Source organism: Actinia tenebrosa, unplaced genomic scaffold, assembly GCF_029948245.1.
Source record: "Actinia tenebrosa isolate PJP-AT-01 unplaced genomic scaffold, QUT_ActTen_1.0 PGA_scaffold7__59_contigs__length_16204524, whole genome shotgun sequence".
In the NCBI taxonomy this organism is placed as follows: domain Eukaryota; kingdom Metazoa; phylum Cnidaria; class Anthozoa; order Actiniaria; family Actiniidae; genus Actinia; species Actinia tenebrosa.
Window position 1 is genome coordinate 6821819 of NW_028292584.1, and position 140655 is coordinate 6962473.

The 140655-nt window shown below is 38.4% G+C and overlaps 14 protein-coding genes and 1 long non-coding RNA gene across 20 annotated transcripts in view; 6 read left to right on the forward strand and 9 right to left on the reverse strand.

The window, feature by feature from the left end:
* LOC148905426 (uncharacterized) overlaps window positions 1-2042 on the reverse strand; it is a 6060-nt gene extending 4018 nt beyond the window's left edge. Inside the window, exon 1 of the long non-coding RNA XR_016121756.1 lies at window positions 1906-2042. This is a non-coding gene — a long non-coding RNA (uncharacterized LOC148905426). The remainder of the gene's footprint in view (window positions 1-1905) is intronic.
* A 9470-nt stretch (window positions 2043-11512) lies between these two features.
* LOC116296069 (serine/threonine-protein kinase Nek1) lies at window positions 11513-22993 on the reverse strand. The gene is made up of 15 exons (XM_031704025.2): window positions 22705-22993; window positions 21947-22024; window positions 21337-21475; window positions 20658-20693; window positions 18990-19101; window positions 18744-18871; window positions 17591-17692; window positions 16963-17042; window positions 16107-16199; window positions 15374-15576; window positions 14724-14953; window positions 14047-14095; window positions 13508-13565; window positions 12984-13073; window positions 11513-12832 (listed from the first exon to the last, which is right to left on the reverse strand). Exons 1-15 carry the CDS (start codon window positions 22785-22787, stop codon window positions 12730-12732), a joined length of 1584 nt encoding a protein of 527 aa, XP_031559885.1. The 5' UTR covers window positions 22788-22993; the 3' UTR covers window positions 11513-12729.
* Window positions 22994-23438: 445 nt separating this feature from the next.
* Window positions 23439-30094, forward strand: LOC116296050 (E3 ubiquitin-protein ligase RING2). Of its 2 annotated transcripts, none has more exons than XM_031704008.2 (13): window positions 23439-23613; window positions 24300-24445; window positions 24809-24858; window positions 25286-25373; window positions 25779-25814; window positions 26151-26255; window positions 26870-27005; window positions 27444-27496; window positions 27632-27728; window positions 28502-28561; window positions 28664-28746; window positions 29158-29199; window positions 29368-30094. In XM_031704008.2, exons 1-13 carry the CDS (start codon window positions 23565-23567, stop codon window positions 29425-29427), a joined length of 1005 nt encoding a protein of 334 aa, XP_031559868.1. In that variant the 5' UTR covers window positions 23439-23564; the 3' UTR covers window positions 29428-30094. The 2 variants fall into 2 exon arrangements, with proteins under 2 accessions (XP_031559868.1, XP_031559876.1); XM_031704016.2 differs by having other exon boundaries at window positions 28667-28746.
* Window positions 30095-30259: 165 nt separating this feature from the next.
* On the forward strand, window positions 30260-33091 carry LOC116296037 (uncharacterized). Its single transcript, XM_031704000.2, has one exon. The coding sequence runs from the start codon at window positions 30552-30554 to the stop codon at window positions 32181-32183; it is 1632 nt and encodes a 543-aa protein (XP_031559860.1). The 5' UTR covers window positions 30260-30551; the 3' UTR covers window positions 32184-33091.
* Window positions 33092-35225: 2134 nt separating this feature from the next.
* LOC116296080 (uncharacterized) lies at window positions 35226-46422 on the forward strand. Its single transcript, XM_031704037.1, has 9 exons — window positions 35226-35785; window positions 40267-40369; window positions 41143-41176; window positions 41837-42037; window positions 42549-42696; window positions 43095-43191; window positions 43412-44008; window positions 44673-44759; window positions 45393-46422. The coding sequence occupies exons 1-9, from the start codon at window positions 35610-35612 to the stop codon at window positions 45825-45827; spliced, it is 1878 nt and encodes a 625-aa protein (XP_031559897.1). The 5' UTR covers window positions 35226-35609; the 3' UTR covers window positions 45828-46422.
* A 2-nt stretch (window positions 46423-46424) lies between these two features.
* LOC116307860 (uncharacterized) lies at window positions 46425-57950 on the reverse strand. The gene is made up of 5 exons (XM_089039782.1): window positions 57862-57950; window positions 56001-56113; window positions 55241-55365; window positions 47975-48118; window positions 46425-47459 (listed from the first exon to the last, which is right to left on the reverse strand). Exons 1-5 carry the CDS (start codon window positions 57916-57918, stop codon window positions 47179-47181), a joined length of 720 nt encoding a protein of 239 aa, XP_088895908.1. The 5' UTR covers window positions 57919-57950; the 3' UTR covers window positions 46425-47178.
* On the reverse strand, window positions 48954-53556 carry LOC148905427 (uncharacterized). Its single transcript, XM_089039780.1, has 4 exons — window positions 53118-53556; window positions 52871-53007; window positions 51498-52478; window positions 48954-51362 (listed from the first exon to the last, which is right to left on the reverse strand). The coding sequence occupies exons 1-4, from the start codon at window positions 53530-53532 to the stop codon at window positions 49338-49340; spliced, it is 3558 nt and encodes a 1185-aa protein (XP_088895906.1). The 5' UTR covers window positions 53533-53556; the 3' UTR covers window positions 48954-49337.
* A 775-nt stretch (window positions 57951-58725) lies between the features above and the next one.
* Window positions 58726-82787, reverse strand: LOC116307862 (uncharacterized). Its single transcript, XM_089039781.1, has 17 exons — window positions 82566-82787; window positions 69768-70007; window positions 69133-69218; window positions 68542-68763; window positions 68062-68355; window positions 66842-66970; window positions 66652-66735; window positions 66388-66498; window positions 65766-65819; window positions 65079-65176; window positions 64446-64558; window positions 63529-63822; window positions 63115-63266; window positions 62510-62622; window positions 61778-61902; window positions 60825-60968; window positions 58726-60317 (listed from the first exon to the last, which is right to left on the reverse strand). The coding sequence occupies exons 1-17, from the start codon at window positions 82636-82638 to the stop codon at window positions 60037-60039; spliced, it is 2613 nt and encodes an 870-aa protein (XP_088895907.1). The 5' UTR covers window positions 82639-82787; the 3' UTR covers window positions 58726-60036.
* A 12044-nt stretch (window positions 82788-94831) lies between these two features.
* Window positions 94832-99161, forward strand: LOC116307863 (uncharacterized). The gene is made up of 5 exons (XM_031718182.2): window positions 94832-95036; window positions 96124-96373; window positions 96777-97196; window positions 97576-97879; window positions 98890-99161. Exons 1-5 carry the CDS (start codon window positions 94887-94889, stop codon window positions 98969-98971), a joined length of 1206 nt encoding a protein of 401 aa, XP_031574042.2. The 5' UTR covers window positions 94832-94886; the 3' UTR covers window positions 98972-99161.
* A 352-nt stretch (window positions 99162-99513) lies between these two features.
* On the reverse strand, window positions 99514-102895 carry LOC116307864 (uncharacterized). 3 transcript variants are annotated; one of them, XM_089040478.1, is made up of 2 exons: window positions 102786-102895; window positions 99514-100398 (listed from the first exon to the last, which is right to left on the reverse strand). In XM_089040478.1, the coding sequence occupies exon 2, from the start codon at window positions 100380-100382 to the stop codon at window positions 99876-99878; it is 507 nt and encodes a 168-aa protein (XP_088896604.1). In that variant the 5' UTR covers window positions 100383-100398; window positions 102786-102895; the 3' UTR covers window positions 99514-99875. The 3 variants fall into 3 exon arrangements, with proteins under 3 accessions (XP_088896604.1, XP_088896605.1, XP_088896603.1); XM_089040479.1 differs by having other exon boundaries at window positions 102766-102892; XM_089040477.1 differs by lacking the exon at window positions 102786-102895 and adding an exon at window positions 100926-101005.
* A 1226-nt stretch (window positions 102896-104121) lies between these two features.
* Window positions 104122-110505, reverse strand: LOC148905428 (uncharacterized). 2 transcript variants are annotated; one of them, XM_089039596.1, is made up of 2 exons: window positions 110388-110505; window positions 104122-105246 (listed from the first exon to the last, which is right to left on the reverse strand). In XM_089039596.1, exon 2 carries the CDS (start codon window positions 105228-105230, stop codon window positions 104724-104726), a length of 507 nt encoding a protein of 168 aa, XP_088895722.1. In that variant the 5' UTR covers window positions 105231-105246; window positions 110388-110505; the 3' UTR covers window positions 104122-104723. The 2 variants fall into 2 exon arrangements, with proteins under 2 accessions (XP_088895722.1, XP_088895723.1); XM_089039597.1 differs by having other exon boundaries at window positions 110368-110432.
* Window positions 110506-111056: 551 nt separating this feature from the next.
* On the forward strand, window positions 111057-119215 carry LOC116307867 (vacuolar protein sorting-associated protein 26B). Its single transcript, XM_089040411.1, has 10 exons — window positions 111057-111116; window positions 111193-111336; window positions 113451-113526; window positions 114499-114655; window positions 114902-115003; window positions 115544-115606; window positions 115882-115988; window positions 116366-116434; window positions 117210-117352; window positions 118018-119215. The coding sequence occupies exons 1-10, from the start codon at window positions 111114-111116 to the stop codon at window positions 118147-118149; spliced, it is 996 nt and encodes a 331-aa protein (XP_088896537.1). The 5' UTR covers window positions 111057-111113; the 3' UTR covers window positions 118150-119215.
* A 913-nt stretch (window positions 119216-120128) lies between these two features.
* LOC116307866 (UDP-N-acetylhexosamine pyrophosphorylase) lies at window positions 120129-130797 on the reverse strand. Of its 2 annotated transcripts, none has more exons than XM_031718184.2 (10): window positions 130631-130797; window positions 127865-128359; window positions 126303-126651; window positions 125480-125545; window positions 125225-125352; window positions 124909-124980; window positions 124234-124302; window positions 123486-123665; window positions 123075-123132; window positions 120129-121990 (listed from the first exon to the last, which is right to left on the reverse strand). In XM_031718184.2, the coding sequence occupies exons 1-10, from the start codon at window positions 130681-130683 to the stop codon at window positions 121874-121876; spliced, it is 1587 nt and encodes a 528-aa protein (XP_031574044.2). In that variant the 5' UTR covers window positions 130684-130797; the 3' UTR covers window positions 120129-121873. The 2 variants fall into 2 exon arrangements, with proteins under 2 accessions (XP_031574044.2, XP_031574045.2); XM_031718185.2 differs by lacking the exon at window positions 130631-130797 and adding an exon at window positions 129491-129638.
* Window positions 130798-131182: 385 nt separating this feature from the next.
* LOC116307861 (uncharacterized) lies at window positions 131183-133276 on the forward strand. The gene has a single exon (XM_031718180.2). The coding sequence runs from the start codon at window positions 131183-131185 to the stop codon at window positions 133274-133276; it is 2094 nt and encodes a 697-aa protein (XP_031574040.2).
* Window positions 133277-137056: 3780 nt separating this feature from the next.
* The window catches only part of LOC116307868 (voltage-gated purine nucleotide uniporter SLC17A9), a 6832-nt gene continuing 3233 nt past the window's right edge, over window positions 137057-140655 (reverse strand). Inside the window, exons 4-10 of the mRNA XM_031718187.2 lie at window positions 140436-140655; window positions 139893-139989; window positions 139431-139518; window positions 138724-138758; window positions 138292-138463; window positions 137875-137904; window positions 137057-137196 (exon numbers count right to left, since the gene is read on the reverse strand). The exon at window positions 140436-140655 is cut by the window's right edge and continues 23 nt beyond it. Coding sequence (XP_031574047.1) covers window positions 137057-137196; window positions 137875-137904; window positions 138292-138463; window positions 138724-138758; window positions 139431-139518; window positions 139893-139989; window positions 140436-140655 — 782 coding nt within the window. The remainder of the gene's footprint in view (window positions 137197-137874; window positions 137905-138291; window positions 138464-138723; window positions 138759-139430; window positions 139519-139892; window positions 139990-140435) is intronic.

Genomic DNA, 140655 nt, shown 5'->3' on the forward strand with positions numbered 1-140655 from the left:
TATATATTTTTAAGTTCTTGAAAATATACTAGATTTTGTCTTAATCACTTCTAATAAAGTGACATTTATCCAAGTTATCTTGGTGTCTACAATAGGACTTTGTAAGTTTTAAAATCCTTTGCCTCTTTAGTGCTTTTGGGTACAGGATTTTCTTTCATTATTTCTAATTCCTTTCCGGTAACAGCAACAAAGCGGCTGGCCGCCATTTTGGATTTTCGCTCGAGGTGCCATCGTGTGATAGTGTGAGTTTCTTGACCAATCAGCGCGCGAGATTTTCAATAATCACCTGTGTATTTTTACTAATTGTTTTTAATTACTTTTGTCAGATAGTATGAAATACTGACTGTCCGATCGACTGTGGTAGGCTGAAGTTAAGAACGAACTATCTTTTATTGATTATATTGGTAATTATGTTTTAAAACGAAGACTACTCGGAGTTGAACGTCCTGGGTAACGAGTAATATTCTTAGTGGTATTCAGAAGCATAAGAGATTAAGATGTGATTATATGTTAGCAAAGTAGGAAGAGAGGGAGTATGTTTTGAGCTCATGGGGAGAATTGAACTTAAGTCATGCATTACGAGGACAGAGGGAGGGAATATGACTCAACTGATGACTACTTGATATCGGCAAGAGATCTCAAAGCACAGGTTAGAAATATGGTAAAGGGTTGTTCCTTAAAACGTGATTTGACCGTTTCTATTTTTCGACAAACGTGGAATGGTTGTTGTTCATCAACACGTGAAACGTGATTTTTCATTTCAAGTTTCGTGAAACGTGATTCGTACCACCCCTTTACAAACCTGAACCCACATATGTTAATGGTGGGTAACGAGGGTGATGGGTAAGTTAGATTTTATAATTAAAGCCGGTGGGGATGGAATATGACTGAACACTTTCTTCTTGGTCACGTTTGTTGCAGCTGCTATGCAAATTAAAAACGGATTTATAACCAGCGACTAAAAACTAATTGTGCATTGGAGACTAAAAATTAGTAAGAGCTGGATATCTATGATGCATGTTTTTATCTTGGCCTTCGTATCTGACACGTGCACTATGTTTGAGTGCATTTCTGTTATCTATCGTACACACTAACTAAAGTAGCATTTTATGACTTTGTAATGTGATAAGAAGTCCTATGGTTTAGTTGCCCGGGAACTCTCTTTTGAAGTCTTTAATTACTGTACTATTCAGTCTGCACGATCCTAAGGGTTCTCTATCATGTCATGAACGGAAATAAATGGAATCCCAAATGCAGAGATGCTCTTGATAGCATATGTGACAAGAATAAAAGATACACGACTCATATTTCAAGTCTATAAACTCTTACATCCGTCAAGAGGTTTCCAGTACAGGAAGCCTTCAATCATTTCAGCCAGTACTATAGTTAGACTATGCTCTCTTTCAGTCAAATTATTTAACTTGAAACGACTTGTGTCAACAAGGGGAACAGGCCCGTAGCTAGGGTTGTGCAGGGGGTACGTTCGCACCTTTCAATCGAGAAAAAGTGTGATTTCTTTTGTATTTCCCTTTTTAGCCTCGCATCTAACATTATTTTGACAAGTGGCAGAAATTAGAAAAGGGTTTGATACTTTGGCACAGATTAATATTGACTACGACAGAAACGCTTTGGCTTCAGAGTCTTCAGACGGTCAAATATATTTTAGATCAGATATTCAAATATATTTTAATTAATTTATTAAATATTGAGAGCAGAAAGGTAGTTGCGAATTAAGAATATGGTTGAATGTTTACAATTTCAACCCTTTCTTAAAGGGAATTAAACTAGCAATAAATATTATTCATTATTTTCAACTAAGAAAACAGTTTAAACGCATGGGATCGCAACAAGGTTTTTCAACAGTTCTTAAAGTGAAACTTTATCTATCTAAGTTTTGAATCGTACCTTTTTGTGGGTGTTTGAGCTTGAAGAAATAGAGTTGGTTCCTGCGAATCTCCTGGAAGTTAAATAAATAGTTTTTTACGATGTTTGTAGTCGATCGAGTGTGGCTCCCTTTGAGAAAGCGGACGCGTCTGTTCATGATTAATATGGCGCGAAATGTTTTGTCATTTGATTGGTTGGAGATATAAGCATTGACTTAAATAATTGGCTCATTATGAAAGGATAAATAAACAATAAAACTGCCTTCAGCATGCGATGAAATAGATGGATGGATGAATTTATGGATGGACGGATTGATGGATACAATATTAAGCAGAAGCTGTATTTTCCAGGGTATAATACATTACCAATTAATAATATTCAGGTTCATTTATTTTCGCGGTTCAATTAATTTCAATCAAAAAAAAAAAAAAAAAACTCAAGCCATTACCCTGAGCCATTAGACAGGGCAAAAAACGGGTTCTACTTTCGACGTTTATGCGTTAATAAGCTTTATATTTCATAAACAGGCTCTTTTGGGGCTGATTAACAAAATATCAAAATTTGGGGAAATCTAAGGAATGCGTATTTGAGATATAACGCCCTGAACGTTGAGAGATATGATATTTTGATCAGCACAAAAACTAAGGGTAATAATATCTCAAAGTAGAATTGCTCGAGGTTCTGAGCAGAATTTTGTGAAAAGTTTAAAGCACAAGAGACACGAATGAAACACTAACGGTTTTTTTAGCAGGAATGAGAGAGAAAGAAAAAAATTGCGAAAGTAGCAGCCTTGTCGTTTTTCTGCTCTGTCGAGCCATTACCGAAGTATTTCAAATTGATGAGTCTAAAAAGCAAATGTTTTTAACTACTATTTAGAAAACCAATGAATGAATCGATAATTAAACATTCATTTATCGAAGAAAATTAACACACACTCTCCCTCACCGGATATTGGCTCTTGTTTGAACTCTATACACAAATCATGATTCGTAAAACCTTTACGTAATTATGATATAATTATCGATCGAGACTTCAGATCAAAAACGCTTCTCAAAAGCCGATCTTTTCTCCTCGCCCCAGCAAACGAATGAAGTAAGTAATTACCAGTTATAGAGCTAGAAGATAATATAGGTAAGTTGTAGTGCTTGGGAACGAGGTTATTCCGGGCGAAAGCCCTTGGAATTAAATTCGGAAAAATTAATTTCCGACCTCGCTGGGATTCGAACCCACGACCTTCGGAATCGTACTACCGGTGCTCTACCAGCTGAGCTAGAGGTCAGACTGAGAGCAGGCCGGGGTGAAATAGATGTTAGGTCGCGGTAATTATGATGCAAAGATGAGAGTATGTGGACCGCGTGGCACTAATGAAATAGTAGAAGATAATATAGGTAAGTTGTAGTGCTTGGGAACGAGGTTATTCCAGGCGAAAGCCCTTGGAATTAAATTCGGAAAAATTAATTTCCGACCTCGCTGGGATTATATAGTTATAGAGCTGTTAAGTGTTACGTAAATCGGACTAAAAACGACTTACTGGTCGAAATTAATAATTACTTCTACATACATTTTTCTGTGTTTTTTCTTCATAGCAGGTTTTTGTAATTCAAATATCTAATTGTTGAAGGTAGAGAACAAATCCTGGGAATAACTTGTGGCAAGATTTTAACGATCGTTTCTTTGATTGGACCCGTCAGATACGTCAAAATTTAAAAGCCTATGGACAAAATATTTTATGGACGTCGTTAAATATCATTTCTTCACGTTGGGATGATGAAAAATAAAAAAATTAAAGTCTTATCGATGCACGTCAGTTCCTGTATCAATTCTCTCTCAAAAAAAGTATTTTTTTCCTGGTCACTAGAGACAACTAGAGCGGTTTTTGTGTGAGGTAGAAACATACCCGGGGCGTAGCCAGGATTTTCCGAAAGGGGTAAATCTCATATACCCAGAGCCTGCGTTTCTTCTGGGCTGCGGCGGAGAAAGAGGACTCACGTTAAAAGATTTGCCAAAAATAAAATAATATGTTCCCGATTTCTAATTCTTATTTTGATCGGAAGTAAACACAGAACTCTGTTTGAAAGCATGCTGATTTTCATTGATTAATTTTTTCCCCGGAACTACGCATGCGTCAAAAGATGGATTATGCCAGAGCCCTCGCTCTTCGTCGCAGGCCAGGAGAAACTCAGGCTCTGGGTAGTCTCCTCCTCAGTCCCCCTCATCCTAAAGACAAAGGAAGCCCAATACTCAAAAGGAGAGAAGAGAGATGCATGCGGAGGAGGCTAGGTTCTGGGTACGAGATTGGAAAGGAGTGACCCAAATTCAAAAACAAAACAAAAAACCGCCATTTTGTTTGAGCCAAAAAAACGCTGAATCGAAAAATATAAGAATAGAAAAGCCAAACGTTTTACGTTTACCAGCCCAAACTAAATGTGCCGTTATCAAGGAGTACACACCGGTATTTCATTAAGTGAATTGGAATCTAGTCTACTTTGAAGTTCCTCCCTGTTTCGCTAGTTATCGCTGAGAATTCAAATATCTTAACTAAATAGAGATACCTAGAGATAATTTTGTCGAGTTCACGCAATCCTTTGTATTTTTGTATACCAGCTCCTAAGCGTAACTTTATATTTATCTTTAACTTCCTCTGATTAATCTAAGATAACCAGTATCTAGACCACCCCGACGAGCGGCGAGCTTCTGGAGTTAATATTAAGTCGATTAAAAATACGATTAAAAAATAAAAGAATTTAAAACATAAACGGGTGTATCCTGCTATGAAACCACGAAGCTTTAATTTGGCCCAACAATGCATTGCGCGCTTCGCGATTAGCAAGGGTGGAGAGGGCATGGTACATAGTGTAATAGAATATCAACCCCCTCGTTCTCGTAGCCAGACCCTAAACATAAACCAAGTAACATACAATATATACAATACAACAGATTTTTGAATACATTACATCAATTGAGTGCTATATATGTATAGGTCAAACAGTACGATGCCTGTAAGGACAACGTTCACCATAAGGAAAACCCACGTAGCACTCAGTCGATGTCCTCCATACACCTTAACTAAAAGTTCATTACTGTACTTCATATTCTCTTGCTGTAAGTCAACCATTTGTGTCTAAAAGACGATCCACAAAGTTTGTCGAAAAAATATCCCATCCCTTTCTTTCTCTCATTTCTTTCTCTCTAACTCTGGCTTTCTTTTTCTCTCCTCCAATTCAATTCCGTATATTTCTCTCTTTCTTCTCTTTCTTTCACGTTTCGGTTATTTTATGTCCAAACTTCACAACTGAGAGAAAAAAAATACTAGCATCCTTAACACTAACAAGAATATAAAAAACACTTGCCAGAATTTTCAGAGGAAAACAATTTATATCATTAGACTTGTGATATCAATTCTGATACTCTTACTAAATGACATAAGCCTTTGTGAATTATGTACCCGACTTTATCTAGTTAAAATATAAACTGGTGTTCTTTAACAATTCTTAATACATAAATTCATGAAACCGCTTCGTTTTACTCCGAAATGTCATCGTTTTTTGGCAATGAGGTTAAAGAAAACACAGCCTATATAAAGGATGGGTGGTTCAGCAATTCAACCGTTTTTGACTTTATTCAATAACATGGAGCTCAACTTACCTAAATTTCTCGCCTTTACACGTGTAGTTACACCTAAAACTCACCCAAACGGCTACCAAATGACCATTTTGTGCACTTTTTTGTCATCCTTCATAAGATGGTTTTCTTATTAGACTTTAGGTTTTTACGACAACATGCTGATCATATTGACAATATCAATGAGAGGAAATCTTCCAAACTCTATTAAAAGCTCTTCACTTACTCTAACTAAAAAGCTTTATGGCGATTGCTGTCAATCAAAACCGTAGTATTTTGAAATTGTCCCCAAATCCTTCTCATTTCTCGAATATTTATTAAAACTAACTGTTCATTCTTTGGTGAGTTGTAACCCATTAAACCATTTAGGTGTTGCTTATAATATTTTAACTATCGAGACGACACAAATAATCGTTATTCTAGTACCGGGAGTATACTACTCAGTCGCTTCAAGATCCGGATATATATTATAAAGAACGATAAAATCTTGCCACGTTTAGTTAGTTTGAGTATAGATAAATAAAATTCTCATAACCACCTTAATCTTGTCACGAAGTTTGAACTTTTAAAAATGTGGTTGATGACATTTTGACATAAAATTTAAAATTATACAAATTGCTTTCCCATTAGATTTGGGTATCAAAACTCTCACTAAAAGTCAGTTTATAAGGGTGTTGTATTTATGCTTTTAACGTTATATTGCTTAGTAAGTAGTCGGCACGTTTTTATTTGAAAAAATACTAAAAGCTAATCTTTACCATATATAGATTCACTTGAAAAAAGAAAAAAAAAGAGAGAGAGAGAAGGTGAAGTATATGAAGTTTTGTTTTTTTGTTTTGTTTTGTTTTTTGTTTTGTTTGTTTTGTTTTTGTTCGTTTTGTTTTTGTTTGTTTTGCTTGTTTTTTGTTTGTTTTTTTGTTTTTGTTTTCTGTTTTGTTTTGTTCTGTTTGTTTTTTGTTTTGTTTTTGTTTTTGTGTGGTTTGTTTGTTCGTTTGGTGAAAAAAAGAAAAGAAAAAAATTAAAATAAACTCAATCATCACATGAGTTACACTAAGATGACAAAATATATGAGGGTAGGTGAGTGGAATAATTGCTTTAGTTTTGCCATTTCTTGAAATCATTGAAGAAAACAAAGAAACTAGCTGTACTACCAAATCAACATTTCTTTCTCGCCCTCCCTCTCTCTCTCTCCCTTATTTTCCATATTTATCTCTTTCTCTACCCCCCACCCCCTATTTCTGAACTTGTAAAATGCCTGAAACATCTTTGCGCTATCATACGAGTTATATATCTAAGCCACTCAATACAGAGAATCTAGCTAAATAGTGTGCTTCCAAATCAGCATTACTCGCTCGCCCTCTCTCTCCCTCTATCTATTTATCTCTTTTTCCTTCTTTTTTTCAATTTCTGAACTTGGAAAACGCATGAAACATCTTTGCGCTATCAAAAAGGTTATATATTAAGCCATTCAGGTAACAACAACTGCAATCGATCTGGGAAATTAGTTGGGACTCACCTAAAGTCAGATGAATTCATAATAAAACAAAACATGACTGTTGCATAATTTCGTGGCCTTTTTTTCCTTATCGAATTATTTCGTGCTTCGTAAAGCCACGCAACGATCAAAAAAAGCGCTCAAAAAGTCATTGCAATATTGTTATACTTACAGTTTTGAAGAACAAAATTCTTGCGTTTCCAAAGTCAGTGTAGTTGGACGATTCTTGAACACATCAAGAATAATCTCACTTGGCAAATAAACGATTTTAATTTTTTCCTTCGATATCTGAATATCTGAACAGGTGTTCTAGCCGTGGATAAGTTGTCAAGGTAGCTAATTCTGAAATCAAATTACACATTCAGTTAATTAAGTTTTTGGTAATACCATTTGTAGATATTCTATTGGGTGTATTAGTGTCGTCGTCTTCAGTTCAGCGTTTTGGTCTTGGTGTGAATACGCATTTTCATTTTTCAATTTCGAAAGACGTTGTCTGTCTGAAATCTCCAATCTGAGACCAACAAGCACGCTACATATTGTTATATATTCACAGCCGAACAACGCAGTTTTCTTTTAGATTGGAATATGAAGCATAGCATTTGAGTTAGCTAGGAACTGACTTTTCGTATTTGAGCCAAAAATAAAAGAACATAAAAGCACAACAATTTCGTTTAGTCATCCATTTCAGATCTCGGACAGACAAGATTTTTTGAAATAGGTGTCATACGTCCCCTGTGTTGCTTTAAGTGGGACTTAAGTGCTGGACTAGCTAAAATGAAAAACTTCAAAATTTTTCAATATCAAAACCTACAACCTAGATCTCAGGGGACTGATTAGCTAAAATTCAGAAATTCAGGGCACGGCTAACACACACCCCTGAAACAACCTCTGGGCTGATCTAAGTCAGGGCATGGCTAACTCACAGATCAAACCCTGAAACAACCTCTGGGCTGATCAAAGGCAAACTAACACGACAAATTATAACTGGCATATGATTGCAAGCAAGCTGTGTGGAGTTTGCAGTCATTATGAGCGAATTTTGCACTCATTTTCTTACTCATTGCGTTTTTTAGCATACCTCTTCTCGTCCTACTCGTCTTTCCGAAGTAGCCCGAGTATCGGGCTCTCTTGGAGAGAGGAGGAGTAAGAGAGGAGAAAAGGAGAGGCCCTCCTTCTCCTCTATCCCTTGTCTATCCCAAGCCCCCCCCCTCCCTCCCCGGGGGCCTGATACCGGCAGGTTACAACAACCTCGTGGAACGACTGAACTTGAGTGTACGCGAGAAGGCGCGCAGAGCTACCCTGATATTACCCGTTATACCTACCCAACGAACCTATCTGGTTAGTAATATATCCTCACTGAAGCCATTATCACGTCGCAGTATGATTAAGTTATGGGGCGAGATCCGCTCCTTGTCCCCGACAATACAACGAGACGGCATATAGCCAAACTCCAGTCGTAATAGTGCATAATAATTAATCCAGTAGTAATATGCCAACCTTTATTCTTACTATGCTCAACCCCATATACCCAATACTCAAAACCCACATCCAATACTCAAAACCCACATCCAATACTCAAAACCCACATCCAATACTCAAAAACCACATCCAATACTCAAAACCCACATCCAATACTCAAAAACTTACATCCAATACTCAAAAACTTACATCCAATATTCAAAAACCCACATCCAATACTCTAAAACCCACATCCAATACTCAAAACTTAAAGCATAATACCGGCTAATAATTCCACTATCCACTACTCAAATATCCTGTATAATCGGTGTGAAATCGGCGCTGGGACGTGTGACCAAAGGAACAAAGCCCAACGAAGAGGTCGGACCTTCCAAATCCATTACACGGTAAATGAAAACCTAGGAGACCCCAGGCAGGGACCAACCCCTTCGTTGACTCAGGCTCAGAACTTAGTCCAGAATTGAGGCACTGAGCAGACCCCCCCCCCCCCCCCCCCCCCCCAAGTCAACGAAGAAAGTGGAAGGGAACCGTGAACAAATAAGCAAAAGGGGCGCGAAAACACGTGGAAGTATTGGCGGTCACAGAGTGCACAGTCTGAATAACCATTATGAACTTCTTAATCCCCTAATCACGACACTTAACCTATTCGAATTCCCTCGTGGTTTACACAGTTTTGGAATGAAATGTTCACAAAAACGCATCAACTCATGGCCGGCAAATTAAACCCTGGGATGGACTCCAGAATTCAAGCCCATTTGAACCCGAAAATTTTGTATTTCGAGCATGAATATCGAAGTCTTGCCGAGTTCCTTGAACTCCAGGCACGCAAACATTCTCAACTTTTCTCGTGAGCTAGCCGAGTTCCCTCGTGAACTCCAGGCCTACACAAATATTCTTAAGTCTTTTGAGCTTGTTCGAGCTGGACGAGTTCCCTGGACTCCAAACCCATACAAATATAGATTCTCGAGTCTTCTCGTGCATGAGCTAGCCGAGTTCCCTAGCTCTCCGAGCCCTTTAACTTACTACAGCACAACACAAGTATTGGATACAAAACACTCTGCTCGCGGCTCTCCAGGAAGCATTGGCTCTCCAGGCCAACCTAACTCAAATTGCTATGCGACATACTCGCGGCTCTCTAGGCCGTTAGCTCTACTCATATTAGCTCCCAAGGCCAATCTAACTCAAATTATAACGCCAAGTGAGCTCTCAGTACAAATGATATCTTTAAAATTGTCTTTGCACCGGCAAAACGAAACAAATGGAATACAACAAACCTAAACTTTGTCCCACAATACCTGCCGTCAGCATAAGCGCCTCAAGTCCCGTCTGTTTCATCAGCATGCATAGAGCACTAGAATGTTGGCCTCTGGCTGGTGGCGGGGACAGCGAGAAAAATTCGTACTTCGAAGGTCCAAACGACGTTATGCAACGAGTCATGTGTGTCGACTTAATTTATACTGCTTAGTGATAGTTTATTCAGTGAGAATAGTTACCGTTGCTAGGCAATTAACTAAGCTAGATTATATTCTCGCAAGACCAAAGAAATGCGGCTTATTCACCTATTGGGCACTCTTAGTCCCAACGGGATTAATGAACGCTTTATTTTCAACTAACCTTTTCTTTTGTCTTTTGCTTGTTTGTTTTTGTTTCCTTGCCTACCTTGCTCTCATTGGTTTCTTTTGTCTTATTCTATCATATATACACTCCTTTCTACCACTTCTTTCTCTTTCACTCCGACGAAGGACTAGCGTCCGAAACGTCAGTAAGTTTTTTCATCTTTTCACGGTGTATAATTTACCTTTTCATCATTACTGTAAGCTAGATTATACCTCAAGTTACCTAATAATGATCATTTTCAAAAATTTCTTTGAATTTCGAGTATTCTAGTTTTGACATTTCTACTTAAGAAAAAACTGAAAAAACTGAAAAAATTAGAATTTTATCCCTTGATTAGGCTCAAAAACACGGTTGTACGAAGCCTGGACAGCGATATCCGGCGGATAAATCCTTTTCCAGTGGACAAGTCGATGCTGTTTTCCAATAAATTTATCTACATGATAAGATTTATGCGTCGGATAGCGCTATCTAGGCTTCGTACAACCGGGCCCTGGTTAGCGCACGCAGTCATTCTAAAATGTTTGATAAAATAACCTCATCAAAACAGGAAATGCGTCTTATTTTCTTATTTTCGCTCGAGGTTGAATTTCACTGAATTTCACTGTTCTTCACATTTCCGACTGCGGGATTCCCGCGGATAACCGCAAGCAGTCATTCTAAGATGTTTGATCAAATAACGTAAGAATCTCAACAAAGCGGGGATAGCGTCATCATTATCATTTAATTAAGACGCTTTCACCGCTGGAGGTTGATGAATTTTTCCTGCCAAGTTCTTCGCATTGAAACTGCAGGATTTCCGCGGGTTGAGTTAGAAGAATTTCCCTGCTTAAGATTGAGCAGAATGGAAATTTGTATATCAGCACGTGGCACAGTTGTACGAATTGGAATTGCGGTATGAGGTTGATGAATTTCCTTGGTCAAGTTTAGAGGAATGCCCAGCCATACTGCTGGTGAGAAAAAAGTCGGTCGAGTTTGCATTGCAGTGCATTGTGGGACTATCGCAGGGGACGAAAATAGACGCCATCTTGAAAAGAAATGTCCCCTAACAGTCATAAATGTATCTGCTAAATTTTTGTTTTTGTTGACGAAACTAGGAACTAATTTTATAATTACACCTTTTGCTGTTCATTAACCGCAAAGGAATATTCATTCAAATTGAATGTGTGGTTTTGTCTATTGATTGCACAAAGGCGCTAATGAAACTTCGAAAACGCTAATGAACCTGCACAAACATATTCATGATTGTCCAATGTTATGCTAAATTCCTTAATGAAAGTTCCATCGCGCTCTTGAAACTCCGTTCGCGTTATTGTGTGCCTCTTCGCGCTAATGAGACTGCTTTTTCGCTTGAATGAATATTCCTTTGCGGTTAATGAACAGCAAAAGGTGTAATAGATTCATAAATTAGGGATAAACTTATTTTAGAGTCATAAAATACTTTATTTTTAGCGTCGCGAGGTTTTGACGCTTCTTAAAAAACTAGCAGCTGCCGATCTTCAAACCATTTGCTGCACGACATGGAATACTGAACGGGTGTCATAACTACAACACAACAAACCTACACTCTCCTGCTTTTTTCCTCCCTCCTCTCAAAATCAACCCCAACTAATTCAAACCGATGTGCTATTGGGTCATATACATGAACTGTATAGCGACTGCCAAAGGCGCCTTCACATGCTTTCAGTTCGACCCCGTTGAGCTGCGCCAGTGATGATTAGCGAAGACAAGCAGTTTCAGTCTTGTCAAGTCTCATTTTACTTGCGCCTTCATTTGCGTGGGTAGCGATTTAAAATCTTTAAAAACAAAGAACTACAAAATCTTATCCATACCCTGAAACCTCCACCAACCATGGCTAATTCACAGAATGAACCCTGAAACCTCCCTTTTTTTTTTTTTTTTTTGCTAGGTCCCATTTTTCTCGCGGGCCCTTGGTCCAAACAGGAACCCCAAAACCCCGATTCTTCCTCTCAAACCCATCAAAAGAACGCCTGCTCTGCAGGCGATCTAAGTCAGGGCATGGCTAAATCACAGATCAAACCGGCCCTGAAACAACCTCTGGGCTGATCCAAGTCTGGGCATGGCTAACTCACAGATAGAACCCTGAAACAACCTCTGGGCTGGTCTAAGTCAGGGCACGGCTAACTCACAAATTGAACCCTGAAACAACCTCTGGGCTGATCAAAGTCTGGGCACGGCTAACTCACATATCGAACCCTGAAACAACCTCTGGTCTGATCTAAGACTGGGCATGGCTAACTCACAGATCGAACCCTGAAACAACCTCTGGTCTGATATAAGTCTGGGTACGGCTAACTCACAAGTCAAATTAGAATTTAGCGTGTTTGGTTTTGCGGAGGGGGAAAACCGGCGAGAAAAGAAGAACTCCACTCATAAGAGATACCGAGTCTAAGAATCGAAGCCAAGGCCCCAGAGGTGAGAAGTGAGCGTACTACCGCTATACGCCAACCTTGACTCCTCAATTTAGAAGGCAAAAGCAGGAGGCTAGGAAATGAGAAAATGCCGTCCCAATTCCCATCTTTTTTTCTTGCTTTACCTAAAGATCTTCACCTATATTATCACTAACCCCACAATACTATTTGATGTATGGATGTATGCATTCTATTGCCACGCAGCTAGCTCTCCTTGTTCGGTCGTGCACTATCAATGAATAATTCATTAACGAGGTAACATGTCTCCAACATGCTGGATCCTGATTGAACCTTTTCGAACTCAGGTCTAGCAAGACAAGAAAAAGACATATTAATCTACTATTTTGGTGGGTGCATTGGTGAATATTAGCTGTAATAGGGATAAGGTCAAAACTATTGTTTTCTCATTGGGCCTGATTAAGAGGCGGAGGGGTGGGGCTACCCGGTATGCGACTTACCCCTCTGCCAAGGTCTTTTCAATGCTTTGGTTTTCCAGTTGTCCACAGACTTGCTCGAAGACTTCCTCTCCTAACGCACCGATCACTTGTCTAAAGCAAAAGGATGAACTGTGTTATGAGTATTGGTCATGGCCCGCGCTTCGGTAAATATATAGCCCTTATTAACAGAGTGCGAGGTTCGTAACGTAACTTATGGACAGTGTTTTTTTCACTGCCTTATGACCCAAGCGTGTAGCGCGCAAAGTGGATAAAATCGCAAATTGGCCAATCATAGCGCGTAAAATTACTTTGCCATATTATAATAAAAGCAAGCATCTACGCGCACTCTTATTGTTCAAAATGCCATTAAGATGAAAGTATCTGAAGTGATCTCGTTATTTCTTTTTCCGCGCTCGTTGAATTAGCACTTTCATGCGGTAAAACGTTTTTTTTTCTTCTTTAATTTGTACGCTTTTTATTTCATAAGTATACCGTTGATAGGGAAATTCATTTTCTTAACTGTTCCAATTCAAATGAAAACTTACTCTTTTAGACGTTGCCGGCGGGACCCAGGCTCAAAACTGTCTTCAACAACATCTTCCTCTGAAGAAATACAACAAGAGACATTTTTATAAACTTAATTTAAGGAATACGAGAAGCGCGCATGTTTTTGTACCGTTAAACACGCTGGGGGCTGTAGAGCAAGAGATAACAGCTTCCCGCGCGTTTATATCACATTACAGAGACATAAGCAGCAGGTTTCTATTGCTTTTATGAAATATTTTTGAGCGAGCGTGTCTCTGTCCTCTATTATAAACACGGTAATAAGCCAATCAGCGCGCGCGTTATATCTCAATTATTTCATTAAAGTAAACAAAGAACAGAAGTCTGACTATAGACCTAATCGGCTAATGTGTTGCTATAAACGTTTCCACCCAATTCAAACCACATGGGAGTAAGTTTCATTGTTGGTTATATTTTGGTTTCACAGTTAAATTCGTAGAGACAAACGCTTCTATTCCCAGAAGGTTTGAATTGGGTGGTAACGTACATAGCAACAAGTTAGCCGATTAGGTCTATTTACCTTTGGCTTCCTGTGCAGCTCTCGCGTTGGCCAAAATGTCGTCCAAAACCTAGAAACGATTAAGAATAGATAAATAAACTGATACCAAGATATACGACATGCCGTTTTTCCACTCTCTTTATGATTAACGCACTGTTAACTCACACTTTATTCTAGTTATATAATGGTTTAGAGTGGAATACCATGGAGGCATGAGGCACACTTTTTTTTCTTTTATACACACCAGCCTTCAGGAGGGTGTGTTTACTAAGAAAATACAAGTGACGGGTAGGATATTCCATGGTATATCATAAAAAGCATGGCAGAAGTATTTAATCTCAGAACATTGAAAATTACCAAGTATTTAGTCAAAAAATTAAAAACACCGCAATTTCGAATGGGAAGGAACCGTGGAATACGCAGAACATATAACGGCTTTCCTGCATTTTGATTGTCTGTATTTTCAAAGTGGGTGAAATGGGGCAGGGCTACCAGGGGTAAGGCTTTTATTTAACTTCCAGTCGTCTAGATTATAATCTAATAAAGAAACGCAATAAACAATGGCTCTTATGAGCCGAACCTAATTAAAACAACGGATAACAAGGTGGGTCTTCTTTGATGTCATTAGGTTCGGCTCATGTGAAGTTTGACGTTTGATCTTAGCCTAACGCGCACGGTGAACCTTTGATCAACCTAACCTCTTCCTCATCCGAATCTTCCTCGAAGTCATCCGGGTATTCGATGTCATCATTACTGCCTTCGGCGTCTCCGAGTCCCGAGGGACTCGAGGAAGCTCCCATAGGCTTTTTCTGTGTCCCGTTTAAAGCCGTATCTTCCTCGAAGTCATCAGAGTAAGAGGCCTCTTCTTCGGCTAGTTCATCAAAATCGTCCGAGTAATCACTGTCAACCTGCTCATCTCTGTTTTGGCCTAAGGAAAAAGATAATGGTGAGTTATTATCGTTGTTTGTTTTTCTCTCTTACAACCTTAGTTTCACCAAGCATCAACTGCAAAAAAAAAAGTTTTTAAGTTAATAAGTTTGTGGGAATCAAGGGGTTCTTAATCAAGTGTTTGATTCCTGGACACACGGGATCACATGTGAGTTTTTATGCGTTCTCTCCCTAGATTAACACAAGGGTTTTTCTCCAGGTTTTTTTGTTCTCCTCCTTCTGCAAACAAACCCAAATTCGTGCCTTGATTTTGATCAGCCCAGAGGCTGTTTCAAGGTATCGATAAAATTCATTTTTTTAAAGAAAAATCTTGGATTACATGTACCAAAACCTTCACCAATTGTTTTTGAAATAGCTGTCGACTCATATCCTGGGCTCTCATATTTGAGAACTTACATACCGCCGCCTGCCAAGTCATTTTGTTCATCATGTTTGACGTCATCTGTTGCCATAGGAACGTTTTTTGTCGGAGTGGCAGAATTTGAACGTTGTTTGCTTATTTTGCTGAAATCTGGAGTGAGCCTGGATCCCACTGCTGATGATGACCGCTGCGGATCTTGGGTAATTGCTTTTGATAGAAGTCCTGTTGACTTGAGGTGATTTCTAAGAAAGTGAAGAAACACCAAAAATCTAATACAGCAATCATTAAAGTGCCTGTAGGCCTTCGTTTTTCCCTTTTTTTTTTTTTTTTTTTTTTTTTTTTTTTTTTTTTTTTTGGCAAAAAGTAGAGAATGTCAAAACTTCATTTTCGAAGGAATTTTTATGATTGGACATTTTCTTGATTTTTTATAAGTTTGAAAAATTGTGGTTTAGCCAAAAAATTCGCGCAGTTCAGGGGAATGATGGCACTAATACAATTAGTGACGTAACTTAAGGGTCATTTTCTTGAAGGGTGGCGTATCGCCTCTCTCCTTTGGGGTTGGGTTCGATTCCTGGGCCCAGTTGCATAAAGCTCTCTTAAGATAAAAAAGCTTTTTAAAAAACACTCGTAAGTATTGTCTTAGTACAATGGCCTATTGTTTTGGAACAATACTTACGGATGCTCTTATCTTAAGAGAGCTTTATGCAACCGGGCCCAGGACTCGGCAGCACATATAGAGTATACATATAGAGAATGTCAATATACGGTGTACCTTGCGAGTAACGCCTCTTGTAAATTCTCCTTTTCCTTGATAAACAATCTTAGATGGTCTTGAACATACGGGGTGTTTAAGATGGCTCCAGCACTATTAATATCAAAGCAAAAAAGAAATCTATAGACATGTACTTTATTATTTATAACGATAGTGCAGTTTTCGTATGACTGTGAAAAGTTCACGGCACGAACACGATCGTGACACAGCAAGGGATACGCCAGACAAATCACATTGCATGAGAATTTACTCTCCATCCAATCAAATACCCGGAACATGGCATGAACACGGCGCGGACACGGTCACGCCAAGATCATTGCACTTTTAGATCAATCATATCGCGCGGGAAAACAATCAGCCCGGCAATTAAAATTCTAGAAAGTATCACGGTCACGGCACGTAACGCTTACGGCACTGAGCTTTTCACAGTCATACGAAAACTGCACTATAAGAACATGCGTAATAGGTAAATTACGAGCATTGTATGAAACGACTGAAGAAGAGGGCTAAAGGGCCTTTCACATCTACAAATCGCGTAAAAAATGAGCCAGCTCAACTAGAAACCGTGGACAGCTGTTTCAGCTCGTAATTTACCTATTACGCATGTCCTTATATGATTTCCGAGCCCATCCAACACGGCTTACCGCCTCATCTCTATTTCTAACGATGAATATTACAAGAATGATTAAATATTTTTTTCTCTTTAATTCGGTTTTCTTTTCCTTATTTTTAGTGCTGTTTGATTGTACAGCCATTTCCATTTGTTCGTCAACTCTTTTTCCATCTATTATCCCCAGCCAATAATCCAAACCTCTTTCCCTCATGATTTCATAGGTTTTTTTACTTCATGGCATACCTTGGTCGTTCCTCGGGCTTTTTGGCCAGCATTTGACAAATCAATTCACGAAGAAATTGTGAATACTGCTTTGGGATTTCCTGACAATGAAAGAAGGCAGAAAGGTTGCTTACACTGTAATACTAGAGGGTTCTTTGTAAATTTCTTCTTGGGGTGCATTAGAAATATATTTCTGGAATCCTGGGATTTTTCGTAAGTGAAGTTTGCTTGAGAGCGGGGGAATGGGTGTAAAGCTGAATTCTTTCTGGAGTGGTAGAGGGAAAAGTGATGGTGGAGGGAGTGATAATTAAAAATCTCGCGTTCTGATTGGTTGTGAGCGTGCTTTATGAGAGCACGCTGCACACGCACGCGCTTTCAGTTGCGTCATTCCTATCTAAAATAACAGTTATTGTAATTTGCATTTTATAAAAGAAATAAAAAACTTGCTGTACGTTGTGAAGTTATAAAGCACTTGGGGATTGGCAGAACTCTCGAAAAGTGTAGAGAAGCACCCCGCTATGCGTTCTGCTCCTCCTAACACTTCTCTCGTGTTCTGCCAACCCCTGCGTGCTTTATAACTGCACACAGCACGTGCGCGCGTTTTCTATTTCTTCATTATGGCCTGATGATTACAAATGAGATGACTAACCTCTGGTTCGCCTTTAACGATCTTGTAAAACAAGTTAACAATATTGTTAGCATCAAATGCAAATTTCAAGGCACACAATTCATAAAGTAGGCAGCCCAGGCTCTGAAAAAGAAACCATGAGTTTTTATATCAATATATTCTTACTGTTAGGCACAGGCTGTATTGAGGTGAGAGAGCTTGACTCTCACCAATGGGACCCTGGTTTAAGTGCAGCAGGGCTTGGTGTAAAGTTGTTTGGTGGTTCCCTCCTGTGCTTCAAGGGTTTTTCTCTGGTTTTTTCAATTTTTCTCCCTCTGCAAAACTCAACTTTTAAATTTTAAAAGGAATTCAGTGGATGAAGAGTGACTCTGTGGAACCATTGCTATTAATCCCATTTAATATCATTTATTACTTTTATCAACATCATTATGTTCTCAACCAAATGATTATGTATGAGAGAAAAATTCTAGATTCTACAACCTTCACATATTCTAAAACAATCAGGTGCATTTCTATTTTTGTAGCTTCCTCTACTCTTCTTCTTTTAATTCTTTGTATATTATATTTCCTTCCCTCACCAAGCAAGTTCCTTCCCACACCAAGCAAGCTCTTTTCCACACCAAGCAAAGCTCCTTCCCACACCAAGCAAAGCTCCCTCCCACTCCAAGCAAGCTCCTTCCCACACCAAGCAAAGCTCATTCCCACTTCAAGCAAGCTCCCTCCCACACCAAGCAATGCTCCTTCCCACACCAAGCAAGCTCCTTCCCACATCAAGCAAAGCTCCCTCCCACACCAAGCAAGCTCCCTCCCACACCAAGCAATGCTCCCACACCAAGCTAGTCTCCCTTGCTCACCTATCAAGGCTGCATCCCACACCAAGCAAGGCTTCCTCCCTAACCTAGAAAGGCTCCCTCCCACATCAAGCAAAGTTCCCTCCCACAATAGGCAAAGCTTCATCTCACACCAAGCGATGCTCCCTCTGGTATCAAGCGAAGCTTCCTCCCACACCAAGCAATGCTCCCTCCCTCACCTAGCAATGTTTCCTCCCTTAACAAGTAAAGCTTCCTCCAACACCAAGCAATGCTCCCTCCCCTATCAAGCAAACTAAACTCCCTCCCTCACATGGTATTATGCAATTGCTGGTTAGGATACACCTGAAGTTACACTCACTCACCCACACATCATTCTTTGAACTGTAAGGCATGTCTTGGCAGAGTTCTGGACTGAGGTAACAGGGGGTCCCACAACAAGTTTGTGCCATATCTATTGTACTATCCATTGTACGAGCTATACCAAAATCTCCTAAGGAAATTGGAAAAAGAGGTTATTGTTATAATAAAGATGATGTCATGACGATGATGATGATGTCATGTTGATGATAACAATGATTAATAAAGTGAAGTGAGTTTATTCCTTGTACCTATCTTTGCCACTCCTTTCTTTGTCAGGAAAACATTCTGAGTCTTGAGATCTCTGTGCAGAATTTTGTTAGCATGGATGTGGTGAACTGCCATAGTTATTTGTACAAACCACTAAAACCAAACCAAACCAAAATACATATTCACATATAGATAAACCTTACAGTAAATACGAATACAGGAAGGTGTCAGGGCTCAAACCTGAATTTCTATTTCTTAATATCATAGTTAATGGAGCGGAATGGTTGGGAAACCTATTGTTCTATGTTTTTGTTCGACTTTATCCATTGTTATATGACGTTGACAGTGCACAGTGAAGGAAAAGTTTCTCCATTTGTTCATAGTATTCAGGAATATAGAAGTTTTTTACCCTTAAAAATCGTTCTAAAATACTTATTATTTGTTAATTAATCCTATATGATTAATACAAATTATTTATTGAAAAGGAAATTGCCTTTCTTCATGCTTTCTTATTTATCATCCAGTAACTTACTGTATCTGCGCAGAAATATTTATCCGCATAGTTTGTGGTCATCATATGAAAGTTTTTACTTTCAAAACGTTCATACATGAAAATAATAATGAAATGAGTATTTTCAGCCATACTTGCTTTGGTTCATTGTGCACCATCAATATCACGTGATGGTATGGTTCAACATCAAACGCAAAACAATAGCTTTGTTCTAAGGAGTTTCCAAACCATTCCGCTCCATTAACTATGTTAATATGAAAAAATTGTACAGATCCAGGAAACATTTACTTGCAAATATTTGCTAGTAGATCTTTTTTCAACCAGCAAAGTCAATAAAAGCCTTGGTGCTTGCTATTTACTGTCCTTGCTAGTGCTTATTTTGAGCCCTGGGTGTCCTTCAGTGGTACTTTAATAAATTACTGATTTACAGTGCAACTACAGCTGTACCAAGGCCACCCAAACAAATTTTCAATTAAATTCACAAATCAGATTTTTTGATGCCAAATAACAGATGAATTCTGGATTTAAACTGCTTTTTGTTCACTCCTGATCATACACACACTAATATACTAAAGTAAAATATATGCTTTTAAAAGAAAAAATGTAAGAATTATTTGTACCGATTCTATTGCTTAAATACTCAATCGTGATTGGCTAGTTTGTGTGAAAATTTGACTGGGTGGCCTTGGTTGGCGTAGCCGCACTGTAAGGACCAGGTGTTCCAAACAATTTCCTATTGTAAGTTTTCTTTAGGCTTACTCTAGCTCTAAGTTAGATGTGATGTGTTCAGTAGTTTCTGTACTTTCATTTGATTGTTGTCTCTGATTATTTTAATGAACACCAAAGCTTAAAAAAAACAGTAGAATAATAACTGACCTATATCATTATGACCTCACAGCTTGTTTACATTGGCAAGAGTGATAGGAATTTAGGCAAAATTTTCTTTCGTTCGAGATATTTAGTACAACATTTATCTGTTATCACCTTTCCCCGTCTAATTAACCATTTTTTATTGTGATTTAATTCGTTTTGCCCCTATTTTGCCCCCTCTGGCGACCATGATCCTTAGCGTTAAAACAACAGATTGTTTTGATGTGACGTCATAGCGTTATAGGGCAATTGTATTATGACAAATTGTACACTGCAAAGCAATGCTTTTTTTATTTTTACATTTGTACAAGATACAGTGTATAATTACCTGCATGACCTGACTTTCTGAAATAAGTGTATTTTTCTGAAAGAATAAATAAATCCAAAATTTAAATTTTTTAAGGATTTTTATAAGTTATTTACTATATTTGTGTTACAATTTTTTCTGGAAACTTTTGTTTCTATCCTTACAGTGTAGACAAACTATCCAATATCAACCACTTCCAAGACCTTCTTGGCTCGGGTGTAATGTTGTCCCATTTAAGACCATGTGTCATTCCCTAGAGTATCCTTTCTTTGTTTAATGGTTGCGCTCAGTTGCACATGAAAATGAAATATGAATACAACTCCAACAAAGAATCTCATTCTCAAGGGAATGACAAGTGGTCATGTGGGACAACAGTACGCTCAAGCCGCAGAGGTGTTTTTTTTACAAAGTTAATCAATAATAAAAACAAAGAATTCCAAATAAGCCAAACTCAAGCCAATCAATTAAGATACTGTATATAAACAAACCCTATATTTGATAATATATCTGACTAAGGAGTTTTAAGATGTTATCAACAGCTTTTGAAAATAAAAATTTTAAAAATCCATATTGTTGTGCTTGACCTAAATTTGCTGATTCCATTCACATCACCCATGGTGCATTTACAATATACAACAAAACCTTTGCAAGCCTCTTTTGAAATAGCTGTATTATATTATTAAGAATTTTTGGCACTCACAGATTTAGCAGATTTAATACAATCCTCCAGTGTGCCACCATCACAAAAGTCCTGTACAATGAAAAGCTGCTCTTCCTGGTCATCTAAGAATGACTCCAGCATACTCACAACATGAGGATGCTTTAACGATGCCAAAATTCTGTGAATTTTATTTTAAAGTTAGTTACTGCGGTTTTCATAAACATGTGAACTTGGTTGCTGTGAGCTTCATGCTGAAACTTGGCAGTTTTTCGATGCCGCCAGTCAAAAATTTGAAAGGTACTGACTGATTATTTTTTATTGACAGCAGCAAAAAACTACATTTTAGGGTGTAGCTGGCAGCTACCAAGGTTGCATGTTTATGAAAATGTCAGTATGATGTTTGCTGTACCCTTTGGGAAATATTGTGTCCACTCTGAGAAGCATTTACAGTACAAGATATTTCAATAGGAATAGAAATATTAAAAGAAATCCTCAAATTAAGGGAGAGACCTAACAAACTCTATTCACAAGACAAAGTGATGTTGAGTCCAGGAATCGAACCTGAGACCCTAAAGGTAATAGGTGAGTGTACTACTGTTACTATTGACAGGTGCATGTTTGTCGATTGTAGTTGATAATGCTAACTTACTTTGCTTCTTTTTGTACTGCTTCTTTAGTTTTTGTCTTCTTTCTGGGGTCTAAAGTTATCTCTTTTATGGCAACATGTCTTTAAAGCAAAATAAGTTTTCTCCAATTAATATTACTGTAAATCTCACTTCTATGTTATAGATCCATTGTATGTGACATCAAAGCAGCTCAAATTGAAGGAAAAAACAAAAGAATTTCAATCTCCTGAGAATCGGTAACCTATTGTTATGTCCTCCAGGTTAATCTGCATTCTGACATGCTGTAGGGGGTTTATTGATAATTTCTAATAATTCCTAAGACATATCTATTGAGTACTATAGTCTACAATGAATTTCCAGCAGTCTGCTAATAGAGGTGCCTGGGCATAAGGCTGTGTTCATAATGCATGCCAGAGGGGGAGGGGGGCAGGTGAAATTGAGGGGGTATTGGAAATCCCCTTCCTGCCATACATTATGAACACAGCCTAAGTACTTCTGGTGTGGGATGGAGGGGTACAGTATAGAGACTTTTTGGTTGGACAAGTATATATATTGATTAGTGTATTAAAGTAAAATAGAATTCACAGTCTCAAAGAATTTGTGAAGAAGTTCTAAGAGAGGATTTCGAACTAAGAGATAAATAAGATTAAGTGGATTGTACCGTCTTAAAAATATCAGACTGAGTGTGTACAATCAAACATTATAAGCTTAATAATAATAATAGGTACGCGTATTCTCAAAAAGTACAGAAGAAAAGCTATCCCTAAAACAAAACACTTACTTTCCGGACTCTTTTTCCTTTGCCAGAAGCACTTTACCTCCGCCACCAGCCCCAAGAACTTTAACTACTTCATACCGTTCCATGACAGAAATTTTGTTTATGACATGCAGAACTTAGAGATTATATAAATCTCATATACATTTATAATTACTTTAAAATTAAGCCATTAGCTTAAGGAATTATAGTTTATAGGTAAAATATGATGTATTTGGAACGCTTTTTGCCATGTTTGGGCACCAAATAGTAGACACTTTTGCTATAATTCTTTTAAAACAAAACAAAAATGATTCCCTACGACTTCAAAAATAAAAGCTATCTGGTAACCAGGCCTACGAGAAATCGATAACCAATCGATATTTGATTAATCTTTGATTATAAAATCATAAGTCAAAAGTGAAAATTTTTTTACACAAATTCTAGCAAATAATTGAAACAAATAAAAAGGAAAATGTAGAACTTGATAAAATCTTTCTTTATTATACTTGGATTTTGATATCTTTATACGGTGGAAAAGAAACAGGCATCCACAACGCTGAAAGTACTCAACTGCGCGCTCCTTTCGATACGACACGTTAACTTCATGCATGGGGTTCAGATCAAAACACTTTTTAATGTAAAAATAAACTATAACCTTTCGATTTCTTTTTTTTTTTTTTTTTTTTTTTTTAAATTCATTTTTTCTCGAGACTTTTTGTTGAAAAATAAATTGGGCTACCTGTGGATTAAAATCATCATCTCGCCATGCACGATGGGATAGGATATCAAGAATAAAGTCGGAAGGTCATAAGAAATTTTCTCTCTCCATTTAACCATAAATAACTACTAGAATACCCTTTATATTGCCATACAAAACAGCCAGTATGTCAGTACAAACATCAGGACCTCAAGTTCCACAGCCAAAGTCGTGGGGTAAGGCAAAAGAATTATGATTTTAAATCGTAGAATGTTGAACTTTATGACAGACTGTGAGATCAAAAATGGAAGGTCGCATGTCAACCTGGATGTTAAATCGTTTTGATGTAACGCTTTTTATTTAATATGAAGTTCATATATTACATTTTCGACCACATATCATAATCTTTCTCGCTGGTATGTTTTTATTCTTTAACATTTTTTGTTCAAAGGTTTTTAATACCTCTATTGTGAAAGGACAGGCGCTTTGTTGTCTTCATTTCATCTATAGACAAAACACGTTTCCTGACAAAAATATGTCTGTATATTTGCCTGAACATTGTTGTCTCGTATTTAATAGCATAATTTGAGATTGATAACGAAGGGAATTCATAAGGTTTCTAATTTGTTACTTTAATTTCAATTCCCTTTTTGGTAAAACAAAATTATATCTTTGTCTGTCAGTTATACATGTAGTATTTTCTGTTTCATTCTCTCACATTTTCAATAAAATCAGAAAGTTAGTCCCCATAAATTGACAATCATATTCCAATTACCTTTTTTTTTTAGATTCTTGGAAAGCTATAAAAAAAACTTGTAATTATTTCAGGGTATCAAAGGCATTTGAAGGCTAGTTCCACACACACTAAATTTACCACTACATTTAAAGCACTTACTGTAACACTTTGATTTCACATTCACAGAACTTAGTCTATATGAGCTTCATCGCACTCCTCAAGACTCAATAACAGATGACACAGAGATATCTATATCACCACGTAGCCTTCACAGTGAACTAATGTGTCCAATCTGTCTGGACATGCTGAAGAATACCATGACGACAAAGGAGGTTAGTATTTTTTTAAAATTATTTTCAAGTGTTCATAAGTTGATTAAATATTTCAAAAGTGAAGGCAGTAAATGCTTAAAGATAAGTTTTATATCTCTGTGTGCCCTTGGATGCAGGCATATACTTATAGAATAGAATACTGTACTTAATTTCACATGTACCACATAGGGGCTTATACAAACTTGTTAAGATGTGAAGGTTCTGTTGCAAGCTGCATTTTGCACAACAAGCTTGAAATATGTATTGTGGATCACATGTCAATACTGTAATGTCAGCACTGAAGTTGTGGTCACCATGCACCTGTCATAAGAGTTTTAGAGTCATTTGAATTCATTCAATTTTCAATTCAAAATTCCATTTCAGTGTCTTCACAGATTTTGCCAAGAATGTATCATTACTGCACTGAGAAGTGGGTAAGTTTATATGATGACTTGACTGTATATCATACGGACTAATACGTATGGCAAAATCGTACAGGGAAGCTAGTACATGGGCTATGCATGACACGTGATCTGGCTAAAATACAGTGCAGGATATGTGAAAATAGCAAAGTGCAGAGCATAATTCGTGAATTCAAGTTTTACTGTTAGGTTTGTTTCTTCTCTTGAAATGTGTGTTTCATGAATGATTGATTAGATTTCATGAAAAAAAGAAAAGAATTCAGATAAAAGTTGTGGCGCATGACTCCACTGTTAGTACATACATGATAAAGTTTAGGTTTTTTTAAAAAAAGGTTACTTTTTGTCCTTAAGTAGCAGTTTCCAGACTCAAAATATTTGCCTTTACTTAATATAAAGTTTAATAAGAAAATAATGCATTTGTACTATTTCTTATGAACAGAAACAAAGAATGTCCAACATGTAGAAAAAAATTGGTGTCAAAAAGGTCACTGCGACCAGATCCAAACTTTGATGCCCTGATCGCAAAGGTATGTTTTGTACAGTAACTTCATTCAGTTGTACACTATGTACATATCTTTAAATAAAAAGAACAACAAAATATCAGAGCCATAGTGAGCCTTGAAAAACGGGGAGGGTACAACGTCACGTCGTAACATGTGATCACAAAAAAATGAATATTCAATTGAATCCTTAGATATTACTTAATGGAATTAACAAAACAAGTCATCATAATCTGTTACATTTGTTTCCTTTTCTGGAAAAAGCTGGGGGGGGCACTTGTCCCCTGGCCTCTATAGGTGCTACGGCCCTGAATATTCACACGCATTTTACTCTAAAACCCTTCTGGCCTGTACTGTACTCTACTAAATGGGTTATAAAATTAAAAAATTAATGCAGTCCAATTGATTTTTTTTCTCTTCTTTTTCTCCTAGATTTACCCAGACAGAGAAGAATATGAAGCTCACCAAGTAAGTCTTTACTACCATACTACCAAAGTCAGTTATCTGCTAGCACCGCCAATCGGGGGATCAATCAATTTTTGAATTTTAACTTACTGTATCTGACCATTTGGAGAGCTCCGAATGATCATGTGGAGGACATGTGACATTCAAACACAATAGAAAGCTAATTTTACATGTACATGTTTCACATGAAATTCAAAATGTGATCAAATAATCGATTGACATTGCTGAGAGTTGAGTGATTTTGGTAGTTAGTTGTACATTTTTGTGGCAATCTCTATCAACTACAACATTTTCAAATGATTCTATGACATGCTTGAATGATATCTTGATTCGTCTTAGGAAAAAGTCCTACAGAGACTAAACAAGCATCATAACCAGCAAGCCTTGACCACAAGTATTGAAGAAGGACTAAAGTTACAAGCATTAAACAGAGCTCAAAGAGTGGTATGTCATTATATCCAGTCAAAAAGATTTCAACCACAAATTCTTAACTGGGCTCTCCAGTAATGGGTGCTATCATAGATAAAATAATGTATTGACGGTTTTCTCAAGGTTGCATGCGCATCCAAATTTAAGGGGCTTGACATGCCATGATACCGGAACAGATGTGTTATCATGCATTGCTATGATTTTTTAACGATAAGAATTTATGAAATCCATTATTCTCCTCTTTAAATATAAAACTGGCTTCTCAATTTTACTGAATTTGCATTTTTCAGTTTTGTGGTCCATCAAGTTGGATGCTCATGCAACCTTGACAATGTGGTCTATTCTTGAATAGACCAGTTTCGAGTTCCAAATTACCAGTGTGTTCCTTGATTACAGACTCATTCATGCAGGGTTCTAAGCTTCATATCAGTGTCTAAATATTCACAAATACCTTGTGTTCACTGTTGGCATTAAAGTAAAGAATGCACAACTTCAACAATACAAACACTTTGAAATTTCATGGATCTTAACTGGAACACATGAATATTCTACACAAGGTGAAGGCTAGCTCTGAGCAACAGAGAACTCAAAACTGGAGTATTGACCTATATTATTTATTTTTATTCCAGAGAAAGCGATCATCAGAAGACCAGTCTCAACCCCAACCACAGACCACTTCAGGTGAAGCAGGCAGCACAGACACTTCCACACCCACAAACCGTAAAAAAATGAAGACTACATCTGATGAATCTGATGCAAGTGAGAGTAAGTATAATTATCTAGATAAAACAGATTAAATACATGTATAAGTAGATAATCCTAATTGTTTGATCGGGGTAGCATTTAAGATCCTTTGGTGAAAAAATCTGTGGCCCTCATTCAATAGTACTATCGATAGAGTGGTTTTTTCTCATATGTGTGAGATATGTGGTCCCATTCTTACAAATACAGCATGTATTACATACCTGTAGAGTGGCATGCTGTAACATTGGAATGGCTTCCTTTTGCCGTCCAGTAATTTATACATCTACATTGCATACTAGTTACATTTAGTTACAACAGTGGTAAGTTACAGTATGGCATGGCTTCTGTATAGCTAAGATTCGCTGTCTTATTTCCCACTCTATGTCAAGACTTGTTGCACAAAGTTATCTCTGCAGAGCATGTACCTGTAAATGAAGGTTTGTTTTCTACCCTTAACAGACACAGTAGATTCCACTGGCGAAGCAAACATGGAAGCTGGTGATAACGTCAGTGTAAGTACAAGTACCTACGGTAAAAAAGCCTTGTCACAATTGAGTACTTATCATACTCATAGGACGGAAGAATTATTAGTACGGTAACCATAGCTGGAAAGATAAAAACCTAAATCTATTAAATTATTTTAACAGGAGATAGAGCTGGTGTTCAAACCACACCCAAAAGATCATGATCCTGAGACAGTGGCCCAACAGACACGTTACATCAAGACAACAGCAAATGCTTCAGGTATTAGAAATATTTTAAATCTACTATATTTTCCATCATTGGGGTTATCCCATTTTTGCTTCTCAATACTCATATTGATGGTTTTCAACCATTAAAGAATTAAATAACAAAAGACACGGCGGCCATGTTGGAGGATATACCAAAAGAATTCATTGGCAATTCTTTTGTTAAGTTCCTCCAACATGGCTGCCGTGAAAACCATCAATATGAAAAGGTAAATTTTATTGACCCCTGAAACAACCTCTGGGCTGATTGCGGTCAGGGCATGGCTGACTCACAGATCAAACCCTGAAACAACCTCTGAGCTGATCGCGGTCAGGGCACGGCTGACTCACAGATCAAACCCTGAAACAACCTCTGGGCTGATCGCGGTCAGGGCACAGCTAACTCACAGATCATATTGGAATCTATCACATTGGTTTTTGTAGAGATTTCCAGGAAAACTGGAGAACCAAGAAAAAAAATTAAATCAAAGGAGCTAGAGACCTAGCATTTTAATGTCTACTCAAATGTGATGCCAAGTTCAGGAATCAAACCTGGAATCCACAATTTCCCATACATCGGTTCATTGGTCAAACACAAAGCATTCAGTCTAGGCTGCAAGGTTCAAGTTTGGATTTAATCCTTTGAAAGTACATGTACCTTGGCGCCTTGCTTGAGTGCTTTGTGACATGAGAAGCAAATGCATTGCTGCTATGCCACTTGTGATTCTCTAATGAACTTGTCACAATTACATGTAAATAACCTTTGAAATTCAACATTCTTGATTTCAGTTGACCATTTAGCAAAGTATCTGGCAATGAGACTAGCACTAGAATCAAAAACAAATGAAGGTAATCAAGACATCTATACTTAAGAAATTATTTATTCTTGCTATTTATTTTATTTTATTTTATTTTATTTTATTTTATTTTATTTTATTTTTGTTAAATCAGTAGGCACCAGCAATGGCCAAGAACCGCTAACTGAAAATACAAACTTTACCATCTATATTGCTAGCACACCAGGGCAGTATACTGTAAGTATATCGTGAAGGAAACAAACTGATTACTGTAGTGTATCTACATATGTAGATCAACATAATATTGTGAACCATTTGCTATCTCCTTCCAATGGTTTTCTCTGCTTCTTAGGGGGTTTGGGGTATCCTGGAAGTGCTACTTCTGTGAGAAGAGTACTTATGTCAGGGGCTGATCCAGGATTTTGTTCAGGGAGGGGTGCTGCGCACAATGTTAACCCAGGGAGGGGTGCACCCCTTAGAATCAAAGGCAAGAAACAAAATTGGTTATCTTCAAAGTAGGAGCACAAAGTACATGTAACCAGGGAGGGGTGCTCACCCCCTGCACCCCTCCCCTGGATCTGCCCCTGTATGTTTGGGACACTGAGTCCGCACTGTATATCTTATTTTTACATTTTTCCTATTTTTTAGCAATTAGCTGGATCCATGAGCTTGGAGCATGTGAATGAAAAGGTTGGTAAAAACAAAAAGAATCATCAAACATCCAATGCATAAATATTATATTTCACTATTCCTTATTCCTTCCTTTCTCACCCTATCCCTCCTCTAACTTCTCCCTAAAACATTATTGTTATTCATTTTTGTTTCTTGTTTTCTTGTTTCTTGTTTCTCATTTACTAGTACTGGAAGGTAAACAAGCCTTTGGAGATGTACTACGCTGTTGCTGCTAAACAGAGCTAATCAAACCATGGCTACTTTGAAATATAAATGTATGACCAAGTGCAGCAAATATAAACAAGAACACTATCTTCAATAGAATGGCCAAGCTGGGCCAAATACTTCACGCCACAGGGACTGCAGAGTATAGTTTTGCCTGAGGGAGCTACGTGTAATTGTAATGATTGGGAGGGGGAGGGGCTAAAATGATGTAATGCTATGTCTTGACATGCATGCATACATGTATATGTATGATTCTGAAATATTGGCCAGGGAGGGGCACAAGCCTCCACATGCCTTCCTTCTTTCTCGTTAAGAATGCTTGAAATGGATTAGTATAGAATATCTTTAGACCCATTGCGGCACATTGGAATGCAGCTCAACTTGGAAGACATAACAATTCTTCATTTGCACATGATGTCATAGTCGCCATGTTGGATGAATTCGACAAAAGCATTGTCAGTAAATTCTTTTGTTTTATCATGCAGCATGGCTGCCGTGTGTTTTGTTATTTCACTCCCTTAGGAATTACTGAAAACAAGCAATGGGTTTCCAATTCTCAGGAGATTGAAATTCTTTTGTTTTGTCTTTCAAATTGAGCTGCTACGACATCACATGCAAGGGGTCTATGAGTAATAGAGTAAATGAAAAACAAAAAACAAATACAAAAGAATAAATGGATGTAATTGAATTTTAAGTTGAACCATTACTAGTAGTCTTCTAGTAGTGGGTTCATGGATTGTATGAAGGGCCATGTGGCCTACTCTGTGATTCCTACAACATAACAGATATGGGAGTCTAGGCAATCACCCTCTCACCCTCTGTCTTTTTCTGTGAATAATGTCAAAAAACGAATGCAAGGGAGACTAGTCTTTCTTTAGTTCTTCAGTCAGTTGGAGATGGAAAAATAAGTTGGGATCCCTGTGTTAGGATGACCTTGACATGTGTCCAAGATGGCGGACGAGGGTGACTTTGCAAACTCAAACATTCAACCTTTAAAAAAAGAAAATTTACTGCATAAATTAAGAAGATAGCTTATCTTTCGTAGAGAAGCTGATTTCTAGTTTATTGTCTATGGGTTACATCATTTAAGAATTTTAGTATGTAGTGGTTTTCGTTTGTTTTCGAAAGTCTTCAGCTTCTTCGTAATGCTCATGGAGGAAGGCTACGCATGGTCTGCCGCGGTTTGGATCAACGACCATATCTTAGAGCTTGGCCTAACAGCATTCTACTCGTTGTGTATATTGACCATTTTTGCTGTCATTAACAAACGGTTTTTACTAAAGAAACGACAAGAAGATAAAGAAAAACCCACGGAATTGCCTCAAGAATCTAATGGACGGAAGCTATGTAGAATAGAGAGTTCTGTTGACCATCTGCACAAGTATGGTGGATCGATAGGTGCTTATGTGCTATTGCTAAATTCAAAGGTTTACTTAAATCCCAATATGGTAAAGAACGCTTTGGTTTATCTCACAAATAGACATGAAATTTTACGAATTAAGATATCGCGAAAAAAGACAAAGATACAAGGAAATAAGAAAATAATTAAAGAATTCAAAGCGATGGAAAACTCAGACTTTGCAGAATTCCTTCTTAAACTCAAGGCCACTACTTCAGATCAGTGGCTGTCTGTGTTTGAGAGGGAGTTAATGAAACAGTTTCCCGAGGAGGGTCCCCTGTGGAGATTTGTCATGCTGAAGGAGCAATTTCATCCCAAGGAAGGGGTATACAGTAATGCTTTTGTCTTTTCGGCACATCACCTTGTTTGTGATTTTGAGTCAGGTTTCAACTTCTTCAGTGATTTTCTGGACTACCTCAACTCAAGCATTCAAGATAGTAGTTTATCCAAGCCAGACTTTGATGTAAAATTTCCCTTACAACTGTCTTTCTCACACTTATTAGGGAATTGTATGTCAATGTCACAGCCATTGATTGCAGTTACAGCAGCAAAAGTTTTCGTGATGAAGATGATTGAAAAGATAAGGCCCAAGCCAACATACAAGAACCCTTTCACTTCAACATTTCATCCTACCATCACTAAAAACCCTACAATTCAAAAGAAAACGTGTTTGATCCCAAGATCTTTAACCAAAGAAGAAACACTAAACCTCATCAAGTTGTGTAAAGCTAACAAGTGTACTGTTTATGGTGCTGTCTCGGCAGCAACAACAATTGCTATGGCAACAATTTTGAGAAAGGGAAAGTCCACAGCACCCTTAATAATTACTTCCAGCTTTCAAGTGGATTTAAGAAAGGACTGTAATCCCAAGGTGGAACCACAAGAACTTGGCCATTACTCAATGAACTGTTCTGTCAATGTTCCATTAGCTAAAGATATCACTTTGCCATTAGGTGTTAATGATGCAAGTTTTTGGTTGTTGGCGCAAGAGTGTGATAGGATTTTTCACACAGCAATAACCAATAACGATCATCTTAACAGCATGAAACTAATGACTAATCTCAACATCAATCCACTGAGAAATCTTGGGGAATTAGCAAAAGATCAAGAAGCTGCTGGCCGTCAAGCATCACTGTTCCATCTTTCTAACTTAGGCAAAAAGAGCATTGTTAATTCAGATGCTATAAATTTGGAGGGGTTTTACTTTGCTTTAGCAGAGCACAATATTGGTCCTGTCTTCTCTAACAATATTGCCAGTGTTAATGGTGTCCTATATTGGGGATTTACATACTTCACTAATGTGACGACAGAGTCACAGGCAGTAGAATATGCTGATTTGGTGATGAATTGCATTAAAGGAAACTCTGTGAAGCACTGATGTATTGAATGCAGGATTGTGACATCACTGCTAATGGTATGCTGTTTGGAGATATGTATACTTTGTTACCATGGTGACAGAGGCGCAGGCCGTGGAGTATGCCAATCTAGTGATATAATAGAACAGTGGTGTGAAGTTTATTTTAAGTTGCATACAACTAGGTAGCAGTTTACATGAAAAATACATACATGTGAATATTGCTTTATTATCCACATGAAAAAAACAATGGTATAGTTGAGTATCCTTTTTGATATATGAGATTTTTTTAAATATAACCGTTGTAAGATTGTTATCTTATCTTATCAACATGCAAAAGTATGACCACATTTAATGTATTCACATACTTCTATGCTTGGGCTTTTTGCTACCTAACAAGTTTTTACACACCTTACTTGGTAAAACCAGCCAGCTTTGCATCAAAATGAGTCGGTCATACTTTTGCGCATCGAGCCTATTTTATTATTGGACAAGACTGAACAAAGTATCAGTTGCAAGCAATGCAGGGGCAGATCCAGGGGAAGAGTGCAGGGGGATGCGCACCCCTCCCTGGTTCCACTTTGTGCCCCTACTTCGAAGAAAACCAATACTGTTTTTTCTCTTTGATTTTCCCTGGGTTAACATAGTGTGCAGCACCCCTTCCTGAACAAAATCCTGATCCGCCCCTGCATTGAATCAGTTATTTGCAGATGATGATTGCACAAACAAATAGCTTATTGCAGGACACTGATATATCATGACATTTTTAAGAAGCTTCCAGAATTTACTTGTGATTTGCTTGTGCGTGATTTTTGATAGCTATTCATTTCATATTCTCTCCTGGCTTCCTCCTCTGTATGACGCAGAGATCAGTGCCATGATTACAGGAATCAGTGGTTGTTAATGTCTTTCTTAAACCATTATTTGGTGTAGCTCTTTGTCATTTTGAAACCAGAGATTTAAGGATAACGATTGAAGACTTAAACTTAAAACTGTTTATGCCAGTTCATTGGTAATAAGTTACGTAACGTATAAAATAACATACATCAATGCAATCAACCATATAAAGCTAAACTTTCATTATATTTTTATTTAAATTTTAATTAAAAGCAAGCAATAATTTCAAAATGTTTTTATAGGGTTTATACCATTAGAAATTATATTTAAAACGTAATAAAATAATGTTAAATTAAATTTGGAATAACTAAGTTTATCGGCTACATTTTTGTGCGTTATCTTTCACAGTATTCTGAGCCGTTCTTAGATCGTTCAAAGCGACCTTAAATCCAACGACCATTACAAGTACTGACGAGTTTTAAAATCGGTCCTTTGTATGTGGCTAACACTGAATCCGTAGTCGAGTTTCGATTTTTCGATCATCTTAAGTTTCAAACTACGTACGCGACCATGGTTACGAAATGACAGTTCCAAATTTTAAAAGTTAAAAACTCGAACTCGTTCTCGTGCTCATCTTCGGATCTAAAGGGGCTCCTTCCAAGTGACAAAGGGTCTTCAAGTCGCAATATTTTATGATGTCATTCACACACAAAAAAACGTAAAGTTTGTCTCTAAAAGAGATTTCATTCTTGATAAAAACATAATTCATGTATCGTGGTCAATCCTGAGGATGATTACTGTCAGATGACGGAAGTAAAAGTTCTCATTATAGGATGATGATGGTGATGGTCGTGATCACGATAATAATACTGAGACCTCTTTACTTTTAGTCTCCCTCGCATCCGTTTTTAGTGTCGGTCGTCACGCAAGGGAGCGTTGCGTGACGACCGACACTAAAAACGAATGCGAGGGAGACTACTTTACTTTGGGAGTTTTGTATTTCAAACCACGTGTCGTTCCCAAGAGCCCTATAGTATCTTTTCATTTTTGTTATAAATAAATAAGATATAAATAAAGGTTAATGAATAAATAGGATTTAGCAGTGACATTTCCACTGAGTAGCTTTTCATCCACTGAATTTCCGATTGGAATTTAGAATTTGATTTTGCGCGTTCAAACTTTCACCTTGTCATCTTAGCTGCATTTCTCTCGCGCCATCTCAGATGGAATCAAAGATTTGATTCTATTTTTGTTTAATTTACTATTCTATCAGATGCCATTCAGGAGATTGAGATAAGCCTAAACCGCAAGTCCATTCCAAACTCAAGCACACTCTTTTGCTTTGACGGTCGATCATAAATACGAAATGGCTATTTCCAAAATACTTCTCAAGCCCTACTAAGCATTTCAAATATCTCTCTATCCGATTTTTTGTGTGTTCAATATTCTTTTTTTTTTAAGAATGTTTCATTTTTCCCCCAATACTGTGTGGAGTCTTAATTTGGCCTAAGATATCCTCCTAGTCTCATAGAAGGCCTCCTAGTGCTCCGCCAATAGGAGCGTTGCAAAATACATCTATCTGCCCTATCTAAACACACTCACGTAGGGCGTGCTGCGAGGCAAATGACGAATGGCTAGCTATAAATAAATCTTACACAATGCAGCAAAAAACGACAACAACCAAATTAACTATATTGAAATAAATTTGCTCCAGCTTAAAACGAAAAACAAAAGAATGTCATCTCAAAGCACGCGTAAACTGTCTTTCCTAAACGACTTCAAAGTTTGGAAATACTCCTCTTGTTTTTGGATGTCTTTAAATAATTGCGTATAACCTTTTTTGAGGATTAATTTTAATTTTGGTGAATACAAGAATAAATGCAATTCATAAATACAATCAAATTCACGCGCGACTATTTGCATTTGAAAAAAGTATCGTAAATCCTGATTCAAAAATACGATTTTTATTCTTGATACCAATTAAGCATTTTTGAGCCAAAATGAAAATTTCCTTAATCTTTTTTCGACACTCTTGTATTTTCATCAACATTCTTATTAAACCTTCAACAGAATTTTTAATGCTAGACTTCCAACTACGAACAATGTATGAAGCTTTAATTTATTTATTGATAGAGAGCATATAACAAAGACGAAAGTGTTTGGCGAATTTTCCCTTGTCAGCCTATTTCCCTCTTATTTCCAATTAATAATTCATAGTCTGCAATTTCCTAGTTTTTTGGTCAACGTTTATGCACAAAGGGTAAATAGAGGTTGTAGTATAGTTCAGTAGTTGACAAAGATGGTTTTCGCTCGCTTGCGATCTAAAAATTGGCTCGACCTTCTCGTGGACTTCGTTGGACAATCAAATTCAATAGCTTCTCAAGTTGTGGTGATTCAAGTTGTATGGAAAAATTTTAATCTGTAGAATTGATGATAAACGCGAGTACAGAAAGCTCTGAATTGGCGAAAACGTCGAGAAAGGCAAAACTATCGTCGGATAATTTAGGGCCCAAGCTTGGGAAAAATATTAATACTTCGTTTTAAACTATATTATAAATTATTGGCCCACGTCGTACAGAAATATACTTGTAACTGAAGCTTTGTGGATACTTGATGGGTGCAAAGGAAGTGAATTATTTAAAATGGCTCAAGGACCTTCACTCTAAACGGATTCTTCTTCCAAATCAACAAGATGAAACAGGGTTGTCTCAGATCCACCATTGCGCTTATAGAGGCTATCTATCCTGCTTGAAATGGCTGGCTAAACATGGAGGAAATCTCGCTTCAAGGTATGCTAGAAAATATTTAAAAAAAATGGAAATCTAAATAATCACACCAAGTTTACATAACATCACACGCTCACGCAACAAAGACTCAAACCACTTCAAATTTCTCTGTTGAATTCTCATAGAATCGAAAAAATTTCCAGGTTTTCTTGGTGGAATTCCTTATATAAGTGTAATTTTAAAATTCTTGCAAAACTATGTTGAAAATTCCCCCAGAAAATTGAACTAATTTAGAAAATATTTTTACTTTGTACAATAATGTAAAATATGAACTAGACAATAGCCAATTATTCCCATGTCGTAAACATATTTGTTGTCCACAGTTTTGTATTTGTTCGCTTTAAAACCGAAAATTTTTGGAAAACCAAATGATACGGTAGAAGCCGAGCTTTCAATTAATATTCGTTTTAGATTTTCGCAGGATTTTCCTTCATGTTTTACTAAATTTCTATGTATTCTTCAGTTAATATCCTAAACGTCATGTTTGTTTTCCTGCCGTAAGAAAATACATTAATGGCAATATATAAATGGTTAAATTCTATAATCATCGCTCAAGCAAGCAATATCAAACTGGAGCTAGCCAATATCGAGATTCGTTGTGGTGGCCCGCGGTTGATCTTTCTTGTTATATTTTAAAAGCTGTACCGTGTTTCTAGAAGCTTCCATTTTAAATTATCTCGAGGTATTTATTTTTCAGACCCGCAGTCTTAAGACCCGTTTAAGCTTATCATTAATTTCTTTAGGGGAAAAAAACCCTGCAAATAATTAAGAGCTGGAAATTGACTGGACATGGCCTTCTTCGCGTGCAATTCTTGAAATTCTTCTCACCGCGAGACTCTTTAATCTCATTCTTCAAATTACTGTCACCAAATTCAAGCTTTAAGGAAATAAATTGTTCTATTTCTTTGTATAGAAATGACGTGATTGGAAGGTGCATTTTGAATTTTGTTTGTGCAGATTGCATCCACGCATTCTGTTTTGCAAGTTAGTAAGTAGATTCACGAACAGATTGCAAACAGAATTTTAGTTGCGTTTTTTTATTTCTTTGTTTAAGACGTTTTTAAAAATATATATATATTCAAAGGTATTATTACGCAATTGGTGCAGTCATATCATTTCCGTGAGCTAGCAAAATAGCTCGCGGTTATAGTAGCGCTTCCAGATTGTTTTAGAGCGATAATATTATTTTGGTTATTGCATTAGTTCTATCTAGTTATCTTTGCTCATAAAGGTGCGCCAAGTTTGGCGCGCAATTTTTAATTACATTTCACTACGAAATTCTGCGAGCAGACTACTTGAGGCCAGAAAAAACACCAGGAACCTTAATTTTGGGCTGATGTAAGTCAGCTAGCTCGCAGAACAGACACTGTGCTATATTTAATTCAGAATGCGCAAAATATTGTGATACTTTTATGTGCATGTGGCATACACTTATTTCAATAAAATTAGTCACCAAAAACCTAGAAAGCTGAGATCACAAAGCTTTCTTAATACAAACTGCAGCTCGATGATGCTCAGAAGAGGTGAGACTGTAACCGGTAAAAGATTCGTCTATGAACAGTTATCAAGCGGTTGAACGTGTAAAATGAATCTACCCATAATCCTTGTAGGCCTCAGCTTTATAGCTTTTCAGGTGACTAACTTTATTGAAATAAGTGTTCCTACGATTCAAACTTGCGCCTTTTTTTAGGCATTCCTGCTCAAGTTTCCAAGAATTAAGCAAACAACATTCAACAATCGTCATTTGGCGTTAAGGGCAAGACCTGCTAGCTTAGATCCTAGATAAAGGCATTGAACTCGAGTCGACTTGGAAATAATCGTAATCTAGAAAATTCAAAGATTTTTCAGTAAAAAAAGTCAAGCTTTGACTAATTTTGCAAACAATTGCGCGCAAGTTTTAACTCCTCACGAACCTGCTATTTTCTTTGCATTGAATGTATCAGTTGCTGCCGCTTTTATTTTCAACACTGGATGTCAAAATTTCACATCTTCCCAAACGACAAACAATGCATCAAAATTATATGGCGACCGATTTGAATAACTAGAGTGCTTTTCATAAACCCATGAAACAAAGTTTACTAATTAGAGTGTAATAGTCAGACAAATACAATAGAAAACAGAAAAATGTGAGTGTAAAAGTACTAAATACGCTAAAGTGTATTTCTCGGGTTTATGAAAATCACCCTATTGCATGTTCTGCACACTGACTAGCGACTGCTAGCCTCTCACACATGTGAAAACGCTTTTGTGTTTCCACGTGAACTTTATGCTAGTCAGTCGCTAGTCAGTACAGAACAATGAGTTATTCAAATTGGTCGCCATATTTCGATTCGGCGTAGGACTAGAATTTTTTTTTGAAAAACCTCCATCAAAACAAAGATATAATTTTCTTTTTAATTTGAATCTTTTGTTCGCATGAGAACTTTATAAAAATTCACGACTATCTCTATAAATTCAGAATTGTACGAGAAGATTGTGCGATATTTTGTTTAAATACACTCAACAAAAGTGAGCAACTTAATTGGGATTCTACAGAGTACAATTTGGGATTTAATTGTACTCCTCTTGTTCAATCGGAATCGAATAATTTTGTTGAGTGTATTATAAATGACGATAATACAATCGATGTAGTTTGAAGCCCTCCCACAGAAGCACACACACTGGTTTGGAATAAGAATTAAACTAAATGAGATTAAAGATTTAAAACACCTGAAGTTTGTGGCGATGACTCATGCTTGAAAAACAGCCCAAACTTTCGCAAGCGATTCAGCAAGCTTACATGTCTAATGAGAAATGCGGTGGGTTTATTCTAGCGTTTTAGTCATCCTAATATGGCATTGTTACTGACAACGATAACGAATTTTCTAATCTGTGAATCAATTTTGATTACATTTCTATTAAGTGTAGAACATTAACTCACCAGCTTCATCCCACTTCACTCAGTCCACATGACTTGACAGATGTTATGGAATAATCTAGAACAAACTGTTTGCATAATGGCGTCATTTTACTACACTATAGTTCCGAACTTGTTCTCGAATTTTCTTATTCAAATTCGTATTTCCTCCTGAGAATAGCCAGGCAATTGGTGCCAATTGACGCAACAAAAGAAAATGTGTAAATGACATGCACTATAATGCAAATGGTAATGATGAAAAGGTAAATTATACACCGTGAAAAGATGAAAAAACTTACTGACGTCTCGGGCTTTCGAAGAAATGCCCGAGGTATAAATTGGTCTTCGTTATTTTTTTTTCTTCAGTCACAAATCGCCCTCTAAGCCCTAAGGCGCATGCTTCAAATTAAAGTCTATGGGCATGCGTAGAATCAGCCATGAGCACATGCTTGAATAATGGCGGATATGGGGAAGGACTCGTCGCTGTTTCAAGTAATGAATAATATGGAGTCTAACACCCTCAACATTTTTAGCACGCTTGATTTTGCACAGACTTTGCACCATCTAATAAGGCTGACAATGTTCACGAAGAATTCTTTCGATTTTCTGCTATGAAGCCCGAGTTCACGCAGATATGCGTCTAGTTCTATGTATAAGTGTTCAGTGTTGACAGTCTATCGTTGTCGTTTGTGCAAAGACCAAAAGGAATTGTAGGTCTCGTTAATCTGAAATAAAAAGCTAAAAATATATAGCAATTAACTCTCTACATGTAGTTAGTATATTCTTTCAGATGGAAAACACTAAAAATAGAATAAATAATTATTATCAATCCTACTTTAGATGATGTCACTATGACCCACAATGCACTTTGGTCTTGGAATGCACTATTCAGTATGCAGTATTCAGTATTCAACCTTTTTTGAAATAGCTTCATTATGCATGGCCTGAGACCTCTTTACCTTGGACGTAATATATTAATGTTTTCCTATAGCAGACCACGTGTCATCCTCTTGAGAATAAGATTCTTTGTTCGAGTTTTATCTATATTCGTGTGTCTTCTCATGCGCAACTGTTAAACAAAGAAATGATACTCTAGGGAATGACACATGGTCTTGAGAATAAGATTCTTTGTTTGAGTCGTATCCATATTCATGTGTCTTCTCGTGCACAACTGTTAAACAAAGAAATGATACTCTAGGGAATGACACATGGTCTTGAGAATAAGATTCTTTGTTTGAGTCGTATCCATATTCATGTGTCTTCTCATGTGCAACCGTTAAACAAAGAAATGATACTCTAGGGAATGACACATGGTCTTGAGAATAAGATTCTTTGTTCAAGTTGTACTCATATTATGTGTCTTCTCATGTGCAACCGTTGAACAAAGAAATGATACTCTAGGAAATGACATGTTGTCTGAAATGGTAACGTCCAAGATAAAGAGGTCTAAAATGAGTGGGTCTTATACTCAAGTAGTTCAGTTTGGGGTGGGGTGGGGTGGGTTGACAAAACTGTCAATGTTGCCATATTACGTCGAAATTCTCTTTCACAAGGCATGCGTCCTTCATCTTTTGATTCTATTTCGTAGCTCAGCCGAGGGCTCAGTTGCTGCACATTACGCAGCAGCAGGCGGCCACTTAGATGTCTTACAATGGATATACAGAAGATCCTCGAGGACTATAGCGTACAGGGTATGTATGTATATTAAAATTTTGGGGGGAGAGGGGACACTAGAGAAAAACGTTTGCGTATGCGTGCATTTTAGCACGCTTTCTAAGAATTTTGAAGAGTTCGAGTGAGAAAATAAATGTTTGTTTTCTCCAAGTATACAAAAAAGTTCGAGAGTATACTTTTGTCAGACCAAGATACTGTATTAACAAACACAATATAAAAGAATTAGCCTTAAGTTTCAAGCATGAACGCTAAGTTTTAGCATTTTGTGAAGTCCAATTTAAAATTGAAAGTCAAATTTACTTTATGTTTTGACTAATTTGCATACGGACTCAGAGCATGCGCAGACGCTTTTCATTCGTGTCGGGAGTGGGTGGGGCAAGAGCATTTGTGAAGTGCTCATGTATCTTATAACCATATTTTTCTCAAAAAAGATCGGGATATACAGATTTATAAGTTGTAAATTCATTTAAACTTCCCCTTTATAAATAAGAATAAATAATTTTCAAGAAAATAGCGATGCACAGAGGTCTAGAATAGTCCATTTGCCGTCATAATGCCGTCATTTTCCTACCACTACCAAAATGCTTCGCGAAATAATTTCTTTCTCATTCAAATTGGTATTTCCTAATGAGAATAATAAGACAATTGGTGCTAATGTTAACCGAACAAAAGAAAGTGTGCAAGGGAGTCTGGTAGTGTAGTAAATGACGCCAATTTTCATTTGCATATTGGAAAACATTGCGTCAAAATTAGCCGACCGGTACGCCTAAATGTTTTCTTTTGTTTACAGGATCATAACGGAGCGACTCCACTTTATTTTGCTGGTAAGATACTACTGTGTCGTAATTTTATCTTGTACCCTTAATGGCCTCTATATTGATAACAGCATACTCGTGTTTTTTTCTGAATGTGTTACCCTGTGTAACTGATAAAGGTATGGCGATATTTACTGTTTACAAACATTGACGTCAGAAATCTTTTCTCATTCAAATTTGCCAACCCTTAAAAAAAGTTTGTCTTTGTTTCAGTAGCCAATAGAGGCTTTGCACCATCACGTGATGGCAGCCATGACAGAAGGCACAACAACAGGGTATCTTTATTCTGGGAAACAGAATTCTTTCTCATGTAAATCAGATTAGACCAGATCCAATTGTTCCTGCCCCCTGTTATGGCTGCCATCACGTGATGGTGCAAAGCTAGCTTCTATAGAGCTCTGGCTGTCTCATTTATATCAATAGGCGCATTTGTTATATCCACGTACCAATTTGCGCCCTATAAGTATTAAATTATTATTATATTTTATATATAGGTGACCATAGCGCAAACTTCTTTTTATAATATGTCAAATAAAGTACCTTCCTTTCTGAGATTTCACATCTCTTAATTCTTGGAGATTCTTGGAGATATTTGAGATCCAGCTAGGATTTTACATGATAGTAATCGTAACAGATGTCCTAATGTTATATTACGCTGCATTTTATTAGCTCAGGAAGGTCACCTCGATTGTCTAGAATGGCTTACTAAGAGATCCGGAACAGTACACGGTCAGATATCGATAGATGGGATGACCGCTGCCCATGCCTCGGCTCAAGAAGGACATTTGGACTGCCTTGCTTTTCTTATTCAATGCGCTGGATGTAGTGGACTGGCGCGAGATAAGACAGGATGTACCCCAATGCACTTTGGTAAGTATTCATGCAACCAATCAGAATGCAGAAAAGCTGTTGAACATTCGGAGGTATTCCTCTGTTCCTTCCCATCAGGCATTGCGATCCAGATGTATTTTTAATCACATTTTTAACGATGATTTATCGTGACGAACCATGAAATATCGCATTTGTCACTTGTATTTTCTTGTTTAACTTGAATGATGGCTACTGTGTATACTAGATAGTGCTAGATAATACAATTGACAATCGTTGGATATTTCATGGTATATCACTCAAACCCATTGTATAAATAGTAGTATGGCACAGCATACGGCACGGACGACGCCCTTTTAACCAATGAGAGCGCGCGAGATAAAAATGCTTGGCAACGGCAACGTCGCGGTCACAGCATGACACGACAGTTTCAGAGACTTGAGAGCTTCTCCAAAAATGCGGTTTGTGTGCAAGCCTCGATAGTAGTAGTGCCACGTCCTGACCACAGAAAGCCCAGTTTATAAATAAACGTTATGGAGTACTCACTTTTCAGCTGCGGCTGGTGGTCACCGATCATGCGTACATTGGCTAGCACTACATGGATGGGGGACTGGTAACGAAAGAAATAAAACTGGTTCCAGTCCCCTGCACGTGGCTGCTGAACACGGTCACATGGAAGTGGTCAAGCTGCTGATGAAATCGTAAGTAGCATTATGACATATCGACCCTCTTGCCCAATGAGCAACGTTAACCCTAAAATTAGTATAGTTGAAAACTAGCTTGTGGTTCAGCTGATGAACATACTACGTGTTTCCTGTTACCTATCTTCCTCGCGCCTTATGGCACATAGGGTCTTTACAGAGCTTTCCCACCTTTCCCTAACGGCTGCCACAGTCCGAACCTCTTCCCATAAACTCCAGTCTGCCTCCCCCCTTTCTTGTTCCACAGTCCGTCTCCATGTTGGCCTTGGTCTTTCCCTTCTTCTTTTTCTTTTTCCTTCCTTCTATATTTCCTTGGACATTATATTTTACACGAGACAGTTTGTTAGCCGACAAAATTCATCATTATCAATATTTATGGTGGTGTTCTTTTTTTTAAGAGGAGCCAAGGCGGATCTGTATGACAGACACGGACGGACAGCGTATGACATCGCTGTGGAAACTGGGAACGAAGCATGCGCTCAATTTCTTTTACAGGTAAAACATATCTTAAGGTTTCGTTCTCGTTCCCAGAGACCACGTTCCTTTCTGGTCTGCGTTGACTATGGGAAAACATTTTGAGTTTATTTAAATGACAAAATGCTGGCTAGTGTTTTGAAATTTGTCTTTAAAATTCTAAAAAAGACCTTCAACCTATATCCTACGTTAGATATTTTATGAATACATTTATCGAAGGTGTCGTATTGTCTGTTTATAGGCAACACACAAGACTCTCAATGGAATGGTAGCAAACATCTTTGTGCACCAGTCCAGCCTAAAAAGAGTGCGCTTCGAGAGGAAAGCCATCGAAAAAGGGATCCGTGATAGCAACCCCGAGCTCACCGAATCACAGACCCTAGAAGCTGTCAATCAATTGTACTACCCACACCTCGATCAATCCCAGGACCGAATGTTTCGTTCTAGAAGCCTCGTATATCCTTCATATTCGTCGTACCGTGAATCTAGAGCCTTAGCAGAAAATAGAACTTACTCAACAAATTGTCTCAATAAGGGAGTTAGTTTAACGAACTATTTGAGTAATTTTGACAGCTCTCTTACTCCTGTATTAGAAAGTCGACCACGTAATGGATACGTTACGCACCCTAGTCCGGCCAAGGGAAGTTTTCACCAGCCTCTTCAGCGGAGCTACTCAGAGCCAATTCAACCAACTCCGGACTTGATTACTGACAACGATAAATCGCCGAAGAATGGAATGTTGGGCACGCAATCTGTGCGTAATGAAGTCCTACTATCCGATTGGTCGTCGCCTAAAAGAAATTCATTCAAAATTAGTAACCCTTCAAATCAATACGAAGTAAGTTGTTAGTGTTTAATTTTGTTCCTTTGTTGTTGCTTTTTTTTTGGCTCGTTTGTTTGTTCCTCGAGCTTTGAAGAACATGGTGCATTGTGGTCTAGCTTGGGTACGAACTTCTTTTGTTCATGATGTCATATACAGTTATTTTTAAAAAGTTGGTGAAGGTATTGTTGTATGTTGCATACCAAGCCTGAAATGGACTCTTGGCGATGCATGTGAAACCAATCAGCGAAAGCGGATCACAACGATATGGAATTTCCCCAAACTTTGTCTGCACGTTTTTCCTGTATACTTTTCTTCTATGCCGACATTATTTACATAGGATCCACAATATATTTCAAGCTTGGTAAACAACAGGCAACACAACTTGTACCAACCTTTTTTGAAATAGCTCTATGTTGTTGTTAGCACCTTACCCAAGCTCGACCACGATGTTCAAAACAGAAAGAAATAAACTAGGCCTACGTATGACACAACTTAAAATAGGGAAATTAACGGGGGTGCTTCATTCCACACATTTGCTTTCGCATTAACGATAGAAAAAGAATAATCGTGATTATCGTACACACTTAATTTGTTTCCGTATTCAAGGTAAGAAAACAATGAACGTGATTGTAACCACGGCTCAATTTTAACTAAGGGTGACGTCATTTTATATTTTTAGGTAAATGGTTATAGTAATGTTTCTTGTTCTCGACCGAGCGTCTCGTCTATTTTATCAGCATTTAGGAGCAAATCAAGCAAATCAAAGGTAAAAATCCCGTGTATCGTTAACCATGCAGAGGTCGAGGAACGAACTGGGTCGAGTTTACATTGCAATGCATTTTGGGCCTGTTTTATGGGACATATCTATTTTGTCTCTTAAGACAGATCCACAATGCACTGCAATGCCAACTCGACCCAGTTTTCTCCTTAACCGCGGAATGTATTCAATCAAGTTCAGTTCTTGCTGACAACTAAGTATAAGACAGGACTACCATACTATGACTGGACTTTTTAACTGGCATAGAATGGTCTTAGCCTGGGTGTTTTTTTCACTTTCAGACCACGAGTCATTCCCTGAAACATCATTTCACCCTTTCATCATGCATGTCTTCAATTAACGGTTGCGCATGAGAAGACACACGAATACTGAAATGAATATCATTCGTTGCAATGTCGTGCAATGTTTTCTTATAGCTATAATTACCGACCCAGTGTCATTCTCATGAGAATAAGATTCTTTCATAGTTGCATCTACTTTCTTCTTATGCGCACTCGTTAAACAATGAAATGATACTCTAGGGAATGACATGTGGTCTGAAATGGGAAAACATTTAAAGATCATTTTAAAAAGGCAAATATTAATCCTAGTTATTCAATAATAACTTTTGCTTCCTTTCAGGAAAATCCAAATCCTGAAGCTTACAATCCCAAAGATCTGCTTCCCTTCCCAGTCGAGTCCGGCGAACTCAACGTGTTTCGTAGATTATACCGATTATCCAAGAAAAAACTCACCCGTACGACAAGTTTGTCCATCAGCGATAGAGACAGGGTACCAAACAAACCAAAAACACCACAGGATAGATTCTTAGTGACTGGTGAAGATCCTTTCATTCCTGGAAGCCCACGGCATTCATTTTACGAACCAACAACAACTGAATTATCACCCGATTACGAAGACCAGTGGACTGGGGCGAATGGTCACGTGGCTGGGATGTCGACCGATGAGGAGACTGGGGATAATATGCAAATAGTCTCTTACCACAGGCCTACGTCATCGGGCTTTACTATAGAAAACATTCGTACAAAAATGAGGGACAATGCCCTTATATGGTAAAAAAAAGTTTGTAATGAACTTTGGCGACTAGGCCTGGTGTCGAGTATTCATATAATTTAAGGGGGGAGGAGAGGGGAGTGAATCTTAAATGGACAATTCACACTGTGACGTAATTTCCTCAGCACCAGAATCCTTTTCGAATTCCGCTTCTTATTCAAACTAGGATATGGTGAACGGAATACGAAATGGAGACTCTGGTATTCGAAGTACTATGGCGTCATGATCTGAATGCTCACGTGAATACAAGTCTCGTTGATCGAGCTTGTGAAATAGCGAAGTACGTCATATATGAAATATCGCGATTTCCTACAACAAAGAAAATAGGAAAGAACGATAGATGGTACATGAATGAAGTACTTGCCTCCTTGAAAAATCTATAAAGAATAATCACCAATAGATCATCGCTTTTTAAAGTTAGTTTATATATTGTTTTCAATTGATTTGTAATTTGCTGAATGATAAAAGACCGTTTTTCGATCACGTTGTTTATATCACAATAATCCATACTCTGAAACTTTTGCAACATCTTTGTGCATTGGTTTTGAACTTGAAGCTGAAATCAAGCGAGTTTGGTAAAATAAATCATCTGAACTACCGTTTGTCAACAACCTTATTTATTCTTTGATAACTACTTTATAAGGCTTCTAGGCAAATCGAAGAGAACACATTAAATTTCAAGAGACGCTAACTAAAATATGCTTTAAAATATGAAAATAAGATTCTTTAGAAGCCACAGGAGCACGCAAATTTTGGCGCGAAAACCCCTGCAAAATCCACAGGTAGCCCAATTAACAAAGTAGAAATGGAGAAAAATTTACGACTTTTAGTCAAAAAGTTAGTTTGGAGGAAATAGGGGTGCGCAGTTTAGTTTTGCAAAGGGGTGAATGGGTAACAAAAAAATATTCTTCCCCGAAATGCCTCCATCCCATATATACTATCTACTATCTACCCAAGGCAAAAAACAAGTTAACTAACATAAAAATCATCAGTCATTTACCTAACAAAATCTAACACTGAAAAAATATAAATCTAGAATAATACACCCTATGCTGTTTCCCCGTGTTTTGAGTAGAGCCTGGGTACGAGAATGAGCATAAGTATTTCAAGGTCCAAAAATAAACCTGTAATGTTTTTCCATTCCAGACCTCATGTCATTCCCTAGAGTAACATTTCTTTGTTTAAAGGTGGCACATGAGAAGACACATGAATATGGATACAACTCAAACAAAGGTTATTTTGTTCTCTAGAGAATGACATGTATGAGGTCTGAAATGGGTAAATATTATGCCAACGGCAGCAAGTTTAAAAACAAGAAGATAAAACGTGAAAAACCGAAAGGCGCTTGACAGTTTCACTGCTGCTTTCCACGGTTAGTGAACACCAGGAAGATGAAAGCAAACACTCGATAGGCGATACCAAAAGCGAACATCACCCCGATACAGGTCCCGTAGTTATCCAGAGAATAACCATTCTGATTGGCCAATCCCTGAACAAAAGGATCCATGACGCGAGGAAAACGAATGGCTTCTTTTTCGAAAAGTGCCTCCACATACCAGCGGCAAAAAGACAGGTTGTAGAGAAGAGGACCAATGAAGGTGTACTTGTTCATATCACAGAGGGATGGAGACAGACCTGGCGAATGGGGAATAATGAGGTCAGTAGATGATACATTTTTTTACAGTGATATTTTTGATTTATTTAAAAAAGATTTCTGCATAGAGTCGGGAAGCGTTGTTAGCGATGCGATAAAAAAGGAGATAGATGAGTTGGTGTAATGGAAAGCTACTCTATATAGATTCTACGAGATAGAAAGGAACGAACGAACGAACGAGGGAGGAAGGAAGGGAGGGAGGAAGAGAGGAATTGAAGGGAGAAATGAAGGAAGGAAGGGAGGAAGGAAAGGAGAAAGGGAGCAATTGAAGGGAGAAATAAAGGAAGGGAGGAAGGGAGGGAGGAAGGGAGGAAGGGAGGAAGGGAGGAAGGGAAGAATGAAGGGAGGGAGGAAGAGAGGAAGGGAGGGCCCAGGAGTGTAAAAGAGATATGGCAGCCATGTGGGTAAATAGGTAGGCAGGTAAGGAGAAGGGATTAAATGGTGTTTAGGCAGGTAGGATAATCAGTGGAAGAACGGTAACTATAGAAATTCTAACCTGATACGAGTGAAAAGATCAACGTCAGAGTGACAGACGCCATCTGAGAGTTCTTAGGGTTGAAGAGGGTGGAGATGGCGTAACCAGTGCCTGTACAGGAAAACTCTGCAGCCAACGCAGTCACATAATGGTAAACAAGATAACCTGAAGAAAGCAACAAAACCGAATAAGATAATATTAAGAGGGGATGTCAGCAAAAATCGAACATTTTGTGGCAACGGTCGAAAAATCGATTTCGCTCATATTCTAACCTTAGGTAGACCTTATTCTAACTAGAACCACTATGTAGTTTGTTTTTAAAAATATCGCTTATTTTACGAGAAAAACGAGGAAATTGATTTTTGCGGATTTCAGCCTTTTGACGGCGGAAAGAAATCGACTACTTCAGAGCCTTCGCGTCGCAAAGAAAAGTAATTCAGACATATAAAACCATTATAATCTTATCAATTGGTATCTAAACTTGTTTTAGGAAAATGTTCAGCTATCTCAGTTTCCTTTTTCAAGACGAAAAAAAATTTTTTTCGACCCATACATTTTACAATACCAAGAGTATAGAAAGTTTAAAAAAATATTTTGGTATGTGCTATATAAAATAATGGGCTAAAATTTGGGCTAGTTAAAGTTAAGATGCTATATAATCTTATTCCACTGAAATTTGGTTGGGTAAATTATTTATCGCGTAAATAAAAAGCTTGAAATTCTTAAAAAATTCAGCGATTTCTCTGTCGGCAAAGATCAGTCGATTTCAATAGTTCTGCACAAACAACGCAATAAATCCGAGTTTGTTCGTTTTTCGAGCAATAATCTAAAGCAAAAATACTTTAAAAGGCCTAAGTTATTATTTTTAAGATAACGAAGAATCTTTTGAGGCTCAGATTCAAACACGCTTTGCTATTCGCGACTGAGAAGTGGACTGAGTATTGTAAGCAAACTTGAATAACTAACAAAGTGTCTAACGATTACAGTAGGGATTGCTCACCATATTTTCGGATTACTTCAGACTATTCTGCTTTAACCGTTGAATATTATTTATAGTTAGGTGAAGAATAAGTAGTCGTTCTATTTTTCTTGCTCCTACCATGATAAATTGGGAAAGGAAGGTAATCTGAGATGTAAACATGTAATCCACAATGCATGCCGCTTAAAACAATACACGTCACCAGTGACACCAAACTGACAGTGACATCTGATTATAAGATATCGTCGTGTGTTTCATATTTTTGAGATGAATTTCCTAGGTAACTGAGGATAAACTAACAAACTTTACCTTCAAGAGAGACAGACTGTCTGACACTTCAAACGTGCTAATTAGCGAACGTTTCAAAATAAACGTGGAAATCGCTGTATTTTCCATAAGAGATGTTCAGGTTCTCGCACTGCAAATACAGGTGTTGACTAATTCTTGCAGGAGATGTAAGTATGGCTTCTTGCGTCTTGTCTTAATGTGAGACGTCTCAAGCTCGAAGGAGGCACAGATTTCCTGAAGCATTTGGATTGAAAAAGATGATAGCTTGGATTTGGATGCCATTTCGCAGATATTGTAATGATCAAACATGATTGGATGTTGTGCAGAAACCAGTTCCATTACTTCATTCATTACATGAAACGATTCTTTTTCTTTGTTTTCCTCATTTTTCTTCATTTCATCGTTGTCTTCGTCATCAGCTGAGCCTAGCTTCTTTTTTCTTGCCAAACGCGAGAAAAAGCCTGCAATTTGTTGCGACGTAAGATATTCATTCTTATTGAACATACTTGAGCCATCTTTGTTTTTGGCCCTTCTCATGGTCTGGGCCACAGCTGCAGGATTGGCCTTCCTTCCAGTTGATTCTCCGTTTTCAAAAATATCGGTTAGATAGTTTTTCTGTGCTTCATTAAATCTTCTTCGTTTTGCTGCTGATTTTAGTGCCCATCCTTTAGGAAGCACTTGATCATGATCTAGATTGACGGTAGTGTCCCCATCTATCTGAGGAACGTCAGTAGCACCATGCTCTAGCTTTGTAGCGTACATAATCATAGCTCTGTCATACAGAGTTTCATGCTCAAGAACATATTTGTGGCTTCCATAATCAATATGCTTTTCGAGAGAAGAATATCTCTGAAAAGACATAATACAGCCTTCTTCGGGGCAAAAGAATAACGCATTTTCGTCATCTCGACCAATTTTCGCGCCCTCACTATCTTCGTCTTGGTTATCTTCTGTTAAGTTGACATCATCATCATTATCATCATCGTCATCATCATCATCATCATTATCCTTAACTTTTTTTACCTTCTGCAGTGACTCAGCTTTAAGAGCGGGTTTTTTTGTCGGCATTTTTCTTGCTTTGATGGAAAGAAAGGTAACCTTTGATACTTCATAATCTGGAATCTTGTTGAGCTTTGGCAATTTGTTGGGCAGATTAAAGCTACTCCAAGGCATAAATTTGCCAGCACCAATTTCATAAGCCCTCCAAACTGTAATTCCTTCATTGCTGTAAGCGATGTTGTTAATAAAGCTCACACCTTCCCATTTTTCTGATAAGTCTGGAGAAGCTTGAGCGCCGCACAGTGTTACTCTTACCCCAGGGATTCCTCCAAATGACTCCATAGCACACTTCATTTGTTGAGCAGTATCTATATCATGTCCTGAGTTTAAATACTTCTTCATATGATTCTTGATAGTTGCAGCCTTTCTATCGCATGCGCCTTTGCCGCCCTGCGGGTCTGAGAAATCAATGCGCACTAGATTAAAGTCATTTTGTGATGCAACCTGATAAATGCCAAGGATTGTCGATGCAGAATGATAACATCCGGCATTATCTTGTCTGAGGTAAAGAGAGGTAATGTCAGAAGTGATGCTCTTAAGTTGCTGTAGAACGTCGTCAAAAATAGCCAGAACAGCAGGACTGTCCTGAATGCAGCTTTCAAATATATGTACAAACGTCAACATTTTCATTTCTCCTTCATCTGTTTTGGTCATGGCAACAGTTATGTGCCAGGGGATCCCGCGCTTACCAAACCAGTCTTGCTGGCTTTCTCGGAACTTTCTTGGCAAAAACTTCATTGCCCAGTCGGAAACTAAAAGCACTGCCTCCTTTCTTAAATCTTTAATAATTTCTTGCCTTGCTTGATCTTGATTAATTGATCGTAAAAGATGGGACTTCCAGGCCTCGATGTTCTGCGCGGACTGGGAGATCAAGAACTCCATTTCTCCTTTATCTTCCAAGGTGCATCTAGTGCTTTCTACTACGCATTTTATTTCTTTCAGAGTTACAGGAAATAAGTTACATCTATCGCATTTCAGGTCATGCTCGTGGTCACAGTCAACCATGTGGTCATCTTCACTTGGATAACTTAGGGCGTGCGTTCTGCAATGATCTGCAACTTTTGAGCTTTTGGTAACGTGAACCTTCAACAAAACATTATAACGATATTATGCATGTATTTCATGATGCTCATTGGTTTGGAGCTTGGGATTTTACTGCAGCGTGCGCTTTCAATAATGAATTGTTGCAGAATAACTGAAAGTGAACATTTAGTTTACCTTATAGTCGCCTTTGAAGTAACGCTTTGCTAGTTTGAGATTCTGCTTTATTTCCTTCGCCCAAGTAAGCCCATTCCCGTAAGTGTCTCCAAGCTTTTCAACCAACTCTTCAAGATCATCAAAGGCTTTTGCTCCAAGTGCTGAAAAGTTGTCTAAGCCCTGTAAAGATTTGCGTATTGAAGCTGAACATACGCTGAGAACTCTGCATAACGAACTACGACTCATTGGTTTGAAACCTGTCTCTTGACAATAGCTTTGGTACTGACAAATAATTTGCTCAGGTATCAAAGATCGTATAACATTTGGGATCCTGATTTCTGTTTGTGACGATAACTTAAGCGTTTTCTCGCCAAATGGCAAATCTTGTACAATATGTGAGCTGGTAATGAATATAATGAAGTGCTCAAGCTTTTCTGGTTGAACGTACATTCGCGTGTTCTTAGTGGAAGGTAAAACTGCCCCTCTGCCGTGGAGTAAAAGGTGGTGTCTTGCAAGATTGAAGCGATATCTTGTCAAACTAGGTATCCACCTGCGAAGCTCTTTAAAACTCAATTTGTCCGCCATGATGGATAATATCTGTCTGCGGGTGCTCCAAGAACTGCTGTTATTGTAGCATTCAGATAAAGCCTCCATAAGGGAGTTATCAACACTACATTTATTAGACTTCGTTTCTTTCAATGCAGAAAATAGCATTTCAGAATCTTCAGGAGCAATCTCCTTCAGGCATGCATCTACAACCTGTTGCGTTTTCCGGATATGAAAACGCTTTGTGCGCTCTGATGTTTGTTCCCATGGCAACGAAAGAGAATGACGAATAGAGCTAATGTCCCGTGAACAAAGGAAGGCATTCAATTTTTCTTTTGGGGAAGGAACAACCTCCATTTCTTCCACAGTGACGGATAAGTAAGAAGATTCGCTTGGTTGATACAGACTTGTAGGCGTGGAGAACTTTGGATTAAACGTCACCTCCTCCTTTTCGTCCTAAAATTATTTAACAGAAAAAATAATTTAAAAAAATATAAGAAAATGAACGCACTTCTAATTCTGATTTCATTTATCGGTAGAATACGTAAATTCCCGACCCACAAAAACATGTAAAATACGCATTAACGTTTTGTTGATTTTCAGAGTTTCCCACTTCCTCTCCCTTCCCTTCCCACTCCCCTTCCCATTTCCCGCTCCACACTTTTTCATATTATACCAATCCGCCGCCACTCGCGCCGCCTTTACTAATTTAATCTGATTACCAAACCGACTAACAAATAAACAAATATAAAATAACCAAGGGTTTTGAAAACAGCACTAACGCACAAAAATAATTTATTTTAGTAATAAAAGCATTCCTTCAGTTTTCAAGGAGAAAAGATATTTACCAGCGACAAATTACTTATTTGCTCAACAATCCTCTGTTCATCCAGTTCCTGTTTTTGGGAGGCGCTGGTGGTGACCGGAGTCTGTGGATCGGAGTCTTCGAGTTGTTTAAGAGTTTTTCTGCAATTTATGCACATTCCTACAAGTAAATGAAAGAAACATTTTTATTACTATAAAAGTATTTCATAGAAAGAAAAAATGCGCAAATCAAACCTCGAGGATCATTAGGAATGCAAACTTGTTACTGACCTGAACCTACTTGTAGGAATACGCCAGTCTTATTTAATATCATAGACGAATCGGATTTTCCTATTCCTCTTTCAAATCTCGGCCATTTTCCTTTGGTCTTTTGATGCTTAGATATTTCAACAGGTACTCTGCACCTTGTATTGCAACCTCTTGTCCATCCCAATCCTAATTTTGAACGATGGAATGGACATATTGACCACGTATCAACATCATTTGGACAAACAAATATGGCTGCCCGACTCAAGATCAAGTCAACTTCATTTTCGGGGCCAGAGAACGCAAAGGCGGTCTTGTGGTCGAAAATCTCCTTTCTGCAGGCCAATAAAGGGATTATGGTAGTATCTCGTTTCCTGTCCTTTGGATCGAACCCACAGCTTCCTCCAACCAAAGATTTAAAAGAGCAACTAGCTTCCATTTTATGTTTACAAGCACCTTAAGCAACAACACCAACTCGCATCTGAATTTTTGTTATTGTATTTCTATTCTATCTAGCAGTGGAAAACAACATGCATAACTAGAATCAGATGTCACTGTCAGTTTGGTGTCACTGGTGACGTGTATTGTTTTAAGCGGCATGCATTGTGGATTACATGTTTACATCTCGGATTACCGTCCTTTCCCAATTTATCATGGTAGGAGCAAGAAAAATAGAACGACTACTTATTCTTCACCTAACTATAAATAATATTCAACGGTTAAAGCAGAATAGTCTGAAGTAATCCGAAAATATGGTGAGCAATCCCTACTGTAATCGTTAGACACTTTGTTAGTTATTCAAGTTTGCTTACAATACTCAGTCCACTTCTCAGTCGCAAATAGCAAAGCGTGTTTGAATCTGAGCCTCAAAAGATTCTTCGTTATCTTAAAAATAATAACTTAGGCCTTTTAAAGTATTTTTGCTTTAGATTATTGCTCGAAAAACGAACAAACTCGGATTTATTGCGTTGTTTGTGCAGAACTATTGAAATCGACTGATCTTTGCCGACAGAGAAATCGCTGAATTTTTTAAGAATTTCAAGCTTTTTATTTACGCGATAAATAATTTACCCAACCAAATTTCAGTGGAATGAGATTATATAGCATCTTAACTTTAACTAGCCCAAATTTTAGCCCATTATTTTATATAGCACATACCAAAATATTTTTTTAAACTTTCTATACTCTTGGTATTGTAAAATGTATGGGTCAAAAAAATTTTTTTTTCGTCTTGAAAAAGGAAACTGAGATAGCTGAACATTTTCCTAAAACAAGTTTAGATACCAATTGATAAGATTATAATGGTTTTATATGTCTGAATTACTTTTCTTTGCGACGCGAAGGCTCTGAAGTAGTCGATTTCTTTCCGCCGTCAAAAGGCTGAAATCCGCAAAAATCAATTTCCTCGTTTTTCTCGTAAAATAAGCGATATTTTTAAAAACAAACTACATAGTGGTTCTAGTTAGAATAAGGTCTACCTAAGGTTAGAATATGAGCGAAATCGATTTTTCGACCGTTGCCACAAAATTTCAAAATTGTTCGATTTTTGCTGACATCCCCTCTTAACACATTAGAACAATTGATAGCGTAAGAGAAATATATATATATATATGTATATGTTCCCTCGAAAAAATACAGTTTATTGGGCTCAAGGGAAAAGAAGGTGATACATTCGTTTTTATCTCAATCTGGGCTGTTACAGGGTACTGGAGTCTAAAACATTTCTAGACAGCTTTTCGTGTACATAAATCAGTACCGTACGTATTTTCCCTGTTAATGCGAAAACAATTTTAAAGCTCGCTTGCGAAAAAAAAGAGGAGGGGGAGGGGGAGGGGTGCTATCAGCAAATGAATCTCAGCTAATCAAAGTCCGCGCTGTTAGGACTCAATTTAAATCCACCAAGCTCCGTTTATTTTATATATAACAGTTATCGTAGATTGATAAGTTTTACACCGTAGTGAAAATAGGAACTGACGTTTCGGACGTTAGTCCTTCGTCGGAGTCAACGAACGTCCGAAACGTCATTCCTATTTTCACTACGGTGTAAAACTTATCAATCTACGATAACTGTTTCATTAGAAACACCGTCGCAGTCCACGCTAGTGTTTACTAGCCATCATCTACTTATTTTATATATGCTTGCTTACCTCGAGGTGAAACCAAGGGGTAGAGCAGACTGAGGTAGACCATAGGCGTGATTATTATGATAGGTAGTTGCACGATATTCACAGCCAGGAAGTAGCTGAGGCGATTGATGCCGGTAGACGATTCCCTGAAAGCAAAGAAGAATTAATGAAGCGTTGATGAAGTAAAACAAAATGGATCGGTCCTTCAAATTTATTGGTGGGCGTACAGTGACATAGTTTGTTTTAATGGTTGTTTAGAATGCCAACCAGAAAGCTCTTGAACAATTCATCATATTAAAGTGACAATATCTATTGTATCTATTGGTAAAATAGTTGTTATACATTAACATTACAATAGTGATTTTTAGTGAACAATAATGCACTACAGAATTTGGCCAGTTGGGTTCACTAGGAAAGCAAAAGATGCTTGTACCCAAGCTAGATCACAACGCACCATCAGGATGTTCGCTATCCTAGTAACGGTATTCTGATGAACAGAATTTTTTGTATGTATCCAAGCTAGACCACAATGCACCGTGTTAGCTATCAAGGAAAGGTCTATAAAACGGTAAGTACGGTGTTCTAGAAATGGCATGACTTGTACCATATCAAACTCGCAGACTTACTAAGAGATGCTTATTAATTCACTGGAGGTGTGCGCAGAGCGGAAGGTAAAAACCTGTACTCTAGTGCGCCGCCATTGCATTTCATATAATATTAGTAAACCTACAAGGACAGAGGTTATTATTGAGCCTGTAACCAAAGACTACAGCGGTATTACCTCCAGAAAGTAGTCCTATTGTTACCAAAACAACGCAGTGAAGACAACATGGCCGTCAGACCAATGGCAAGTGAGCTGAGCGTTTGCAGTACAAAGAACTTATCCAAGGTGGCCTGTGGAGAGAATTGAATGGACTACACTCAGCCAAAATAAGCACTAGGTAAGCTTCATCAATTATTTAAACATTAAAAAATTATACATTGTTACCACTCTGAGGTGGATGGAAAGCCCTACAGGTGTAGGAACCAATTACAAGGCAACCGATAGATCGAATTAGAATGTGGAAGTTGATTTTTTGGAGGGAGGAAAACCGGAGGACTCGAAGAAACACCCTCAAAGCACCGTAGAGAACAAACAAACAACTCTACTTACAAACAATTCCGAGCATGGTGGGACTCGCAACCGGGTGACATTGGTGAGAGATTACCGCTGCGCCATATGCGCTTCTCACCTGTAGTAGGCTGATACTCTCTACCCAGAGCCCTGTCATTCTTACTGCGCAAAGTGCTCGAAATGCCAGGAAATCAAGCCTGCGCAGTGAGAATGGCAAGGGCCTGGGTTAGAAAGTGATATATGCATTCTTACCACGCATGCTCAGCTCATCAAGCCTGCGCAGCAAGAATGGCAAGGGCCTGGGTTAGAAAGTGATATATGCATTCTTACCACGCATGCTCAGCTCATCAAGCATGCGCAGTAAGAATGGCAAGGGCTTGGGTTCGAGAGTTAGATATGCATTCTTACCACGCATGCTCAGCTCATCAAGCATGCGCAGTAAGAATGACAAGGGCTTGGGTTCGAGAGTTAGATATGCATTCTTACCACGCATGCTCAGCTCATCAAGCATGCGCAGTAAGAATGACAAGGGCTTGGGTTCGAGAGTTAGATATTCTTTATTACCACGCATGCTCAGCTCATCAAGCTTGCGCAGTAAGAATGGCAAGGGCCTGGGTTAGAAAGTGATATATGCATTCTTACCACGCATGCTCAGCTCATCAAGCATGCGCAGTAAGAATGACAAGGGCTTGGGTTCGAGAGTGAGATATGCATTCTTACCACGCATGCTCAGCTCATCAAGCTTGCGCAGTAACAATGACAAGGGCTTGGGTTCGAGAGTTAGATATGCATTCTTACCACGCATGCTCAGCTCATCAAGCATGCGCAGTAAGAATGACAAGGGCTTGGGTTCGAGAGTTAGATATTCTTTATTACCACGCATGCTCAGCTCATCAAGCATGCGCAGTAAGAATGACAAGGGCTTGGGTTCGAGAGTTAGATATTCTTTATTACCACGCATGCTCAGCTCATCAAGCTTGCGCAGTAAGAATGACAAGGGCTTGGGTTCGAGAGTTAGATATTCATTCTTACCACGCATGCTCAGCTCATCAAGCTTGCGCAGTAAGAATGACAAGGGCTTGGGTTCGAGAGTTAGATATACATTCTTACCACGCATGCTCAGCTCATCAAGCATGCGCAGTAAGAATGGCAAGGGCTTGGGTTCGAGAGTTAGATATGCATTCTTACCACGCATGCTCAGCTCATCAAGCATGCGCAGTAAGAATGGCAAGGGCTTGGGTTCGAGAGTTAGATATGCATTCTTACCACGCATGCTCAGCTCATCAAGCTTGCGCAGTAAGAATGGCAAGGGCTTGGGTTCGAGAGTTAGATATGCATTCTTACCACGCATGCTCAGCTCATCAAGCATGCGCAGTAAGAATGGCAAGGGCTTGGGTTCGAGAGTTAGATATGCATTCTTACCCCGCATGCTCAGCATATCAAGGTTGTGCAGTAAGAATGACAGAGGCTTGGTAGTCGAGATTGAGATATGCATAAATTCACAGGGTTATACTTCATCTATACTTACATTGCGTCTCAATGCTCCCAGCATTCCACCAGCAAGAAGAACAAGACAGAGATCCATCAGAAGACTTTTCACGAGACGGAACTGCTTAATCAGTATTGTACATTTATTGCCACCTGGAGATAGCATTGTTTGAAATTTCTATGCTACCTGTAGTTTGTATTGTTAATCAGTTGAAGACCTTATTGCTATTGTACATTTATTGCCACCTGCCTGGAGATAGTATTGTTTGAAATTTCTATGCTACCGAAATTAATTAATGACTGTAATCTTACGCTAGAAGATGATCAAAAAAAAAAAATTCAGATTTTGATTCCTTAGACTTAGAAAAGCTAATTGATGATTGTAATTTTACGCAAGAAGCCCATATTAAAAAGAAAAAAAACAACAGAACAGTCAGTCTAGCAATCCCGGTATCTTGGGGGGGGTTTAACTACTATTATTCAATCTCGAACCATATCTTGCAACCTCGACTGAATGCTCTGTGTTTGACCAGTGAACCCATGTATGGAAAATGTGAATCAAATTCACAAATCACGTTTTTGACGCTGAACGACAGAGTCCTGAAAGAGTAATATGAGAGCTGGGAACTGCTTTTTGGGCTGGGAAATGGGATTTTATGCACTGGGAATGGGATTTATAAGCGAATAAAAGAACAATCAAAAAATGGGATTGAGATTTGAGCACAACATATGCTAGGACTATGGGATTTGGTCAAAATGGGGACTAGGAAATAGGATTAAGACTCCAACTTCAGGACGCTCATATCAGTTTAAACGGTTTCTTGCATGTTTGCTCGTGACCATACTGAGTGGCTTTGGTTGGTGTAGTTGCACTGTCATTCCTAAAAACTTACTTTTCAATTAATTCATTTGTCAATTATTTATTTTTAAACTTTTTTGGGGGTCAATATTTAACAATTATTTTCTGAACGCACGCGAAGTGATTGTCAGTGGAATATTTACCGAGCTGCAAGTCTTCGAGCCCCATAATCACTGAGCCTGAGAGGAATAATTGTTTTAGTATATTTTTAGACTTGGATATCAGAGAAAAGTCGAAATTCATGGGATAAAAAAACGTTTTAGTATTACTTCCACTCTGTCAAACTTTGGAAAACCTCATAATCCCCGTTTGAGCAGTGATTATCGTCTCAGAATCACAGGTCGCTTGACCAATTACAGCGAGCGAAACTCTATGTTCAAGTCTAAAATTATACTAAAAGCTTATATTTATGCAAATATAATGGAAAATCGGGCGATTTACACTACCATCAATCAGAGTCTATTGAGCAATTTTCCTGTCGCAACTGTACGGTTGTCAGTTCGTGGCAATGAAAAACGTGGTACAATGTAAGTAATATTGCATTGCGTTTACTTGGCTAACCTACATTATACATTTGTATGTTTTGTTTTGTAGGAGGATTTTAAAGTGATTTAAAGTGTTTTTAAATCAGCACGTTGCGAGAATGATCCGGAAGTGGATCATTACAGTCGTTAGATAATTTTACGAACGCAAGGAGGCAGGGATGGCCGAATATATTTTTTATCCTCTATCATGGGTAGAGGAGAGGTCCCCCCTCATGGACCTTTCTCACGATGATTTTTTTTGAAGATTTGGACTCGGGAGAGGCTAGGTTGATCAATGATTGGCTATGGGCCTTACTCACGTGGAAGCCTTGTTGACTTGAACAATAGGTTTCCCCACGTAGCCTCCTATTCAAGCGTTTCAGAATGTGGCTAACGCGGATTAAAACAAAGGTTAATATTTTCATGTAAAATATTGCAGTTTTCGTATGACTGTGAAAAGTTCAGTGCCGTAAGCGTGACGTGTCGTGACCGTGATACTTTCTAGAATTTTAATTGGCTGATTTTTTTCACGCGCAATATGATTGGTCTAAAAGTGCCGTGATCTTGGCGTGACCATGTCCGCGCCGTGTTTATGCCGTGTTCTGGGTATTTGATTGGATGGAGAGTAAATTCTCGTGCAATGTGATTTGTCTGGCGTATCCCTTGCTGTGTCACGACCGTGTTCTTGCCGTGAACTTTTTACAGTCATACGAAAACTGCACTAAGCATGGCACCGTGTGATCGTATCACGCTAGTACAGTAAGTGCCTTTTTCTAAGAAAACGAAAAAAAACCCAAGATATAACGTTAAAAACCAAAGACACTTGACATTCTCACTGCTGCTTTCCACGGTTAGTGAACACCAGGAAGATGAAAGCAAACACTCGATAGGCGATACCAAAAGCGAACATCACCCCGATACAGGTCCAGTAGTTATCCAGAGAATAACCATTCTGATTGGCCAATCCCTGAACAAAAGAATCCATGACGCGAGGAAAACGAATGGCTTCTTTCTCGAAAAGCGCCTCCACATACCAGCGGCAAAAAGACAGGTTGTAGAGAAGAGGACCAATGAAGGTGTACTTGTTCATATCACAGAGGGATGGAGACAGACCTGGCGGCATGGGGAATAATGAGGTCAGTAGATGATACATTTTACAATGATATTTTTGATTTATTTAAAAAAGATTTCTGCATAGAGTTTGGTAGCGTTGATAGCAATGCAATAAAAAAGGAGATAGATGAGTTGGTGTAATGGAAAACTACTCTATATAGATTCTATGAGATAGAAAGGAACGAATGAAAGAAGGAAAGAACGAGCGAAAGGAAGTTAAGTACTGTATATATAAAAGTTTTGTTGTGAGAGGGAGGAAGGAAGGAAGGAAGGAAGGAAGGAAGAAAGGAAGGAAGGTAGGTAGGAAGGAAGGAAGGAAGGAAGGAAGGAAGGAAGGGAGGGAGGGAGGGAGGGAGGGAGGGCCCGGGAGTTTAAAGGAGATATGGCAGCCATGTGGGTAAATACTTATATAATAAAGAGAAGGGGGAAATCGGTGTTTAGGCAGGTAGGATAATCAGTGGAAATATTGTGAATATCGCGACAAGACGGTAGCTAAGGCATCCTAACCTGATACGAGTGAAAAGATCAATGTGAGAGTGACTGACGCCATTTGAGAGTTCTTAGGGTTGAAGAGGGTGGAGATGGCGTAACCAGTGCCTGTACAGGAAAACTCTGCAGCCAACGTAGCCACATAATGGTAAACAAGATAACCTGAAAAATGACAACAAAATATTTTAACAATATAACGCGGTAGAAAAAAAAATACCACAAGTACAGTGCCGTCTATTAGGCTCAAGGGAAAAAAGAGCGATAGCTGGCGATGCATGCAATCGTCTCTCACCTCTGGGATCTTGAGTTCGATTTTTGGACTCGCTATCACATGTGAGAAGAGTTCGTTAGGTATCTCCCTTGATTCGAGGGACTTTCTCCAGATTCTCCGGTTTTCCTCCCTCCTCAAAACCTAACAAGCTAATAGACCAGTTTCGAATTCCAAATTACCGCTGTGTTCCTTGATTACAGACTCATTTGCACAGGGTTAGCCTCGCATCAGTGTTTAAATATTCACAAATACCAACGGTAAAGTAAAGAATGCACAACTTCAACAATACAAACACTTTGAAACTCGACGGACCTTGACTGGAACACGTGAATATTCTGCACAAACTCGAGGCTAACCCTGTGCAAATGAGTCTGTAATCAAGGAACACAGCGGTAATTTGGAATTCGAAAGGGGTCTATTTCCAATTCGATTGGTGAGTTAATTAGTCATGCCCTGACTTACATCAGCCCAGAGGTTGTTTCAGGGTTCGGTCTGTGAATTAGCCGTGCCCTGACTTAGATCAGCCCAGAGGTTGTTTCAGGGAAACACTACAGCTAGAATTTAAAGAAATTATGTGACTGAGCTATAAGCCAATGAATTTCAGCTAATCAAAGTACGCGCTATAAAGACTCAAAGCCACCAAGTACCGTTCTGTTATTTTTTATTTTTGACTTTTGACTTTATCTCTTTGCTTGCTAACCTCGAGGCGAAATCAAGGGGTAGAGCAGACTGAGGTAGACCATAGGCGTGATTATTATGATAGGTAGTTGCACAATATTCACAGCCAGGAAGTAGCTGAGACGATTGATGCCGGTAGACGATTCCCTGAAAGCAAAGAAGAATTAATAAGTATAATCAAAATGAACCTGAACAACTGCAAAGCCTTTTTCAGATTTTAACATAGGTGGGGGATGGTGACGTAGTTTGTTTTTGGTTGATGGTTGTTTAGATTGCCAAGAAGAAATCTATTGGAAAATTTATCATATTAAAGTGACAATATCTATTGTCAAAATAAGTGATTTTTAGTGAACAATAATGCACCACAGAATTTGGCCAGCTGGGTTACTAGGAGAGCAAAAGATGCTAGCTAGACCACAATGCACCATCAGGATGTTCGCTATCCTAGTAACGGTATTCTGATGAACGAAAGATTCTCATATCCAAGCTAGACCACAATGCATCATTTTAACTATTCAAAAAAGGTCTATTTAACGGTACGGTGTTCTGGGAATGGCACGACTTGCACCACATAACACTCGAAGACTTACTTAGAGTTGGTTATTCATATTATAAATTCACTGGAGGTCTGCGCAGAGCACGAGGCGAAGACCTGTACTCTAGTGCGCCGCCATTGCATTTCCTATAATATTAGCAAACATACAAGGACAGAGGTTATTATTGAGCCTGTAACCAAAGACTACAGCGGTATTACCTCCAGAAAGTAGCCCTATTGTTGCCAAAACAACGCAGTGAAGACAACATGGCCGTCAGACCAATGGCAAGTGAGCTGAGCGTTTGCAGGATGAAGAACTTATCCAAGGTGGCCTGTGGAGAGAAATTGAATGGACTACACTCAGCCAAAACAAGCACTAGCATAGTCTCCTTTGCAGCCGTTCTTAGTTTCAGTCAGAAACGAAAAACGTCTGCTGAGGAGAAAAGCACTAGCTAAGCTTCGCTGATTATTTCTCATGGGCTACCTGTGGTAGGCTGATATGTATATCTATCACTCTCGACCCAGAGGTCTGTTATTTTTAATGCGCATGCTAGAAATACCAGCTAATAGGCCAGTTCGTAGCTTAAGAATCGTTTTCAGTGCGAATGCGGTTTTATACCGAATTTCTCATCTTTTTTCTAAATGTTTTTTGTTCTCAAATCAAAAAAAGATGAGAAATTCTAGATAAAATCGCATGCGCATTGAAAAGCGATTCTTAAACTACGAACTGGCTTATCGAGCATGCGCACTAAGAATGGCAAGGCCTTGAGAGTCGAGACTGAGATATGCATAACTTAACAGGGTTATACTTCATGCATTCTTACATTGCGTCTCAATGCTCCCAGCATTCCACCAGCAAGAAGAACAAGACAGAGATCCATCACAAGACTTTTCACGAGCCGGAATTGGAACTTAACTTCGCGGTGAGAAAAGGAAACGAGCTGCCTTAAAAATCCTGGAAGCTTTCGGTTTTGATCTTTAAGAAAAAGATTATTCGATTATTAGGACAGGACAGGACAGGACAGGACAGGACAGGACAGGACAGGACAGGACAGGACAGGACAGGACAGGACAGGACAGGACAGGACAGGACAGGACAGGACAGGACAGGACAGGACAGAAGAAAGGAAACGACTCTATTTTGCTTGTATGTAGTTTTATTTCAATTTAACCATGTCCGGTAAATGGAGAAATGATATCTAATCATAACGTGCTTATGTCAACTCTATTTTACTTACCTGCGTCAAAAGTTTGTATTATTTCAGCATGTGTTTCATCGCCATTAACTTCGCTCTCATATTCTTGTTGCTGATCTTCCCATTTGTCAAAAAGACTTTTGGAGTCGAATCCGCCAGCTCCATCTGTAACGTTGTCATGGAGACCACCAATCACGTCCATGTAGAAGTCAGCAGGGTTGATATTCTTTGGGCAGACCAGACCGTGCGAGTTGAAATACTCCTCCGCATCATCTACATTTCCCAAGTACACAGTTCGGCCACCAGGTCCAAGGAATAGGGTTTTGTGTAAAGCACCTGAGGGGGGAGGTGTGGGGAAAGAATTACCGGAAAGAATTATTCGCCAAAGGCGATCGAAGTGAATACCGGAGAATGATTACTATTCAATTACCCAGCTTATTGTTTTCTCTCCACACTATATATCATTGATTGCTGAGAGCAAAATTTTACGCCCTCAGCTGACTGCAATACATCTAATATTGCTGCTGGCCGCAGTAACTATATCTATTACAGAATCACTGGTCACTCGACCAATCACAGCACGCGATCGGATACTAAGGCTTTTTAATGCACTCGAACTCCTATTAGGCGGCCAACCACAGGGAATCGTGGCAGCTCAATAGACCTCTTGGGCTTGGGGTAATGTTTTCCCATTTCAAACCACGTGTCATTCCCTTGAGAATAAGATTCTTTATTTGAGCTGTATATCCATATTCATGTGTCTTCTCATGTGCAACCGAGCGCAAACCTTAAACAAAGAAATGATACTCTAGGGAATGGCATGTGGTCTGAAATGGGAAAACATTACGTCAGAGCCGAAGAAGTCTATTAAAGTGGACCCCTAATAGATGGTAGACTCACGATAGAAGTCATAAATCAATGGCCGCTAATAGAAGTTCTACTGTATTTATAACTCTTACTGAAGATTTCGAAGCGAGGTTGATGAATGACACACACGACAGTCAATCTGCCTTTCTCGGCTACAGCACGTAAAGCATCGAGCACAAGAAGACTGGATGTACTATCCAGACCGCTGTACAAGAAAGAAAAAATATGTGTATAATCTCTTGCTTGTCTTAAAATAGTTATGGTCAAATATTCATAAGTATATATATATATGTTTAATCGAGAGAGAGCCGCTAAGGAAAATCGCGATAAAAAAACTTATTGAGATTTGAGTCGGCAATCCTTCGTTTGCACGTTACGTCATCGCGGCCATGTTGGTACCATTTAACAAAAGATTTATCATTAGCATCCATTGTTAACGGTATCACAATGGCCGCCATGTTTTTGTCTTTTTACTCTCTTGGGAATGCTTGCAACCCATCAATACGAGTTTCTATTGATTGCTTTGGAAGAAAATATATCCCGTATTGGACTTCGTGGCAAATACGGGATATATTTTCTCCCAACTAGCCGCGCTAATATATACCCGTATTGGCAACTCAAAATTGCAATAACTTATTGTATTTTTTCGTCTAAGACCAACTAACCTAATGCTTAAATCTATTACGTTACGTTACGTAACGTAACGTTACGTTACATTAACGTACCTGGTGGGTTCATCAAGAAACAAAAGTGTTGGATCAGCAACAAGCTCCATTCCGATGTTCACTCTTTTTCTCTGTCCTCCTGAGATACCGCGAGTTTCCTGTGGGTAAGCAGCATAATTATTGAAATTAATTAATGAATGATGACACCGATAACATGATGAAATAAGACGTTATCATAATGGTGTTTAATTATGGCGAGTAATGATCGCGACGATGACGATGATGGTCAAGACGAAGAAGTAATGATGATGAAGATGATGATGACGATGGTGATGATGATCGCGATGATAATGATTATGATGATGATCAAGATGATAGTGTTAATAATAGCGGTGTGTATATAAACCTATTTCAAAAAACGTTGTCATCACCAAAGGCGATAGGCGATAGGCGAATAAGCAATAGGCGATATGTCATTCCAAGATCCAAGAATAGCTGGAATGACTTGTGTTTCTGCTTCTTATTCTCGTCAAGAACATGGACCTTAGTGTTGAGACTGATTCAATGTTGTTTGTATTCAACGAAATCATTTCCATGTCGGAATGAGGACCTATCGCCTATCGCCTTTGGCGATGACAACCTTTATTGAAATAGGTGTATATATAGTTATGCGTAAGGATGGTGCATGATGATGATGATGATCATAATTGGCTCATATTTGGAGAGTAGGATAGAAAAGCACCTTACCTCGTCACCAATTTTAGTATTTTTCACTTTAGTTAAATCCAATAATTCGATGATCTAAAAAAAACATGTCACCATTTACACTAGTACATCGATATTTGACAATTATTCCCCAAAGGCGAAGGTGAATATCGGAAAATATTTACCGATATTCACTAAGCCTGAGAATTGAGCTGAGGTTGGATCGTTTTTCAACAAGTGAATTTAATAAAAAAAACGGAGAAAAAGTTTTGTTATGTCGACGAAACGGCTTGTCGTCATTTTTCAAAAATAGAACCATGGGTGAATATAACAGCATAAAACGTAAATTTATATTCATTTGTGTAAAAATACTAAATATACATATATATGTATGTTCATTTGTTGAAAGAGCTAGATAAGATAGAATATGAACCTTTATCTATCCTGGGTAATCCTTTCACTGATTTTAAAAATAGCTTTAAGATTCGGACAAACATTGCATTCTTAAAGTTACAATAATAACCCATGTAAACTAAGATCAACTGCGATCGGCTGTGAAAATTATCTGCTGAAAGTAAACTTGTAAGTTTGTTTGTCCGAATTTCGCCTTTGTCTTCGTTTTTAAGACGTCACGGTTGTGCTGCGCTATTTCATTAAAATGTACCTCGTTGACTCTCCTTTTTTTCTCGGATGAAGGGATGGTTGAAGGAAGTCTCAGCTCTGCCTGGAATCGCAGAACCTCAAAAATGGTAAGGGACCTGTGCATTATGTCTTCCTGTGAACAGACAGAGATAGAGAGAGAGTAGTTTACTTCACGAGAATATAGCTTATATAACAGGCCTTTTCACTAAGAGACTTGATGATGTTTCCTATACATGTTTAGGAAACATTAATAATTAATTAATTAATAATGAATATTAATACGCACCTGAGGAACAAATCCAATGAAGGTTTTGATAGACTTTAGATCAACGACTTCCATGCCATTTATCTTTATGACCCCTTCACGTTTCTTTTAACCATAAAAACGCAACAAATTATAAGAATTAATTGGATTAAATAACGTATATGTAACGTATATATAAAGGATATATAAAGGATATATCTATACTACTTACTCCATAGTAAGCCTTCCCACTCAGTGTGTTTAACAGTGTTGTCTTGCCACAGCCTGAAGGTCCCATGATGGCAGTCACTTCTCCTGACTGTAGTTTACCAGTCACTCCTTGGAGAACCTTCTTGTTCAACTGATTAGAAACACAATATATTTGATTTGTAGCCCCCTAGCCTCAATGCATATATGAGGAAACTGAGCTGCTGGATTACATGTATTCGTCCTTTTACCTAATATGGCAGCTAAGCAACTTTTCTTACTTCACGGATAAAGCAATTGGTACACCAGTTCGCATTAAACGTATACCGCTATGAGACTAAAGACTCATCTGTACACGCTTCTCCTCGTTTAAAATCATCTAAAATCATTTGCATACATATAAATCAACCGTAATTAATGAAAGGAATGTGCAGCTTGAACAATTCTTCGTTTGCATTAGACGTCATAGCCGCCATGTTGGAAGAATTTGACAAAAGATTTTTCAATGAATTCTTTTGTTATATCTTCCAACATGGCGGACATCCCTTTGGTTATTGTGCTCTCTTGGGATTGATTGCAAACCAAGAATGCCAGCGGTATTTACCGAATGAGAAAATGAACTAAAGTATTTACCGAATGAAGTATTCGAATATATAGGAAATAAGTGCGGAGACGAAAAAACTAAAATTCGTGTAAAAAAAATCAAAAAATAGTCCCTTTTCTCATTCGGTAAATACCGCTGTGTTTTATGACTAAATATTCATCTGTACAGGCTTAGTCTCGCTTAAATAAAGAGCAAATCATTTGAAAAAGTCAATGCAAAGAGTGTGCAGCTTGAACAATACACATGTTTTAAAATCCCACGGACTTTCAATGGCATCTGTGAATAGCAGACTCATAAACGAGGCTAAGTCTGTGCAAATGAATCCGTGGCCTTCAAAAACAGCAGTATGCATCGAATGCGAAACTGGTGTATTCCTCAAATATGGAACACCCAAATGCTGCAGTTTGTGATCGTCGCCCAAAACTTCTTGGGTGTAGTGTTTACCCATTCCAGACCACCTGTCATTTAACGGTTGCGCGTGAGAAGACACATGAATATGGGGATGGCACTAGGTCTGAAATGGGAAACCATTATGCCCAAGTGGATGTGGTCCATTGGTGGCAAACCATTCGTTCTGACAAGAGTTACTAAAAGTCATTTTAAGCCAACTATTGCGCGCCTAGTTTTATATCCCCCGATACCTTTTTAAGAGTAAGACTGAGATTTTTGAACTCCAAGTTGATTACGTCCTGCTTTGGCGAAATAGTGTTTCCATCCACTTCAACAGTTGCTATGTGTTCCGAGAGTACCCCAAACTCGTTATTTTCTTTCCTCATGATCCTGTCACGCATCTTCTTCACGTAGAAATTAACCTTGTCTTGCTTACGGAAGTAGTAAATCAAGGCAATGAATATAAGGAATAGAATGACGATGAAGAGGACACCTGCGCCCGTGCTGGACGGTGCTTTGGAACCTTTCTTGCACGCTGACAGAAGCTGAAACAAATGCGCAACATATCCTTGAGATAATTGCAAGAGAGCATCACCAGGGAGAGGGTGTAATATCAGTTTGAAAGTTAAAGATAGTCCGTGCGTCCGTGCGTCCGTGCGTCCGTGCGTGCGTCCGTGTGTCCGTCCGTGCGTCCGTGCGTGTGTGCGTCCGTCCGTCCGTCCGTTACTCACCGGACATGGCTGTGGTTCAGTGAAAGCTTTACGACAAAAATACCCCTTCGGACAAACCGTCTTGGTAGTGACGTTGGGGCAATAATTCCCCTCCGGACAGGGTGTGGGTTTTTGTGAACCAGGGCACAACAGCTTCTTTGTCACTTTGTCGTAGACGGGAGTAGAGGAAGACGGCTCGCAGCATTTTCCAGCCTCTCGGCACACTAAATTTGGAGATGTTTCCTGTCAAAGGGAAAACAGTAAAGGTGCTGTCAGAGCAGGCAAAGTTCAGCTGGTTATTGCTAGAGTGCAGAGCGTCGGAATGCAGCTCAATTTGGAGGACATAGCAAAAATTATGAGAATTAAAGGTTTGAATTGTTTTGTTTTGTCCTCCAAATTGAGCTAGTTTGACCTTACATGCAAGGGGTCTATACTCTTAAAACAGAGCACTGAAGGAGAGGGGGTAAAGTGCGCGCCGTCGGCCTCCTGGGATACCAGTCGTGCAGCTGAAGGAACTAAAGATGTTAAATATAGTTGCTTCAAGATCGATCTGATCTATCGGGTTTAGTTAAGATGGCATTGACCGGTCGCAATTATACTTTGCATACTTACGCTAGCAGGAACTAACTTATCCTTGATGCAATATGCCCCATCAGGGCAAGGGATTATACAAACAACATCGGACAAACAGTAGAACCCTAGCCAATAAAACGAAATGCAAACAGCTTAGTAAGAGGGGATTGCCTTTTACAACTCCTAAATTCTTATTCGTTCGAGGGGTTTTTCGTCTACTTTTTCTCTCTCCACGTGCACAAAAATTATCTTCTAAAGTTTAATTCCCGTGCTTCGAAGGTTTATACTCCGGTTTTCCTTCCTCTACAAAAATGAACTCCTAAATTTGAATAAGCCTGAAGCGAGATGACGTTTTACCCCCGACTCTATACCATAATAGTTTTTAAAATTCTTTCATATTAAAATTTTTGATTCCTTGGAAAATACAGGAACAATAGTCATAATTAAAGAACAAAAGCAGTGTGAAAAGGATTATGGTCTAGAGACGGGGGTAAAACGTCATCTCGCTTCAGGCTTATTGTAGGGTATTTCTTCTGTATTTCTTCGTTCTCCTTCCTCTACTGACAAAAATAAACTTCTAAATTCAAATTCGATATTTTAGGGACCTTGTCAATAGGTTGAAAAACGTTTTGAGTCCTCCGTCCACCCATGAAGTAGTAAAGTTTATAACTTACCCTCAGGACAAGGCAAATAATCCCTTGTAAATGGGTTAATATAAAAGCCTGCTTGGCATGCCGGGGTAGTCCAGGGGTGCATACAAGCGGGTTTTCTAAAAGCAGTAACGTTGACGGGCGGTGTTGGGCTGGTGTGGGGATTTCTGCTTGTAGAGTTGGTGTTGCACGGTTTGATATTCGGGCAGCAAAGATGCAGGTATTCATCAGGACAGCACCCTGCTTGAATATCTGTGTACTTGTCTAGAATATTTATCAAAGAGGGATTTAATATAATATACGGTCATTTACTAGCTTAAATTAAAAGTTAGTAGAGTTTGTTAGGTCTTCTCTTGATTCGAGGGCTTTTCTCCGGGTTCTCCGATTATCCTTCCTACGCAAAACCCAACATGCTATAATTTTTAATTCTCGACTTTCATAGGTTTGATCAGCCTATTGAGACCGGAATTACACACACAGAAATTAAGCAAATAAAAACTTCAACTAAGGAGTATGTTTTTTCCATTTCAGGCCGCGCGAAATAATAATCGGAAGAAAATATCCAGTTTTAATTCCAACAGTCCAGCAATCCTTCAAACCGGAATTCAGATTTTCGCGTGCGCGTGGTTATGTCAGTAGACATTCTGTCTCCACGCACGCAGCTTAGGATCGAATTACCTTTTGCTTTTGGGCTGGTTCACACTTTAACATAATTTAAGCATACGCATAAACATATTAAGCGTAAGAAACACAAGTATGAACTGGGCTTGCACAAAGCATAAGCATAAGCATCAGCTGTTTCAGGTCTTTCAGGTCTTTCAGCTCTTTTTACTCTTTCAGCCGTTTCAGTTTCAGCTTTTTACCGGTACCGCGACCCGATCGAGTGCTTCGTGCAGCCCAGCACGTCCAATGTAAAAATGTCTTTCGAGCCACCAATATGTATTGATAAAGATATATTGTTATAATGCCAACTATACTACTATTACGAAAACTTTTAAGGCTGCATGGCTTTGTCCAAAACTACATTTCCATCCTTGACCTAGTTACTGCAGTAGCCAGGATTAGTAAGTAACTACGGTTCAAACACGCGGTTCGTGCGAACGGTTTTTCAAAAACCCCGGCCTCTTCAAAAACAATCTCACAACCAGCCACAACGATCCACAACAAGCCACACAGCGAGTTACAACGAGTCATATCAAACGAGCAACAACTAGTCATAACTGACACACAGGGATACAAAACGATTTCAAAAGTATAAACAAGACCTAAATGTCACGCACAAAATATCGAGTAACCGAACCGCCAATTTTACTCAGACTGCTCATGGTTCTTACTTTTTATCTCGTGGATACGCGAAGCGTAGAAACGAGTTATTGTGAGGGGTCTGAATATGCAAATGTGTCACTCGCTCACTCACTCACTCACTCACTCACTCACTAAGATGTTAGCAGATCGATAATTAAACGTTTGTCGATCGTCTTACATCATCCGATCACGAATGTTACACCACACTAACAAGCACAAAGCTCTTATACCATATAGATTACTTTGATATTTATATGAGGAAACGAAATGCTGATGTTCCATGTGGGATACATTTCTATCACTTGTAGACGCCGTGGGGGCCCACTGTGCATGCCCACACTCGCACATAGTTTTATCTTCGAATTATTCATATTAAAAGAATCAAGGAAAGATGCAAGTTAAAGTAAAATTATACAATTAACGCCTGAAATAAAATTTCAATGAGTTAGACCTTTTTTTCTGATGTATTTTAAAGAAGTAAACAAAAACGCTTATTAGGTACAACGTCAACATTTCGATTTCAGACTGAGACTCGTAGATCGAGCCAGCAGCAGTAAGGGGGACTCGCGAATCGCCGGCATTGCCAAAAATCACAAATCGAAAAACACCAGGGGGGGGTGGGGTTTTTGGAGCAGTGACGAGGCCCTACAGGGGGTCTTGCGCGATCGGGTGGCAGCGCGAAAAGTCCCTTACTGCTGCTCTGTTGGGTACTGCAAACGGAGGTTAAAATATTCCTTAGATATAGATGGACGCCATCAAGAGCATACGAAACAAAACTGTGCGTAAGCTTAGAAGAGTGTATGGATTGTCCGCGCCTCGACAACCATGTTTCGACTACCTTTTTTTCGTGTCCCAAAAGATGCCAATCCGTGTCCCAAAAGATGCCAATCCGTGTCCCAAAAGATGCCAATCCGTGTCCCAAAAGATATCTGGGACGCCTAGAAGAGTGTATGGATTGTTTTTCGTGTCCCAAAAGATGTGCGTTGTCCAACGAAGACCACGTTCGTAGTATTTGCTTCTACCCCTATATATAGAGATGGACTCCCAAAAGACTATTTCGACAACACTGCAAGAGATGGGAATACGTGCAAAGAGTAGGCTGCTAGCACATTTGCTACTGGACAATGCCCACGATGGAAACCTGCTGCCGGACATATCCAAATGCGACTACTTGCGTGGAAACGAAGGTACTACCAGTTTGCAGCCGCTGCATGGGCTACCACCATTCGTAGACGACGTGTTTGTGTATGGGTTCGTTGCAGAACAAGACTTGTATGGGCGGGTGTGTAGAAATGCAAAGGCAATAGTATCCAAAATATCCACTGCAGCCACGGAAGCGTTTGGGGTATTCCTGCCGACCAGCATGGCGCACACATGCAGGAAAGGCAACATAGTAGACCGCGTGTCCCATTTGTCCAACAAGTGGAATAGCCTGCACGGCGAACACGCAGCCACATTCGTAGCCAAAGTAGACACCTCCGAATTGTCCATAGAAGTTGTAGACAAAAGCATTGCCAAGTTCGCTAGGCTATTGGATGCGCACGGATATGGCATCTATTCCGTCGACTACACACAGGATTTCTCTGGCACTTTGGACCGCAAGGCATTGGTGCGCCGCCTGCGGCAAATGGGCTACAAAGAGCAGGGGGAAGCTGGTTGGCGCGAAGGCACCATTTTGGACAATACGCACCAAGTAGGTGGGCATGTTTGTACCTGGGTGGAAAAAGGCAAACGGACGAAAATATACAACAAGATAGTGTCGAACTTCGAGGCTGGAGAAGTGCAAAACCCAGTAGGTGCAAAGTTGGCAGAGTATGTGGATTGCCCAAACGACCATTTGCGCAGGACATTCCTACACCCCGACGTGCAGAAAAGAGGATGCACGCGCGTGGAAATATCTGTCTACAGCAGGGATTTCTCCAAAGAACACACCAATGCTATCGTGGAAACCATAGCGCCACTAGCAGACATATTCGTAGTACAGCCGCCAAAGAACATGTGGTTGGCACTCGCGGAACACTTGGACAGATGCTTGTGTATTTGCTGCGAGGAAACAAAAGAAATATTCCTAGCTTGGTACTGCCACGCAGGAACGGGTAGGATAGCCGGCGTACGGGTGCGGGGCAACGACAAATGGGAGCAATGTGTACTTTGGACCATAGCAGAGTTTGGTCTGCGCAGATGCCCCATATTTCGCATAGACGTAGAAGAATTGGATCCGGTGGAAATACTACCGCTGCGCTGCTACACCAAAGATGCCCCTACGGTGCTAGCGGAGTCCAAGTTCCCTACGCGCGTGCATGCAAACGCACCCGCCATTGCCACGATGCTACCCCCAACGGAACATGTGGAGTGGGTTTGGCGCACGAAGAAGGCACAAAGGATCGGAGTAGAAAAGAGTCCGTTCGGCATTTTGGAAGTGCCTACGGACCGCAGGATATCCTTCCTGTCCAAAAGAAAACGACAGCAAAGATTGGAAGACATACGGGACGATTTGGAAGGCGACGAGTGGGTAGAAGCCACGAAAAGATACCACGCAGAGCTGCAGGAGCAGCAACAGAACATCCTGCGGCAAAAGGAAGAAGACAGGAAAGCCATAGAAAAAGAGTTGGAAAATATAGGAAACTATTGGATAGGATTTCCAGGAGAACAAACAATCTACGCAAATTGTTCTTTGGAGAGGACGCAGCCAAGCGCTTTCTAGAGGATTCCGTGCCTCGCAAAATACATCGAATGCAAGAAATACCCGCAGGGGACTACAAAATACTAGGATACGCAGTACCCAAAAACGTAGATGCCGCTTGGCCTGCCAAAGGGCACCGAGTAGCTTTGCGCAGGGGGACAAAAGAAACTTCCGTAGCATGGGCTGTGGATGCGTTGCTGGATGCATTTGCAGTCGGGAAGTTCGAAGCCAACGGCAAGATACGCACTGCCATACCTGGAGAAGAAATATTGGTGGAGTGGGAAAACAACATAGCCACTGTCTTCGTGCCCGAAGGACCCGGTTTGGATACGTACTACGAATTGGCTAGGAAAATAGACCATTCGATACCCCAGAATCCAGGAAAGCTACTAGAAGTGCCGGCGCCACCCAACAAAGAATGCACGCAGAGCTTGCGCATGCAGCCGGGCGAATACCAATGCTGGCGCTACGCAAAAGCCACATACAGGGGCAAAGAAAGGACCATCCTATTCCTATCCCCCCGATGCTCCCAATGCGTATTGGAGGGCTGCACGGCGGAACATGCAACCACGCCCGTTTGGGGACACTTCCTGCAGGCGCAAAAAATAGACTGGACATCTCCGCCGCCTTTGTACTGCAAAATAGGCAGGGAAAAGACCACCGCCAACAAAAGAAAGGATAGATTGGTGCACGTGTCCACCTAGGACATTGCATAGATCTTTTTGGACCACAGCGGCCTTCCAAAGTAGGTCTTCGTATTTCGTGTTGTTTTGTTGTGGGATTGCTAACAAGCAACAAGAAATACGAAAACCTTTTTTTTGGACTCTTTGCAAAGATAGGAATTTGGAACTCTTTGCACTACTCCATCTCCGGAATTCGAGAGCTTGGTTTTTTTGGTGGCTCTGGAATATATTTGTACACGACTTTGGGTTCTTGTCTGGCGGCCCAAACAAGCGCTCCAATACCCAAAACGGCGAACAGCACATTCCCAGCTATCTGCCAGTCTATCTTTGTGGATACTTCGTCCACTTCCTTCTCTATTTCTTCCACCTCGCTGTTGTATTCGTCGCAGCCCACCGCATCCATAGCGGCTTGCAACTCTTGGCGAAGTTTCCCTAGATCGCCTAGCAATTCTTCTTTCGTTTTCTGTAGGTCGTCGAGGACAATAGCAAAAGAATCCTGCACCTCCAAGAAATGTTTCTGCAGATCCGTAGTAGGCGGCTTCTCGGGTATTGCAACCTCTACACCATTTTCCTTTTCTATTCTACGTATTTTGGGTATTCCTATCCCGTATTTGCGGGCTACCTTCTGCAGCCCCATATCATTCTTTCGGTCTTCCAAAAGGTCTGCAATTTCCTCTTCGGATAGTATCTTGGGTGTGGCCATATATATCTGTGGACACGAAACATACCCTATGGATCCATAGGGTATTCCATGGACAAACACTATGGATCCATATGGTAGATACCTGTTTGTCCACAGATATAGCATGTATTTGTACATAGCCACGGGTATAGCTGCATACATGCTGGGAAAGCAACGGACAATACAAATACTTTTGGAAATCTTGGAAGGTCTCTACCGAGCGCAAAAGACAATACGGGAAGTTCGCATACCAGGCCACGTGGCGACTTTGTTGCAGCTACCGCGGCGTCGATAGGGGAACGAATCGTTCCTCTCCCATCTTTCGGGAAACGCATACACTCTTTTGGGACACGGATCTACATCTTTTGGAACACGCATACACTCTTTTGGGACACGGCTGCACATCTTTTGGAACACGGATCTACATCTTTTGGGACACAAAAAAAGGCAGTGACGATCCATACACTCTTCTAGACGCGGTTGCACATCTTTTGGGACACGAAAAAAAGGTAGTCGAAACATGGTTGTCGAGGCGCGGACAATCCATACACTCTTCTAACTTTGAATCTTAGGCAAATCACACAGAAGTCATTGGCGAACTTTTTACATTCATGCATCGTATATCCAACAAATATTTTAACCTCCGTTTGCAGTACCCAACAGAGCAGCAGTAAGGGACTTTTCGCGCTGCCACCCGATCGCGCAAGACCCCCTGTAGGGCCTCGTCACTGCTCCAAAAACCCCACCCCCCCCCCCCCCCCCCCCTGGTGTTTTTCGATTTGTGATTTTTGGCAATGCCGGCGATTCGCGAGTCCCCCTTACTGCTGCTGAGCCGGTTATCGAAAAAATTAATTAGAACTCAAGAAGAGAGTCTGATTTCAAGCTCTGGAGGACTTTATTCTCCATAGGGACAGCTCAAAGTCACGGCGGTATTCAGCAATAAAATCTCATAAACTCGATCGAGAGAGGTCTTATTATTACTGATCAACAGTTGTATTTACTAAAGTAAACTTCACCGTCGAGAAGTTAGCCCGGGATTCAGCCCGGGATTCGCCAGCCGCCGATTCAATGAACGTAAACCAGTTTTAAATCCTTTTTTCCAATTAAACCTCTTCCCTAATTGTCCCAAAGTTGTTCAAAATACACCATTACATTCACCTCACTCAATAAATTGGTAATGCGATGATTCACGTTGGCTCTACATAATAGCGCCGGCGACACTTCGAAAAATTCACACTTGCTGCAGAATTTCGAGACAAATTCTAAGTTTAATAACTTCGCCAATTGTTATCGTCTGGCCTTTAAACTTCACAAACCGGTGAACCTCATGTTCTAAAACCCATTGCAAAAAAATTTCCAGCTCGTAAGTATTTTAGTGTTCCTCTTTTCGAGACGTCTTTTCGGTGATTTTCGCGCCAAAATCCCAATTTCGAACCTTAATAACATTTACGCTTTTTATTCTAGAGGCACGAAACTTCTGCAGCATAAGTCCTGTTTACTACTTAACCCATTGCAATGCTTTTCGTGTTCCTTTAATCCGTTAAAGCCATCCAAAATTTGGAAGAAATCCCTTCGTGACCCCATCGCCGACCCGGGCACTTCGAAAAATTCACACTTGCTGCAGAATTCAAGTAGCTTCATTTTGTTTTCGTAGTAAAACGAATTACTTAGAATCGTTTCAGTTGTAGTTGGAAGTCATATGCTCGTTGTATCTACTGTGCAGAGGCTGCATGCGAAGCCGTTATAAATCTCATACATAGCTAGTAGGGTGCAAACAATCAATCCGTGAAACACTAATAAGCCTGAAGTGAGATGACGTTCTAGTACCCCCAACTCTGCACCATAATAGTTTTTAAAATTCTTTCATATTAAAATTTTTGATTCCTTAGAGAATACAGGAACAATAGTCATAATTAAAGATCAAAAGCAGTGTGAAAAGGATTATGGTCTAGAGACAGGGGTAAAACGTCATCTCGCTTCAGGCTTATTCATTGCCCCAAATAGTACAAAATAGTGCTAATTAAACAATAGCAAACAATGGGATTGACATGAAATTGTGCTATTTAGTATTACTAAAGTTTCACTGTTATATTGTTTGCACTCTATATATTAATAATAATAATAGTATAGTTGTATATTTTCATATTTGCACAAAATTGTACATTAATTGTGTAAAACCCGCTTGGGAGGAATGCATATCGCTCATTGTCATCTGTCCAGTCACTGACACGCCAATTTGTTAGCGATCTGGTAACTACATTTCTCCTTTTCCATAATCAGTTTTATTATAGCCTCGGTGCCCAACACCAAATAAAGATATTGAAAGCCCAAGATTTTGGGGAATTCCGGTCTTTCAAAATCTGACGTCCCTTCTTCGTATAAATTTTGGCCAAATATCTCTCCTACTGCATTTCGAATGGCTTCAACTGTTTCTTCACCAAAATAAGTCTGCCCAATGTTGTCTGTACATTCCTTCAAAAAAGCTTTCTTTTTTCCTTTCGAAATAAAATACTGGTGTCGTCTGTATTGGTTGTGATTGTTTCTGCTGGTTTCCTTTGTACAAACAATATCAAGAAGATAGTCTTTTATTGAACTGACCTTCTCCCAAACTTCGTTTTTGTTAACATCTTCTTCCTGCATTTCCTCTTTGCTGGAAAGGTTTCTCTTCATCATCCAGTACTTCTTAGCCCTGGCCATTAGACTTGCTTTGCAACCAGAATGGACATTGTTAAGAGTTACAAAGTCGGCCAATACTGTCGTCTCGACGATGTCGGTAAATGAAATATTACCGCTTGAGTCTGTCACTTGGCAGTAAAGCTGCATGTTACCTCCTGGGCCATTAACGATTTCTGAATAGCTTTGCTCGTCACTTCGGCTTCCTGACAGCTGAAATCCACTACTTAAGTCATACCATTTATACTCCAATTTTCCTTTACCAGTTGCAACACATTTTAGGTTAAGTTGCTCCTTAGGCAGCAAGAACAGACGCTTTGGGGGGTGCACCACAATGCCAAGATCCTCTCGCGGCTCCAGTTTGAGGAATGACCAGTCAATCTCACCATTCAAAAGGCCTTTTGCTATTTCTGTCCTTGCCCTTGTTGTGTCTACTTCCCTTGCACCGAAGGTCAACAGAGACGTCACCACCCTTGCGTATACCATGCAATACACAGCACAACTACAGCGATCTACCTGTGTTGGAAAATCCTTCTCAGTAGTTATTGAAATTTCTCTGTATGTATCGGAAATCACTGGTTTGCTGTAAAACACTTGACCATAATCTATGTATAAGGATAATAGTTTACAGAAATTTGCGTCTACTGTTCTCTGACCTAAAGGGTCGTAGAACACAATTTCCCGTAAGAGCTGAGTTTTATCCTTAACAATAGTCAAAGTCCAGTGACAGCCATCAACTAGTTGCGGTAGTACAAAATAATTCACCAATCCTTCCTTGCAACTTTTCATTCGGGTTGTTAGCTTTATCAAGGCGATGCCTTTTTCTTCAGGGGTCATGTCGCGACTGCTTTGAATCCCGTGAAGTTGCGCATTCAGATTGGTATCAAACATCTTTACTGTTAGGCCAACTTCCTTTGCTTCTTTTGCAATTAAAGACAAGGATGCACTGAGTATGTTATCGTTGACGTATCCTGTCGGTGACACTAAGGAATAACTGTGGTCAGTTTGGGGGTACTCCAGAGTTTTAAGGTCTTTTCCAAAGATTTTAATTCCAGCAATTTCAGCAAACATTTCATCTCTACCATCTATGTTCATGCATCGCTTTAGCTTTGCTTCACAGGTAAGCGCTTTTTCACAACCATTTAGTGTTTCCTCTTGAAAGTCATGATGGGTGTTTTGTCCGGACAAATTAGCGTCCACGCCCGACAAAGAAGAACATTCCTCCACCTGCGCATCCCTCTCATAAAACAATATATAGCAGCTTGTTTCTACCAGTTTACTGGACAAATAACCTGGCTTCAATTCTCTGACTTGATCGTCATCCACTTCTACTAACTTATCGTCCGCATCTAGGCCTAAAAGTGCCTTGTAATGACCTGTCTGCAGATGCTCACCCACATGCAAGACCACTGCTTTCAAATGATAACGCTCTGTTTTTGATTCTTCCACAGACGTTGTGATATACCTAGATCTTAATTGTATTGTTCTGTCTATTCGAACCCTTTCCGATTTCTTTGTCTGTCCACCAGTATACCTCTTCAACGTCAGGGTTAATACTTCTGGGGCTAATGCGATATTGCTGTATTTCAGGTGGTCTGTTTCTCTTTTACAAGTATCGCATCGAACTTGACACTCTTGCTTTCCTAGAATTTCAGCTTCAAAGAATTGATTATATATGTTTTGTAATCGCAATTCCTTGTGAACCGTCTCCTTTGCATCTGGAATGGTAAGTGAGAAAGAATGCATTGCTTCATCTTGAATATGACATTCCGAGTCACAGTCGAGGCATTTTTTGAATGTGGAAAGTACCGAGCTTGCACGCTGGCACGCCAAACTTCCTCGCCCAGTACAAGATTCTTTGAGGTCGTTCATTAGCAGCACAAGTCCTTCCTCTGCATCTTGTTGCCCCGTACCCCACTTGTGCCTCCTTAAAAATTGGTTGTATAAACCCTTATGCACATCAAGTGGTCTTGAACGGACTTTCATTTTTCGTAACGTTGTGGCGGCTTCTCGTCCCACATTGCTGCTGTTGAAATTGTAGGTATCGTCTTCGATGTTTTGTGAAAGGTTCAGTTCACAGATACATTGTAAAAGGGAATTGAGCCAGCAACTGTTACCAAAATTTTGAAGACCTTCGTAACCATAATTGGACCTAGGACAGGTTATAGAAGCTGATGATATCGAGGAAGAATTTGCAAATTGCGAATTCCTTCCACACTCTGTTTTACATTCCATTGGCATCTTTTCTCGTTCTGCCTTCTTATTCTCTTTATTTTTCCATTTTCGTTTCACTTGTTTCCTTTTCTCGTGCTTCTCAGTGGATCTTGGTTGTTCGTCGCACGAACGAGAACTATTTAACGCTTTGGCTTTTTCTCTCCAAACTTCTCGGTCTTCAAGAGATAATTGCTTCCATTCCCTCGCACATGCTTTTCTTATCAGATTTTGATTATTCTTGTATTTCTTTTGCATTCTAGAATTAATGCTTCCAGCGAATAAGTTGAATCCGTTCGTTGTGTTAGCACCTTCTTTAGCCTGAACCTGTTTTTCTGGTGTTGGCGGCATACTCTGCTTTGGAGCATTTTGGTACGTCCCAGTCTTTTTGTGGACAGTCTTTGTTGGCTTGCACCATTCCTCTTGCGCCATTTCGTATGATTCATTGAGGATGGAACCGCTATCGTACTCCTTCTTTTTTCGTTTTAATTGCTTCTTATTAGCCTTCTTTGTTGTCCGAAATTCTTCTGCGAATCCAACAAGCCGACTATCAAGGAAGTCATATTGCTGCTTAATAAATTCGTCCACTCTTAACCTTTTTTTTCCCCCGAAGTCATCAAACTTCAAGAGTTTGAAATAATTCTCTATATGACCCTGGGTTTTCGTGGTTTAGTCCAGATAAAATACTTACGAGCTGGAAATTTTTTTGCAATGGGTTTTAGAACATGAGGTTTACCGGTTTATGAAGTTTAAAGGCCAGACGATAACAATTGGCGAAGTTATTAAACTTAGAATTTGTCTCGAAATTCTGCAGCAAGTGTGAATTTTTCGAAGTGTCGCCGGCGCTATTATGTAGAGCCAACGTGAATCATCGCATTACCAATTTATTGAGTGAGGTGAATGTAATGGTGTATTTTGAACAACTTTGGGACAATTAGGGAAGAGGTTTAATTGGAAAAAAGGATTTAAAACTGGTTTACGTTCATTGCATCGGCGGCTGGCGAATCCCGGGCTGAATCCCGGGCTAACTTCTCGACGGTGTAAACTTCTTAAGAAAATAATCAATGTAGATGTATACGTAGATCGTAGAAAAAATAACAAAAGACGTAAAAAAGACCAATTCCAATTGAGTTTTGAAGGAAGTTCGGCCAGTTTTGTCATTTAAATAAGCCGTTCTGAATAAAAAGTAGATTGATCGCCACGCATTACAAGATTACAAACAGCCGAAGCAATGCTCAGATTGTATGTTGAAATGTGCGAAGGTCTAACGAGAATTCGCTCCAATAAATAATCATTAATTTACCGACTTGGATGAAGGCAAAATGAATAGAATTTATAAACGTATTTCTATAAAATATTTGCTCAGTTCACAGTGTAAATAAATAGTTTCATCCGAAACAAATGTAGGAGCCGTGACCATTGAAGGTCAAAATAAGTAGTAATGTAAATCAACACGCATAACGCAACGCTTTATGTTTCTCGTCCCGATCGGCCGATTATCTTGCATATTCAGTTTTTGAGCTCGTAGGTCGAATGTTTGCTGGAATAAAACACGCAGCCCACCTTTGAAATTAAAAACAGAGAAAGCGTTTTCAAATAAATCTTCTTCCAATTATACTCTATGCTTGACTCAGTTGACTCTATCGAAGTCGTAGTCGAAGTCGTCTTTCGTATTAATTGAAGTTCAGACAATTAATTCATCACAGAAATCGCTTTCAAACTCAACAAAATAGCGAAGAACTAGGTGTTAAAAGGGAAATAAAAAGGACGATTACTCATCTTACTAGATAAATTGAGTATTCAAAATATTAAATCGAGCGAAGTATTTGGAATCCTTTGAGAATGTCAACAAGCATGAAGACCAATCTAAATATTCGAAAAGTGCAACAAGCATCCACGAGTTCGCCAAAGGGCCTTTGATTTACAAATATTGTCTTTAAGACGTGTTCATTCGGTGGTTAAAAATATGTAATTATTTCTTATATTAAATAAGAAAACGATATTTTACTAGGATGTTTAATTAGCTTTTCACGATTTGCGTCCACCCTATTTTAATCATAATTCTTACCTTTTTACAAGTTTTTTTTAAAATTTCATTTAAACATATTTATCGTAAACATTTGCCCCAAAAGCAACGATACTTAACAAGGGGCTTACGTCTATTTTGCAATATAGATAACAAATAGCAAAAGCGGACAGCAGGAAACAAGTGCAATAGTCATACAAGTATTTTCTTCGGAATGTACTCATTCGGTGATTATAAAGCTGTAACTATTTCTCTTAGAGGCTCATTGTGCGTCAGGTTGTGGCTTCTCTCGGGTTTTAGTAACTATGTTCCAAACTATACGCAGTTTGTGCGAACGCTTTTTTCAAAAACCCCGTCTTCTTCAAAAACAATAAGTACTTTCATATTTACAGCAGAGACAGTGCTCTAACCGTATAAATTCGCAAGACTGAATATTCAAAATTTCCAAGGATACCGATACCAAAACGTAGAAGCTTTTATGGACGATTATTTAGAGCCTACAGGAAAACACCTAGCTAATTGAAACGGCTGAATGGTTTCCACACAATACTGTACTGACCTCCACACTTTCCTTCGACAAATACCACGACTCCATTCACGAGGAATAGAAAAAACAGAATATCCCAGGGCATTGCTTTCCGTTTCTTCACCAACGTTGTTCTCGGTTTTGAAGCCAGAAAGCGAAGCTTTGAATCCCTGATAAACCACGCTGCGAGCCACGCTTCCTCTGTCTTCGCAGCTAAGACGCTAATGCTGTGGAGCTCATGCCATTCCAGCTGTTCCTAGCGGAGAATGTGGAAACTGGGACTGAGAATCGTGACAACATACTAATCGTGTCATATGATGCTTATCTCACATATACAAACCGGGCACGCCATTGTGGTAAGCCCACACTAATTCTACGAATCCTATAGTTTGAAAGGGTTGAAAAGTTTGAAACACCTAGCCAATAACCAGCAAAGATCATACTAGTTCTCACTAGATAGCAAATATACTATGAGCCCAAACTAGGACTTCACAACAAACTATCATGATGAAATGAACACCTCAGGGGTTGAAGAATCAAGAGTCTTCATGAGCAGAACTTCGAATGTGAGGCAAACGACAACAAGCAATATTCACCTTTTGGCGGCACTAGCTTGGATTGTGTTACGGTCGCCAAGAAGTTCGACATCGTTCCATACAAATTCACTGACTTTAAAGAGAAAATTTAGGTAGTACTTGGTTAATGTTTAGTTAGTTCTCTAAATACAAGTAAATGATCATTTTTCTAGCTTGATTGAAGCTTTTCTTACTGCTGTTAAGATAGCTAACTAAAGTAATTAGTTCATTTAGAGTCAGTACATTTGTACGGAAATTCGAGAACAATGTCCGAACTTTTTGGTGACCGTAACACAGTCTAAAAAAATAAATACCCCGTGACGGCTAGCGTCGAAAAGGTGAATTCGCCTTATTACATAAAGAGAAGGATACTCAAGGAAGCTAGTCTTCGCCGCAGGCTACTCCATATATTCTATATTCTCTGTTGGGATCCCTGTATTAAATATTATGGCAGAGAAGAACAAGAAAGCCCAAGGAGCAAAAAGAGCCGAGGAGATGCCTCCGGATCAGCCTACGACGAAGAGCAACTTGAATAGTAAATATCTAAGCTTACTCTTGTTTTGATGATTGTGATATATTAATAATAACTATATTGCTAAATGTTGATATGTAAAATTATTCAATGGTGCCAATAAAGGTTCAAGGAAAGAGCTCAAATCTCGTTATGCCAAGTTTTATTCAATATAATCATATTGTGTGTCTATGTTATGTCTGCGTGTAGACGGTACCGTCAGCCAAGCAGATTGTCACCATAAAACAGCTGAAAAGTCTCTTTTCTTTAAAGCAGAAAGCTGAAAAAGAGTTTGTCTATGGTGGTTTATTCGTAAAAATACACCTACTTAGTCAAACCGTAATCAGGGGAAAGTCTAATTTTAATATTGGCTTCAGAACTATGTTTACAAAGCTTGTTGATTATGCATACCCGTGTAGCAAAAGATTGACTAGCTGAGCCTGTCTAGTGACCTGTCCCAAAATTCTGGCTTCCGGTTCGTTAGGACATGTTTCCCTGCAGAGCCTCTAGCAATACAAAAACGCGGAACAAAGGTCGACCATGCTCTTAGAGCGTCTAGTGGTTATCCCGAAATGGATAACATGCAGCAAATCACCTTCCCAAGGATCTTCCCTGATCAACATTTGTTTCTGCACTCATATCAAGCTTTACTCTATATGTTATACAAGGATCCATTTAGTTAGCTGGGAGAATTATTAGGTTAAGTTCGATGAGGAAATGTGAAACAGGCCGGAATAACGAACGCCTAGACTAAGGGTAAATTTTACGATTACCACGTAGAAAGGTAAAACTCGAGTTTTGGCGGAAATATAGCGCCATATACCCTAATGTTCAGAGGTTATTCATTCTTGCTCCGGCTACGTTCAACGAAGAAAATTCGGTTTTGCAGGTGAAGTCAAGTCGCGAAAGAAATCGTCAAAGTCCCTGTTGTGTTTACATACATTCCCTTATAACAGCCTTTCGCTGAATAAGCGCGCAATCATCGGAGAACATCTTTAATTTCTCCGACTGTACACAAGCTGCGAATTCCAAATAAAAAGTTTCAACGACTTTGGAGCTGGCTACATGCGTATGTAGATAGTTTTGTGCTATCGTGCAGGATGGAAGAGGATGACGGCAGATTTGGATTTGGACTATAGATAGACAATCCACAGCCATGTTGTTGAACACAGGCCTACCCCTAAGGGAGGGTGTGAAAAATACTAGATAACATTATTGCAGCTGGAAATTTCTTGTTGAACATTATTCCCCTATCGAATACGGGCAAGAAAATTTGGTTTTGCAGTTGAAATCAAGTCGGCAAAGAAATTGTCAAAGTCCCTGTTGTGTTTACATACATTCCCTTATAAGAACCATTTGCTGAATAAGCGCGCACTCATCGGAGGACATCTTTAATTTCTCCGGCTGTATATAAGCGATGAGTATTCGACCAAAGTACTATCGATTACTTTGAATGAGAACGAATTTGAATAAAAGCACTCATCTACGGTGCTTTTTTTCTCTGTACTTTTGAGCAAATTCTTACTACTGTGAGTTCAGAAGGCAAGCCCATGCCTGTGTTGCGAGATTAAATAGTTGATGCGCTTCTCCTAAGAAAGGGTTTGTTATCAGGTCAGAGGAGAAATAAGAAAACGTTCTCACTATCCTCTTCATCGCGTTTCATCCTTTTTGGTTCCATTTTTTATGAGACCTCAATCTATCAATATCACTGGAACACGCATACATTTCTTCTCGATTATCTGCATCAAATCAAGGTAAACTTTAGTAAATTATCCGAAATTAAAATGCACGTTAATGAACTAGAATATAAATACCGAAAAAAATTGTTCTAGCGACTACGCCCAATACGTAATATATTTTGTTCCAATGCCGGCAATATAAACCCGTATTGGCGGCTCAAAATCGCAATACGTTTGTATTGCAATAAGTTTTGTATTGCAATAAGTTTTGTATTCCCTTATTTTGCACTGCGCACTAGAGTAAAATCATGGAATGTACACAGTTTGGCCAATTTACTTTCATATACTAAGTAAATATTCTATACAAAGATAAATTTCGCTTTTTCACCTTTTTCGTAATCGAAAAATTGCGATTTCTTAAAACTTGACCCAGTCTTCCCTAGGAAAAGTGTGATTTTTCGCCCATTTTGCGCATGCTTTTTCAAAAGATATCCAAAACATTAATGGTGACCCCCATTTTTTATTTCCAATGTTAACTCAGAAGATCGTAGAGCATCCACCTTCGAAATGTGAAAAAAATGAACTTTCTCGAACGCATATTAGTCCAGCTGTTAGGTGATAAGTTGTTCGTTTTGTGATAAAAGCATGAAACTTGGCACATATACTCCTCTCGACGTGCTTGTTGATTTGCGATATGGAGCCATCTGAGATATGGCCTATCTTTCCAGTAATGCGCATGTCAGAAAACGCTATTGCATGGAAACGAGGCTGATCAAAAGAATCGCGTTTTTACCGCTTTTTAAGGTCGAATAAAGCTGAAAACAGTTGTAAGAGGTTATGTAAATATAAATAGTAATTGAAGGAGGTTGGGAGAGCGTTTTTGAGATTATCACGTGATCACACACGTGACTCAAGAGCTAGCCGATGTACTTTGGTTTCATCATCGTGTCGCAATAAACATAACTTACATCAAGAGTCTCCATTTGTGTAGTCTAACCTGTCTTAAGTTAAAGCGCTTAAAATTTCCTGTGCAATCTTTTTTTTCTTTTTTTTTTTTCTTTTGTAATTGGACTTCATGAGGTAATAGAATATTGCTGAAAACAGATTAAAAACATTGTGTTAGGATCGAGGATATTGAAACGTTGTGAGAGCCTTTCTGTGTTTATCACTTAACTTTAATTTATTTGTGTCACAATAAATACAACTTACATCAGGAGTCTTTGAGTGAGTGGCCACCACATAAACATAATGCTGTGCAGTCTAAGTTGGCTTTAAAGCACTTGCAATTTCCTGCGCAACTCTTTTTGCAATTGCAATGAATCAGTTCATAGCATGTATCTTTAGCCTGAGTGAGCATCGTCCAGTTTGGCTTCCATCGATTTTCAACCTTCTTCCATCCCCATTCCTCTGGACTAGGCATTTTTGGTGTCGGAATCAGCGTTTGTCCCCACACTATTGCACCTTGGAATAATGCCCTCAGAAGATGTTGTTTCAGTGCGTCTTGACTTGGCGGCACTAACTCGATGTTTTGAGTTCTTGTGGCGAAGAGAAATTGCCTTGCTTTGTTCACCTTACAAAGTAATAGAATTATAGTAAAGAAACCGTAGTTAACATCGGTAACTCGTGACTGAGAATGAAGGCCAGTGCTATTGAGTCCGATCCACGAAACACTGGATATATCTGCTAACTAATAGATCACTACGTCTTACCTCTGTGTAAATACTGGTCTTGTCGTAGAGCAATATTACAAAGCGCTCTATGGTGGTCATTAAGTGGTTGCTCAATACTGGCAATGGTGTCGAGAGATTAGCCAATACGGTTGTTAAATCTGGATAGAGTTTCCAAATTTCCCAAGCGGTCTTCTTGCCTTTTCCTGCCAAGAACGACACTAAAAATTAAACGAATATGAATTGTTACTATTTAGTCGAATGTAAGAGTTTGTAAATAGTTTATATTACCTGTGTCACAACCTGTCATTGCATGAAATAATGGCAGTGCTTTGCTTCTTTCACGTCCCAACGTCCTTGCAATATCATGAACTGCAAGATACCTAAAATGCTTGCCCGTTCCAAATGCCATCCACAATTCTTTGAGGGGAACAATGTGAAATATTGATATCGCTAATGCAACAACGTCAGTGTCAATTGTGCGAATCATTATTCTTTGGTGTCCACTGATAGCGGCATCTTTTACATGTAGCATGATCCTCGTATCTGCTTCTTCATGGGTGCATGGCTCAAGACTGGATAGATCATTACGGTTTGACCCAGAGTGCAGAACTTTTTCCTCGACGGTGGTGTAGATTTCTTTATTTTCTACTTGAAGTGCGGCAACTTGTTCAGACAAAAGATGAAAGAGTTCCACTTTATTCTCATCTACACGCAGAAATGAATGCCAGTCACTTGGAATGGCAGTTGATGGTAAGACTCTACGACGTGTTCCTTTCCCTCTTTTCTCCCTTGTTCCTGTCTTGAGTGAGTCGTCTTTATAGATGTCCCAAACGATGTCTACTCTTTTGTAGCGTTCGAGTTGCTTTGTGATATAAGGCATGAAAACAGTGTCAGAATATTCTTGAAATGTACGGGCTGGTCTTGGATTTAGCATTTGGACTGCTACCGCACCATCGAGAACCACGCTCTCTACAATGGGGGGTTCATTTGGCCTGTTGGATTGAAGAGCTTCAAGACATTGTACAAGATCCGCTTTTTGGCCTTTTCTTATTTCTCCCCTGTTGGCTAGTGAGGGTGGCCAAGGCTGATTCTCATGACGAAAAAACTCTTCTAGGTTTCCGTCACGGTTTTGGCAAGCAATATAAAGTCGAGAAAATAAAGAACAGTCATTTTTCAACTGGACAATTTTGGACTTATCCTTCGACGGAACTTTCACTTCCGAATTACGAAATAAAACCAACTTGTTGTTTGAGATAGGCTCTGAGATGAGGGTTGTTCTGCGTTTAAGTCTACATTCTACATAAGATGTGTACTGTTCTTGGCCTATTTTATGAACATTCTTTACTGCTTCCACAACACTATTGTTCATAATGTCCCTAGTGTCTACTGCAAGCAGATATTTTCCTTCTTCCTCAAAGGGATTTTCCAGGTCTTCAAAGCTATCAATAACTGACTGAACATCCTTACAAAATGCTGCTTGGTGGCTATACGACTGCTCGTGGTGCTTTAGATTATCAGCAGGGGATGTTGTTGTTTTTTCAAATTCAGTCACAATTCTGACGATCTCGGGCCCTGAAATCATCCAGCGTTTTAGCGCACCTGGATTTTCTGTCAGTCCCACCGCTCCACCTTCACCTTTCACCACTGCATTCTTCTGCTCGTGAGCCTGGTCTAGTGCTATTGCAGAGAATCGTTTTTGTGTCTTATGGACAACAAAAAAGCCATTGGTAAATTTCTCATATACATCAGGGTGTTTGATTGGCAGTTACTGCATATCACGGATATGAACTGGTAGCCATCTGCTATAATTTGTTTGGTCAAGTGCAAACATCCAGGGCATCATCTTTGTTAAAGAGTCGACATACAAGTTGAAATCCGCTGTTCGGAATGCTTTAACCAACTGCAAGCAAAGTAGCTCTAATTCCATGACTCTACACCAATAGAGAAAGTGTGGGCACATTTGTGACATCTTATCTCTCCAATCTGTAAAAGACAGAGGGACTCTTTCTTCTGTTCTTGTTATATACCTCTCATATGCTCGCTGCTGGAGAACGTAGAGGGATGCGGAAGTTACTTGATGAGCTCTTCTCGTCCTTGTGATATGCTTAGCTGAGATAAAAGAGTCAGCAACGCCAGGTGTCGCAACATCAGCATTTGCCAAGACATTTGTCCAACCACTTTTATCCAGCCATTTACCTAATGTTCTTAGTATTGCCAGTTCAATATGCAAACCTCCAAACATGACCAACAACTTGTCCTCTCCGTGTGTATGGGGCCATCGCCATTGGATCTGTTTTGCAAGAGCGAACAGTGGCTGGTCCATGGCGATAACAGGAGTCTGTCCTGGATTTACCAGCTGTATTGCAGAGCGGATGACATTCATACCGTGAAGAATCATAGGCGCAGAATGTGCGTTTTCTAGGAACAGGGGCATCAGTGAAGTAACAGCTGGTTCATAGTCAGGTAGTTGTGGTTCGTTGGATGCATGGTAAGCAGCCCATGAAATATTATCATCTGATTCAAGTTTCTCTTTGCTTATGAGTTCCTTTACATTGTCAAGCCACTGTACCTCTTTCTTGTAACCATAGTTCTTTTCATCCTCCACAGCTGGGAGCGGCCCAATCAGCGGTGGAGGGGACAGGTCTTGCTCTACTGAAACTAAAGGCCGGACATCAGTAAATTGCGATGGAAGTGAGGAAATTTTTCTTTCTTTCTGGGGACGTCCATCGATAACAGTCACTTCCCTAACAGTTCCTGGCGTTTGCTTTGTTGGGTGTTGAATGAGAGAGATTGCAGTGCCATGGAATGAATCTCGAGCTGTAGTGGAACTCGGGTTATGATCAATGTTGTCAAATCCAGCGGTCGTAAAGAGTCCACTTCTCAATAAGGGAGGACAGACTACACCGTCTTTGTCAAATCGCTCACAAACAGCGTTTGCGATGTCTGTAGATATGTTTAGGACTCTGTCATATGAAATGCAAAGTCCGAGGTTGAATAGTGCGTCGATTAAACTCCGTCCTCTTGTGAGGCCATGTATTTTTAGAGCGACATATATTGGAAGAGGAGTTTCTCTCTCTCTAGAATGGCGTGTAGTAGCTAAGAGTTTTTTAGTCTGACGTACGGCTGTGTTGTATATGATTAGCTGTGATATAGAACGAGAGGCTTGGTTTTCATTTATTACTTCTTCTGTTTCTTCGTTGTTCGTTTTTCTTGTGGAACTTGGGCCTTTCAATATAAAATTAACAAGAGCTTTCAGAGACTGAGGAATAGAATTCTCTTGACATTCAGTGCCAAACGTTCTTTTGAAAGACTGTTCTTGTTTCAAGATGTCCTTGCGCACTATTCTTGCAGCTCTAGCAAGATGCATAGCCTCAGCGTCGGTGTCTTGTTCATTCGCCAATTTTATTGCTTCTCCAACATCGTGGTCCAGAATTAGTAGTATGTCTCGTCCTTGTGAATGTGCAGAAACGTGTGGTAATGTTGAAAGTATTCTTTCCTTTAGTCTTGTACTATTGACACGACTTGCATCGACACCTGAATCTTCAAGTTTTGCCATGTAAATCTTCGCTAAATCTGCTAACCTTAGATGAGGAACACCATTCGCATCTCTCTCTTCGAAGAATTCTTCAATGTATGAAATAGTTTCTGCAAAAGCAATTCCGTGCAAGCGTTTTGCTTGTTGTGATTCATTTTCGCTGCTTGCGTTGGCATTTGGTCTGCAACGATTATATAATGATGCCAGACAGCGGAAATGATATTTTGCCTCTAGGGCCACCATATCACCGGCAGCGGACAGCTTAGCCAGGAGATCCCTATCTCTTAATTGGACAGCACATTGTTTTACTCTTCTATCTAATACTTCAGTAGATGCACAATGGAGGTTTGTAATGCTGTCAATTCCATCACAGAAGAAACATCTTAGTTCCCTACTCTGCCTATTAGTTGAAGAAAGCAATGACCTTCTCGTTTTACATGGGCTTTTTTCTTCGTGCTGTCTTTCATCCTCACACACTTTTCACTTTTTAGCTCTTTTTAGCTTTGTTGTGTTAAATTTATTTCTGCATGATTTATGCCATGAAGCTTTATTTTTGATTAATGAATTTTCAATTCCTGAACCATCATCTATTTTGTTAGGATCGAAGTTTGAGGGAATCTCACCTAGGTCTTGAAATGACTTTATATTATCGGCTAAAGATTTGTATCCTGCTCCCACATCACTTCTTTTAGAATTTGCAGGACATTGTAGAGGCTCATTCGATTCAACTTGACAAATGACACAGAGTTTCCAATTAGTAGGTACTAGAGACTGAGGATTAGCCATCACAAAAGCCTTCAAAGTATATGGAAAAATAATAAAAAGTAATAAGAGAATCGCCTGTGATGATATATATATATGTGTTTTCATTTCAGCTAAAGAACGATTTCTACTGAGCAGTTCCATTTCGATAAAGCTATGTAATTTACTAATATTTCATGAAAATATTGCCTTAAGTTTGCTTAAATTGTATTCATTAAATACTCTTAAAGCTTAATGAATGATAAGAGGGAATGTTAAGCCTATTAAGGGATCAAATACTTACAGTTATAGTAGAGAACAGTTGCACGTACCTTCAACTAATGCAAGCCGCCATCTTGAATACCGACAGAAGACTGGGCACTAAAATAAATAAATCTAGCGAATTCCTATCAAAAAAGGCTAAAGAAATAAAATAAGCGGTTTTTTTAAAAATCTTAATCTAGAAGAAACTCAAATAAATGCCTCTGATAATCGCATTTTGTTTTAGTCCACATGAAGTTTGAATTTTTCAAATTCAAAAGATATAACCCATATAAGACAGCACCATTTAGCTACTAATCACGTGGTTGTTCACATAATAATTCTTAAAACGCCTTTTTAATTAAAACCAACACTTGCATAACCTCTTACAACTGATTTCAGCTTTATTCGACCTTAAAAAGCCGTAAAAACGCGATTCTTTTGATCAGCCTCGTTTCCATGCAATAGCGTTTTTTGACATGCGCATTACTGGAAAGATAGGCCATATCTCAGATGGCTCCATATCACAAATCAACAAACACATCGAGAGGAGTATATGTGCCAAGTTTCATGCTTTTATCACAAAACGAACAATTTTGATATTTTATGTCGTTTAACAGCTGGACTATATATTTAATGGTGAAAATAGATGAAGCGTTCGACTTCCGGATGACTCTCAAGAGCATGCGTAGTTCCATATTTCATCAAAAAGGCTAAAGGCATTTGTACCATATTACTTGATCATGATTAAATGCTTAGCTTAGTTAGTGCAATTAAGATCACCTTTTGTAGTTTGCTTAAAACATGTAATTTTTTGAGGAATGGTAGTAGTTTTATTTGACTTCCGGTTACAGCCATATTTGTCATCTAGGCCGTATATTGTCATATTTTGAGTTCATGTAGCACGAATACAAGAATTGTGACCCCCATTTTATATTGCATATTTGAAACGTTCATGGTGCAGGCATGTTGCTGAAGTAGCAATATAGTTTTCTACTTTGCAAAAGGAAAATTTGGTCCTCAAAAAATTATTTCTCATGCATTTTTTCTTTTTTATACTTCATTCTTTACGAGTTCCTTAATGCATTGAAAAGTTTCTCGCCATTTTTCGCTTGAGTAAGTTACATTTTCGAGTTTACAAAACCTAGTTAAGCTTATCTTTTCTAAAAAGGTCGTTATGATTGGATGAAATTTATCATTCTACTTTGTAACACAAATCATCAATAAAAGAATAACTGATTCTACAATTTCTTCTTCATTCAACAATTTGTAAAACAATTTATCGAAGCAAGAGTAGCTGCCACAAAAGAAAACAAAATTATGTACGATATTTTTCACTCACCTGTAGAGGAAAGTGCAAGATATATAGCTTGTATTTTCCCTTAATCCTTGTACCACATCGTCAGAAAATAATTTGTGTCATGTGAAAGATATAAAAGAGGTGAAAATGAACTTTTCTGTCGGAGATTTTCACATGCCATTTGCAGTGAACCTTTGCATACAGAAGCACGTGGATACCAAAAAAGTGCTATCTTTCGCCGTCAATCAAATGCTATGCTCCAACCACGAGCGAAAATACGGTTTTTAAATGGCGGCTCTCTCCAAATCAAAATTATAGGAAAATCGCGATACTAGTTCTGATTCGAGATCTCCACTTAAATCCAAAGCCCTTATGTATTTGTTCTAAATTATCACTACATAAGCTTAATGACTTATTCTATAAATGTGCCGCAACAAACTCGGGGGTCATACACGCCTCCTCTTCAAAAACAGTCAGTAAATTTTATATTTACAGCAGAGGCAGTGCTCAGTCTAACCATATAAATCAACAAGACTCATGAATATCCAAAATACCAAAACGCACAAAGCTCTTATAGCTGATTGCATGTTTCCACCGAATACTGTACTGACCTCCACACTTTCCTTCGACAAATACCACGACTCCATTCACAAGGAACAGAAAAAAACAGGAAATTAATCCCAGACCATTGCTTTCCGTTTCTTCACCAACGTTGTCCTCAGTTTTGAAGCTAGAAAGCAAAGCCGTTTGAATCCCTGATAAACCACGCTCTCCTTTTGCTTCTCGTCTACAGATGCTAATGTTCTCTTGCAGTGTTTTACATATGATATGTTCCGTCCAATCACTAGTGAACAGAATCGGTGGTAGAGTGCACGCACTAAAACCGTGAACATTAAATAGTACTAATTAGTACTATTTCATACAGAATCCTTTGTTTTCTATTGTTTAATTATCACTATTTAGTGCTAAAAATTAGCATTTGTTTCACGGATTTAGTGTGAGCACTCTATACTCTGGGTGGTACTAATTATATTATCGTAACAAGGAAGGGATTACCTCTACATGGCTTAAGTTTGATAGTATATTCATTAAACTTCCTGTCCATGCATGGAAACTAAAATCCATAGGAAACAGAAATAAACAAGAACAGACGAAACGAAACGAAAGAAAACTTTTCTAGATTTGGGACGGCTTCGCATTGATAAGTAGTTTTTTTTATTAATTAACGTCCGTCTGAAGATATATATGCTCTAGCTCAGAGAAAAATTGTGTGCACCCAAGACCCAACTCTACCTCCCTATCCACGAAATCCGTCATATGTGAAATAATGAAGCAGTCATTCAAAGAAAAACTATCAGATAAAAATAAATTAGACTTATTACCTTTCACACACAAAAAAAAACTTTTACGATATTTCTTTGATACTCTCGGTAAAATAAAATTCGCCACCCCATCGCGTCAGCTTTTGCTGCATCGGGAGGCCATTTTGGAAACGCCCCTTTTTAAAATAATCCTGGCCGGATCCGCAACTCCTCTCGCTTCCCATTGATCGTCGTACTACTTTATCAGTTTTATTTGATGAGACATGCAGCCATACTGGAGTTCAATTCATATATCATTACAAAATGGCACCAATGAAATCATTGTTGGTAACAAAAAAAGATGTGTTTTAATAGTACTATTAAGCCATTTTGGGCTATTCAACGGATCTATGCTTTGAACTCTACTTTTTCAGTATTAATGAGGTCAGCTGCACTAACACTACAAAGTGACCTGTAGAGACGTGCACTCTATTTAGCACACTTTCTTTCCGGAGTCCAACCCAACTTTTTTCAATAAATAGAGGTTATGCACACGATACAATGGTTTTACCTGAGAAACAATTCAATTCCCTAGCTACAGGCAGCCCAAGCTGTATTATTGGCGTGGGGACGTGATGACGTAAAAACCTCAAACGCATCGATATCTAGCACTCTTATCTAAATTGGGCTACCTTTGCCGTAGACAAGCCTTCCTTCCCATAACGCCCCATGCTCCGCACATAGAAGACCACGTAAATATTTGATCGTGGTGCGAAAAAAAATGGCTTGGATTTGCAGGTTGAGCGCTGAAATTCTCCACGAAATATTTTCTTTCCTTACTGCTAAAACTGTGCTTAATGTAACTGAGATGTGCAAATGGTTGAAGGAGTTTTTATTGGAGAGCGATAGTCTGTGGCAACGCCTTTGTTTTGTAAGTTGATTTGTGGTTTTATCATTTCACGACTATATATTATATATATAAGCTTATTAAAAATGTAGTGAAGTGAAAGCGGAGATATCTTTGAAAACCTGAACAAAGAAAACAAATTTCGATCCGCGAACATGGAGTATTTTTTAAGATCGTGTCCAACTGCCGGACATCTAGCGCGGAACTTTACTTCACTTTGTGACCTGTTAGGTCTCTTATTCCTTTTATAAAGAAAAGCGTTAATCCCTTAAAGCTTATTTTCGATTTATTTATTTGTCATTTATTAATCTCAAAATCTTTTTAGGCTCAATACGAGTTTATATTTATGCAAGAAGGCCTGTCGCTAGGGATATGATGGTTCGATGGTTTGAATGAACTCCCTCCCCCCCCCCCCCCCCCCTATACAAAAAAAGCAATAAGATCCAATATCTATGCAATAAAATTTTTATTAAGAAAAGAAAACAAACCTCCCCTTTTAATGTCCTAGCAGCTGGCCTGCAAATAAACTGGGAAATCAGGTAATTTAGACTACCATCATGATCAATAAGAGTATGTAAAGATACCAAATAATTTCTCAATTTCCCTGTTGCAACTGTTGTCATTTTGTATTGATAAAATACAGTGGTACAATGTAAGTAATATTGCATCTTACTTGGCTTACCTACCTTGTACTGCGTCGTGACAAGGGATGTTTTTGTGATCGATCCCAGAGAAAGAATTGATCCCTAAATTCCAAAAACTCACTTATTTTGATCCCTGATCCCATTAATATTCCCTTGATTCCTGAATTAATATTCATATGATCAAGATCCCATTTCTGTGATTTCTCATTTGTGTATATCCAGAAATCATCCATACCCACCCCACAGAGGAATTTGGAATTTCCAAAGAGTAGGGGGATCAGAGAAAGAACAAAAATTACAGGGTTTGTATGGAAGAAAATTGGAATTTCTGAGGGGTAGGGGATGGGGGTATGGATAATATTTGGAACTACACATTCGTAGTATGTGATCCCAATCCAAACCATGTGATCCCTTATCCCTCGTCACCACTCTGACCTTATACATACATTGGTATGTTTTGTTTTAAGGAGGATTTTATAGTGTTCTTAAAAGTTAAAGGTCCTTTCCAATCATTCTTTGAAATCTACAAAGCACTCTACAAATACGACAAAGTCCAGGAGCAGATTTATGGCGAAAAATGTCAGCTCACTTTCTATTGTGACGTGTTTAAACTACCAGACTATCTGTATCACTGGTGCACACTCCTATGTCAATGCACAATGCATTGGCCTCTGTCACGTGGTATTCTGACGAGGGAAAAATTTAAGAAAATGTGGGGTAAGGTTATAGAATGAATGTTAAATAAATAGATCTATATAATATGATGAAATTATTTTAATAAGCTAGCAAAAATATATAATTATGAATAATTTATCATTTGTCTTTAGCTAAGGAATTCAGAAAAAATCAGAGTCCCTGATACTGGAATCAAACTCATGACCTTCCAGATACCAGTCGGATGCTCATTATTAGGATTATTTACTTTTGCTAGCTTATAAATAATTTCAACATATTATATTTGTCATAGAGCAATGTTATCCCATTACAGACCATGTGTCAGTATCATTTCTGGTTACATATCTGTGACAAGATACATGAATATGAATACAACTCACTAACTATAATGACAGGTCCATAGCATGATTAATTTATGACTGAGTTTTTATTCCTACCAACATAGGCTTGCTAGATGCTGACCTTGTGGAGTTACCACCTAATGGGTCTGGTCGACATATGTTAACTCTCTGTGATCATTTTCGTTCAGAAGGCTTCATTTGGGCAGATGGTCTTGATGCGTCAGTCCTAAAATATGGCAGTATTAGAAAATTTCATGAAGTTGCTCTGCAAAGATGTAAGAAAAGTGTAAAGAGAATTGAGGCAAAATTTACCACAGCTGCAAGAGTTTTTCGTGTAAAGAAACTACTTTCTTTCCTGCACACTAACAATTATCAGAAAATCGAAAATTGTATAATAAGGGAGGAAAGAAGTTTGTTTGATGAAGTCTATTTTGATGAAAAAGAAGATGATCTCTGCCTTATGATTCAACCTCGTAGCACTCCTTCAGAGGATCCTTGTAAAATTGGAGTTGACTATGCTAGAGGTTAGTTTTCTTAACTCATGGATGAGTGAAGCGTATAAAATCAAGTTATTGTTTCTGTTTATCTGGCTGTCTGTCTTGTTTATAATTTATCTTTGTCTTTTGTCTAACTTTGCTTGCCTGCCTGCCTGACTGCCTGCCTGCCTGCCTGAGCTGAGCTGAGCTAATAAGCAGAGAATAATACATGCTCTGATATGGTAGCCTGCATTGCATGTTTTCCTGGTTGAGGACAGGGAGGTCTTTTGGATACAATGTATTTGTCATCAGTCTCCAAACAGGAATGCCTGCATTTGCAGTCTACTGAAACAAGAAAAATAGAAAAAGGTGGACTAGCTACATCAATGCAAATGAAACCTTCTTACCTAAGTAATATTCTTTGCAGGTCTCTTGCATAGACCTGGTTTTCAACAAATTATCAACTTCAGTATGTTTTGCGTGGACCTTACAACAAAGTTAGAAGTTCTTCCACAGTTCACTGAGGAAGACATCAAGCAGTGCACACAGTTTGTTTGCATCAAGCTGTCACACAAAGCAAAAGAAAAGCTCATTTCCCCCAAGGAGTTCATGAAATGTGCAAGAAAATATGAAGAAAGAATAGATAGAGTGTGGAAATGGCAGTGTAAGAAGGGAGAAGAACAGCAGAAAAAATACAGAGGACAAGAAGTGAAATCACACCAATCTTACAAGTAAGAAAAATACAAATAGGAATAGTTCCATATCCATACCTGCCCCCCCCCCCCCCCCAGGAGAGAATTTGTAAAATGATCCCCCTAACCCATGGAATTTTCAATTTTCTTTCGATACAAACTTTGTAATTTTGTTCTTTCTCTGACTCCCCCTCCCCTCCAGAATTTCCAATTTCCTCAGTGGGTGGGGTATGGATATTTTCTGAAACTATGCAATCTACAGCAAACTTACAGGAAACTCTTCATAGCTTTAGTACCAAGGATTGGGAAACACTTTAAAGTTGTGGATGCATCTGCTGCAACATTTGTGGGGTTATATTCCCTAGCCCCTTTCTCTTTGTGGCCCTCTTTTATACCCATTTTCATGGATTTATTTTCATAAATTATCAGTAGGCAACCCAAACAGGTAATATTTTGGACTTAACCTGTTTGGACTATTCCACTTTTCGGACAACCAAATCGAAGATTTTTCATAAATGCCCTCAAAATCCCCCTTGAAAACCCCTTATGCCTTGAAGCTTAGGACACAACTTTGTCTGGGGAGGGGAGGGGAGGGGAAGCTTTGGCCTGAAACGTGTAGGGAATATTGGTTCAATCCAATAAATGTAAGAAAGGATGGAATAGTCCTAGCAGCTTTGTTCAGGACATGTTTGGTTTTCCAAAGCTCAGTCCGAGCTAGTGTTTTTTTGATTAACAGAAGCTAAAAACCCAGGTGTTCTTGGGTAATTATGAAAAATGTTCTCCCTTTTATTCCTTTACTTCCTTTCCCATTTCCTCTCCCTTGCTCTCTTCATCCTTGAAGCACAGGAAGAACCAACATCTATTCACGTGAACTACATACTGAAACTTAGGCAAGTTCAGGACTTGAACCCGAAACTACAATGATGAGAGAAGTGCATGAGCAGTGTGCCCTACCCTTGTGTCCCTCATTATAGATTCTCCTCACTTGCGGCCCTCCTCGTCGAGGGGATTTCTAAAGCCCACCATTAACAGTCTCTGTGATCTTTTAGGAACTTCATTCAAACTGGAGATGAAAAAGAGTTTGATGCTCTAAAAACCTATTTTGATGACACTAAAAAGCGAAAGAAGTAACTGAATTAACCACATGTCATTCTCTTGAGTATTATTTCTTTTATGGATCCTTTTAAACTTTGGGAGTAATGTTTTCCCACTTCAGGCCTCTTGTCATTCCCTTGCTGTTGAGTTTGCTGTTATCATGATGGAGTGTTTTTTTCAGAATTCAAATATTGATAGTTCAAGTGTTGTTTAATAAATATTGAGATTTGTTGCTATTCTCGATTTTCGAATTACTTAAAATTATCTGTAGATAGGATAGTTTTGGTTTGAATGGAAAACGAGCTGCAGTCGTTGCTGAGTAGTAGAATAAAGTTTATTTCTCGCAACGATTGCGGCAACAATGTCGATACATTGCCTAGTCTAACACCCGTGCAACCCGTTCAACGTACCTTCTTTTTAATAAGATTGCGAGACAAGATGCAAGGAGCATTTCCGAGATTTCTCAGTACGATATGATGCCGTGGCAATGAATTGAAATGGCTTCCCAAATGTTTTCGTGCGATTCATTGCATCAAATGCATAGTTTTCAAATGGGATTGAAATACAGTACCGCTACATTATAGATTTACTGCAAATTTTATTTATTTTTGTACCTTGAATTAATATAGCTTAAAACTACACCTTTACTAAGACCGATATTATTTCTGGGTTCGAAAGGTCATTTGTTACATTCACAAGGTTTGTGTGCGAAATTTTTGGGATCAAGAACCAAAATGTTGTGTACATATCCCGTATCAATCATGACCAAAAATATCCTTCGTCACTACCCAGAAACCAGCTATCAGGCCGTTTTTACGCAACATCTCCGCCCCCGCTCTCAATTATCTATAAAATGGCCCATCCCTATTAAACATGGCCAAGCCTATATGGCATAGCATTAGAAGACAAAAGTCAGCTAGCGATTACTCGAGAGATCAAGTCAATATTTTTCAGCCTCCATCTTTAACAATTCTTTGATAACGGGCGAAACGTAGGAAATACGTTTTTCCTTCTCCTCAGCGGGTAAAAATTTAAATCCTTGCACAGTACCCAAGCAGTTTTCAGAACCACAGTTACGCTCAAAAGGGACAGCCATCTGGTACTCTGTCATTGTATAGTCATTCGTTATTTCTTCGCCTTTGGAAATATCCTTTGTGGCTACTATATGCCAGGCCAACTCCCAGCCATCTTCTACTGGAATAGGGGCTCCTTGGCGTTGACTGTATACTGACTTAGCATTGGGATCGCATGAGTGGTTTTTGAATCTATTCTTGCCAACATGCGCGATGTGTTTGTTTATTCCAATGTGATGGGTATGTCCTGTTGGCGAAGACAAAACCGGTCCCCAAAGATCTCCCAAGAACGTTCCTGACTTGATGTCTTCTTTTGCAATCAATGCCTTGTAGCCGTCTTTCAGCTCTTTAACTTCAACGCATTCAGAATCCATTTCGGTTAAATCTCCTCTAGAAACCAAAAGTTTCATGATTAGCGAACGTTAACAAAGTGTACCCTGGGCGCCAGAGCTTCCATATTTCGCCTGCGAGTGAAAATAAACAATCGTTCCTAGATGAAAAAAACAGTCGAATTTTTAAAAAACAAATTCGGGAAAAAGCGATTTATTTTTAACCACAAACCGCAAAACCAAGCTTTGGATCACTATATTGCTCAACTAAGTTAACAAGGAAACAGCTTTCGTCAAAATAAAAAGGTTTGACCCTTCATAAAAGTCCCCCCCCCCCCCCCCTCAAAGTTAAAAGTTACTCAAAAGTTGCTAAACATTCAAAAAGTTACGGAAACCCTGGAGGAACATTCACATACTTCATACTTGAAGTCTCACTTTAATAAAATTTTTGATTTCATTAATGGCTTTTTCTACTCCTTTTCATCCTTTAGTTTTTGAAATTTATTTTTGATTTCTTAAACAGCTTTCCTTAACATTTTAGGCCGTTAATCAACGGTCGATTTTGACCCTTCCTATAATGATGCATACTGGAACATTTTAGGCCGTTAATCAACGGTCGATTTTGACCCTTCCTATAATGATGCATACTGGAACATTTTAGGCCGTTAATCAACGGTCGATTTTGACCCTTCCTATAAAGATGCATACTGGAATATTTTGAGCCGTTAATCAACGGTCGATTTTGACCCTTCCTATAATGATGCATACTGGAACATTTTAGGCCGTTAATCAACGTTCGATTTTGACCCTTCCTATAATGATGCATACTGGAACATTTTAGGCCGTTAATCAACGTTCGTTTTGACCCTTCCTATAATGATGCATACTGGAACATTTTAGGCCGTTAATCAACGTTCGATTTTGACCCTTCCTATAAAGATGCATACTTGAACATTTTAGGCCGTTAATCAACGTTCGATTTTGACCCTTCCTATAAAGATGCATATTTGAACATTTTAGGCCGTTAATCAACGGTCGATTTTGACCCTTCCTATAAAGATGCATACTTGAACATTTTAGGCCGTTAATCAACGGTCGATTTTGACCCTTCCTATAAAGATGCATACTTGAACATTTTAGGCCGTTAATCAACGGTCGATTTTGACCCTTCCTATAATGATACATACTGGAACATTTTAGGCCGTTAATCAACGGTCGATTTTGACCCTTCCTATAATGATGCATACTGGAACATTTTAGGCCGTTAATCAACGGTCGATTTTGACCCTTCCTATAATGATACATACTGGAACATTTTAGGCCGTTAATCAACGGTCGATTTTGACCCTTCCTATAATGATGCATACTGGAACATTTTAGGCCGTTAATCAACGGTCGATTTTGACCCTATAATGATACATCGATTTATATACGCTTTGTTAGTGCATGGTTGGCTCTGCGTTAATTTTTTACGCGTCAATCAATGAACAATAATGCATGATCGACTCGACAAAGAACTGTACAGATGATAATATATGGACCGCATGCCACTAATGAAATACATGAAGATATAGAAATATAGATAAGTTACAATTCGAAGGTCGTGGGTTCGATTCCCAGCGAGGTCGGAAATTAATTTTTCCGAATTTAACAGCGCAGCGCAGCCGTGACGTCATAAAAACGAAGATAAAGGCGAAATTCGGACAAACAAACTTACAAGTTTACTTTCAGCAGATAATTTTCACAGCCGATCGCAGTTGATCTTAGTTTACATGGGTTATTATTGTAACTATAAGTAAAAATAATAAAATCGGTTCGTATAATCCTCGTAGCGGTGAAACAGAATGCAATGTTTGTCCGAATCTTTAAGCTATTTTTAGAATCAGCGCGCTGCGCTATTCCAAGGGCTTTCGCCCGGAATAACCTCGTTCCCAAGCACTATAACTTATCTATATTTCTATAAGAACTGTACATATTGGTTATGAGAAAAATTTGGTCAATATTTCATGATAAGAATATATATATCGTTGGCTATTACTAGTAGAGTGGTTATTAAAAACCCGTGAAATACACTTTAGCGTATTACACTTTAATACACTTTATTGTCCGCATTTTCTTTTGATTTTCTTTTGTGTTTTCGGTGCATTACAATTTATTACACCTTAGTTATTACACTTTGTTACACGGGTCTTTGAAAAACACTCTAACTAGAATAGACGGGCGCTAAAACGCGTCAATTAAAACATAGTTCGCCAGCAACTGCCTGCATTAAGGTATTAATAGTCGTAAAGCCAAGGCAAGTTACTCATCGTCCTCACTATGACGGTCATATGTTTTTATACATACACATAGAGTGGCTTGCAAGTGTCATCATCGGATTTGACAATACTTTTTTAGCTGCATGGGCAATTAGTATCTTACTACTTACCTTGACTAGGCAACACTTACCACTTATTCGGTTAGCAGCTATTCTGTGCCACGTAGATTAATGTCCTCCGAGCATGACGTCTGTCTGTGGAATATTCATGTTCTGTGACCCCTGCGAGACAGACGTAGATACGGTGACTTATAAGGGACATACATAGTAAAAAAATTTTTCGAGTGTAAAAACCATTTTTTATTGCAAATCCCAGAACCCCAGAAACCAAAATCTCAGGATCCCAGGATCCCAGAATCCCAGAATCCCAGAATCCCAGAATCCCAGAATCCCAGAATCCCAGAATCCCAGAATCCCAGAATCCCAGAATCCCAGAATCCCAGAATCCCAGACTCCTCCACAGCATCCGGGATGCCAGGCTGCTTCGGTGGTCACCCTGTGTGTTTATGCGGTCAATGATGTAAGTACATGCATCTACATCTACATCTATATTTATTTAAGTCCATCAAAGGGGGGACCCCATCACAGATAGACAAGTGATAAGGCGCTAATCCAGGATTAACCGAGTCTATAGGTCTTATTACTAGGTAATGTTATGGGATGACCGCTCTCGGTACGAGCTACGGGATCTTTATTCCGCTTTCTCTTCTTCTTCTCTATTCTCTTCTATACTCTTCTTCTGACTAAAACTAATTACATGAGCTCTACTTATAATAACTTCATGACAGGTGTCATTCTACAATCAATATGATATTATCGCTGTGCGCATGCCTTGATTGGCTAATGGAAATAGTAAATTCCTAAGTGTGATATCTTATTAACGAGTAATACGAGTGAAAATCTTAGAACTAAACATAGCTTAAACTAAAGATTGATTTATGAATATATGGTAAATGTATAGAAAGGTATACGAGGAACACTTCTATAATAAGATTTAAAAGAATAGTGCTAAAATAACTAAGCAAAGGGGTAAAGAGTGTTTAGGGTGTGACCAGAGGTGTACATGCTAATGGGAGGAGCTAAGAGGTTTACTTGTAAATTCAAAGCATACCATCATCTAAACTTGTGCGTGATGGTAGCCTTACTGAAATCTTATATCGATATTTTTAATAACTAATTGATCGTTCTTTATGTTGTTTTCATACGATAAGAAATAGTAATTATAAAACTGATGTCTAGCTTAGTCTGTAAAAACATTAATTTTCTCTCTCATAACAGTAATTCCCTTGAAAGAAATTTTGCCAATAACTTTGTCCTGAAACTTTGCATGGACATTAATTATGTTATGGACATTTAAAAACTGCAATAAAAAGATGGGGTCACCATTCTCGTTTTTTCGCTAGCTAGATGCTCTCCAAATATGTCAATTTATGGGTTTTATAGAGAAATGCGGTAGCAACCAGAAGCTGTAATCAACAACCTTTATTCACCGTTAAAAGTACTTTCATATAACAAAACGTACTTATAACTCGAAGTTTACAAGATAATCTATATTATTAAATCCATCAAAGTCATTGGATGACTATGATTCTTGAACTATAAGTGAAAAATTCACTGAGGTATGTGCCCCTCTACGAAGTCCAAAAATTGCACATGTCAACTATTCCCATCAAAATATTTCAAAACCTATCCAATAATCTTTCCTTCATATTTTGATATATGATGATAAGCATTGAATTTATTGAAAAATCTGAAATAAAAACTGGGGGTTAGGCGTTCTCGTTATTGATCTATCTCAAAATAGTCAAAATAGTTCAGACGTCGCCCAAACTTAAAAACAAGTATCCGCGCCCGCGATCTGTATCAGTAAAACAAGGTTTGTGTGCGAAATTTTTGGGATCAAGAACCAAAATGGTGTGTGCATATCCCGTATCAATCATGACCAAAAATATCCTTCGTCACTACCCAGAAACCAGCTATCAGGCCAGTTTTTTTGTGTGTGTGTTTTTTGTTTTTGTTTTTTTTAGATCAGAAGACAAAAGTCAGCGCGGATTACTCGAGAGATCCAGTTATTTTTTTTCAGCCTCCAACTTTAACAATTCCTTGATAACAGGCGAAACATAGGACATACGTTTTTCCTTCTCCTCAGCGGGTAAAAATTTAAATCCTTGCACAGTACCCAAGCAGTTTTCAGAACCACAGTTACACTCAAAAGGGACAGCCATCTGGTACTCTGTCATTGTATAGTCATTCGTTATTTCTTCGCCTTTGGAAATATCCTTTGTGGCTACTATATGCCAGGCCAACTCCCAGCCATCTTCTACTGGAATAGGGGCTCCTTGGCGTTGACTGTATACTAATTTAGTATTGGGATCGCATGAGTGGTTTTTGAATCTATTCTTGCCAACATGCGCGATGTGTTTGTTTATTCCAATGTGACAGGTATGTCTTGTTGGCGAAGACAAAACCGGTCCCCAAAGATCTCCCAAGAACGTTCCAGACTTGATGTCTTCTTTTGCAATCAATGCCTTGTAGCCGTCTTTCAGCTCTTTAACTTCAACGCATTCAGAATCCATTTCGGTTAAATCTCCTCTAGAAACCAAAAGTTTCATGATTAGCGAACGTTAACAAAGTGTACCCTGGGCGCCAGAGCTTCCATATTTCGCCTGCGAGCGAGAATAAACAATCGTTCCTAGATGAAAAAACAGTCGAATTTTTTTTTAAAAAATCAGTCGGGAAAAAGCGATTTATTTTTAACCGTAAAACCAAGCTTTGGATCACTATATTGCCTAACTAAGTCAACAAGGAAACAGCTTCAGTCAAAATAAAAAGGTTTGACCCTTCACAAAAGTCCCCTCCCCCCCCTCCAAAGTTAAGAGGCAGTCTCTGTAAAAGCGGCCCACTGCATTTCGGGTCAGAAAATAGTTTTCCCTCAAACTTTTACCATAGAAAGGTAATTACTAGTAAGTAATGAAAATGACTTTATTTTCTCGAAATTCATTTAAATGATTTTTTTACAGTGCATAAATCATGGACCACCGTTATCGCTAAATTTGCATTTATTATCAATTGAAAATTGCCCGTATTCAAGTCATCACTGCTCGCAAAATATAAAACGCTGGAACAAACTATTATTTTTCCTGACTTTTACATTCATTCCTAGTGTCAAAAATAAGCAAAATTTTGAATATTAAGCAAAAGGGGAAAAAGAAGAAAAATAAGTATTCATACCCATTTGACGGCTTTTTGAAATCAAGACAAACCACCCCTCAGCTAAAAAGCTTTTTTCTCCCAAGTCCAGAACGGATTACTTAAGTTTTTTACTTCAATCTACTGATCGAAGGTTGATAAAAGTGGATTCATAAAAACATTTTGCGCTTTTTTTATTTATCTTCTTCACAGCAACCTCGGACTTTTTCGTGTTTTTACCAAAATGTCTCATGAAATATGCAAATTAAGTACTGAAATAAACTAAAACTAACCATTATTACTTGCTTGAATTTTACTATATCCGGTGTTAACACACTAAATATGATCTTATTTTCCATTTTAAACTACTTTGAAGTAAAATCGTCTCCAAAAATACGCTATGATGCGTTTGACGCGGTATATGAACTGTTTTGAAGTTTATGCAAATTACTTATTGATAATGTAAACTAATTTTTCCTAAATTATAGTTTCCAAAACTGTATTTCTTTTCTTTTATTGTCTTGAAATAACCTAAAAACTTGTCAAAAAGCATCTATTTTAATATATCTGATCTTCTTAAAACTGCCCAAACTAAGGAAAATAGTCAAAATACAATTGTTATGAGAGAGAAAATTAATGTTTTTACAGACTAAGCTAGACATCAGTTTTCTAATTACTATTTCTTATCATCTGAAAACAAGATAAAGAACGATCAATTACTTATTGAAATATCGATATAAGATTTCAGTAAGGCTGCCATCACGCACAAGTTTAGATGATGGTATGCTTTGAATTTACAAGTAAACTTCTTAGCTCCTCCCATTAGCATGTACACCTATGGTTACACCCTAAACACTCTTTACCCCTTTGCTTAGTTATTTTGGCACTATTCTTTTAAATCTTATGATACATATATTCCTCGTAGACCTTTCTATACATTTACCATATATTCACATAATATCTTTAGTTTAAGCTATGTTTAGTTCTATGATTTTCACTCGTATTACTCTTAAATAAGATATCACACTTAGGAATTTACTATTTCCATTAGCCAATCAAGACTCAGTGATAATATCATATTGATTGTAGAATGACACCTGTCATGAAGTTATTATAAATAGAGCTCATGTAATTAGTTTTAGTCAGAGTGAAGAGATAGTAGAATAAAGATCCCGAGTAGCTCTACCGAGAGCGGTCCATCCCATAACACAATTTATCTACCACGACGGAATGAACAGCTTAGTTCAAAACAAGTGATTAAATACGAATTAAGTCCAAGATTTCAGGTTAATTTGGTAAAAATGTCGATATTCAATTAATTTAGATATGTCCAAGCGAACGTTTAGACAGGGCAAAAATTTCTCTGTGTAATCGCGCCTAAAGACGACTTGCCTCCCCCGTCCCTTCCTACCCCTCCCCTCAAAGCGCTGCTACGCAGACTATCTAAATGTCCCTTACTCCGACGATTTATAAGGACTAAGCGTCCGAAACGTAAGTTTCACAAAGCTTTTTACGGTGATTCAATTTATTCACGAGTTCCGACTGTTTTATTCAAAAACACCGAACGCAGTCCAAACTAGGGTTCTACTAGTTATCTCTACTCGTTTATCTAAACGTTCGCTTGCACATATCGACATTTTAATTGAATGCCGACTTGGGTATTAGAGCTCTTGTAGCCTGGTATATCTTGTTGTGTTGAATAGAGGCAAGCCTTAGTGGGTCGCCAAAATTTTCCAAGGCTAAAATGAGTATGATTCTTTACGCAAACTTTCATATGATCTTTTGCTATGAAGTTGTCTTTAGGCGCGATTACGCGGAGCAATGTTTGTGCTGTTACAACACTGTTGCGAGTCAACATGTAAGCTCGTGCTAAATAGGGGATGGACTATTAGACAAAAGATGGGGGGTTGCAGGAATTTTAATTTTTTTTTAATTTTAATTTTTGCTCAACCCTTGCACGTTATTTTTTTTTTTGCGTACAGTTAGATATTTTCCTTCTAGCAGAAGAGGTTGCACGATATTTTGAGGTTTGAGTGCTTGCTCGATATTTTTTGTGGGGATTTACGCAACGCCCCATCGACTATCTAATGGTCCGTCTCTAAGATCCCGCTTTGTCAGGTGTTGTTTTGATAGATGTGGATTGCAGCAAAGTGGCTTTGCATATCATCATTATATGCAGTGGGCAAAATATCCCTGAAATACCTCTTGAATCGCGCATCTTGCAAAAACTCCAGGAAATTGTGAAAAGCAAGACATTTTTACTGAATTAACTAAAATCTTGAATGTAATTGATCACTTGTTTTTGACTATAAAGTTGTTTATTCCCTCGTCATTCTCCGTCGTGGACGATATCGATAAATTGTACTAGTATTTTGACTATTTTCCTTAGTGTGAGCCGTCTAGGAAGATCAGACATATAAAATTCTGTGCCCCTGGTAAGTTTTTTAAAAAGTTATTTCAAGATAGTAAAAGAAAAAAATACAGAAAAATATTTTTTAGATTAGTTTGAATTACCAACACTTAATTTGCATAAAGGCTTCAAAACAGTTCATATACCTCGCCAAACGCATCATAACATTGTATTTTATGGGAACTTTTTCGCTTGGACATATCTAAATTAATTGAATACCGACATTTTTACCAAATTAACCTGAAATCTTGGACTTAATTCGTATTTAATCACTTGTTTTGAACTAAGCTGTTCATTCCGTCGTGGTAGATAAATTGTATTTTGACTATTTTCCTTAGTTTGGGCAGTTTTAAGAAGATCAGATATATTAAAATAGATGCTTTTTGACAAGTTTTTAGGTTATTTCAAGACAATAAAAGAAAAGAAATACAGTTTTGGAAACTATAATTTAGAAAAAATTAGTTTACATTATCAATAAGTAATTTGCATAAACTTCAAAACAGTTCATATACCGCGTCAAACGCATCATAGCGTATTTTTGGAGACGATTTTACTTCAAAGTAGTTTAAAATGGAAAATAAGATCATATTTAGTGTGTTAACACCGGATATAATAAAATTCAAGCAAGTAATAATGGTTAGTTTTAGTTTATTTCAGGTACTTAATTTGCATATTTCATGAGACATTTTGGTAAAAGCACTGAAAAAGTCCGAGGTTGCTGTGAAGAAGATAAATAAAAAGCGCAAAATGTTTTTATGAATCCACTTTTATCAACCTTCGATCAGTAGATTGAAGTAAAAAACTTAAGTAATCCGTTCTGGACTTGGGAGAAAAAAGCTTTTTAGTGAGGGGTGGCTGGTTTGTCTTGATTTCAAAAAGCCGTCAAATGGGTATGAATACTTATTTTTCTCCTTTTTCCCTCTTGCTTAACATTCAAAATTTTGCTCATCTTTGACACTAGAATGAATGTAAAAGTCAGGAAAAATAATAGTTTGTTCCAGCGTTTTATATTTTGCGAGCAGTGATGACTTGAATACGGGCAATTTTCAATTGATAATAAATGCAAATTTAGCGATAACGGTGGTCCATGATTTATGCACTGTAAAAAAATCATTTAAATGAATTTCGAGAAAATAAAGTCATTTTCATTACTTACTAGTAATTACCTTTCTATGGTAAAAGTTTGAGGGAAAACTATTTTCTGACCCGAAATGCAGTGGGCCGCTTTTACAGAGACTGCCTCTTAAAAGTTACTCAAAAGTTGCTAAACATTCAAAAAGTTACGGAAACCCTGGAGGAACATTCACATACTTCATACTTGAAGTCTCACTTTGATAAAATTTTTGATTTCATAAATGGCTTTTTCTACTCCTTTTCATCCTTTAGTTTTTGAAATTCATTTTTGATTTCTTAAACGGCTTTCCTTAATTAACATTTAAGGCCGTTAATCAACGGTCGATTTTGACCCTTCCTATGAAGATGCATACTGGAACATTTTAGGCCGTTAATCAACGGTCTATTTTGACCCTTCCTATAATGATGCATATTGGAACATTTTAGGCCGTTAATCAACAGTCGATTTTGACCTTTACCATAATGATACATCGATTTATATACGCTTTGTAAGTACATGGTTGGCTCTGCGTCAATCAATGAACGCTGCATGATCGACTCAACTAAAATCTGTACATATTGGTAGTGTTATGAGAAAAATTTGGTCAATATTTCATGATAAGAATATATGTATTGTTGGCTATTACTAGCAGAGTGGTTATTAAAAACCCGTGAAATACACTTTAGCGTATTACACTTTTATACACTTTATTGTCCGCATTTTCTTTTGATTTTCTTTTGTGTTTTCGGTGTATTACAATTCATCACACCTTAGTTATTACACTTTGTTTAACAGGTCTTTGAAAAACACTCTAACTAGACGGGCGCTAAAACGCGTCAATTAAAACATAGTTCACCAGCAACTGCCTGCATTAAGGTATTAATAGTCGTAAAGCCAAGGCAAGTTAATCATCGTCCTCACTATGACGGTCATATGTTTTTATACATACACGTACAGTGACTTTTTCAGCTGCATGGGCAATTAGTATCTTACTACTTACCTTGACTAGGCAACACTTACCACTTATTCGATTAGCAGCTACTCCGTGCCACGTAGATTAATGTCCTCCGAGCATGACGTCTGTCTGTGGAATATTCATGTGTCTGCCGTAAAAAAAATAGTGTTCGCGGTTCGCGAGTGTGTCGAGGGAAGGGGTGGGAAGGGCACAGAGAGCCCAATTTAGATTAAAGTGAATGGTGAAAATGAAATCGGAAAAATTAAATAATTAATGATTTTTTAAAATTCGAGATCAAGATAATGTCCTCCGTAATGCGAAAGAGTAAAAAGGTCAATAAAAAAAATGCTCTAGAACATTTTTTTTTCGCGCGCGCCTTTGTTTTCCTATACAATTTCCCTATGGTATCTGATGTTGATCTTTAATATGTATATGCAAGAGAATTCTCTTGGTATATGTGAGTATATGTACAGATACCATAAGGAAATTATTAACAAAACAAAGGCGCGCTCGAAAAAAATGTTCTAGTGCATTTTTTTTATTGATTTTTTTACTCTTTCGCATTACGGAAGACATTATCTTGATCTCGAATTTAAAAAATTATTAATTATTTAATTGTTCCGATTTTATTTTCACCATTCACTTTAATCTAAATTGGGCTCCCTGTTGGAAGGGGTGGGGGCAGTTCAGACGTCGGGTCAAACTTAAAAACAAGTGTCCGCGCCCGCGATCTGTATCAGTAAAAACCGCGCAGGAAGTGTGGAGGCTGCCATCTTGTACGACCATCCAAAATGGTACGAAAAACTCCTCACTTTATTCCCTTCCCTCGCCTTATTACTCACCAATTCTTCCCATTTCTCTGTCCTTCAGAGCTTCTTTGGCTTTGGTCAGTCTGCAGAGATCGAAATTGAACTCGATGGAGCTGATAAACGCAAGCAAGTTGACGTGAAAAATGAGGACGGGAAGAAGGAAAGATTGTACTTGTACTACGATGGAGAGAGCGTTACAGGAAAAGTAAGATAGCGATCTTCCTCATTGCTCAACTTTTACGAAATACAATACAAACTATACCTTAAATATAAAGTTATTGTCTAACCTGGAATTTTTTCACGGCAACTACCCTGAAACCTCGAAATTACATCCATATTAAATTTGATTTACAGTAACTTCAAAGCAAGATTCCGTCGATCATATAGCTTATAAAGCAAAATTAAGAGAATGTTCATTGTTCTTCGCTTAATTTTCTGTCCATATCGGTCAAATTATTCATAAAAGGTTAAACGTTCTTAAAAACTTAACAATTTGAGATGAATTCAGCTATAAATTTAAAAAATAGTGAAGTTGAATTATTTAAGAGAACTTGATCAGCATTTTGAGATTTCGTGGTTGATGACTGCGTGCACTACATGAATGCATTGGTAAAATTTAAAGATGAAGCGATTTGCGATAATGATTTAGAATAAGAGGCTTAGATGTATGTATCGAGTTGATCCACTTATTATGAACCACCATTCTTGACCAAGTGTAGTTTTAAAGATTAAGCAGTTTTGATCTTTTATTCTTTCCTTGTATCATTAACAACCCTGGAGGCATTGTGCTTGTATTAATGCTTGTTTTGTCTGTTTTCTTGCAAAATTTAATAATAATAATAATAATAATGGAACTTATATAGCGCACATATCAAAATTCATGGCGCTTCACAATAAGAAATAAAATAAATACCAGACGTATGTTACAATATTAATGAAATGTCATAGTTAATAATGTGACAAATAGCAAGAAATCTCTATAAAGAGATGAAAGTGGTTTTCCTATTTACTTCCACTAAGATCTCATTCACTTCATTAAGTGGAACTTTTTGGTTTGCATCGGCGTATCAAATACAATGAGTGAATAATAAGGAAGCTTACCGTATAAACTGTGGGTTTATCAATGTCAGAGGCCCTTCTATGGCTGAATTCCGGACTAGTGACGTGGCTTTGAAACAGTGAAATGAGAGCCATGAATTAGCGATGAACAAGCCTTATTAGGGGGGAATTACCAAAAACATACCTAAATTGTGACATACGGCAATTGTGAAATTCAGGCAGAGGACATGGATACCTCGTCCCCCCCTTTACTCCCCTATAGGTCCTCAAGCCAGGGCACATTTATTTCACATATTGAATTTGAATTTAGCTGGTGGTTTTGCTAGTTCTTCAAATTCTTGATTTAGTGGTAGAATTTTTTGTCTAATAAGACTTACGTCTCACATGATAAGGAAGTACTTTAAACAATAAACTTAACTCCTTTTCAGTGACTGCAGTTCTTCATAAAAAATTAAAAACAAATCTTGTAAAACTAAACCCTTTATAAAATAACTTCAATTTAATTAATTTATAAAGTCCTTTAGATTTATTTCTGAAGAATATTTCTTTCCTGGATATTTCTGTTCCTTCGACGGTGGTCATCTCTTGTCAAAAGAGGTCATAAATCAATAAATACTCTTGAGAGAAAGCACTAAACATGTACAATTTAAGTAAGTCTGAATTAAATTTGTAGATAGGTAGGAAACATGTAGTTCAAAAAAATTTGTTTTATTAACAAAGTAACATTTACAAATTGTTTTGAGACTTTTGATAATCAACTACAGTTCCTTCAAATATTTTACAATAAATATACTTTTTTCTTGCTTATTTAAAAAATAACCTAACTGAACTTTGCAATAACAATTTTTGCTTGGTTTTGTTTAAAATAATTTGTAATATTTTGTTGTTAAATATGAAAAGTTCTAGACATTTAGATGAATCTGCAATCTGCTATGAACGAGAGTGTTTGATCTGCTATGATCATCCAAAATTATGTGAAAGGTTGGATAAGGTTGTGAATATTATATATGAAGCCCCTGCAGGCTAGCACTGTCTCAATTTTAACCTTGCCCTTAGCCTAATAAAATTATCCTGGCTTTCAGGCTAAGTTTCCATCTGATATCAGGGAGAGTAAAATGTATTAAAACATCTGAAAAAATGCTGTTGAAAATCTTGAATAATTATTTCGCAAAGATAAAAGGGCAAGCTCTTAAGGATGATGAGATAGCCTACAAGGAAACAGTCTTATAATAATACTCATTGTCTCTTAATTTCATAAAGGTCAAAGTCAACCTTAAAAACCCTGGAAAGAAACTAGAACACCAAGGCATCAAGATTGAGTTTATTGGTCAAATTGGTAGGTCGATATACATTATCTGTACTTAATTCTGGGATAAAGTTTAAATTTCCCTGTCTCAGTAGTCTCCCTTGTTTATTAGTCAAAGTTTATATATCAGTAAAAAACGTAATTCCACTTTAGAATTTACTGCTGTATATCATCTTGAAAAACCTTCAAATTTTATTGAACCCTGAAACAATCTCTGGACTGATGAAAGTGGGAGCAGGAATTGGCATGGACTCTAGATTATTAGGTTTTGTATAGGGAGGGAAACCAGAAAACTTTGAGAAAAACCCTCAAATCAAGGAAGAGACCTAATAAACTCTGCTCATATGTATCCCAGTCAAAGAATTGGACCAGAGACCCCAGAGGTGAGAGGCGATCGACTAATGCTACACCATTCTTGATTACCACATGGGTGGCACACTACACCCTATTAAATCAAGGTGTGAGAGGGTGCTTTTTTTCCCTTTACCCTATTAGTACACAACTGACATACACCTAATTCAAAAAACATTGTCATCGCCAAAGGTGATAGGCATTTGAGAGTTTTAGATTTACGTTCACGGCAAACGTGAAACGTCAGTTGACCAGTAAAAAATTCTTTTAAATGACTGAAAAAGAATCGCAAAAAAGTCCAAGTAGTAGAAAAACAAAAGAGTATTTGCGCTTGGTGAGAAGGTTTGTAAATAGTTAAGTAAAATACAGGAAAACTATGAAAACGTGGTCACGTTTGCGGTTTGCGGGGAGGAAAAAAAAGTCAATCTAAAACTCTCTAATAGGTCATTGAGTCAGTCTCAACACTAAGGTCCATGTTCTTGACGAGAATAAGAAGCAGAAACACAAGTCATTCCAGCTATTCTTGGATCTTGGAACGACATTATATCCTATTGGTTTTCACCTATTGCCTATTGCCTATCGCCTTTGGCAATGACAGCGTTTTTTGAATTAGGTATTTCTAATGGAGAAGTTAAATTTTTCTCTCAACAGAACTGTTCTATGACAGAGGGAACCATCATGAGTTTACTTCGCTTGTCAGAGAACTAGCCAGACCAGGAGAATTAATGCAAAATGAAACCTTTGACTTTGAATTTGTGAATGTTGAGAAACCATACGAGACATACACGGGTGCAAATGTTAGGCTCAGGTAAATATCTTTTTATTTAAGTGTCTAGTCATTCTTGTGCTTTCGCACTAATTGTGGACACTTTTCGCTCACACACACTACCACTACATTAAATATTCTATGCACACAATGCTCAACTCACATGGAGAAAACCTTCGAGCATAGTAGAGAACGAACATCAAACAAACTCAATTCACATGCTTTAATACGATTACCAGAAATTAATGAGAATTAACTTGTTAATGTACACCCTTTTATATCCCTCAGGTATTTTCTTAGGGTTGCTATAGTAAGACGGTTGTCGGACATATCAAAAGAAATGGACCTTGCTGTACATACATTATCTACCTACCCAGAGATGAATACCAGGTATGAATAACTATAATCAATTCTACATAAAGGGTTTTTCTGGCTCTATGGTTGTTGTAGCTCCTGCCTTCTGGGAAGATGAAGCTACTATTTTTCCTCACTCCTTTTAAACCAACCCTAACCAATTCAATCTGCAATCTTGGACAAAAAGAGTTGAGAATTTTTCATCCAATTATCTTGAAATAGTGGAAAATACCCCCTCTCCCCCAAGACAATGTTGGTCCCTGTAGTTAAAGCAGCCCTGTCTCCCTTGAAGCAACATTGTTTAGGGGGGAGGGGGTTGTTTTAAGGGGAATGTTTCATGTTTTTAATTAAAAACCATTAAAACTAAATATTTCTCAACATTTCTGACCAAGATTGTGGTTAGGGCTGTGCTCTGGGGTCCTACATGGACTGTATAGTGGCTTCCAGAGGTGTCTTCTCATTGCTTTCAATTCATCCTTGTTGAGTTTTACCACTGTATTTGCATTCGTCAACAGCAATAAGGTTTTATTATCTGTTATTTTGAAGTAATTTCATTGTTTTCATTGGTTTCTCTAGTATCAAGATGGAAGTTGGTATAGAGGACTGCCTGCACATAGAATTTGAATACAACAAGTCAAAGTAAGTTACGTAACCCTTAAATGATGGTTGTTATGGCAACCAGGCATTTCCTGCTTGTATTTACCACTATTGTAAATATCACATGGTGAGAGATTGGAAGAGAGCGATACAATGATGTTAATGATGACAATAACAGCAACAATGGTTACAATGAATGATGATGAAGATGAAGATGACAATGTTCTGTCTGATGATGGTGGTGGTGGCAGCTAATGATAATGATGTTCGTGATGACGACAACGATGGGGAGGATATTAACGATTGTTTCTTCCTAGGTATCACTTGAAGGATGCCATTGTAGGGAAAATTTATTTCCTTCTAGTAAGAATCAAGATCAAACATATGGAGCTGGCAATAATCAAAAGAGAAACCACTGGCACCGGTGAGATAATCTTGCTTTTAACCAGCTATGTCATCTCCCTTGCTGTAATAGATCTTAGACTAAGTGGTGATGTAATGTTTTCCCGTTACAGACCATGTGTCATTCCCTAGAGTATTATTTCTTTGTTTAACAGTTGCAAATGAGAAGACACATGAATATAGATATGACTCAAACAAAGAATCTTATTCTCAAGGGAATTACACTTGGTCTGTAATAGGAAAAACCTTGTATAACAATAAATTAAATCTATTGCCCACCATCTTATCATATCTTCAATTTTATTAAAAGTCACTTCTCCCAAACATACTCCTCCCCCACACCACTAACAAATCCTAATATTATATTATATTTTTTTATTATTTGTATAAAAATTTTAGGTCCAAATACTTACAATGAAAATGAAACCATTGCAAAATATGAAATCATGGATGGTGCTCCAGTAAGAGGTATTGTTGTATTGTCCTATGATTTCTTTATATATTGATATATTTTACTACCACCACTCCCCATACAGGCCTCTTCTTTAAGGTTCCCTCCACACACACTACCACTACATTCTCTATTTATGACATACAACACTCAACTCACGTGTTGATTTTTGAGGAGGGAGGAAAAGGGAGAATCCAGAGAAAGCCCTTGTGGCAAGGGAGAGAACATCAAATAAATTCACTCACATTATGATCCAGTCTGAGCCATGGCTCGAACCCGGACTACAGCGGTGACAGGCGAGCAGTAAGACAGGGCAGAAAAACTGGTTCTACTTTCGACGTTTATGCATTAATAAGCTTTATATTTCATAAACAGGCTCTTTTGAGGCTGATTAACAAAATACCAAAATTTGGGGAAATTTAAGGAATGCATATTTGAGATATAACGCCCTGAACTTTGGGAGAGATGATATTTTGATCAGCACAAAAACTAACAGTAATACCTTGAAGTAGAATTGCTTGAGGCTCTGAGCAGAATTTTGTGAAAAGTTTAAAGCACAAGAGACACGAATGAAACACTGAACGTTTTTTAGCATGAATGAGAGATAAAGCAAAAAATTGCAAAAGTAGCAGCCTTGTCGTTTTTCTGCTCTGTCGGGCAGTAAACCATTACACCACCCATGTCACCCCTTTATTTCTTTCTCATTTTTTCATTGATATTTTTTTACACTTTATTTTATTTTCCTTGGTCTTTCATTATTTTATAATATTGGTTTCTTTTTTTTTATTTCAGGTGAATCCATCCCTATCAGACTCTTCTTAGCAGGTTATGAGTTAACACCAACATTCAAAGATGTCAATAAAAAGTTTTCAGTAAGATACTTTTTGAATTTAGTTCTTGTTGACGAAGAAGAAAGACGATACTTTAAACAGCAGGTACATAGTCAAGAATAAGTCTTGAATGTCCACTACTATTTATCATATAGCTAAGATAGTACGCAGGCTCTGATTGGTAGAGAACTGTGCTTTATTAGTGAACAGAGCATGAAGGTGATGCCATTCACTTGACATCCTTCTTTGCAAAGAAGAAAACAGCATTGAAAACTACAAACTGGACAAAAGTACATTAGGTAGTATTTCTTTCTACGACAATCTTTTTCTATGACCCATTGATCATGAACCCTTACACACCACTTAAAAAGCACCAGAAGCCCCATCTAAGGAATAATGCTTTATACTTCTTAATTTTATTTATATTGCTTTTCGCATGCTGTGTTACTCCCTGCTCTATAGCAACAGCAACTACATGTAGTATTGAGATGTATTTGCTGCTTGGATAATTATAAAAGATGTGTGTGTGTAATTTATCTCTACCTCGCTCACCAACATGAGTTTCAATAGCTCAGTGGTTAGACTAGCAACCAGAAGGTCACAGATTTGAATCTCCCCTGGAGCTCAGAATTTTTTTCCAAGAAAGATTTTTTTGAAGAAACCGAAATTCACATTCCATAAGGTTTAAATAATAATAATAAGTACAGTTATTGAATAGATATTAAAAGGTAAATAAATTTAAATCATGTCTATCGTTCTTATCTTAACAGGAAATTATTCTCTGGAGGAAAGGAGAAGTAAGAAAAAAGCTTCTTTCCTCTGAACACGCTATGAAACATTATGAGAGCAAACCACAAGCACAAGTCAAGGAAGAAAGCAACCATGCAGATGCTGAAGAATAGATGGAATAACTTTTTATAGAATTTGTTGTCGACAAAGGTATCTTGGTAGTATTCCCACATTGCAGATTTGTTAGCGATAGAAAAATTATCTAGGATCAAATTGATTTGCTTTGTTTAATTTTACTAATAATGTCAACATTGTATGATGGCTGTATATATGTAGGGTCTAGTATGTAGTTCTACAGAAAATCCATACCTCCTCAACTAACATGGAAACTCTATTAGCTGTACTAAGGTTGAGGAAAAAACTGGGTCTAGTTGGCATTGCAGTGCATTGTGGGACTTTTGGGGGACAAAATAGATGCCATCTCAAAAAAATGTCACCTAAAGCAGTCCAGCAATGCAGTGCATTGCCGACTCGACACAGTCTTTCCCTTAACCTTGGAATGGCTAATAGAGGTCTGCACCATCATGTGACGGCAGCCATGTTAGATGTTTAAAAAACTTGATTTTCTTGTACTGCCATCTAACATGGCAACTGTACAAAAACTATTCCTTGGAAGTTCTATGACAACCTCTAAACCTTCTTCAAATTGTCCCCATTCCCTAGGAATTCTAACCTCTCTCTTTCTGGGAGGTAAGAATAGTTTTACAACTTCATTCAAATTATGTCAGATTTACAACCTCTTTGTCTCAACCTTTGTCTCGACCTGCTTATACCATTCCCCTCCTCTCACGCTGGGAATTTTCTCATGCTCTGTGGCAGTAGGAGGTATGGATATTTTTTAAAGCTACATTTAATTGTTGGAGGGGTGCAGTGTATTGAATAGGGTACAGGATAAGTCAAGGGACGTATACATTATACCATGTTCAACCTCAGTATCCTCACCCAGGTTCCCCTCTTGATATCTTTTGATAGGACGTTTGCATGATAGCCTTATTTTTTACTACGACTACCGAAAATGCTTCACGAATTTCCTTTCTTTTTCTAATTTGTATTGCCTCATGAGAATAGTAAGACAATAGTCCCCTTCACAGTTCCCTGCACCATCTTGAAAGGTAGCCGTGCCTTTGCATCCAAGCAAGACGAATGGTGAGCTTGCAATGATATAGACCTTTTTTAACACCTTGGACCAATTATTGCACACGTCTCTATCATTGCAATGCTCACTGTTCATCTCGCTTCGATGCAAAGGCACGGCTACCTTTCGAGATGGCGCATGCAACTGTGAAGGGGACTATTGGTGCTAATTACAAGTAACTGAACGAACAAGTGTGCAAGGGATTCTGGTAGTTGTAGTTCATGATGTCAGTAATGCAAGATGTTCCTATTAGGATCCATGTATTAAAGTGAAGAGCTGAGATCTTGGTGTCCCCTTGAATCAACTAACACAGGAAAGCCCATCAAAGATATGATATAGAAGAGGGGAGGCTATCAAGGTTTTTTAAGCATAACTCCTATTACAAGATGTTTAGTGGTTCACTAGTATAACCTTATTGGGGCTACTTCTGGGCTGGTTGTGCCTATACTTACTTCCCATTATGCCTACTGGCATGTAGGGCAGCAACAAAGGATTATAGGTTCTGCCTATGGCTCGTATTAATCGTAGATTGGTAATTATAATCATTGCAAAAATTTACTAAATAAAAAACATTTTGATGTATGTTAGCATTTGTTTTGACTGCAAACTTTTTTTTTTGTATGTAATTTCAATCATAAGAGAACAAGGATTTATGATGCAAGGAACTCTGAAGCAAAACGATCGTACTACTGTGAGATGTTTTGTAAACCCTCGTAGAACTGCCAAATAACAATCCTGAATGCAATTGAATTTTCGATACTCTGTAATTTTGTACTTTCTCTGACCCCCCCCCCCCCCTACACATTTTAATAATGAGGGTGTAAAATGCCAGTAATCCCATTCACATTGGGCATAAGTTAGATTTATACCATTATATATTTTTTAAATGTTGTAATGGGTAAATAAACACCCCACCGTTTCTGACTTTTATTAGATCATGAAATTTCTAAGCAAAAGTAAAAATTTAGATTTTTATTAATTCCTCATACAGAAAGTACACACCATTACATAGTGGTCTAAGATTAATAGTGACTTTACTTAACCTGTGAAAGTATTGTAAGTATAATACATAATAGTAGACACTAATTCCATTGTTTGTTTGTTTGTTTTTTCTTATGACTATTCCCTGCTAGCAGAGCCTATTTTCCTTTGTGTTTTGTTTTGGAGAGAAAAATAGACTCTGCTGATGTAGGACGTTATTTCTGTCTTGCATGCGTGGCAGTAACTTAGCAACACTGTCATGATTTTGACAGCCACTCTCGTCAAACGATGTTTGGCGCCACAGGTGTGTTACATTTGCTCATGCGCACTACATGTAATCGGTTTTAAAACTGGTTTTGTTCGTCCACAATCGTGGACAGCAGTGTATCAAAGGAAAAGCTCTACATCGGCAGAGTCTCCTTCCCCCCGCCTAAAAGAAGGGAGAGAAAGAGAAGAGAGACTCTGCTAGCAGGGAATTATGACTATTACCCACTAATACAACTTCGTTTCACGTGTTAATTAACATCACTCCACTTTCAGTAAATTTCAGTGAACAGTGTTTCCTGTCTGTGGTGCATGAAATATGCAAATTATGAGTTAAGCCAGTGGATGTACAGTACATACATGTGCACAATTTTTTTGTTAAAACTACATGTACAATCCTTGCTGATTCAAGCTTAGCATGATATTATCATTTCACACAAGAATATGACTCGCGATTCTTTTATAAATAAAAACTCCCCCCCTTCCCCAAACACCAAACACCACCGTGGTTTTGAAATGAAAGTGCTGTCTCATGGGCCTTTCTCCTGTGCCAACAATTTTCGCAAGGATTGTATCTGTAACCCGTAAATAAATCAGCCAAAAATAACAATAAGACCTAGCTTTTAAGTGCAAATAAAATTTTCGCATCACTTGAGAACAAGATTCTTAGAATAATGTTCAGTAGCACTACAGTAGTTGGTGTTTACAAACATTAGCACTGTGATCATCGTTAGTTTTCCAATCATTATCACAATAATAATCAGGGAATTTGATCTCTGGTTGACATATATAGTAATGACAAAAGCTAACATCACAGCAGCTAGTGCTATACGTTACTCTGAAATCCTATTACACATCATACTGATGTCAGTAATGTAATACCTAAATACCCATGTGGTGTACCCCCTAAATGTAAGCTTTTAAGCCTGATATTTACCAGTACACATCAATTAAATCCAGAATCAGAGAATGCTATGGTAAATGAACAATTATCGCCTAAAAAATCATTAATTTTGTAGCTTAAGTAATATTGTAAACTGTTCACTCTCTAGCTAGTTGATGATCTCCTATATCATGTCAAAACCTAATGAAATCATTATCACATAATACTATTTAATAATGTTCAGTTCACCATTAATGTTTCCTTTCAAGAGAGCGCACATTGATTATACTGAACTACTGTACACGTGTGAATTAATAATTTTTGGTTGTTTGCTTAACTTCTGACACCTAGCAGAACACTTGAATTTTGTTTTCAAATTTTGAATCCCTATAATATATAAATGAGAATAATAAGACAATTGGAATTCTAACAAACTGAAAAAAAGGTGCTCAAGGGACACTGGTTAAGTCGTATGCAATTTTGAATCATTTGAATGCCCTAACTGATTGAATCTTCCATTGAATTATTTTGACTAGCTATAGCTACATTTAAAAAATCATCTTTCCATCATGAATCAATCTCCTTTGGTTTTCTTTGATTGTGGTTCACCATTTTCTTCTTCACCAGGACCCTTAAGGTGAAGAACTTCTGAAGCCATAAATTTTCTATCCTTGACAACTTCTTCAAGATTCTATGTAGCAAAAAAAAAAAAAAGAAAAGAAAAATGTTTTCATTAAAAGTGTGCAGATCATCAGCCAGTGTCCATATACAGTCCTTTGACTAAACGTTGTCATTTGATCGGCTTCATCCCTACGCACCTAGACCAAAAAGGATCATGGGGATAATTAATTCACAGTTACTAGCTGCCGCACATGTTATCTAACACGACTTGAGCTCGCTTTTTTCGATCCCTTTTAATTTGCTGAAACCATGCCTCAAGCATACGGTGAAGATTTAAACTGGCGAGCAGTTTGGATGACTGCAAGTTCTGTGCAATTTACCAGTTATCCTTTTCGGTCTAGGCGCGTAGCGATGAATCCGATCAACAACAACGTTTTGTCAAAGGACTGTATAGTGACCATGAATAATATGCAAGGACATATACATATAGCACAAGGATGTGGGGGAGCTAGCATTATGTTCTATGCATCAGTATTTCTAAAATTCACACATCATGTATAAACCATATAAACAGTCATATAAACCCAGTATTAATGAATCAACCTCTACTATACATTTAAATTTGCTATTTTCACAGTAGCACACACTTGGAATCCAGTAAAATTTCCCAACAAAACTGCCTGAGAGAAATCTCTGGCACCGTAATTCACCAACTTATTTCAACCAGAGTCATGTGTCACCCCCAGCTGTGTCACCCTGACTGTGGAGAGGGGTTGCTGTGTGATTAGACTTAACCTTCAGGAAGGTTGAGCATGTGGAGGGGCTAAAGTAAGCAGTAACACTGGGTGAAACAACTTGATTGCAGGGAAAAATCAACTGCTGGGAAAACTACTAGTGAAAAAATTGAATGGGTACTTATAGAATAAAATACAGGCCGAAACAGCTGTCCACGGTTTCTAGTTGAGCTGGTTCATTTTACGTGACTTGAAGTCGTGAAAGGCCCATTGGCACTCATCTTCAGTCGTTTCATATAAGGCTCGTAATTTACCTATTACACATGTTCTTATAAGATTTCCGAGCCCATCCCACACAGCTTACAGCCTCGTCTATCATGTATTATTTTTCTTAATAGTGGTTGAAACCTTTCAACTCACCTCTCCAAAGTAGGATAGAAGAGGAGAAATCTCACAAACTATTGAACTTGCTTCATCTCTGCAATAAAAGCAAAGCTGTCAAGTAAGCTTCTTAGCTTCATGGATAAGTATTAAACGAACACTAGCACAGAAGTAAATACATCAGAGTAATTTAATCACCCCCAGCACAAATGCACACCTACAAAAAGAATTAGTATTTTATATAGTAGTTGATGACTCAGTAAGAGTTGAAAAAAAGACTTGTAACAGAGCTAGCTAGGCGTAGTGAGTGAGAGGACCGTCAACAAGACTAACTTTTCATGGACCTTGCCCTACCAATTTAAGATTTAAGACCAATTTAAACCCCCCTCCCCCCCCGTCCCGTTCACCCCCCCCCCCCCCCCCCCCAGTTGGCTTCAAATGACAACTTACTTAGTAGGAGGAAGAACCTCCCCATTGCTGTCCACAAATTTACCACCAGCACTGATGATCTGTCTGTAGTGGAGGCTGATCAATGACTGTCTGGCTGATGCAGGACTGTCCTTGCCATTGCCGGCATTTTTTAATGGTGAGAACTCATCTTCTCTCAAACTCTCCAGTACAGCAAACTTGCTAAGTGGCCAAGAGAACATATATTTTAAGAACATGCAAAATGAAATGTGGCTAGCTAGCTTTTTTGCAAATGAAGGAAAACTGAAAACCCTCAAATCAAGGGAGAGAACCTATAGGCCCTGGTAAGGTAAAAGTGAAATGCATATGCATATGCAAGTGCGCTACCAATATATCCCACCCTTTTTTGGGGCAGATAAAGGCTAATAGGCCGATAGAGGGGTAAACATTGCAACAAGCTTAATGAAGGTCCAAATTATCCAGGACAAGATGAGGACAAAGGGCATGTTTTTTTGCTCTGACACAGGTAAGCAATCTTAATGTAGTCAATAGCCCACTTCCAAGATGTGCTGAGCAATCATACCAAGGCTACATGCGAAGATCAGCTTGGTGTATGGTACATTGTTCAGTAGCTGGTCAAAAACAAATTTTCTCAAGATCGCTGTTTTGCATCGCCAAGCATGTCTTAGTGCATGGCCTCGCTATGATGCACTTTGTTGAGACATCTCAAAAATGGGCTATTTCAGATTGCAAACTTTGTGGCAGAAGACTGGCATTTTTTCATACTTACTCTGTAAACTGAAAGACATCGAATACAAACTTCTCAAGCTTGATGCCATTTGGTTTGTCAGGCTTAACCCTAAAGTCAAAGTTGGATAAACAGTTAAAAGGTACAGCATAACAACAATTAGCTTTATCTTGTAGTAGGGTCAACCTAGCCAGACAGGTTGAAGGAGAGAACAGAAGAAGCACAATCCACCAGTCCTCCAAAGCTAAGGGGTTAGGCACAGCAGGGCTGACTACACTGTTTCGTAGAACAATCATGTTATGGAAACAGCAACAACTCTCAACTTTTGTTGCTGCCCTACATGCCAGCAAGCATAATAAGCAGTAAGCAAGTATTACAACAATGGATTGATTGTGATTTAAATAATAACTATGCTCTGATTGGTTGAAATGCTATTTCTGTAATATGTCTAAAAATGTCATTTCTCAAGTCATTTTCTTTTTCCATGAGCTCTAAATTTGCACTTTAAAAATACAACTGTATTTTTTCTTGCATACGCAGAATGCCACATGTCACTACTGGCTGAGAACCTGTGAAAATCCTGTGAAAAACCTGTGAAAAATATCTCTCAATTTTAGGAATTTCACAGGTTTTTCACAGAATTTTCACAGGATTTTCAAACATCCAGACCTGTGCATGTCTTGAGAAAGGCTAAACATCCATTTGTTGCATACTTACGTTTGTCGACTTTCATCAACATATGGAATCTTTTTCTTGGCCAAGTGAAATGGGAGCTCATCTTCCGATTCTCTACGAAATAAAAGTCAAAAATATTTATATTTATAGCTCCTCCACTTTTTCCCTTTTCCAATACTAGTCTCTATTATTTTCCAATCTGAGCCTCCCCCCTTTTTCCCCCATACTAGTCTCTTATATTTACCAATCTTAAATCCCACTTTTTAGGTTTGTCTGCAGGCAGTTCTTGTTACCAATGTAAAAACGAGGACTATTATTCCAAAGGTATCACAGAATTGTACAATCATTATGACCCTACCTGCAAAATCTGTCTAAAAACTTGACTGTAAAGAAGTGGTTGGCTATGTTTCCTTCTCTGAAGGTCAATTTTCCATTGGCATCTTTTCTCTCGGCTACAGCTAGAGAAATTTCACTGTATTCTACTACCTAAACACAAATTATGGAAAAAATATCTTTTAAAATGAAAGCCCAAAGCAACTACAGCACCACGGTAAGATGTGCATGTCCCGGAGTGTTAATAAGCTAATATATACTTTGTTTTTCCCTTTCTTACCTCATATTTTCCATCACATACACAGATTACACCTACTGCTTCTGTCGGCTGTTTCTTCTCCACAACCTAGTCATTAAATAAAACAATTAAAACAGCTTCTTCTATGCTCTTTCCTGTCAGTAATATTTAACAATTATTTGCCTAAGGTGAAGTGAATATCGGGGAATATTTACTGAGACGCGAGTCTTCGAGCGGTCAGGTAAATATTCTCCGATATTCACTGAGGCTGAGGCAAATAATTGTTTTAGTATAAACACACAGGTGATTCTTTTTAAAAAAAAAGAAAAAAAGAAGATAAAAGACATTTTTCCCGGTAACAGCAACAAAGCGGCTGGCCACCATTTTGGATTATCGCTGGAGTTGATTATCGTGAAATAGTGCAAATTTCTCGACCAGTCAGCACGCGAGATTTTCAATAATCACCTGTGTATTTTTACTAAAGGGTTTTTAAAAATGGCCAGGGCTTAAAAAAATGGCCAATCAGTTGCCGGTCATACATTGATCTGTTTTTAGGCTTTGATTGCTTTTGCTATCACAAATTCCAAATCACAGGAAAACTAGCCATTGAGACAAATGCAACGTTACTGCTTATAAGCAGACTATGATTTGCAGCAAAACAGCTTTGCAGCATAATGCACATGAGCAGAAAATTATTTGTATTAGGCAGTTATTTGCAGTTGTCTCGGCCAATCGAGGCTTTTTCTCCTGATTTTCCTCCCTCCGCAAAACCTAACATTCTGAATTCCAATTCCAATATGATATTTCAACAACAGTAGCCTTTAGACAAACTTAAGAATTTTTTCTTGTGAGATAATATACTCACCTTGGCTCCACACTCTGCTGATCTCTCCACACAGAATCCCATAAACACTGGATCTGCCATTTTGACTAGAATATTATCTACACAGTAAACATGTACAAATTCAACACCACGCTTCTGCATGTCCTGGACAATGTTACTAGAACTCAGTGCAGCATACAATCCACCATTTCCATCCGGAGCTCTTGCAACTTTTCCTGGACTCTGTAGAATTATTTTCCCCTCGAATGTGAGACATGGGATTGTGTGTTGTTCAAACAAAATGATATTCTCCTTTCCAAGACCAAAGTAGTTGTGTTCAGTGAAGAAATTGTCTGTGCTGCCTTTGGTGTGTTCGCTCGTCATTATGTACCTGGAGAAATTATGAAAAATTAAAACTTATGAGCATAACTAATAAAAAATAAAAAAATATTTATATGAGGTCCAAACATAAGGACTGAATTTATATATGGACCAATGCCATTAGGTCAAGGTCCATTTTCAACGCTAAGGGCACAGTTTTTCTATATATTGACCAACTTTAGGCCAGTAAATAACTTTTCCCCCCCCTCCCCCCATTTACTTTTCCATCTACTATTTTTGTTTTGTAATTTGTTTTGTTGTTAAACAATCCATTTTCACATGCGCAGGCTTGGATAAAGCATAAGTTACATCAGGATTTAGATTTAGACTGGACTGTGTTCAGCGATTGAAAGTACCAGCTGCTCTGGCCTGCATGCTGTGACTGGATAAATTGTTTTGGATAACAGCATCGACTTATCCATTAGATAAAAATTTATCACTCAGATAGGGCTATCTGACCTCTGTACCACCAGGCCCTGAATTGTACAATCTTGTTTTGGTAATCAATTCTGGAGTATTATAACCTACAGTGTATATACGCGTACATATATATATATATATATAACACTTATTTCATTTTATAACACTTATTTTATTTTATATATAACACTTATTTTTTTCGAAACATCATATGGGCAAATGCCATGTTTTGTGATGCAAATTTTTGCTTCTTTATCTCATTTAAATGCTTTCCTCCTCTGGGGAAAACAATATATAACACTAAATGTAAATATGTATAATAATCAAAACTTGTGGACGTATTTTAATTTTACATTCCACTTGCTGTGTGTACGTGTTTACTGGTGTGCAGTTACGCGAGACTATAAATTACATAAGTTTACCTCAATTCAGAAATGTTATTAACACAAATAAAGACATGTATTTAGTGGCAAAACTAAGGTAAATCCTAAGCCAAATAAAAGAAAGATCTGTAGTCTTTAGAAATATTCACGTAAATAACGTGACGGTAAGCTTTTACGATAATGCAAGCTGGAACACATTCCTCTGCGTATATTACATATACGTGACAAGTCTGAAACCATTGCAAAATTCCGAGTTTTAGTTGTGTTTTTTTTAAAGTTTATTATTAATACGCCATAGTTTCAAAATTTTAAACAAACATCAAATACTGCAGAGAATACTACACAGATAAAGAAATCTAACCTCACTGTTTAAATTTATCACATGACTTGATGGAATAAGCGTTTTAATCCAAGACTTACCAAGGGATCGTGCACTTCTTTCCAGACTTTTTAGAAGCTAGTTCTTGTAGTTTAACGATTCTTTCAGCTTGTAGTTGGTAGAGAGTCTTCCCTGAGGGCAATTCCACATCGTACATCCCTTTTGGATAAGGAACACCTAAACGCGTCCCTTGGCCACCGGCTAACAACAGCACAGCAACTTTACCCTCACCTATCTCTTGTAAACCCCGATCTTCCCAAATCTTAAGGTCCTTCCCAGCTCTAGCAACGCTACCTATTTGCTTTGGAGGTATAGGTGTAATTCTTTCGTCTTTCTTTTCGCCGGTATGATTCTCAGCTTCCTTCATTGTGATTGTGAACGAGTGGTTTAGTTTAGCCAAATCAATGCTTTCCAAATCATTATATAGTCTTGTCTGTTGCTCTTCATCAAGCTCGTCCCAATACTTCAATGTGTGTTCTTGGCCGTACCCTTTGAGATTTTCTCTAAGCATTTCTAGATCCATACTTGTAGGGAGTCTAAAATGTGGGGTGAAGAGAGAAGTGTTAAGGGAAGCAAACAAGTGTCTTGAAGGGAATGACCCGCGCGTGATCAAAGATCAAATTCTCCTTCAACCCCCCATCCACGTGGAACATCAAAACATTCCACAACGGGGGAGGGGACAGTACATCTTTTTTTCTTGCGAATCGTAAAAATCCGCCCTCTTTTGATGTAACGCATTATATATATGTCATTATATAAAATAGATTCTGATATCATCATATATGATAAATTTTGATTTCCTGGTCAAAAATTTTATTTTTATCTATTTATTTTTTTGTTCTCGTATTTTGACAAGCAGCTAGGGCGTAGCTAAGGGCAACAGTTAACGAACCCAACTGAATGCTATTCCAAGACTCAACAAAATCATAAAGTCGACATATTTAAATTACAAAAAGAAGTATTGTCCAAGTGACATCTTAAAACTATGGAAATATGTATGTTTAATAATTAACGTATTTTTTCTAAGTGTTTTTTTTTTTCAAGAAAAACTTACAAAATGATCTAAGATCACAAGATATCCGGAACTTTACTAGTTGCCAAGACTTGCATAAAAAAGTGACGCGTGAGTGAAAAAAGCTGAATTTAATTAAATTACATATATTATAGTATTGTCGACCAAATAAGACATTTTAAAACTTTGGGTAAAAGTAAGTTAATGAGTAATGTATCGCTACTTTTTTCCAAGAAAAATTTCAAAATGATCAGTCACAACAGTCACAAGATTCAGAACTTTACTGACGCGCCAAGACTTGCATCAAAAATTTGACACCCGTAATTGAAAGAAGAAAGCTTGTTTTCCTAAACTTTTAGGATAATAATCTATACCCACTCACCCCTGTCAGCTTTGACCAAAGGAAATACCTTGCATTAACGAAATTTCATTTGGAAGGATTAGGAAACTTAACCGAAAGATTATATAAATTGTATTTTTTTGGACGGGTGAATTCATATGAAAGTGAAGTCTTAAAAATATGTACGGGAAGTCCGGAATTCTGAAAGGTTCTGGGAATGAATCGAGCAAGCTCAATCCTTTGACGTGTGCAGAAATTATTTTAGTATTTTTCCACGAAAATTCTAGTATTTAGGGGAAAAAATCTTTATCTTACCTCTTAGGATAAAAATATTTGTCGTCCATATCGCGTAAGTCTAATCGTATTTAATCGTATCTTTGATTTTCCTTTTATAGAGTTCGTCTACTAGTCGAGGGTGAAGTTTCGGTGAAGCTAGCGCGACTTGTAGACGTGTTAAAGTAATAGTTTATGTATATATATGCGTCACGTCATGGAGGGGCTTGATTGGTTGATTTTGAGTCTTAAAAAGCATGCAGCCGTCCGTAAAGTATATCCGTTTAACAAAAGGAATAGGAATAAATCAATTACTGCGCAGTAAAACTTAGTGATAAAATGATTAAAAGGTTTGAGATAAGATAGGAAGAAAAAAGTATGTAAGAAAATTAAGGAATAAATAAATGCGAAAATCAGAGTGTTTTAATGGACAAATGGATAAACAGAAGCTAAGGAAATAGACTGGAAATGAAGAAGAAGTGAAAGAAATAAGATCTAGACATGCTAGAAGAATGAACGAATGCGGGAATGATTGCATAAGAGAAAGAAAGGAAGGAAGAAAGTAAGAAAGAAAGAAGACGTGAATAATTATTATCAAACGCACAAAAATAAACGATCGAGACAAAATGGTTCATTAACTGCTTGACGTACATGCACTCATTATATTGGCCGCCCATCCTATAAGTACCTCAATCTTTTCAATATTAATGTACTAGTTCGGCTTTAGTGGATTAAATGATTATCATAAATGCAAAAACAATTTAAGCATAAAGTTCGCCAAAAATATAATACTGCATTAAAAATCCGTATTGTCTTCAATTATTCAAATTTACCTTTTATCAAATATATTCAAATACATTAAATTTACAAAATAGTGCTTCTTTAATAAGACTCTTTAGTCGAGCTATGACTATATGACAAGATTTTTATATAAAGTGCTCAAGGCAGCGCTGCCGTAACTCAATGCAATTATGTTGGCTTAATGTTTTTTTTTCTTTTGCTGTGTAAATTTTGAATGTATATATCGTCAAACGAAGATTTAAAAAGAAGTCTATTCGTTATTTGTAACCCTGCTGATAGCTTGAGCTGAAGCTAAGCGGGAAAACGTTGTGAACTAATACTTTGAAGTCGATGTTATATTATCATTATATTATTAGATTTATGTATATATTAAACAAATACCTTAATACAGAGTGAAACTTCGAAGCCAAATCCACGTTTTTTTTGTCTCTCATCTTCGAATTCTTGAAATATTGTTTAAAATAGTTTAAAAACTCAAATTATTCACCAAAAAACAAATGTGATTTGGGAGTGAAATATAATGACTGTTTAGTAGTTTGACGCTTTGGATCGGTAATCTATTTATACGTATAAAATATAGTTCCGCATTCGCGCAGTTGTCTGCTTCAGCAAGTCTATGACGTCATAACAGGGTCTGACGTAACGTGTTTCCTTCACGATCAGGGAGCGGAAAACTCTTGTCCTTTATTTCTAGGAATTTTATTTCTGGTATAATGGTAATGAAACGATGATGATGACAGTGATGACGACGACAACGTCGATGATAATGAAAGTTATCATAAACTTATTGATACCAAAAAAATAGATTACAATACAATATGCGTTATTAGATGCTCCCAAGCGATCTGAATAGCACTAACAAAGTGGGTTAGCAACAGTCGTGACGTTATCAGTACTATACCAGAATCTGAAAGAAACAAAAACATTAAAGAAATGGACTTAGCTAAAGACAATCTGCCCAATCTGCCCGTCGAAAGAGCGCTAGGTGTGAACTGGAATATCGAACAAGACAAATTTGGCTTCAAGATCAATCTCAAGGAACGCACTCCGTCAAGAAGAGGTATACTATCCATGGTTAGCGCATTGTACGATCCATTAGGATTTGTCTCACCATTCACATTACAAGCAAAGTCCCTTTTACAAGATTTGTGCAGACTCAAGCTAGATTGGGACCAAGAGATACCAATAGAACACCATCAACAGTGGCAAAAGTGGTTAAATGACCTACCAAAGCTTGCACAATTCACAGTCGAAAGATGCTACAAGCCAACGAACTTTGGTCAAGTGACATCTACACAACTTCACCATTTCTCTGATGCGTCTCAAACTGGTTATGGCTCAGTCTCATACCTGCGTATTGTGAGTTGCAGTGGAAAAATTCATTGCTCCTTTGTTATGGCTAAGTCTCGAGTAGTCCCACTCAAGCAGATAACTATACCACGCCTCGAGTTAGCAGCAGCGACCGTGTCTGTTCGTCTTGACAAGATGATCAAAGAAGAATTAGAGTATGAAATAGATGAATCTATATTTTGGACAGACAGTACTTCAGTGATAAGATACGTGGAAAACGAGACAGCAAGATTCCATACATTCGTAGACAATAGAGTTGCTCAGATTAGAGAGGTATCAGATCCTTCACAATGGAAGTACGTAGACTCATCCTCCAATCCCGCCGATCATGCGTCAAGAGGTCTGTCAGCAGATGAACTACTCAAGAGCAAACAGTGGGCAAATGGTCCAAACTTTCTTTGGAAAGACAACAATGCTTGGCCACAAAGACCGAAAGGTATGATAAGTTCGCTAGAAGATGATGTAGAAGTTAAAAGAGAAGCGAAAATATGCACGACATCTACCAGGCCTAACGCCGCAAATGAGATATTCCAGAAATTCTCATCCTGGTATCATCTGAAGAAGATTATTGCATGGATACTAAGATATTTCCAGAATATCAAGAAAGCTCTTCAAGCAGAACACAAAGAGATCGCACGCACAAGAGAAACCTCTCTCAAGTCAAATACACCAATCTCCTTGAAGGAAATGCAAGATGCAGAAAAAGAGATTTTACGACACGTTCAGTGGCAAACTTTTCATCAAGAGATACGCGCCCTCGAAGAAAATCTTGATGGTCTTCCAAGAAAATCCGTCGTAAGAAAATCAAGTCCCTTGTCCAAGCTGGATCCAGTGGTAAAAGACAACTTGATATGTGTTGGAGGACGTCTTCGCAATGCGCCAATAAGTGAAAGAGCCAAACATCCAATAATACTTCCCAAGAATCATCATGTGACGAACTTGATTATCAACGATTATCATCACATCTCTGGTCATTCTGGTAAACAACACGTGCTAGCACTCCTGCGCGAACGTTATTGGATCATAAATGCTAATGCAGCTATCAAGAAAGCCCTTGGAAACTGTTTCGACTGTCGACGTAGGCAATCTCCTCCACTACAGCAGAAGATGGGAGATCTGCCAGATGCAAGGTTAACACCAGACAAGCCACCATTTACTGCCGTTGGAGTTGCCTATTTTGGCCCATTCTACGTGCGCCGCGGTCGAAGTCTTGTTAAGCGTTATGGCGTCTTATTCACGTGTATGACGACGAGAGCCGTTCATCTAGAAATCGCTAGCAGTTTAGATACCAACTCATTTCTGTTAGCACTAAGGCGATTTATTGCCAGACGAGGCCAAGTAGAAGAGATGTTCTCCGATAATGGTACAAATTTTACAAGTGGCGATAAAGAGTTGAGAGAATGCATTAAGCAGTGGAATCAAGAACAAATCCATGAAAGTCTACTGCAAAAGAACATTCAATGGCATTACAGTCCGCCCTTTGGCTCTCATCATGGAGGCGTTTGGGAACGCCAAATCAGAACGATTCGCAAGATCTTATGTGCTCTTCTCAAGGAACAAACACTCGATGATGAAAACCTGTTAACGCTCATGTGCGAAGTAGAGGCAATTATTAACAGTCGTCCCTTCGTACACAAATTCTTTACGATGTTGGCACTGCTTGTCCCATACTCTTGATTTTATTTCTTACACATACGTAAAACGTACGGTAAAGAATTTGTGTAGGGACGAAAGGACGAAGGGACGAAACTGCGAGCACCAACTAACAAGTATTTACATAGAGGGCGTATATATGGCGTATGTTATGATGAACTGACTTGTACCTTCTGGTCTGATTTTAACTGGTAATACAGCCATACCTGTACTAGATTGACCGGCCCCTGTTGAGCATGTGTTTTCAGCAATCTTAATACATGTATTCGTCACGGGAATAGCGTTGATCATGGGAACCTTTTGTAGATTCTTCTTGGTACCATTAACTTCACGGGTTGATGATTGTTCATGATCGTTCTTGTTAGGATCACCAATATCACCTGGAGGATTGCTTCTGATCGAATTGGTATGCAGAACAGCTGGATGACTTTTAGTGCAGTCAGGAAACCTACAAACTTGTTTCTTGGTGCATTCTTTGACAGTGTGATCATCGGCAAGGCAACCAAAACACAATCGTTTCTTCATGAGAAATTCTATTCGTTCTTTATACGGCTTTCTTCTAAGAGCATTACAGTTCTCCAATTCGTGGTTCGAGGCGTTACAATACACGCAGCACTGCTGAGGCGAATCTGTATCGTGGCTGTCCTTGTGGGTTTTCTGTGTACTGTTAACTTTGGCTAGTACGGCGAGACTCGATGTTCTGGCGGTAAGAGGATTATGTCTGACACTAGGCTTGACGGTACTGGTACTCCGGGACTTGTCTCTAGGGGTCTCTAGTAAAACGATCTTTCCAAAAATAGGATTAGTGGCAATTCTTGCTTCTTGATTAACGTAGTCTACTAAGTTGCAGAATCTGACAGGTTGTTGATGAACTTCCATGATATCGTCTACCTTACGACGCCAACGGTCTCTCATATTGTATGGCAACTTTAAGACTAATCGCTTTATGTTGTCTGGGTGTTCAAACTTATCCAAATACTTGTTCCCTTGCATGGCATTGACGCAGCTATTTAAGAAGATGGAGTATCTATGAAGAGCGACGGCATCGTTGTTTTTGATTTCTGGCCAATTTAAAGCCGTTTCTACGTAGGCGGATGCGATTCTATAGTGATCTCCATACCTCTTCTGCAGAAGCTGTTTTGCGTGTAAATATCCAGAATGGGGAGCCATGAAGTGGCATGAGCGAACCAGTTATCTCACTTCACCAGTGGTATGCTGTTCCAAGTAGTGGAGTCTTTCGGTGCCGTTAGTAGTTTTACCTTCAATAAGACTTTCAAAGGCATGTATAAATGTCTGATACTCTAGTGGATCACCACCAAACATAGGAACTTGAAGGTTAGGTAAAGTACTACGCTGTTGTTGCGTGTGGAATAGCTTCATCATTTCATTCTGCTGCATCTGGAGACTAATGAAATCTCTCATAGTTTCTTTGCTGTCGTCATAGGTCGGACGCGAACTATCGTGATAGAGTTGTGGCTTGAATGAATCTTCCATCTCTCCATCAGTATTCTGGGGTCGTAACCAGTCGTTGCATCTTTTAAAGAAGGGCGGTGGTTTTAAGGCTGACTCGTCTTTTATGCTTCCATCGAGGGATGGTAATTTACGTGATCCATCATCTGCATTTCTATTGCTTTCAATATCGGCAAGTACTTTATCTTTTGCTTTGACTTTCTCAATTTCTGTCTCCAAGTTAATTCGGACTTCCTCTTGCTCCAACTCAAATCTTTTTTGGTTTAGGATTTGCTTCTTTTCTAAAGCGGCAGCTTCTGCTTGTAGCTCTGCTAATCTAGCGGCTTCCTTCACTCTGGCCGAGGAAACAGAACTTACCAATGACATATTTTTACTGGCTTTGCTGAATTTACTTGCTTTACTACTCAGGCTGGCTGCATCAATGTCGTCAGCAACGGTATTACTGCGTACTCGGGCTTTAACTTTATGCTTAGGCGGTTCATAAGACGATGCTTGTGATCGAAAAAACTCTCTCAAACGGCTCAACAACTGGCCTTTTTTCCCTTTCACACTGAGACCATAGAATTTGAGTTCTTCCTTGAGTTGAGGCACGGTCCATTTCTCAATGACTCGAACACAAATTCTTTACGATGTTGGCACTGCTTGTCCCATACTCTTGATTTTATTGGAGCATCTATTTAGCCTATTGCATTGCATGGTATCATTTTATTTGTTTTGTACATCAATAGAAAAAATGCAAAACTCGCACCGATGTGAGGCTTAAGCCGTGAACAAAGGGATCTGGCATGATTCAAAAGTCACGAATCATGCCAGATTCATTCGTTCAACAACTCACATCGGTGCTAGTTTTGCATTTGGCCTATAAGTCGAAGCACTGAAATAACAAAGAAAACATGCAATGCCTTGAGGAAGATTTTTTGACTGAATTAAAGATTTTAAACCTCTAATCATCTAAAATATTTAATTAAGTTGCTCTTAAGATTTTGTTTTTTTAATTTTAATTTTTTGATCGGCAAACGAGACATCAAGCCTCGCGGGTCACACTTCAACGAAAATATTAGAGACATTTAGCATCGTGTCCACCGATAACCAATAACCTGTAACAGCTAGGAATCAGGCCCCGAAAAACGCCCGCAAACGCGAAGAAACACTCGGCATCGATGAAATTCAATATGGCGGCTCTTCCAGCAACAACTTCGTTATGACGCCTCGCTAAATGTCGAAAATTTGAAGGAAAACGCCTGACGTCGAACTGCAGTTTGACGTTTGCGGGGCTAGCAAGAACATCGTGCTAAAGGTCCTTAATAATGGTAATGAATAAGAGACAAACACTGCCTATATGCCCAATCATCTTAATAGCGGCCTGCATAGAATACAAACTATATTCATAACACTAAACAGTTATAAAGTGATTTTATTTGGCTCGTGAAACAAAACTGTATGATAAGTAACTAACAAAAGAAAACCAGAAAAGGTTTGGAGGCATGCTGCCAGGAGAGGTTTTACAATACGGTTTCCAGAAATGCTTCCTGTGTTCTGGAAATATTTCAATTGGACCAAAAAGGGCAAGAAAAAAAGGATATCAAACTAAAAGGGGGTACGTGACCCCATCGCCCCCCTCTCCCCTCTTGAACTCCCCATTCTTCCTCCTTTCTTAACCCCCTCCTATTCCTCACCCCCCCCCCCCCCCAAACCGCACCTGCAGATACAGTCTTTAGTGTTCATGGTGCATGTATTGCATTGTTGAGAAAATTTAAATTTCGTAGGAGTAAAAGATATAGGATTCCTCGACTATTATAGTTTCCAGTGTGAAACGATGAGCTCTGCTGTGTGGATTAAAAAGTCTTTTAAAAAATTTAAAAACAATCTAAATATTGTTGATGTATAATTATAATTTATTTGCTTTGATTTTATCTTCAGTTCCTTCAGCTTTTTCTCTCACTCATTTTTTCCTTCCATCCTTCCTTCCTCAGCTTTTTTCTTTCTTTCTTTTTTCCTGTTCTTCATTCCTTTTTACATTGCATTTTTCCTTTCTTGCATCGAATTTCTTTTTTCATTCCACCTTCCTTCTGCCTTTCCTTTCACTTTCTTTTTCTTCTTTTTCGTTTTTCTTCTTCTTTCTTACCACCTTCCTTTCTTTCCATCTAACTTCCTTCCTTCTTTCTTCATGCTTGAGCATTATCAAGCGCATGCACCAGCGAGAGTTACAAGTTTTCAATCCAAATCCTAAGATTCAGAAGTTTTTAAGTACTGAATATCCGGGTTTCTACCACGGAATGACAAATGTTCTTAATAATAACGATTACATTCCTGCAGCACAAAACATCAGGCTATTCACGCTATCTTCTTTCCCTTGCCCAGCATGATGTACACTAGATTACCGCTGATACAGATGAGAGATGTCAACTGAAAGACGGCTTTCCAACTGTTTGTTAGGTGTAATATGTATCCAGTAGCATACACGCCAAGAATCCCTGCAAAATGGATTGTGGGAGAATGAACACTCTACTCTGTGGTATTGTGGCTGCGATCATGGTTGATTCAAATATCTTAAAAACGGATTATCCGGAGATCAAGACTATACTAAGACCTTCAAATTTTATCGATACCCTGAAACAACCTTTGGACTGCAGTAAGTCAAGGCGTGGTTTATTCACAGATTGAACCCTGAAACAACCTCTGGGCTGATCTAAGTCAGGGCACGGCTAACTCACAGATTGAACCCTAAAACAGCCTCAGGGATGATCTAAGTCAGGGCATGGTTAACTCACAGATTGGACCCTAAAACAACCTAGGGGATGATCTAAGTTAGGGCACGGCTAGCTCACAGATCAAAGTCAGGGCACGGCTAACTCACAGATTGAATTCTGAAACAACCTTTGGGCTGATCTAAGTCAGGGCACTGCTAACTCACATATCGAACCCTGAAACAACCTTTCGGCTGATCTAAGTCAGGGCACGGCTAACTCACAGATTGAACTCTGAAATAACCTCTGGGCTAATGCAAAGTCCAGGAATCGAACCTGAAACCCCTGAGGAGAGGGGCGAGTGCACTACCACTACATCACCCTTGATTCCCAAGGCATTACAACTAAGGCACATAAGATTGCAAAGATCACGGCTTTAGAACACAATAAGCTTTTCATGCTTACCTGGTATTGCCCCCACACAAAAAACTACACCTAAGAATAGAGGGAAAATAAGTTAAATAACATAACAGTTATATAAAAACAAGTTGAATACTGAATACTGCATACTAAATAGTGCATTCCAAGACCGAAGTGCATTGTGGGTTGTGCTATCCAGGCTTCATACAACTGGGCCCAGGCTTTCACAGACCCTCCCCAACCATGAAAAGTCCAGTAAAAAATAAAATAAAATAAATCAACTTGGTTTATAGAGGATGACACTTAACAGCAATTCAACTGAAAAACTCGTGGTCCTCTTTTGACGTCTTTGATAGTTGATGGGACAGGACCACTACTAATGTGGTTATTTGTCTTTTTTAAAGTTTCAGTTTCCCCTTCTGAGGTAAGGATATTTCCAAGAATAAGAGATGACGTACTTACCACTTATTGAGCCAGCAAAAGTTGGTGACAGGTCTTGTATGTTGCAAAGAGAGCCGCTCGTTGTTAAAGCGGACAATCCAAGGGTGAGGCTCATGCAGAATAATGCCTGCCAAAACCCAGTAGCATAACTAGATGTAAGCAGGATTAATGACGATACTGAAGTGCCAACAGTCTGCAATATAATTAGAATCTTTTCATAGAAAGAACATATATTTATTTATATAATTAAAAAAAAGATTTTTTTTTCAAATATTATTCATAAAAATTGGTAGTGTTGGTTGCAAATATGTGTATGTCATTCATTCATTCCTTCCTTCCTTCCTTCCTTCCTTCCTTCCTTCCTTTCTTCATTCATTCTTTATTCATTCATTTATTTTTTAATCATTCATTTCTTACATTCAAAGGTAGCATTCCGAATAGAACAGTTCTTACCTCTAGACATTTCCTGGTAAATGAAACAGAAAATCCTGGAAAATATTGAAACATATACTAAAACAAATCTTAAAACGATTTGGGTAACATTTCACATGATATTACCGCCATTCGCATTGCTACGCGGCCACCCCAGACAAAAATCGTGACGTGCATTTTGCAATAGACTGCCGTCAATCAAACATGTTGACATCATTTACATGTGTGTGTGATTCAAAAAGCATCAAAACTTGTCGATTGTTTACAAGTATTATGAGCCACACTCGCCGGGCCTATCTGGGCAGATCCAAACGTGTGTAAATGACGTCAAAGTGTTTGATTGACGGCAGTCAATTGCAAAATGCATGCAATTTTTGTCTGGGGTGGCCGCGTAGCAATGCAAATGGTGGTATGCATTAATTAGTGGTGTACTGGTATCATGCTCAAAGTTTCATGCAGACAGTTTCCCACAATGGGTCGGTGTCCACTGGCAGAACGAAGCTTGAGATTGGACAAAATAACAAAAACAAAGAAAGCATGGATTATGGTGAACAATGTGTATTGTTCTACATGTCATTGCGTTCTTTGTTTTATCTCACCATTCATTGTTTGTTCATCCATTCCCAGGCTTCGTTCTGCCGTTTGTGGCTTACCCCCCACAATCCTATGGACCATGGTATATCATTAGTAGCCTGTCATTTAACTTCAAAAAGGCAGCATTTGCATACCTTTTTGTATCATTTTATCAGCAACTTTTCCTCCAACAATCTTTCCGACCAGATTTGCTATGTAGGGAAGTACATTAAAAATCCATCCCTACAGAAATGAAAACTAGAATCAATAGTTCAAAAAAATACCAAACCACCCCCCACCCCAACCCAAGGGGGAGATGTTTTGGGGGATGTGGGGAAGTATGGAGATGAAAGAGGGATTTCAATTCAATTCAATTCAATTTTATTGAATTGAAATCCCTCTTTTATCTCCAAACTTGTACATATTCTTTGGTGAGAATCTCATTCTTCTTTTATAGGGAGTATGGGTATTTTTAGACTTTCTCCAAAGTCAGACACTAATTCTTTTCACTCCAATAAAACTTCTGTAGAAGACAAGAGGGGTCAACTTGTGACAAATCTAGGCCATTTCTGGAACAAAGCAATGTCTTTATCTTTGGTTATGATGTTTGTACTTACTTTTGCCTGGGGAAAGTTTTCGTGAAAATATGTTGGTAACCAGGAAATGAGGTTGAAGTACATACAGTTATGACAAAAGTGAACAAGGACAACTGCCCTAGAGAGGAAATAAAAAAATCATTTATTCAGTCACTTATTGATTCCATCCATCTGTCCATCCATCCATCCATCCGACTGTCTGTCTGTCCATCCATCAGTCCACCTGTCTGTCTGACCACCCACTCACCCACCCATTCATCCATCTATCCAACACTGTCTGTCTGTCTGTCTTCCGTCTATTCGTCAGTCTACTCGTCTGTCTGACCAGCCACTCACCAACCCATTCATACATCCATCCATCCATACAACACTGTCTGTCTGTCTTCCATCCATTCGTCAGTCTACTCATCTGTCTGACCAGCCACTCACCCACCCATTCATCCATCCATCCAACACTGTCTGTCTGTTTTCCGTCCATTCGTCAGTCCACTCGTCTGTCTGACCAGCCACTCACCCACCCATTCATACATCCATCCATAAATCCATTCCTTTGTTAATACACACCATACTGCTGGCTCCCACATCAGCACTCCCCATGGAACTATCGTGTCTGTTTTATGGTGCTTTGACAAAACACTTTTTTCTCTTATACTTGAACTCATATCAATAACTGCTGGATTCTGATTCAGGAAATAGTAATACCAGACCAGAGTCCATACCAGACCAGCCAAGCCAAAAATAATAAAAACCATTCGCCAGCCTAGATGTACAAGCATTAGGGAAC

What these genes read in the sequence shown, in the direction of transcription:
- LOC116296069 (XM_031704025.2), bottom strand. Translation starts at nt 22,787, where the DNA reads ATGGAACGGTATGAAGTAGTTAAAGTTCTTGGGGCTGGTGGCGGAGGT. An exon ending in CAAGAGGCGTTACTCGCAAG is followed by an intron (nt 15,577 to 16,106) that starts GTACACCGTATA and finishes TCACTTTCTTAG; the next exon opens with AAATCACCTCAAGTCAACAG. An exon ending in CGCCGGCAACGTCTAAAAGA is followed by an intron (nt 13,074 to 13,507) that starts GTAAGTTTTCAT and finishes CTTTTGCTTTAG; the next exon opens with ACAAGTGATCGGTGCGTTAG.
- LOC116296050 (XM_031704008.2), top strand. Translation starts at nt 23,565, where the DNA reads ATGTCAGTACAAACATCAGGACCTCAAGTTCCACAGCCAAAGTCGTGG. An exon ending in ATACCATGACGACAAAGGAG is followed by an intron (nt 24,446 to 24,808) that starts GTTAGTATTTTT and finishes ATTCCATTTCAG; the next exon opens with TGTCTTCACAGATTTTGCCA. An exon ending in ATTACTGCACTGAGAAGTGG is followed by an intron (nt 24,859 to 25,285) that starts GTAAGTTTATAT and finishes TCTTATGAACAG; the next exon opens with AAACAAAGAATGTCCAACAT.
- LOC116296037 (XM_031704000.2), top strand. Translation starts at nt 30,552, where the DNA reads ATGCTCATGGAGGAAGGCTACGCATGGTCTGCCGCGGTTTGGATCAAC.
- LOC116296080 (XM_031704037.1), top strand. Translation starts at nt 35,610, where the DNA reads ATGGGTGCAAAGGAAGTGAATTATTTAAAATGGCTCAAGGACCTTCAC. An exon ending in GCGCTCAATTTCTTTTACAG is followed by an intron (nt 43,192 to 43,411) that starts GTAAAACATATC and finishes GTCTGTTTATAG; the next exon opens with GCAACACACAAGACTCTCAA. An exon ending in GCAAATCAAGCAAATCAAAG is followed by an intron (nt 44,760 to 45,392) that starts GTAAAAATCCCG and finishes GCTTCCTTTCAG; the next exon opens with GAAAATCCAAATCCTGAAGC.
- LOC148905427 (XM_089039780.1), bottom strand. Translation starts at nt 53,532, where the DNA reads ATGGAAGCTAGTTGCTCTTTTAAATCTTTGGTTGGAGGAAGCTGTGGG. An exon ending in ATTCCTACAAGTAGGTTCAG is followed by an intron (nt 53,008 to 53,117) that starts GTCAGTAACAAG and finishes ATTTACTTGTAG; the next exon opens with GAATGTGCATAAATTGCAGA. An exon ending in ACTTCAAAGGCGACTATAAG is followed by an intron (nt 51,363 to 51,497) that starts GTAAACTAAATG and finishes GTTTTGTTGAAG; the next exon opens with GTTCACGTTACCAAAAGCTC.
- LOC116307860 (XM_089039782.1), bottom strand. Translation starts at nt 57,918, where the DNA reads ATGGATCTCTGTCTTGTTCTTCTTGCTGGTGGAATGCTGGGAGCATTG. An exon ending in TGGGAGCATTGAGACGCAAT is followed by an intron (nt 56,114 to 57,861) that starts GTAAGTATAGAT and finishes TTCTCTCCACAG; the next exon opens with GCCACCTTGGATAAGTTCTT. An exon ending in CCCCTTGGTTTCACCTCGAG is followed by an intron (nt 48,119 to 55,240) that starts GTAAGCAAGCAT and finishes TGCTTTCTTCAG; the next exon opens with GTTATCTTGTTTACCATTAT.
- LOC116307862 (XM_089039781.1), bottom strand. Translation starts at nt 82,638, where the DNA reads ATGCCCTGGGATATTCTGTTTTTTCTATTCCTCGTGAATGGAGTCGTG. An exon ending in ATAAGTTAGTTCCTGCTAGC is followed by an intron (nt 68,764 to 69,132) that starts GTAAGTATGCAA and finishes TCCCTTTGACAG; the next exon opens with GAAACATCTCCAAATTTAGT. An exon ending in GATCTTTTCACTCGTATCAG is followed by an intron (nt 60,318 to 60,824) that starts GTTAGGATGCCT and finishes CCATGCCGCCAG; the next exon opens with GTCTGTCTCCATCCCTCTGT.
- LOC116307863 (XM_031718182.2), top strand. Translation starts at nt 94,887, where the DNA reads ATGGCTTGGATTTGCAGGTTGAGCGCTGAAATTCTCCACGAAATATTT. An exon ending in TGTGGCAACGCCTTTGTTTT is followed by an intron (nt 95,037 to 96,123) that starts GTAAGTTGATTT and finishes TTTTGTTTTAAG; the next exon opens with GAGGATTTTATAGTGTTCTT. An exon ending in TGGAGTTGACTATGCTAGAG is followed by an intron (nt 97,197 to 97,575) that starts GTTAGTTTTCTT and finishes TATTCTTTGCAG; the next exon opens with GTCTCTTGCATAGACCTGGT.
- LOC148905428 (XM_089039596.1), bottom strand. Translation starts at nt 105,230, where the DNA reads ATGGATTCTGAATGCGTTGAAGTTAAAGAGCTGAAAGACGGCTACAAG.
- LOC116307867 (XM_089040411.1), top strand. An exon ending in GGTGCAAATGTTAGGCTCAG is followed by an intron (nt 114,656 to 114,901) that starts GTAAATATCTTT and finishes TATATCCCTCAG; the next exon opens with GTATTTTCTTAGGGTTGCTA. An exon ending in TTTGAATACAACAAGTCAAA is followed by an intron (nt 115,607 to 115,881) that starts GTAAGTTACGTA and finishes GTTTCTTCCTAG; the next exon opens with GTATCACTTGAAGGATGCCA.
- LOC116307866 (XM_031718184.2), bottom strand. Translation starts at nt 130,683, where the DNA reads ATGAGAGACAAAAAAAACGTGGATTTGGCTTCGAAGTTTCACTCTGTA. An exon ending in TATGTGATGGAAAATATGAG is followed by an intron (nt 125,353 to 125,479) that starts GTAAGAAAGGGA and finishes ATTTGTGTTTAG; the next exon opens with GTAGTAGAATACAGTGAAAT. An exon ending in TTCTATCCTACTTTGGAGAG is followed by an intron (nt 121,991 to 123,074) that starts GTGAGTTGAAAG and finishes TTTGCTACATAG; the next exon opens with AATCTTGAAGAAGTTGTCAA.
- LOC116307861 (XM_031718180.2), top strand. Translation starts at nt 131,183, where the DNA reads ATGGACTTAGCTAAAGACAATCTGCCCAATCTGCCCGTCGAAAGAGCG.